Genomic DNA, 143,210 nt, shown 5'->3' on the forward strand with positions numbered 1-143,210 from the left:
TCTGGGAGGCATCCTGATCCATGCGGAATTTCAGGAGGCAGCCGGACACTCCGGGCCACCAGGCTGTGGACAAGAACCATGGCCTTTCCCCAGAGAAACAAGAGTTACCAGGCCACGTTCCTGATGTCAGTTTGCAGGAGGCACTTGGCACTGTCAAACCATCTCCAGTTGCCTGTGGGGCCACCTTGCATCTAGGAGGTATCCTCAACCGTGTGGAATTTCAGAAGGCAGTCGGCCACTCCGGGCCAGCGGGCCCCGGACAGGAACGATGGCCTTTCCCCAGAGAAACAAAACTTAGCAGGTCAGGCTCCTGATGTCAGTTTGCAGGAGGCACTTGGCACTGTCAAACCTGCCACAGTTGCCTGTGGTGGTACCTTGCATCTGGGCGGCATCCTAATCCGTTCAGAATTTCAGCAGGCAGCCGGCCACTCCTGGACTACGGTCCAGGATATGAACCATGACCTTTCCCCAGAGAAACAAAACTCACCAGGCCAGGTTCCTGATGTCAGTTTGAAGGAGGCACTTGGCACTGTCAAACCAGCCACACTTACCTTTATGGCACCTTGCATCTGGGAGGTATCCTCAACTGTGCGGAATTTCAGCAGGGGGCCAGCCACTCCGGGCCACCGGGCATTGGAGAAGAGTGATGGCCTTTCCCCAGAGAAACAAAAGTCACCAGGCCAGGTTCCTGATGTCAGTTTGCAGGAGGCACTTGGCACTGTCAAACCAGCCACAGTTGCCTGTGGGGGCACCTTGCATCTGGGAGGTATCCTCAACCGTGCGGAATTTCAGCAGGCAGTCGGCCACTCCGGGCCAGGGGGCACTGGACATCATCTATGGCCTTTCCCCAGACAAGCGAAAGTCACCAGGTCAGGTTCCTGATGTCAGTTTGCAGGAGGCACATGGCACTGTCAAACCAGCCACAGTTGCCTGTGGGGGCGCCTTGCATCTGGGAGGTAGCCTCAACCGTGTGGAATTTCAGCAGACAGCCGGCGACTCCGGGCCGGCGGAACCCGGACAAGAACGATGGCCTTTCCCCAGAGAAAGAAAACTTACCAGGCCAGGTTCCTGATGTCTGTTTGGAGGAAGCACTTGGCACTGTCAAACCTGCCACAGGTGCCTGTGGGGGCACCTTGCATCTCGGCGGCATCCTGATCCATGCAGAATTCCAGCAAGCAGCCGGCCACTCCGGGCCACTAGGCCTTGGACACGTACAATGGCCTTTCCCCAGAGAAATAAATGTCACCAGGCCAGGTTCCTGATGTCAGTTTGCAGGAGGCACTTGGCACTGTCAAACCAGCCACAGTTGCCTCTGGGGGCACCTTGCATCTGGGAGGCATCCTGGCCTGTCCAGAATTTTAGCAGGCAGGCGGCCACTCCAGGACACCAGGCTCAGGATACCAACCATGGCCTTTCCCCAGAGAAACAAAAGTCACCAGGCCAGGTTCTTGATGTCAGTTGGCAGGAGGCACTTGGCACTGTCAAACCAGCCACAGTTTCCCGTGGGGCGCCTTGCATCTGGGAGGTATCCTGATCCGTGTGGAATTTCAGCAGGCAGCCCGCCACTCTGGGCCACAGTTTGTAGGATATGAACCATGGCCTGTCCCCAGAGAAACAAAAGTCACCAGGCCAGGTTCCTGATGTCAGTTTGCAGGAGGCACTTGGCACTGTCAAACCAGCCACAGGTGCCTGTGGGGGCACTTTGCATCTCGGCGGCATCCCGATCCATGCAGAATTCCAGCAAGCAGCCGGCCACTCCGGGCCACTAGGCCTTGGACACGTACAATGGCCTTTCCCCAGAGAAACAAAAGTCACCAGGCCAGGTTCCTGACGTCAGTTTGCAGGAGGCACTTGGCACTGTCAAACCAGCCACAGTTGCCTCTGGGGGCACCTTGCATCTGGGAGGCATCCTGGTCCGTCCAGAATTTTAGCAGGCAGACGGCCACTCCAGGACACCAGGCTCAGGATACCAACCATGGCCTTTCCCCAGAGAAACAAAAGTCACCAGGCCAAGTTCTTGATGTCAGTTGGCAGGAGGCACTTGGCACTGTCAAACCAGCCACAGTTTCCCGTGGGGCGCCTTGCATCTGGGAGGTATCCTGATCCGTGCGGAATTTCAGCAGGCAGCCGGCCACTCTGGGCCACAGTTTGTAGGATATGAACCATGGCCTTTCCCCAGAGAAACAAAAGTCACCAGGCCAGGTTCCTGATGTCAGTTTGCAGGAGGCACTTGGCACTGTCAAACCAGCCACAGGTGCCTGTGGGGGCATCCTGCATCTCGGCGGCATCCTGATCCATGCAGAAGTCCAGCAAGCAGCAGGCCACTCCGGGCCACTCGGCCCTGGACACCTACAATGGCCTTTCCCCAGAGAAACAAAAGTCACCAGGGCAGGTTCCTGATGTCAGTTTGCAGGAGGCACTTGGCACTGTCAAACCAGCCACAATTGCCTCTGGGGGCACCTTGCATCTGGGAGGCATCCTGATCCGTTCGGAATTTCAGCAGGCAGCCGGCCACTCCTGGCCTACGGGTCCAGGATATGAACCATGGCCTTTCCCCAGAGAAACAAAACTCACCAGGCCAGGTTCCTGATGTCAGTTTGAAGGAGGCACTTGGCACTGTCAAACCAGCCACAGGTGCCTGTGGGGGCATCCTGCATCTCGGCGGCATCCTGATCCGTGAGGAATTTCAACAGGCAGGCGGCCTCTCCGGTCCTACGTATCCAGGATATGAACCATGGCCTTTCCTGAGAGAAACAAAAGTCACCAGGCCAGGTTCCTGATGTCAGTTTGCAGGAGGCACATGGCACTGTCAAACCAGCCACAGTTGCCTGTGGGGGCGCCTTGCATCTGGGATGTAGCCTTAACCCTGTGGAATTTCAGCAGACAGCCAGCCACTCCGGGCCGGCGGGCCCCGGACAAGAACGATGGCCTTTCCCCAGAGAAACAAAACTTACCAGGCCAGGTTCCTGATGTCAGTTTGCAGGAGGCACTTGGCACTGTCAAACCAGCCACAGTTGCCTCTGGGGGCACTTTTCATCTGGGAGGCATTCTGATCCATGCGGAATTTCAGGAGGCAGCCGGACAATCCGGGCCACCAGGCCGTGGACAAGAACCATGGCCTTTCCCCAGAGAAACAAAAGTTACCAGGCCAGGTTCCTGATGTCAGTTTGCAGGAGGCACTTGGCACTGTCAAACCAGCCACAGTTGCCTGTGGGGCCACCTTGCATCTAGGAGGTATCCTCAACCGTGTGGAATTTCAGAAGGCAGCCGGCCACTCCGGGCCAGCGGGCCCCGGACAGGAACGATGGCCTTTCACCCGGGGAAACAAAACTTACCAGGTCAGGTTCCTGATGTCAGTTTGCAGGAGGCACTTGGCACTGTCAAACCTGCCACAGTTGCCTGTGGTGGTACCTTGCATCTGGGCGGCATCCTAATCCGTTCAGAATTTCAGCAGGCAGCCGGCCACTCCTGGACTACGGGTCCAGGATATGAACCATGACCTTTCCCCAGAGAAACAAAAGTCACCAGGCCAGGTTCCTGATGTCAGTTTGCAGGAGGCACTTGGCACTGTCAAACCAGCCACACTTACCTTTTTGGGCAGCTTGCATCTGGGTGGTATCCTCATCTGTGCGGAATTTCAGCTGGGGGCCGGCCACTCCGGGCCACCGGGCATTGGAGAAGAATGATGGCCTTTCCCAAGAGAAACAAAAGTCACCAGGCCAGGTTCCTGATGTCAGTTTGCAGGAGGCACTTGGCACTGTCAAACCAGCCACAGTTGCCTGTGGTGGCACCTTACATCTGGGAGGTATCCTGATCCAAGCGGAATTTCAGCAGGCAGCAGGCAAGTAGGGGCCACCGGGCCCTGGACATGAACCATGGCCTTTCCCCTGAGAAAGAAAATCACCAGGCCAGGTTTCTGATGTCAGTTTGCAGGAAGCACTTGGCACTGTCAAACCAGCCACAGGTGCCTGTGGGGCACCTTGCATCTCGGCGGCATCCTGATCCATGCAGAATTTCAGCAGGCAGCCGGACACTCCGGGCCACCAGGCCGTGGACATGAACCATGGCCTTTCCCCAGAGAAACAAAAGTCACCAGGCCAGGTTCCTGATGTCAGTTTGCAGGAGGCACTTGGCACTGTCAAACCAGCCACAGTTGCCTCTGGGGGCTCCTTTCATCTGGGAGATATCCTCATCCGTGCGGAATTTCAACAGGCAGCCGGCCACTCCAGGCCACCTGGCCGTGGAATGTAACGATGGCCTTTCCCCAGAGAAACAAAAGTCACCAGGCCAGGTTCCTGATGTCAGTTTGCAGGAGGCACTTAGCACTGTCAAACCAGCTACACGTACCTGTATGGGCATCTTGCATCTGGGAGGTATCCTCATCTGTGCGGAAGTTCAGCAGGCTGCTGGCCACTCCAGGCCGCGGGGCTCTGGACACGAACGATGCCCTTTCCCCTGAGAAACAAAAGTCACCAGGCCAGGTTCCTGATGTCAGTTTGCAGGAGGCACTTGGCACTGTCAAACCAGCCACAGTTGCCTGTGGTGGTACTTTCTATCTGGGAGGTATCTTCAACCGTGAGGAATTTCAGCAGGCAGCCAGCCACTATTGGCCACCCGTCCATGGATAGGAACGAAAGCCTTTCCTGAGAGAAACAAAAGACACCAGGCCAGGCTCCTGATGTCAGTTTGCAGGAGGCACTTGGCACTGTCAAACCAACCACAGTTGTCTGCGGGGGCACCTTGCGTCTGGGATGTATCCTCAACTGTGCGGAATTTCAGCAGGCAGCGGGCCATTCCGGGCCACAAGGCCCTGGACATGAATCGTGGCCTTTCCCCAGAGAAACCAAAGTGACCAGCCCAGCTTTCCGATGTCAGTTTGCAGGAGGCACTTGGCACTGTCAAACCAGACACAATTACCTGTGGGGACACCTTGCATCTGGGAGGCATCGTGGTGCTTTCGGAATTTCAGCAAGCAGCCGGTCCCTGCGGTCCAGCTGGTCCAGGATATAAACCATGGACTTTCCCCTGAGAAACAAAAGTCACATGGCCAGGTTCCTGATGTCAGTTTGCAGGAGGCACTTGGCACTGTCAAACCAGCCACAGGTGCCTGTGGGGGCACATTGTATCTGGGCGGTATCCTGATGCGTTCGGAATTTCAGCAGGCAGCCGGACACCCAGGGACACCCAGCCCTGGACACGAACGATGGCCTTTCCCCAGAGAAACAAAAGTCACCTGGCAAGGTTGCTGATGTCAGCTTGCAGGAGGCACTTGGCACTGTCAAACCAGCCACAGTTGCCTGTGGTGGTACTTTCGTTCTGGGAGGAATCCTGACCCGTTCGGAATTTCAGCAGGCAGCCGGCCACTCCGGGCCACTAGGCTCTGGACACGTACAATGGCCTTTCCCCAGACAAAGAAAAATCACCAGGCCTGGTTCCTGATATCAGTTTGCAGGATGCATATGGCACTGTCAAATCAGACGTAGTTGACTGTGGGGGCACCTTTCATGTGGGAGGCATCCTGATCCATGAGGAATTTCTGCAGGCAGTCGGCCACTCTGGACTACGGGCCCTGGAGATGAACGATGGCCTTTCCCCAGAGAAACAGAAGTTACCAGGCCAGGTTCCTGATGTCAGTTTGCAGGAGGCACTTGGCACTGTCAAACCAGCCACAGTTGCCTGTGGTGGTACTATCGGTCTGGGAGGTATCCTGATCCGTTCGGAATTTCAGCAGGGGGCCGGCCACTACGGGCCTCAGGCCCTGGACACGTACAATGGCCTTTCCAAAGAGAAACAAAAGTCACCAGGCCAGGTTGCTGATGTCAGTTTGCAGGAGGCACTTGGCACTGTCAAACCAGGCACAGGTGCCTATGGGGGCACCTTGCATCTGGGAGCTATCCTGATCTGTGCGGTATTTCAGCAGGCAGCTGGCCACTCCTGGCCTCCGAGTACGGGACACGAACGATGGCACTTCCCATGAGAAACAAAAGTCACCAGGCCAGGGTCCTGATGTCAGTTTGCAGGAGGCGCTTGGCACTGTCAAACCAGCCACAGTTGCCTGTGGCGGCACCTTGAACCTGGGAGGTATCCTGATCCATGCGGAATTTCAGCAGGCAGCCGGCCACTCCGAGCCACCGGGCTCTGAACAAGAATAATAACCTTTCCCCAGAGAAACAAAAGTCACCAGGCCAGGTTCCTGATGTCAGTTGGCAGGAGGCACTTGGCACTGTCAAACCAGCCACAGGTGCCTGTGGGGGCACCTTGCATCTCGGCGGCTTCCTGATCCATGCAGAATTCCAGCAAGCAGCCGGCCACTCCGGGCCACTAGGCCTTGGACACGTACAATGGCCTTTCCCCAGAGAAATAAATGTCACCAGGCCAGGTTCCTGATGTCAGTTTGCAGGAGGCACTTGGCACTGTCAAACCAGCCACAGTTGCCTCTGGGGGCACCTTGCATCTGGGAGGCATCCTGGTCCGTCCAGAATTTTAGCAGGCAGACGGCCACTCCAGGACACCAGGCTCAGGATACCAACCATGGCCTTTCCCCAGAGAAACGAATGTCACCAGGCCAGGTTCTTGATGTCAGTTGGCAGGAGGCACTTGGCACTGTCAAACCAGCCGCAGTTTCCCGTGGGGCACCTTGCATCTGGGAGGCATCCTGATCCGTGCGGAATTTCAGCAGGCAGCCGGCCACTCCTGGCCTACGGGTCCAGGATATGAACCATGGCCTTTCCCCAGAGAAATAAATGTCACCAGGCCAGGTTCCTGATGTCAGTTTGCAGGAGGCACTTGGCACTGTCAAACCAGCCACAGTTGCCTCTGGGGGCACCTAGCAACCGGGAGGCATCCTGGTCCGTCCAGAATTTTAGCAGGCAGACGGCCACTCCAGGACACCAGGCTCAGGATACCAACCATGGCCTTTCCCCAGAGAAACAAAAGTCACCCGGCCAGGTTCCTGATGTCAGTTTGCAGGAGGCAGTTGGCACTGTCGAACCAGCCACAGGTGCCTGTGGGGGCACCTTGCATCTCGGCGGCATCCTGATCCGTGAGGAATTTCAGCAGGCAGCCGGCCTCTCCGGTCCTATGTATCCAGGATATGAACCATGGCCTTTCCCCAGAGAAACAAAAGTCACCAGGCCAGGTTCCTGACGTCAGTTTGCAGGAGGCACTTGGCACTGTCAAACCAGCCACAGTTGGCTGTGGGGGCACTTTCCATCTGGGAGGCATCCTGATCCATGCGGAATTTCAGGAGGCAGCCGGACACTCCGGGCCACCAGGCTGTGGACAAGAACCATGGCCTTTCCCCAGAGAAACAAGAGTTACCAGGCCACGTTCCTGATGTCAGTTTGCAGGAGGCACTTGGCACTGTCAAACCATCTCCAGTTGCCTGTGGGGCCACCTTGCATCTAGGAGGTATCCTCAACCGTGTGGAATTTCAGAAGGCAGTCGGCCACTCCGGGCCAGCGGGCCCCGGACAGGAACGATGGCCTTTCCCCAGAGAAACAAAACTTAGCAGGTCAGGCTCCTGATGTCAGTTTGCAGGAGGCACTTGGCACTGTCAAACCTGCCACAGTTGCCTGTGGTGGTACCTTGCATCTGGGCGGCATCCTAATCCGTTCAGAATTTCAGCAGGCAGCCGGCCACTCCTGGACTACGGTCCAGGATATGAACCATGACCTTTCCCCAGAGAAACAAAACTCACCAGGCCAGGTTCCTGATGTCAGTTTGAAGGAGGCACTTGGCACTGTCAAACCAGCCACACTTACCTTTATGGCACCTTGCATCTGGGAGGTATCCTCAACTGTGCGGAATTTCAGCAGGGGGCCAGACACTCCGGGCCACCGGGCATTGGAGAAGAGTGATGGCCTTTCCCCAGAGAAACAAAAGTCACCAGGCCAGGTTCCTGATGTCAGTTTGCAGGAGGCACTTGGCACTGTCAAACCAGCCACAGTTGCCTGTGGGGGCACCTTGCATCTGGGAGATATCCTCAACCGTGCGGAATTTCAGCAGGCAGTCGGCCACTCCGGGCCAGGGGGCACTGGACATCATCTATGGCCTTTCCCCAGACAAGCGAAAGTCACCAGGTCAGGTTCCTGATGTCAGTTTGCAGGAGGCACATGGCACTGTCAAACCAGCCACAGTTGCCTGTGGGGGCGCCTTGCATCTGGGAGGTAGCCTCAACCGTGTGGAATTTCAGCAGACAGCCGGCGACTCCGGGCCGGCGGAACCCGGACAAGAACGATGGCCTTTCCCCAGAGAAAGAAAACTTACCAGGCCAGGTTCCTGATGTCTGTTTGGAGGAAGCACTTGGCACTGTCAAACCTGCCACAGGTGCCTGTGGGGGCACCTTGCATCTCGGCGGCATCCTGATCCATGCAGAATTCCAGCAAGCAGCCGGCCACTCCGGGCCACTAGGCCTTGGACACGTACAATGGCCTTTCCCCAGAGAAATAAATGTCACCAGGCCAGGTTCCTGATGTCAGTTTGCAGGAGGCACTTGGCACTGTCAAACCAGCCACAGTTGCCTCTGGGGGCACCTTGCATCTGGGAGGCATCCTGGCCTGTCCAGAATTTTAGCAGGCAGGCGGCCACTCCAGGACACCAGGCTCAGGATACCAACCATGGCCTTTCCCCAGAGAAACAAAAGTCACCAGGCCAGGTTCTTGATGTCAGTTGGCAGGAGGCACTTGGCACTGTCAAACCAGCCACAGTTTCCCGTGGGGCGCCTTGCATCTGGGAGGTATCCTGATCCGTGTGGAATTTCAGCAGGCAGCCCGCCACTCTGGGCCACAGTTTGTAGGATATGAACCATGGCCTGTCCCCAGAGAAACAAAAGTCACCAGGCCAGGTTCCTGATGTCAGTTTGCAGGAGGCACTTGGCACTGTCAAACCAGCCACAGGTGCCTGTGGGGGCACTTTGCATCTCGGCGGCATCCCGATCCATGCAGAATTCCAGCAAGCAGCCGGCCACTCCGGGCCACTAGGCCTTGGACACGTACAATGGCCTTTCCCCAGAGAAACAAAAGTCACCAGGCCAGGTTCCTGACGTCAGTTTGCAGGAGGCACTTGGCACTGTCAAACCAGCCACAGTTGCCTCTGGGGGCACCTTGCATCTGGGAGGCATCCTGGTCCGTCCAGAATTTTAGCAGGCAGACGGCCACTCCAGGACACCAGGCTCAGGATACCAACCATGGCCTTTCCCCAGAGAAACAAAAGTCACCAGGCCAAGTTCTTGATGTCAGTTGGCAGGAGGCACTTGGCACTGTCAAACCAGCCACAGTTTCCCGTGGGGCGCCTTGCATCTGGGAGGTATCCTGATCCGTGCGGAATTTCAGCAGGCAGCCGGCCACTCTGGGCCACAGTTTGTAGGATATGAACCATGGCCTGTCCCCAGAGAAACAAAAGTCACCAGGCCAGGTTCCTGATGTCAGTTTGCAGGAGGCACTTGGCACTGTCAAACCAGCCACAGGTGCCTGTGGGGGCATCCTGCATCTCGGCGGCATCCTGATCCATGCAGAATTCCAGCAAGCAGCAGGCCACTCCGGGCCACTCGGCCCTGGACACCTACAATGGCCTTTCCCCAGAGAAACAAAAGTCACCAGGGCAGGTTCCTGATGTCAGTTTGCAGGAGGCAGTTGGCACTGTCAAACCAGCCACAATTGCCTCTGGGGGCACCTTGCATCTGGGAGGCATCCTGATCCGTTCGGAATTTCAGCAGGCAGCCGGCCACTCCTGGCCTACGGGTCCAGGATATGAACCATGGCCTTTCCCCAGAGAAACAAAACTCACCAGGCCAGGTTCCTGATGTCAGTTTGAAGGAGGCACTTGGCACTGTCAAACCAGCCACAGGTGCCTGTGGGGGCATCCTGCATCTCGGCGGCATCCTGATCCGTGAGGAATTTCAACAGGCAGGCGGCCTCTCCGGTCCTACCTATCCAGGATATGAACCATGGCCTTTCCTGAGAGAAACAAAAGTCACCAGGCCAGGTTCCTGATGTCAGTTTGCAGGAGGCACATGGCACTGTCAAACCAGCCACAGTTGCCTGTGGGGGCGCCTTGCATCTGGGATGTAGCCTTAACCCTGTGGAATTTCAGCAGACAGCCAGCCACTCCGGGCCGGCGGGCCCCGGACAAGAACGATGGCCTTTCCCCAGAGAAACAAAACTTACCAGGCCAGGTTCCTGATGTCAGTTTGCAGGAGGCACTTGGCACTGTCAAACCAGCCACAGTTGCCTCTGGGGGCACTTTTCATCTGGGAGGCATTCTGATCCATGCGGAATTTCAGGAGGCAGCCGGACAATCCGGGCCACCAGGCCGTGGACAAGAACCATGGCCTTTCCCCAGAGAAACAAAAGTTACCAGGCCAGGTTCCTGATGTCAGTTTGCAGGAGGCACTTGGCACTGTCAAACCAGCCACAGTTGCCTCTGGGGGCACCTTGCATCTAGGAGGTATCCTCAACCGTGTGGAATTTCAGAAGGCAGCCGGCCACTCCGGGCCAGCGGGCCCCGGACAGGAACGATGGCCTTTCACCCGGGGAAACAAAACTTACCAGGTCAGGTTCCTGATGTCAGTTTGCAGGAGGCACTTGGCACTGTCAAACCTGCCACAGTTGCCTGTGGTGGTACCTTGCATCTGGGCGGCATCCTAATCCGTTCAGAATTTCAGCAGGCAGCCGGCCACTCCTGGACTACGGGTCCAGGATATGAACCATGACCTTTCCCCAGAGAAACAAAAGTCACCAGGCCAGGTTCCTGATGTCAGTTTGCAGGAGGCACTTGGCACTGTCAAACCAGCCACACTTACCTTTTTGGGCAGCTTGCATCTGGGTGGTATCCTCATCTGTGCGGAATTTCAGCTGGGGGCCGGCCACTCCGGGCCACCGGGCATTGGAGAAGAATGATGGCCTTTCCCAAGAGAAACAAAAGTCACCAGGCCAGGTTCCTGATGTCAGTTTGCAGGAGGCACTTGGCACTGTCAAACCAGCCACAGTTGCCTGTGGTGGCACCTTACATCTGGGAGGTATCCTGATCCAAGCGGAATTTCAGCAGGCAGCAGGCAAGTAGGGGCCACCGGGCCCTGGACATGAACCATGGCCTTTCCCCTGAGAAAGAAAATCACCAGGCCAGGTTTCTGATGTCAGTTTGCAGGAAGCACTTGGCACTGTCAAACCAGCCACAGGTGCCTGTGGGGCACCTTGCATCTCGGCGGCATCCTGATCCATGCAGAATTTCAGCAGGCAGCCGGACACTCCGGGCCACCAGGCCGTGGACATGAACCATGGCCTTTCCCCAGAGAAACAAAAGTCACCAGGCCAGGTTCCTGATGTCAGTTTGCAGGAGGCACTTGGCACTGTCAAACCAGCCACAGTTGCCTCTGGGGGCTCCTTTCATCTGGGAGATATCCTCATCCGTGCGGAATTTCAACAGGCAGCCGGCCACTCCAGGCCACCTGGCCGTGGAATGTAACGATGGCCTTTCCCCAGAGAAACAAAAGTCACCAGGCCAGGTTCCTGATGTCAGTTTGCAGGAGGCACTTAGCACTGTCAAACCAGCTACACGTACCTGTATGGGCATCTTGCATCTGGGAGGTATCCTCATCTGTGCGGAAGTTCAGCAGGCTGCTGGCCACTCCAGGCCGCGGGGCTCTGGACACGAACGATGCCCTTTCCCCTGAGAAACAAAAGTCACCAGGCCAGGTTCCTGATGTCAGTTTGCAGGAGGCACTTGGCACTGTCAAACCAGCCACAGTTGCCTGTGGTGGTACTTTCTATCTGGGAGGTATCTTCAACCGTGAGGAATTTCAGCAGGCAGCCAGCCACTATTGGCCACCCGTCCATGGATAGGAACGAAAGCCTTTCCTGAGAGAAACAAAAGACACCAGGCCAGGCTCCTGATGTCAGTTTGCAGGAGGCACTTGGCACTGTCAAACCAGCCACAGTTGTCTGTGGGTCCACCTTGCATCTGGGAGGTATCCTCAACCGTGCGGAATTTCAGCAGGCAGCCAGCCACTCCGGGCCACCGTGCCCCGGACAAGAATGATGGCCTTTCCCCAGAGAAAAAAAAGTCACCAGGCCAGGTTCCTGAGGTCTGTTTGCAGGAGGCACTTGGCACTGTCAAACCAGCCACAGTTGCCTGTGGAGGCATTTTTCATGTGGGAGACATCCTCAACCGTGCGGAATTTCAGCAGGAAGCCGGCCACTCGAGCCACCAGGCCCTGGACATGAACCATGGCCTTTCCCCAGAGAAACGAAAGTCACCAGGCCAGGTTCCTGATGTCAGTTTGCAGGAGGCACTTGGCACTGTCCAACTAGACGCAGTTGCCTGTGGGGGCTCCTTGCATCTGGGAGGTATCCTCATCCGTGCGGAATTTCAGCAGGCATCCGGCCACTCCAGAACACCGGGAACTGGACAAGAACCATGGCCTTTCCCCAGAGAAACAAAAGTCACCAGGCCAGGTTCCTGATGTCAGTTTGCAGGAGGCACTTGGCACTGTCAAACCAGCCACAGTTAGCTGTGGGGGCACCTTTCATCTGGGAGGTATCTTCAACCGTGAGGAATTTTAGCAGGCAGCCGGCCACTCCAGGCAGCGGGGCACTGGACACGAATGATGGCCTTTCCCCAGAGAAACAAAAGTCACCAGGCCAGGTTCCTGATGTCAGTTTGCAGGAGGCACTTGGCACTGTCAAACCAGCCACAGTTGCCTGTGGGGGCACCTTTCATCTGGGAGGCATCCTGATCCGTTTGGAATTTCAGCAGGCAGCCGGCCACTCGAGCCACCGGGCCCTGGAGAGGAACGATGGCCTTTCCCCAGAGAAACAGAACTCAGCAAGCCAGGTCGCTGATGTCAGTTTGCAGGAGGCACTTGGCACTGTCAAACCAGCCACAGTTGCCTCTGGGGGCACTTTTCATCTGGGAGGCATTCTGATCCATGCGGAATTTCAGGAGGCAGCCGGACACTCCGGGCCACCAGGCCGTGGACAAGAACCATGGCCTTTCCCCAGAGAAACAAAACTTACCAGGCCACGTTCCTGATGTCAGTTTGCAGGAGGCACTTGGCACTGTCAAACCAGCTCCAGTTGCCTGTGGGGCCACCTTGCATCTAGGAGGTATCCTCAACCGTGTGGAATTTCAGAAGGCAGTCGGCCACTCCGGGCCAGCGGGCCCCGGACAGGAACGATGGCCTTTCCCCAGAGAAACAAAACTTAGCAGGTCTGGCTCCTGATGTCAGTTTGCAGGAGGCACTTGGCACTGTCAAACCTGCCACAGTTGCCTGTGGTGGTACCTTGCATCTGGGCGGCATCCTAATCCGTTCAGAATTTCAGCAGGCAGCCGGCCACTCCTGGACTACGGGTCCAGGATATGAACCATGACCTTTCCCCAGAGAAACAAAACTCACCAGGCCAGGTTCCTGATGTCAGTTTGAAGGAGGCACTTGGCACTGTCAAACCAGCCACACTTACCTTTATGGCACCTTGCATCTGGGAGGTATCCTCATCTGTGCGGAATTTCAGCAGGGGGCCAGCCACTCCGGGCCACCGGGCATTGGAGAAGAGTGATGGCCTTTCCCCAGAGAAACAACACTCACCAGGCCAGGTTCCTGATGTCAGTTTGAAGGAGGCACTTGGCACTGTCAAACCAGCCACACTTACCTTTATGGCACCTTGCATCTGGGAGGTATCCTCATCTGTGCGGAATTTCAGCAGGCAGTCGGCCACTCCGGGCCAGGGGGCCCTGGACATCATCTATGGCCTTTCCCCAGACAAGCGAAAGTCACCAGGTCAGGTTCCTGATGTCAGTTTGCAGGAGGCACATGGCACTGTCAAACCAGCCACAGTTGCCTGTGGGGGCGCCTTGCATCTAGGAGGTAGCCTCAACCGTGTGGAATTTCAGCAGACAGCCGGCGACTCCGGGCCGGCGGAACCCGGACAAGAACGATGGCCTTTCCCCAGAGAAAGAAAACTTACCAGGCCAGGTTCCTGATGTCTGTTTGGAGGAAGCACTTGGCACTGTCAAACCTGCCACAGGTGCCTGTGGGGGCACCTTGCATCTCGGCGGCATCCTGATCCATGCAGAATTCCAGCAAGCAGCCGGCCACTCCGGGCCACTAGGCCTTGGACACGTACAATGGCCTTTCCCCAGAGAAATAAATGTCACCAGGCCAGGTTCCTGATGTCAGTTTGCAGGAGGCACTTGGCACTGTCAAACCAGCCACAGTTGCCTCTGGGGGCACCTTGCATCTGGGAGGCATCCTGGTCCATCCAGAATTTTAGCAGGCAGACGGCCACTCCAGGACACCAGGCTCAGGATACCAACCATGGCCTTTCCCCAGAGAAACAAAAGTCACCAGGCCAGGTTCTTGATGTCAGTTGGCAGGAGGCACTTGGCACTGTCAAACCAGCCACAGTTTCCCGTGGGGCGCCTTGCATCTGGGAGGTATCCTGATCCGTGCGGAATTTCAGCAGGCAGCCGGCCACTCTGGGCCACAGTTTGTAGGATATGAACCATGGCCTGTCCCCAGAGAAACAAAAGTCACCAGGCCAGGTTCCTGATGTCAGTTTGCAGGAGGCACTTGGCACTGTCAAACCAGCCACAGGTGCCTGTGGGGGCATCCTGCATCTCGGCGGCATCCTGATCCATGCAGAAGTCCAGCAAGCAGCCGGCCACTCCGGGCCACTAGGCCCTGGACACCTACAATGGCCTTTCCCCAGAGAAATAAAAGTCACCAGGGCAGGTTCCTGATGTCAGTTTGCAGGAGGCAGTTGGCACTGTCAAACCAGCCACAATTGCCTCTGGGGGCACCTTGCATCTGGGAGGCATCCAGATCCGTTCGGAATTTCAGCAGGCAGCCGGCCACTCCTGGCCTACGGGTCCAGGATATGAACCATGGCCTTTCCCCAGAGAAACAAAAGTCACATGGCCAGGTTCCTGATGTCAGTTTGCAGGAGGCACTTGGCACTGTCAAACCAGCCACAGGTGCCTGTGGGGGCATCCTGCATCTCGGCGGCATCCTGATCCGTGAGGAATTTCAACAGGCAGGCCGCCTCTTCGGTCCTACCTATCCAGGATATGAACCATGGCCTTTCCTGAGAGAAACAAAAGTCACCAGGCCAGGTTCCTGATGTCAGTTTGCAGGAGGCACATGGCACTGTCAAACCAGCCACAGTTGCCTGTGGGGGCACCTTGCATCTGGGAGGTAGCCTTAACCCTGTGGAATTTCAGCAGACAGCCAGCCACTCCGGGCCACCAGGCCGTGGACAAGAACCATGGCCTTTCCCCAGAGAAACAAAAGTTACCAGGCCACGTTCCTGATGTCAGTTTGCAGGAGGCACTTGGCACTGTCAAACCAGCCACAGTTGCCTGTGGGGGCACCTTGCATCTGGGAGGTAGCCTTAACCCTGTGGAATTTCAGCAGACAGCCAGCCACTCTGGGCCAGCGGGCCCCGGACAAGAATGATGGCCTTTCCCCAGAGAAACAAATCTTACCAGGCCAGGTTCCTGATGTCAGTTTGCAGGAGGCACTTGGCACTGTCAAACCAGCCACAGTTGCCTCTGGGGGCACCTTGCATCTGGGAGGCATCCTGGCCCGTCCAGAATTTTAGCAGGCAGGCGGCCACTCCAGGACACCAGGCTCAGGATACCAACCATGGCCTTTCCCCAGAGAAACAAAAGCCACCAGGCCAGGTTCTTGATGTCAGTTGGAAGGAGGCACTTGGCACTGTCAAACCAGCCACAGTTTCCAGTGGGGCGCCTTGCATCTGGGAGGTATCCTGATCCGTGCGGAATTTCAACAGGCAGCGGGCCACTCTGGGCCACAGTTTGTAGGATATGAACCACGGCCTGTCCCCAGAGAAACAAAAGTCACCAGGCCAGGTTTCTGATGTCAGTTTGCAGGAGGGACTTGGCACTGTCAAACCAGCCACAGGTGCCTGTGGGGGCACTTTGCATCTCGGCGGCATCCTGATCCATGCAGAATTCCAGCAAGCAGCCGGCCACTCCGGGCCACTAGGCCTTGCACACGTACAATGGCCTTTCCCCAGAGAAATAAATGTCACCAGGCCAGGTTCCTGATGTCAGTTTGCAGGAGGCACTTGGCACTGTCAAACCAGCCACAGTTGCCTCTGGGGGCACCTTGCATCTGGGAGGCATCCTGGTCCGTCCAGAATTTTAGCAGGCAGACGGCCACTCCAGGACACCAGGCTCAGGATACCAACCATGGCCTTTCCCCAGAGAAACAAAAGTCACCAGGCCAGGTTCTTGATGTCAGTTGGCAGGAGGCACTTGGCACTGTCAAACCAGCCACAGTTTCCCGTGGGGCGCCTTGCATCTGGGAGGTATCCTGATCCGTGCGGAATTTCAGCAGGCAGCCGGCCACTCTGGGCCACAGTTTGTAGGATATGAACCATGGCCTGTCCCCAGAGAAACAAAAGTCACCAGGCCAGGTTCCTGATGTCAGTTTGCAGGAGGCACTTGGCACTGTCAAACCAGCCACAGGTGCCTGTGGGGGCATCCTGCATCTCGGCGGCATCCTGATCCATGCAGAAGTCCAGCAAGCAGCCGGCCACTCCGGGCCACTAGGCCCTGGACACCTACAATGGCCTTTCCCCAGAGAAATAAAAGTCACCAGGGCAGGTTGCTGATGTCAGTTTGCAGGAGGCACTTGGCACTGTCAAACCAGCCACAATTGCCTCTGGGGGCACCTTGCATCTGGGAGGCATCCTGATCCGTTCGGAATTTCAGCAGGCAGCCGGCCACTCCTGGCCTACGGGTCCAGGATATGAACCATGGCCTTTCCCCAGAGAAACAAAAGTCACATGGCCAGGTTCCTGATGTCAGTTTGCAGGAGGCACTTGGCACTGTCAAACCAGCCACAGGTGCCTGTGGGGGCATCCTGCATCTCGGCGGCATCCTGATCCGTGAGGAATTTCAACAGGCAGGCGGCCTCTCCGGTCCTACCTATCCAGGATATGAACCATGGCCTTTCCTGAGAGAAACAAAAGTCACCAGGCCAGGTTCCTGATGTCAGTTTGCAGGAGGCACATGGCACTGTCAAACCAGCCACAGTTGCCTCTGGGGGCACTTTTCATCTGGGAGGCATTCTGATCCATGCGGAATTTCAGGAGGCAGCCGGACACTCCGGGCCACCAGGCCGTGGACAAGAACCATGGCCTTTCCCCAGAGAAACAAAAGTTACCAGGCCACGTTCCTGATGTCAGTTTGCAGGAGGCACTTGGCACTGTCAAACCAGCTCCAGTTGCCTGTGGGGCCACCTTGCATCTAGGAGGTATCCTCAACCGTGTGGAATTTCAGAAGGCAGTCGGCCACTCCGGGCCAGCGGGCCCCGGACAGGAACGATGGCCTTTCCCCAGAGAAACAAAACTTAGCAGGTCAGGCTCCTGATGTCAGTTTGCAGGAGGCACTTGGCACTGTCAAACCTGCCACAGTTGCCTGTGGTGGTACCTTGCATCTGGGCGGCATCCTAATCCGTTCAGAATTTCAGCAGGCAGCCGGCCACTCCTGGACTACGGGTCCAGGATATGAACCATGACCTTTCCCCAGAGAAACAAAACTCACCAGGCCAGGTTCCTGATGTCAGTTTGAAGGAGGCACTTGGCACTGTCAAACCAGCCACACTTACCTTTATGGCACCTTGCATCTGGGAGGTATCCTCATCTGTGCGGAATTTCAGCAGGGGGCCAGCCACTCCGGGCCACCGGGCATTGGAGAAGAGTGATGGCCTTTCCCCAGAGAAACAAAAGTCACCAGGCCAGGTTCCTGATGTCAGTTTGCAGGAGGCACTTGGCACTGTCAAACCAGCCACAGTTGCCTGTGGGGGCACCTTGCATCTGGGAGGTATCCTCAACCGTGCGGAATTTCAGCAGGCAGTCGGCCACTCCGGGCCAGGGGGCCCTGGACATCATCTATGGCCTTTCCCCAGACAAGCGAAAGTCACCAGGTCAGGTTCCTGATGTCAGTTTGCAGGAGGCACATGGCACTGTCAAACCAGCCACAGTTGCCTGTGGGGGCGCCTTGCATCTGGGAGGTAGCCTCAACCGTGTGGAATTTCAGCAGACAGCCGGCGACTCCGGGCCGGCGGAACCCGGACAAGAACGATGGCCTTTCCCCAGAGAAAGAAAACTTACCAGGCCAGGTTCCTGATGTCTGTTTGGAGGAAGCACTTGGCACTGTCAAACCTGCCACAGGTGCCTGTGGGGGCACCTTGCATCTCGGCGGCATCCTGATCCATGCAGAATTCCAGCAAGCAGCCGGCCACTCCGGGCCACTAGGCCTTGGACACGTACAATGGCCTTTCCCCAGAGAAATAAATGTCACCAGGCCAGGTTCCTGATGTCAGTTTGCAGGAGGCACTTGGCACTGTCAAACCAGCCACAGTTGCCTCTGGGGGCACCTTGCATCTGGGAGGCATCCTGGTCCGTCCAGAATTTTAGCAGGCAGACGGCCACTCCAGGACACCAGGCTCAGGATACCAACCATGGCCTTTCCCCAGAGAAACAAAAGTCACCAGGCCAGGTTCTTGATGTCAGTTGGCAGGAGGCACTTGGCACTGTCAAACCAGCCACAGTTTCCCGTGGGGCGCCTTGCATCTGGGAGGTATCCTGATCCGTGCGGAATTTCAGCAGGCAGCCGGCCACTCTGGGCCACAGTTTGTAGGATATGAACCATGGCCTGTCCCCAGAGAAACAAAAGTCACCAGGCCAGGTTCCTGATGTCAGTTTGCAGGAAGCACTTGGCACTGTCAAACCAGCCACAGGTGCCTGTGGGGGCATCCTGCATCTCGGCGGCATCCTGATCCATGCAGAAGTCCAGCAAGCAGCCGGCCACTCCGGGCCCCCAGGCCATGGACATGAACCATGGACTTTCCCCAGAGAAACAAAAGTCACCAGGCCAGGTTCCTGATGTCAGTTTGCAGGAGGCACTTGGCACTGTCAAACCAGCCACAGTTGCCTGTGGTGGTACTTTCCATCTGGGAGGTATCTTCAACCGTGAGGAATTTCAGCAGGCAGCCAGCCACTATTGGCCACCCGTCCATGGATAGGAACGAAAGCCTTTCCCCTGAGAAACAAAAGACACCAGGCCAGGCTCCTGATGTCAGTTTGCAGGAGGCACTTGGCACTGTCAAACCAGCCACAGTTGTCTGTGGGTCCACCTTGCATCTGGGAGGTATCCTCAACCGTGCGGAATTTCAGCAGGCAGCCAGCCACTCCGGGCCACCGTGCCCCGGACAAGAATGATGGCCTTTCCCCAGAGAAAAAAAAGTCACCAGGCCAGGATCCTGAGGTCTGTTTGCAGGAGGCACTTGGCACTGTCAAACCAGCCACAGTTGCCTGTGGAGGCATTTTTCATGTGGGAGACATCCTCAACCGTGCGGAATTTCAGCAGGAAGCCGGCCACTCCGGGCCACCAGGCCCTGGACATGAACCATGGCCTTTCCCCAGAGAAACGAAAGTCACCAGGCCAGGTTCCTGATGTCAGTTTGCAGGAGGCACTTGGCACTGTCCAACTAGACGCAGTTGCCTGTGGGGGCTCCTTGCATCTGGGAGTTATCCTCATCCGTGCGGAATTTCAACAGGCAGCCGGCCACTCCAGGCCACCTGGCCGTGGAATGAAACTATGGCCTTTCCTCAGAGAAACAAAAGTCACCAGGCCAGGTTCCTGATGTCAGTTTGCAGGAGGCACTTAGCACTGTCAAACCAGCTACACGTACCTGTATGGGCATCTTGCATCTGGGAGGTATCCTCATCTGTGCGGAAGTTCAGCAGGCTGCTGGCCACTCCAGGCCACCGGGCACTGGACACGAACAATGCCCTTTCCCCTGAGAAACAAAAGTCACCAGGCCAGGTTCCTGATGTCAGTTTGCAGGAGGCACTGGGCACTGTCAAACCAGCCACAGTTGCCTGTGGTGGTACTTTCCATCTGGGAGGTATCTTCAACCGTGAGGAATTTCAGCAGGCAGCCAGCCACTATTGGCCACCCGTCCATGGATAGGAACGAAAGCCTTTCCCCTGAGAAACAAAAGACACCAGGCCAGGCTCCTGATGTCAGTTTGCAGGAGGCACTTGGCACTGTCAAACCAGCCACAGTTGCCTCTGGGGTCATTTTTCATCTGGGAGGTATCCTCAACCGTGCGGAATTTCAGCAGGCAGCCAGCCACTCCGGGCCACCGTGCCCCGGACAAGAATGATGGCCTTTCATCAAAGAAAGAAAAGTCACCAGGCCAGGTTCCTGATGTCTGTTTGCAGGAGGCACTTGGCACTGTCAAACTAGACGCAGTTGCCTCTGGGGTCATTTTTCATCTGGGAGGCATCCTGATCCATGCGGAATTTCAGAAGGCACCAGGCCACTCCGGGCCACCAGGCCCTGGACATGAGCCATGTCCATTCCCCTGAGAAACAAAAGTCACCAGGCCAGGTTGCTGATGTCAGTTTGCAGGAGGCACTTGGCACTGTCAAACCAGCCACAGTTGCCTGTGGGGGCACCTTGCATCTGGGAGGTATACTCAACCGTGTGGAATATCAGCAGGCAGCCGGCCACTCCTTGCCACCGTGCCCCGGACAAGAATGATGGCCTTTCCCCAGAGAAACAAAAGTCACCAGGCCAGGTTCCAGACGTCTGTTTGCAGGAGGCACTTGGCACTGTCAAACCAGCCACAGTTGCCTGTGGAGGCATTTTTCATGTGGGAGACATCCTCAACCGTGCGGAATTTCAGCAGGCAGCCGGCCACTCCGGGCCACCAGGCCCTGGACATGAACCATGGCCTTTCCCCAGAGAAACGAAAGTCACCAGGCCAGGTTCCTGATGTCTGTTTGCAGGAGGCACTTGGCACTGTCCAACCAGCCACAGTTGCCTGTGGGGGCACTTTTCATCTGGGAGGCATCCTGATCCATGCGGAATTTCAGCAGGCAGCCGGCCACTCCGGGCCCCCGGGCCCTGGACATGAACCATGGCCTTTCCCCAGAGAAACAAAAGTCATCAGGCCAGGTTTCTGATGTCAGTTTGCAGGAGGCACATGGCACTGTCCAACTAGACGCAGTTGCCTGTGGGGGCTCCTTGCATCTGGGAGGTATCCTCATCCGTGCGGAATTTCAGCAGGCATCCGGCCACATCAGAACACCGGGAACTGGACAAGAATGAATGCCATTCCCCAGAGAAACAAAAGTCACCAGGCCAGGTTCCTGATGTCAGTTTGCAGGAGGCACTTGGCACTGTCAAACCAGCCACAGTTACCTGTGGGGGCACCTTTCATCTGGGAGGTATCCTCAACCGTGAGGAATTTCAGCAGGCAGCCAGCCACTCCGGGCCACCGTGCCCCGGACAAGAATGATGGCCTTTCATCAGAGAAACAAAAGTCACCAGGCCAGGTTCCTGATGTCAGTTTGCAGGAGGCACTTGGCACTGTCAAACCAGCCACAGTTGTCTGTGGGTCCGCCTTGCATCTGGGAGGCATCCTGAACCGTGCGGAATTTCAGCAGGCAGCCAGCCACTCCGGGCCACCGTGCCCCGGACAAGAATGATGGCCTTTCATCAGAGAAACAAAAGTCACCAGGCCAGGTTCCTGATGTCATTTTGCAGGAGGCACTTGGCACTGTCAAACCAGACGCAGTTGCCTCTGGGGTCATTTTTCATATGGGAGGCATCCTGATCCATGCGGAATTTCAGCAGGCACCAGGCCACTCCGGGCCACCAGGCCCTGGACATGAGCCATGCCCATTCCCCTGAGAAACAAAAGTCACCAGGCCAGGTTCCTGATGTCAGTTTGCAGGAGGCACTTGGCACTGTCAAACCAGCCACAGTTGCCTGTGGGGGCAACTTGCATCTGGGAGGTATCCTCAACCGTGTGGAATTTCAGCAGGCAGCCAGCCACTCCGGGCCACCGTGCCCCAGACAAGAATGATGGCCTTTCCCCAGAGAAAAAAAAGTCACCAGGCCAGGTTCCTGATGTCTGTTTGCAGGAGGAACTCGGCACTGTCAAACCAGCCACAGTTGCCTGTGGAGGCTTTTTTCATGTGGGAGACATCCTCAACCGTGCGGAATTTCAGCAGGCACCAGGCCACTCCGGGCCACCAGGCCCTGGACATGAACCATGGACTTTCCCCAGAGAAACGAAAGTCACCAGGCCAGGTTCCTGATGTCTGTTTGCAGGAGGCACTTGGCACTGTCAAACCAGCCACAGTTGCCTGTGGGGGCATTTTTCATGAGGGAGGCATCCTGATCCATGCGGAATTTCAGCAGGCAGCCGGCCACTCCGGGCTTCCAGGCCCTGGACATGAACCATGGCCTTTCCCCTGAGAAACAGAAGTCAGCCGGCCAGGTTCCTGATGTCCGTTTGCAGGAGGCACTTGGCAGTGTCAAACCAGCCACAGTTGCCTGTGGTGGCACCTTCCATCTCGGCGGCATCCTGATCCATGCAGAATTTCAGCAGGCAGCCGGCCACTCCGGGCCCCCAGGCCATGGACATGAACCATGGACTTTCCCCAGAGAAACAAAAGTCACCAGGCCAGGTTCCTGATGTCAGTTTGCAGGAGGCACTTGGCACTGTCAAACCAGCCACAGTTACCTGTGGGGGCACCTTTCATCTGGGAGGTATCCTCAACCGTGAGGAATTTCAGCAGGCAGCCGGCCACTCCAGGCCGCGGGGCACTGGACACGAATGATGGCCTTTACCCAGAGAAATAAAAGTCACCAGGCCAGGTTCCTGATGTCAGTTTGCAGGAGGCACTTGGCACTGTCAAACCAGCCACAGTTGCCTCTGGTTGTACTTTCGGTCTGGGAGGTATCCTGATCCATTTGGAATTTCAGAAGGCAGCCGGCCACTCCGGGCCACCAAGCCCTGGACATGAACCATGTCCTTTCCCCAGAGAAACAAAAGTCACATGGCCAGGTTCCTGATGTCAGTTTGCAGGAGGCACTTGGCACTGTGAAACTAGACGCCGTTGCCTATGGGTGCATTTTTCATCTGGGAGGCATCCTCAACCGTGTGGAATTTCAGCAGGCAGCCGGCCACTCCGGCCGCTCTGGGCCCCGGACAAGAATGATGGCCTTTCCCCTGAGAAACGAAAGTCACCAGGCCAGGTTCCTGATGTCAGTTTGCAGGAGGCACTTGGCACTGTCAAACCAGCCACAGTTGCCTCTGGTGGTACTTTCGGTCTGGGAGGTATCCTGATCCATTTGGAATTTCAGAAGGCAGCCGGCCACTCCGGGCCACCAGGCCCTGGACATGAACCATGGCCTTTCCCCAGAGAAACAAAAGTCACATGGCCAGGTTCCTGATGTCAGTTTGCAGGAGGCACTTGGCACTGTGAAACCAGACGCCGTTGCCTGTGGGGGCATTTTTCATCTGGGAGGCATCCTCAACATTGTGGAATTTCAGCAGGCAGTCGGCCACTCCAGGCAGCGGGGCACTGGACACGAATGATGGCCTTTCCCCAGAGAAACGAAAGTCACCAGGCCAGGTTCCTGATGTCAGTTTGCAGGTGGCACTTGGCACTGTCAAACCAGACGCAGTTGCCTGTGGGGGCACATTGCAACTGGGATGTATCCTGATCCGTGCGGAATTTCAGCAGGCAGCCGGCCACTCCTGGCCACAAGGCCCTGGACATGAACCATGGCCTTTCCCCAGAGAAACAAAAGTCACCAGGCCAGGTTCCTGATGTCAGTTTGCAGGAGGCACTTGGCACTGTCAAACCAGCCACAGTTACCTGTGGGGGCACCTTTCATCTGGGAGGTATCCTCAACCGTGAGGAATTTCAGCAGGCAGCCGGCCACTCCAGGCCGCGGGTCACTGGACACGAATGATGGCCTTTACCCAGAGAAATAAAAGTCACCAGGCCAGGTTCCTGATGTCAGTTTGCAGGAGGCACTTGGCACTGTCAAACCAGCCACAGTTGCCTGTGGGGGCACCTTTCATCTGGGAGGCCTCCTGATCCATGCGGAATTTCAGCAGGCAGCCTGCCACTCGAGCCACCGGGCCCTGGAGAGGAACGATGGCCTTTCCCCAGAGAAACAGATCTCAGCAGGCCAGGTCGCTGATGTCTGTTTGCAGGAGGCACTTGGCACTGTCAAAACAGCCACAGTTGCCTTGGGTGGTACTTTCGGTCTGGGAGGCATCCTGATCCATGCGGAATTTCAGCAGGCAGCCGGCCACTCCGGGCCCCCGGGCCCTGGACATGAACCATGGCCTTTCCCCAGAGAAACAAAAGTCACCAGGCCAGGTTCCTGATGTCAGTTTGCAGGTGGCACTTGGCACTGTCAAACCAGACGCAGTTGCCTGTGGGGGCACATTGCAACTGGGAGGTATCCTCAACCGTGAGGAATTTCAGCAGGCAGCCGGCCACTCCAGGCCGCGGGGCACTGGACACGAATGATGGCCTTTACCCAGAGAAATAAAAGTCACCAGGCCTGGTTCCTGATGTCAGTTTGCAGGAGGCACTTGGCACTGTCAAACCAGCCACAGTTGCCTGTGGGGGCACCTTTCATCTGGGAGGCATCCTGATCCATGCGGAATTTCAGCAGGCAGCCTGCCACTCGAGCCACCGGGCCCTGGAGAGGAACGATGGCCTTTCCCCAGAGAAAAAGATCTCAGCAGGCCAGGTCGCTGATGTCTGTTTGCAGGAGGCACTTGGCACTGTCAAAACAGCCACAGTTGCCTTGGGTGGTACTTTCTGTCTGGGAGGCATCCTGATCCGTGCGGAATTTCAGCAGGCAGCCGGCCACTCCGGGCCACCGGGACCCAGAAAAGAATGTTGGCCTTTCCCCAGAGAAACAAAAGTCACCAGGCCAGGTTCCAGACGTCTGTTTGCAGGAGGCACTTGGCACTGTCAAACCAGCCACAGTTGCCTGTGGAGGCATTTTTCATGTGGGAGACATCCTCAACCGTGCGGAATTTCAGCAGGCAGCCGGCCACTCCGGGCCACCAGGCCCTGGACATGAACCATGGCCTTTCCCCAGAGAAACGAAAGTCACCAGGCCAGGTTCCTGATGTCTGTTTGCAGGAGGCACTTGGCACTGTCCAACCAGCCACAGTTGCCTGTGGGGGCACTTTTCATCTGGGAGGCATCCTGATCCATGCGGAATTTCAGCAGGCAGCTGGCCACTCCGGGCCCCCGGGCCCTGGACATGAACCATGGCCTTTCCCCAGAGAAACAAAAGTCATCAGGCCAGGTTTCTGATGTCAGTTTGCAGGAGGCACATGGCACTGTCCAACTAGACGCAGTTGCCTGTGGGGGCTCCTTGCATCTGGGAGGTATCCTCATCCGTGCGGAATTTCAGCAGGCATCCGGCCACATCAGAACACCGGGAACTGGACAAGAATGAATGCCATTCCCCAGAGAAACAAAAGTCACCAGGCCAGGTTCCTGATGTCAGTTTGCAGGAGGCACTTGGCACTGTCAAACCAGCCACAGTTACCTGTGGGGGCACCTTTCATCTGGGAGGTATCCTCAACCGTGAGGAATTTCAGCAGGCAGCCGGCCACTGCAGGCAGCGGGGCACTGGACACGAATGATGGCCTTTCCCCAGAGAAACAAAAGTCACCAGGCCAGGTTCCTGATGTCAGTTTGCAGGAGGCACTTGGCACTGTCAAACCAGCCACAGTTGTCTGTGGGTCCGCCTTGCATCTGGGAGGCATCCTGAACCGTGCGGAATTTCAGCAGGCAGCCAGCCACTCCGGGCCACCGTGCCCCGGACAAGAATGATGGCCTTTCATCAGAGAAACAAAAGTCACCAGGCCAGGTTCCTGATGTCATTTTGCAGGAGGCACTTGGCACTGTCAAACCAGACGCAGTTGCCTCTGGGGTCATTTTTCTTATGGGAGGCATCCTGATCCATGCGGAATTTCAGCAGGCACCAGGCCACTCCGGGCCACCAGGCCCTGGACATGAGCCATGCCCATTCCCCTGAGAAACAAAAGTCACCAGGCCAGGTTCCTGATGTCAGTTTGCAGGAGGCACTTGGCACTGTCAAACCAGCCACAGTTGCCTGTGGGGGCAACTTGCATCTGGGAGGTATCCTCAACCGTGTGGAATTTCAGCAGGCAGCCAGCCACTCCGGGCCACCGTGCCCCAGACAAGAATGATGGCCTTTCCCCAGAGAAACAAAACTCACCAGGCCAGGTTCCTGATGTCTGTTTGCAGGAGGAACTCGGCACTGTCAAACCAGCCACAGTTGCCTGTGGAGGCTTTTTTCATGTGGGAGACATCCTCAACCGTGCGGAATTTCAGCAGGCACCAGGCCACTCCGGGCCACCAGGCCCTGGACATGAACCATGGACTTTCCCCAGAGAAACGAAAGTCACCAGGCCAGGTTCCTGATGTCTGTTTGCAGGAGGCACTTGGCACTGTCAAACCAGCCACAGTTGCCTGTGGGGGCATTTTTCATGAGGGAGGCATCCTGATCCATGCGGAATTTCAGCAGGCAGCCGGCCACTCCGGGCTTCCAGGCCCTGGACATGAACCATGGCCTTTCCCCTGAGAAACAGAAGTCAGCCGGCCAGGTTCCTGATGTCCGTTTGCAGGAGGCACTTGGCAGTGTCAAACCAGCCACAGTTGCCTGTGGTGGCACCTTCCATCTCGGCGGCATCCTGATCCATGCAGAATTTCAGCAGGCAGCCGGCCACTCCGGGCCCCCAGGCCATGGACATGAACCATGGCCTTTCCCCAGAGAAACAAAAGTCACCAGGCCAGGTTCCTGATGTCAGTTTGCAGGAGGCACTTGGCACTGTCAAACCAGCCACAGTTACCTGTGGGGGCACCTTTCATCTGGGAGGTATCCTCAACCGTGAGGAATTTCAGCAGGCAGCCGGCCACTCCAGGCCGCGGGGCACTGGACACGAATGATGGCCTTTACCCAGAGAAATAAAAGTCACCAGGCCAGGTTCCTGATGTCAGTTTGCAGGAGGCACTTGGCACTGTCAAACCAGCCACAGTTGCCTCTGGTTGTACTTTCGGTCTGGGAGGTATCCTGATCCATTTGGAATTTCAGAAGGCAGCCGGCCACTCCGGGCCACCAAGCCCTGGACATGAACCATGTCCTTTCCCCAGAGAAACAAAAGTCACATGGCCAGGTTCCTGATGTCAGTTTGCAGGAGGCACTTGGCACTGTGAAACCAGACGCCGTTGCCTATGGGTGCATTTTTCATCTGGGAGGCATCCTCAACCGTGTGGAATTTCAGCAGGCAGCCGGCCACTCCGGCCGCTCTGGGCCCCGGACAAGAATGATGGCCTTTCCCCTGAGAAACGAAAGTCACCAGGCCAGGTTCCTGATGTCAGTTTGCAGGAGGCACTTGGCACTGTCAAACCAGCCACAGTTGCCTCTGGTGGTACTTTCGGTCTGGGAGGTATCCTGATCCATTTGGAATTTCAGAAGGCAGCCGGCCACTCCGGGCCACCAGGCCCTGGACATGAACCATGGCCTTTCCCCAGAGAAACAAAAGTCACCAGGCCAGGTTCCTGATGTCAGTTTGCAGGAGGCACTTGGCACTGTGAAACCAGACGCCGTTGCCTGTGGGGGCATTTTTCATCTGGGAGGCATCCTCAACATTGTGGAATTTCAGCAGGCAGTCGGCCACTCCAGGCAGCGGGGCACTGGACACGAATGATGGCCTTTCCCCAGAGAAACGAAAGTCACCAGGCCAGGTTCCTGATGTCAGTTTGCAGGTGGCACTTGGCACTGTCAAACCAGACGCAGTTGCCTGTGGGGGCACATTGCAACTGGGATGTATCCTGATCCGTGCGGAATTTCAGCAGGCAGCCGGCCACTCCTGGCCACAAGGCCCTGGACATGAACCATGGCCTTTCCCCAGAGAAACAAAAGTCACCAGGCCAGGTTCCTGATGTCAGTTTGCAGGAGGCACTTGGCACTGTCAAACCAGCCACAGTTACCTGTGGGGGCACCTTTCATCTGGGAGGTATCCTCAACCGTGAGGAATTTCAGCAGGCAGCCGGCCACTCCAGGCCGCGGGTCACTGGACACGAATGATGGCCTTTACCCAGAGAAATAAAAGTCACCAGGCCAGGTTCCTGATGTCAGTTTGCAGGAGGCACTTGGCACTGTCAAACCAGCCACAGTTGCCTGTGGGGGCACCTTTCATCTGGGAGGCCTCCTGATCCATGCGGAATTTCAGCAGGCAGCCTGCCACTCGAGCCACCGGGCCCTGGAGAGGAACGATGGCCTTTCCCCAGAGAAACAGATCTCAGCAGGCCAGGTCGCTGATGTCTGTTTGCAGGAGGCACTTGGCACTGTCAAAACAGCCACAGTTGCCTTGGGTGGTACTTTCGGTCTGGGAGGCATCCTGATCCATTTGGAATTTCAGCAGGCAGCCGGCCACTCCGGGCCCCCGGGCCCTGGACATGAACCATGGCCTTTCCCCAGAGAAACAAAAGTCACCAGGCCAGGTTCCTGATGTCAGTTTGCAGGTGGCACTTGGCACTGTCAAACCAGACGCAGTTGCCTGTGGGGGCACATTGCAACTGGGAGGTATCCTCAACCGTGAGGAATTTCAGCAGGCAGCCGGCCACTCCAGGCCGCGGGGCACTGGACACGAATGATGGCCTTTACCCAGAGAAATAAAAGTCACCAGGCCTGGTTCCTGATGTCAGTTTGCAGGAGGCACTTGGCACTGTCAAACCAGCCACAGTTGCCTGTGGGGGCACCTTTCATCTGGGAGGCATCCTGATCCATGCGGAATTTCAGCAGGCAGCCTGCCACTCGAGCCACCGGGCCCTGGAGAGGAACGATGGCCTTTCCCCAGAGAAAAAGATCTCAGCAGGCCAGGTCGCTGATGTCTGTTTGCAGGAGGCACTTGGCACTGTCAAAACAGCCACAGTTGCCTTGGGTGGTACTTTCTGTCTGGGAGGCATCCTGATCCGTGCGGAATTTCAGCAGGCAGCCGGCCACTCCGGGCCACCGGGACCCAGAAAAGAATGTTGGCCTTTCCCCAGAGAAACAAAAGTCACCAGGCCAGGTTCCTGATGTCAGTTTGCAGGTGGCACTTGGCACTGTCAAACCAGACGCAGTTGCCTGTGGGGGCACATTGCAACTGGGAGGCATCCTCAACCGTGTGGAATTTCAGCAGGCAGCCGGCCACTCTGGCCACTCTGGGCCCCGGAAAAGAATGATGGCCTTTCCCCAGAGAAACAAAAGTCACCAGGCCAGGTTCCTGATGTCAGTTTGCAGGAGGCACTTGGCACTGTCAAACCAGCCACAGTTGCCTCTGGGGTCATTTTTCATCTGGGAGGCAACCTGATCCATGCGGAATTTCAGCAGGCAGCCGGCCACTCCGGGCCACCAGGCCCTGGATATAAACCATGGCTTTTCCCCAGAGAAACAAAAGTCACCAGGCCAGGTTCCTGATGTCAGTTTGCAGGAGGCACTTGGCACTGTCACACCTGACGCAGTTGCCTGTGGGGGTGTTTTTCATGTGGGAGGCATCCTGATCCATGCAGAATTTCAGCAGGCAGCCTGTCACTCGAGCCACCAGTCCCTGGACATGAACCATGGCTTTTCCCCAGAGAAACAAAAGTCACCAGGCCAGGTTCCTGATGTCAGTTTGCAGGAGGCACTTGGCACTGTCAAACCAGCCACCGTTTCCTGTGGGGGCACCTTGCATCTGGGATGTATCCTCATCCCTGCGGAATTTCAGCAGGCAGCCGGCCACTCCGGGCCAGCGGGGCCCGGACAGGAACGATGGCCTTTCCCCAGAGAAACAAAAGTCACCAGGCCAGGTTCCTGATGTCAGTTTGCAGGAGGCACTTGGCACTGTCAAACCTGCCACAGTTGCCTGTGGTGGTATCTTGCATCTGGGCGGCATCCTGATCCGTTTGGAATTTCAGCAGGCAGCCGGCCACTAGAGCCACCGGGCCCTGGAGAGGAACGATGGCCTTTCCCCAGAGAAACAGAACTCATCAAGCCAGGTCGCTGATGTCAGTTTGCAGGAGGCACTTGGCACTGTCAAACCAGCCACATTTGCCTTGGGTGGTACTTTCGGTCTGGGAGGCATCCTGATCCGTGCTGAATTTCAGCAGGCAGCCGGCCGCTCCCGGCCAACGGGACCCAGAAAAGAATGTTGGCCTTTCCCCAGAGAAACAAAAGTCACCAGGCCAGGTTCCTGGTGTCAGTTTGCAGGAGGCACTTGGCACTGTCAAACCAGCCGCAGTTGCCTCTGGGGGCCTTTTTCATGTGGTAGGCATCCTGATCCATTTGGAATTTCAGCAGGCAGCCGGCGACTCCGGGCCACCAGGCCCTGGACAAGAATGATGGCCTTTCCCCAGAGAAACAAAAGTCGCCAGGCCAGGTTCCTGATGTCAGTTTGCAGGAGGCACTTGGCACTGTCAAACCAGCCACAGTTGTCTGTGGGTCCACCTTGCATCTGGGAGGTATCCTCAACCGTGCGGAATTTCAGCAGGCAGCCAGCCACTCCGGGCCACCGTGCCCCGGACAAGAATGATGGCCTTTCATCAAAGAAAGAAAAGTCACCAGGCCAGGTTCCTGATGTCTGTTTGCAGGAGGCACTTGGCACTGTCAAACTAGACGCAGTTGCCTCTGGGGTCATTTTTCATCTGGGAGGCATCCTGATCCATGCGGAATTTCAGAAGGCACCAGGCCACTCCGGGCCACCAGGCCCTGGACATGAGCCATGTCCATTCCCCAGAGGAACAAAAGTCACCAGGCCAGGTTGCTGATGTCAGTTTGCAGGAGGCACTTGGCAGTGTCAAACCAGCCACAGTTGCCTGTGGGGGCACCTTGCATCTGGGAGGTATACTCAACCGTGTGGAATATCAGCAGGCAGCCGGCCACTCCTTGCCACCGTGCCCCGGACAAGAATGATGGCCTTTCCCCAGAGAAACAAAAGTCACCAGGCCAGGTTCCAGACGTCTGTTTGCAGGAGGCACTTGGCACTGTCAAACCAGCCACAGTTGCCTGTGGAGGCATTTTTCATGTGGGAGACATCCTCAACCGTGCGGAATTTCAGCAGGCAGCCGGCCACTCCGGGCCACCAGGCCCTGGACATGAACCATGGCCTTTCCCCAGAGAAACGAAAGTCACCAGGCCAGGTTCCTGATGTCTGTTTGCAGGAGGCACTTGGCACTGTCCAACCAGCCACAGTTGCCTGTGGGGGCACTTTTCATCTGGGAGGCATCCTGATCCATGCGGAATTTCAGCAGGCAGCCGGCCACTCCGGGCCCCCGGGCCCTGGACATGAACCATGGCCTTTCCCCAGAGAAACAAAAGTCATCAGGCCAGGTTTCTGATGTCAGTTTGCAGGAGGCACATGGCACTGTCCAACTAGACGCAGTTGCCTGTGGGGGCTCCTTGCATCTGGGAGGTATCCTCATCCGTGCGGAATTTCAGCAGGCATCCGGCCACATCAGAACACCGGGAACTGGACAAGAATGAATGCCATTCCCCAGAGAAACAAAAGTCACCAGGCCAGGTTCCTGATGTCAGTTTGCAGGAGGCACTTGGCACTGTCAAACCAGCCACAGTTACCTGTGGGGGCACCTTTCATCTGGGAGGTATCCTCAACCGTGAGGAATTTCAGCAGGCAGCCGGCCACTGCAGGCAGCGGGGCACTGGACACGAATGATGGCCTTTCCCCAGAGAAACAAAAGTCACCAGGCCAGGTTCCTGATGTCAGTTTGCAGGAGGCACTTGGCACTGTCAAACCAGCCACAGTTGTCTGTGGGTCCGCCTTGCATCTGGGAGGCATCCTGAACCGTGCGGAATTTCAGCAGGCAGCCAGCCACTCCGGGCCACCGTGCCCCGGACAAGAATGATGGCCTTTCATCAGAGAAACAAAAGTCACCAGGCCAGGTTCCTGATGTCATTTTGCAGGAGGCACTTGGCACTGTCAAACCAGACGCAGTTGCCTCTGGGGTCATTTTTCTTATGGGAGGCATCCTGATCCATGCGGAATTTCAGCAGGCACCAGGCCACTCCGGGCCACCAGGCCCTGGACATGAGCCATGCCCATTCCCCTGAGAAACAAAAGTCACCAGGCCAGGTTCCTGATGTCAGTTTGCAGGAGGCACTTGGCACTGTCAAACCAGCCACAGTTGCCTGTGGGGGCAACTTGCATCTGGGAGGTATCCTCAACCGTGTGGAATTTCAGCAGGCAGCCAGCCACTCCGGGCCACCGTGCCCCAGACAAGAATGATGGCCTTTCCCCAGAGAAAAAAAAGTCACCAGGCCAGGTTCCTGATGTCTGTTTGCAGGAGGAACTCGGCACTGTCAAACCAGCCACAGTTGCCTGTGGAGGCTTTTTTCATGTGGGAGGTATCCACAACCGTGAGGAATTTCAGCAGGCAGCAGGCCACTGCAGGCAGCGGGGCACTGGACACGAATGTTGGCCTTTCCCAAGAGAAACAAAAGTCACCAGGCCAGGTTCCTGGTGTCAGTTTGCAGGAGGCACTTGGCACTCTCAAACCAGCCGCAGTTGCCTGTGGGGGCATTTTTCATGTGGGAGGCATCCTGATTCATGTGGAATTTCAGCAGGCAGCCGGCCACTCTGGGCCACTAGGCCCTGGACAAGAATGATGGCCTTTCCCCAGAGTAACAAAAGTCACCAGGCCAGGTTCCTGATGTCAGTTTGCAGGAGGCACTTGGCACTGTCAAACCAGCCACAGTTGTCTGTGGGTCCACCTTGCATCTCGGAGGTATCCTCAACCGTGCGGAATTTCAGCAGGCAGCCAGCCACTCCGGGCCACCGTGCCCCGGACAAGAATGATGGCCTTTCATCAGAGAAACAAAAGTCACCAGGCCAGGTTCCTGATGTCATTTTGCAGGAGGCACTTGGCACTGTCAAACCAGACGCAGTTGCCTCTGGGGTAATTTTTCATCTGGGAGGCATCCTGATCCATGCGGAATTTCAGAAGGCACCAGGCCACTCCGGGCCACCAGGCCCTGGACATGAGCCATGACCATTCACCTGAGAAACAAAAGTCACCAGGCCAGGTTCCTGATGTCAGTTTGCAGGAGGCACTTGGCACTGTCAAACCAGCCACAGTTGCCTGTGGGGGCACCTTGCATCTGGGAGGTATCCTCAACCGTGTGGAATATCAGCAGGCAGCCGGCCACTCCTGGCCACCGTGCCCCGGACAAGAATCATGGCCTTTCCCCAGAGAAACAAAAGTCACCAGGCCAGGTTCCTGATGTCTGTTTGCAGGAGGCACTTGGCACTGTCAAACCAGCCACAGTTGCCTGTGGAGGCATTTTTCATGTGGGAGACATCCTCAACCGTGCGGAATTTCAGCAGGCAGCCGGCCACTCCGGGCCACCAGGCCCTGGACATGAACCATGGCCTTTCATCAGAGAAACAAAAGTCACCAGGCCAGGTTCCTGATGTCTGTTTGCAGGAGGCACTTGGCACTGTCAAACCAGCCACAGTTGCCTCTGGGGTCATTTTTCATCTGGGAGGCATCCTGATCCATGCGGAATTTCATCAGACAGCCGGCCACTCCGGGCCCCCGGGCCCTGGACATGAACCATGGCCTTTCCCCAGAGAAACAAAAGTCATCAGGCCAGGTTCCTGATGTCAGTTTGCAGGAGGCACATGGCACTGTCCAACTAGACGCAGTTGCCTGTGGGGGCTCCTTGCATCTGGGAGGTATCCTCATCCGTGCGGAATTTCAGCAGGCATCCGGGCACTCCAGAACACCGGGAACTGGACAAGAATGAATGCCATTCCCCAGAGAAAGAAAAGTCACCAGGCCAGGTTCCTGATGTCAGTTTGCAGGAGGCACTTGGCACTGTCAAACCAGCCACAGTTGCCTGTGGTGGCACCTTCCATCTCGGCGGCATCCTGATCCATGCAGAATTTCAGCAGGCAGCCGGCCACTCCGGGCCCCCAGTCCATGGACATGAACCATGGCCATTTCCCGAGAGAAACAAAAGTCACCAGGCCAGGTTCCTGATGTCAGTTTGCAGGAGGCACTTGGCACTGTCAAACCAGCCACAGTTACCTGTGGGGGCACCTTGCATCTGGGAGGTATCCTCAACCGTGTGGAATATCAGCAGGCAGCCGGCCACTCCTGGCCACCGTGCCCCGGACAAGAATGATGGCCTTTCCCCAGAGAAAAAAAAGTCACCAGGCCAGGTTCCTGATGTCTGTTTGCAGGAGGCACTTGGCACTGTCAAACCAGCCACAGTTGCCTGTGGAGGCATTTTTCATGTGGGAGATATCCTCAACCGTGCGGAATTTCAGCAGGCAGCCGGCCACTCCGGGCCGCCAAGGCCTGGACATGAACCATGGCCTTTCCCCAGAGAAACAAAAGTCACCAGGCCAGGTTCCTGATGTCAGTTTGCAGGGGGCACTTGGCACTGTCAAACCAGCCACCGTTTCCTGTGGGGGCACCTTGCATCTGGGAGGTATCCTCAACCGTGCGGAATTTCAGCAGGCAGCCGGCCACCGCACGCCACTCTGGGCCCCGGACAAGAATGATGGCCTTTCCCCAGAGAAACAAAAGTCACCAGGCCAGGTTCCTGATGTCAGTTTGCAGGAGGCACTTGGCACTGTCAAACCAGCCACAGGTGCCTGTGGTGGTACTTTTCGTCTGGGAGGCATCCTGATCCGTTTGGAATTTCAGCAGGCACGCTGTCACTCGAGCCACCGGGCCCTGGACATGAACCATGGCCTTTCCCCTGAGAAACAGAACTCAGCAGGCCAGGTCGCAGATGTCTGTTTGCAGGAGGCACTTGGCACTGTCAAACCAGCCACAGTTGCCTGTGGTGGTACTTTTCGTCTGGGAGGCATCCTGATCCTTTTGGAATTTCAGCAGGCAGCTGGCCACTCCGGGCCACCAAGCCCTGGACATGAACCATGGCCTTTCCCCTGAGAAACAAAAGTCACCAGGCCAGGTTCCTGATGTCAGTTTGCAGGAGGCACTTGGCACTGTCAAACCAGCCACAGTTGCCTCTGGGGGCATTTTTCATGTGGGAGGCATCCTGATCCATGCGGAATTTCAGCAGGCAGCCGGCCACTCCGGGCCACCAGGCCCTGGACATGAACCATGGCTTTTCCCCAGAGTAACAAAAGTCACCAGGCCAGGTTCCTGATGTCAGTTTGCAGGAGGCACTTGGCACTGTCAAACCAGCCACAGTTGCCTGCGGGGGCAATTTTCATCTGGGAGGCATCCTGATTCATGCGGAATTTCAGCAGGCAGCCGGCCACTCCGGGCCACCAGGCCCTGGACAAGAATGTTGTCCTTTCCCCAGAGAAACAAAAGTCACCAGGCCAGGTTCCTGATGTCAGTTTGCAGGAGGCACTTGGCACTGTCAAACCAGCCACAGTTGTCTGTGGGTCCACCTTGCATCTGGGAAGTATCTTCCACCGTGTGGAATTTCAGCAGGCAGCCAGCCATTCCGGGCCACCGTGCCCCGGACAAGAATGATGGCCTTTCATCAGAGAAACAAAAGTCACCAGGCCAGGTTCCTGATGTCAGTTTGCAGGAGGCACTTGGCACTGTCAAACCAGACGCAGTTGCCTGTGGGGGCATTTTTCATGAGGGAGGCATCCTGATCCATGCGGAATTTCATCAGGCAGCCGGCCACTCCGGGCCCCCGGGCCCTGGACATGAACCATGGCCTTTCCCCAGAGAAACAAAAGTCATCAGGCCAGGTTCCTGATGTCAGTTTGCAGGAGGCACATGGCACTGTCCAACTAGACGCAGTTGCCTGTGGGGGCTCCTTGCATCTGGGAGGTATCCTCAACTGTGCGGAATTTCAGCAGGCAGCCGGCCACTCCAGAACACCGGGAACTGGACAAGAATGAATGCCATTCCCCAGAGAAACAAAAGTCACCAGGCCAGGTTCCTGATGTCAGTTTGCAGGAGGCACTTGGCACTGTCAAACCAGCCACAGTTGCCTGTGGTGGCACCTTCCATCTGGGAGGTATCTTCAACCGTGTGGAATTTCAGCAGGCAGCCAGCCATTCCGGGCCACCGTGCCCCGGACAAGAATGATGGCCTTTCATCAGAGAAACAAGAGTCACCAGGCCAGGTTCCTGATGTCAGTTTGCAGGAGGCACTTGGCACTGTCAAACCAGACGCAGTTGCCTGTGCTGGCACCTTCCATCTCGGCGGCATCCTGATCCATGCAGAATTTCAGCAGGCAGCCGGCCACTCCAGGCCACAAGACCATGGACATGAATGATGGCCTTTCCCGAGAGAAACAAAAGTCACCAGGCCAGGTTCCTGATGTCACTTTGCAGGAGGCACTTGGCACTGTCAAACCAGACGCAGTTGCCTGTGGTGGTACTTTCGGTCTGGGAGGCATCCTGATCCGTGCGGAATTTCAGCAGGCAGCCTGTCACTCCGGGCCACAGTACCCCGGAAAACACTGATGGCCTTTCCCCAGAGAAACAAAAGTCACCAGGCCAGGTTGCTGATGTCAGTTTGCAGGAGGCACTTGGCACTGTCAAACCAGACGCAGTTGCCTGTCGGGGCATTTTTCATGTGGGAGGCATCCTGATCCATGCGGAATTTCAGCAGGCAGCCGGCCACTCCGGGCCCCCAGGCCCTGGACATGAATGATGCCCTTTCCCCAGAGAAACAAAAGTCACCAGGCCAGGTTCCTGATGTCAGTTTGCAGGAGGCACTTGGCACTGTCAAACCAGCCGCAGTTGCCTCTGGGGTACCTTGCATCTGGGAGGTATCCTCAACCGTGAGGAATTTCAGCCGGCAGCCGGCCACTCCGGGCCACCGCGACCCGGATATAATGATGGCATTTCCCCAGAGAAACAAAAGTCACCAGGCCAGGTTCCTGATGTCAGTTTGCAGGTGGCACTTGGCACTGTCAAACCAGCCACAGTTGCCTCTGGGGCCACTTTCCATCTGGCAGGTATCCTGACCCGTGCGGAATTTCAGCAGGCAGCCGGCCACTCCGGGCCACCAGGCCCTGGACATGAATGATGGCCTTTCCCCAGAGAAACAAAAGTCACCAGGCCAGGTTCCTGATGTCAGTTTGCAGGAGGCACTTGGCACTATCTAACCAGCCGCAGTTGCCTGTGGTGGCACCTTACATCTCGGCGGCATCCTGATCCATGTGGAATTTCAGCAGGCAGCTGGCCACTCCGGGCCACCAAGCCCTGGACATGAACCATGGCTTTTCCCCAGAGAAACAAAAGTCACCAGGCCAGGTTCCTGATGTCAGTTTGCAGGAGGCACTTGGCACTGTCAAACCAGCCACAGTTGCCTGTGGGGGCACCTTGCATCTGGGAGGTATCCTCAACCGTGTGGAATATCAGCAGGCAGCCGGCCACTCCTGGCCACCGTGCCCCGGACAAGAATCATGGCCTTTCCCCAGAGAAACAAAAGTCACCAGGCCAGGTTCCTGATGTCTGTTTGCAGGAGGCACTTGGCACTGTCAAACCAGCCACAGTTGCCTGTGGAGGCATTTTTCATGTGGGAGACATCCTCAACCGTGCGGAATTTCAGCAGGCAGCCGGCCACTCCGGGCCACCAGGCCCTGGACATGAACCATGGCCTTTCATCAGAGAAACAAAAGTCACCAGGCCAGGTTCCTGATGTCTGTTTGCAGAAGGTACTTGGCACTGTCAAACCAGGCACAGTTGCCTCTGGGGTCATTTTTCATCTGGGAGGCATCCTGATCCATGCGGAATTTCATCAGACAGCCGGCCACTCCGGGCCCCCGGGCCCTGGACATGAACCATGGCCTTTCCCCAGAGAAACAAAAGTCATCAGGCCAGGTTCCTGATGTCAGTTTGCAGGAGGCACTTGGCACTGTCAAACCAGCCACAGTTGCCTGTGGTGGCACCTTCCATCTGGGAGGTATCTTCAACCGTGTGGAATTTCAGCAGGCAGCCAGCCATTCCGGGCCACCGTGCCCCGGACAAGAATGATGGCCTTTCATCAGAGAAACAAGAGTCACCAGGCCAGGTTCCTGATGTCAGTTTGCAGGAGGCACTTGGCACTGTCAAACCAGACGCAGATGCCTGTGCTGGCACCTTCCATCTCGGCGGCATCCTGATCCATGCAGAATTTCAGCAGGCAGCCGGCCACTCCAGGCCACAAGACCATGGACATGAATGATGGCCTTTCCCGAGAGAAACAAAAGTCACCAGGCCAGGTTCCTGATGTCACTTTGCAGGAGGCACTTGGCACTGTCAAACCAGACGCAGTTGCCTGTGGTGGTACTTTCGGTCTGGGAGGCATCCTGATCCGTGCGGAATTTCAGCAGGCAGCCTGTCACTCCGGGCCACAGTACCCCGGAAAACAATGATGGCCTTTCCCCAGAGAAACAAAAGTCACCAGGCCAGGTTGCTGATGTCAGTTTGCAGGAGGCACTTGGCACTGTCAAACCAGCCACAGTTGCCTGTGGTGGTACTTTCGGTCTGGGAGGCATCCTGATCCGTGCGGAATTTCAGCAGGCAGCCGGCCACTCAGGGCCACCAGGCCCTGGACAAGAATGTTGTCCTTTCCCCAGAGAAACAAAAGTCACCCGGCCAGGTTCCTGATGTCAGTTTGCAGGAGGCACTTGGCACTGTCAAACCAGCCACAGTTGGCTGTGGGTCCACCTTGCATCTGGGAAGTATGTTCAACCGTTTGGAATTTCAGCAGGCAGCCAGCCATTCCGGGCCACCGTGCCCCGGACAAGAATGATGGCCTTTCATCAGAGAAACAAAAGTCACCAGGCCAGGTTCCTGATGTCTGTTTGCAGGAGGCGCTTGGCACTGTCAAACCAGCCACAGTTGCCTGTGGGGGCATTTTTCATGAGGGAGGCATCCTGATCCATGCGGAATTTCATCAGGCAGCCGGCCACTCCGGGCCCCCGGGCCCTGGACATGAACCATGGCCTTTCCCCAGAGAAACAAAAGTCATCAGGCCAGGTTCCTGATGTCAGTTTGCAGGAGGCACATGGCACTGTCCAACTAGACGCAGTTGCCTGTGGGGGCTCCTTGCATCTGGGAGGTATCCTCATCCGTGCGGAATTTCAGCAGGCATCCGGGCACTCCAGAACACCGGGAACTGGACAAGAATGAATGCCATTCCCCAGAGAAACAAAAGTCACCAAGCCAGGTTCCTGATGTCAGTTTGCAGGAGGCACTTGGCACTGTCAAACCAGCCACAGTTGCCTGTGGTGGCACCTTCCATCTGGGAGGTATCTTCAACCGTGTGGAATTTCAGCAGGCAGCCAGCCATTCCGGGCCACCGTGCCCCGGACAAGAATGATGGCCTTTCATCAGAGAAACAAGAGTCACCAGGCCAGGTTCCTGATGTCAGTTTGCAGGAGGCACTTGGCACTGTCAAACCAGACGCAGTTGCCTGTGCTGGCACCTTCCATCTCGGCGGCATCTTGATCCATGCAGAATTTCAGCAGGCAGCCGGCCACTCCAGGCCACAAGACCATGGACATGAATGATGGCCTTTCCCGAGAGAAACAAAAGTCACCAGGCCAGGTTCCTGATGTCACTTTGCAGGAGGCACTTGGCACTGTCAAACCAGACGCAGTTGCCTGTGGTGGTACTTTCGGTCTGGGAGGCATCCTGATCCGTGCGGAATTTCAGCAGGCAGCCTGTCACTCCGGGCCACAGTACCCCGGAAAACAATGATGGCCTTTCCCCAGAGAAACAAAAGTCACCAGGCCAGGTTGCTGATGTCAGTTTGCAGGAGGCACTTGGCACTGTCAAACCAGACGCAGTTGCCTGTCGGGGCATTTTTCATGTGGGAGGCATCCTGATCCATGCGGAATTTCAGCAGGCAGCCGGCCACTCCGGGCCCCCAGGCCCTGGACATGAATGATGGCCTTTCCCCAGAGAAACAAAAGTCACCAGGCCAGGTTCCTGATGTCAGTTTGCAGGAGGCACTTGGCACTGTCAAACCAGCCGCAGTTGCCTCTGGGGTACCTTGCATCTGGGAGGTATCCTCAACCGTGAGGAATTTCAGCCGGCAGCCGGACACTCCGGGCCACCGCGACCCGGATATAATGATGGCATTTCCCCAGAGAAACAAAAGTCACCAGGCCAGGTTCCTGATGTCAGTTTGCAGGTGGCACTTGGCACTGTCAAACCAGCCACAGTTGCCTCTGGGGCCACTTTCCATCTGGCAGGTATCCTGACCCGTGCGGAATTTCAGCAGGCAGCCGGCCACTCCGGGCCACCAGGCCCTGGACATGAATGATGGCCTTTCCCCAGAGAAACAAAAGTCACCAGGCCAGGTTGCTGATGTCAGTTTGCAGGAGGCACTTGGCACTATCTAACCAGCCGCAGTTGCCTGTGGTGGCACCTTCCATCTCGGCGGCATCCTGATCCATGTGGAATTTCAGCAGGCAGCTGGCCACTCCGGGCCACCAAGCCCTGGACATGAACCATGGCTTTTCCCCAGAGAAACAAAAGTCACCAGGCCAGGTTCCTGATGTCAGTTTGCAGGAGGCACTTGGCACTGTCAAACCAGACGCAGTTTCCTCTGGGGGTATTTTTCATGTGGGAGGCATCCTGATCCATGCGGAATTTCAGCTGGCAGCCGGCCACTCCGGGCCACCCGTCCCTGGACAAGAATGATGGCCTTTCCCCAGAGAAACAAAAGTCACCAGGCCAGGTTCCAAATGTCAGTTTGCAGGAGGCACTTGGCACTGTCAAACCAGCCACAGTTGCCTGCGGGGGCAATTTTCATCTGGGAGGCATCCTGATTCATGCGGAATTTCAGCAGGCAGCCGGCCACTCTGGGCCACCAGGCCCTGGACAAGAATGTTGTCCTTTCCCCAGAGAAACAAAAGTCACCAGGCCAGGTTCCTGATGTCAGTTTGCAGGAGGCACTTGGCACTGTCAAACCAGCCACTGTTGCCTCTTGGGGCACCTTGCATCTGTGAGGTATCCTCAACAGTGTGGCATTTCAGCAGGCAGCGGGCCACTCCGGCCACTATGGGCCCCCGGACAAGAATGATGGCCTTTCCCCGGAGAAACAAAAGTCACCAGGCCAGGTTCCTGATGTCAGTTTGCAGGAGGCACTTGGCACTGTCAAACCAGCCACAGTTTCCTGTGGTGGTACTTTCGGTCTGGGAGGTATCCTGATCCGTTTGGAATTTCAGCAGGCAGCCGGCCACTTCGGGCCACCGTGCCCCAAACAAGAATGATGGCCATTCCCCAGAGAAAAAAAGTCACCAGGCCAGGTTCCTGATGTCAGTTTGCAGGAGGCACTTTGCACTGTCAAACCAGCCACAGTTGCCTGTGGGGGCACTTTCATGTGGGAGGCATCCTGATCCATGCGGAATTTCAGCAGGCGGCCGACCACTCCGGGCCACCAGGCCCTGGACATGAACCATGGCCTTTCCCCACAGAAACAAAAGTCTCCAGGCCAGGTTCCTGATGTCAGTTTGCAGGAGGCATTTGGCACTGTCAAACCAGCCACAGTTTCCTCTGGGGGCATTTTTCATCTGGGAGGTATCCTCAACCGTGAGGAATTTCAGCAGGCAGCTGGCCACTCCAGGCCACGGGGCACTGGACATGAACCATGGCCTTTCCCCAGAGAAAAAAAAGTCACCAGGCCAGGTTCCTGATGTCAGTTTGCAGGAGGCACTTGGCACTGTCTAACCAGCCGCAGTTGCCTCTGGGGTACCTTGCATCTGGGAGGTATCCTCAACCGTGAGGAATTTCAGCAGGCAGCCGGCCACTCCGGGCCACCAGGGCCTGGACATGAACCATGGCCTTTCCCCAGAGAAACAAAAGTCTCCAGGCCAGGTTCCTGATGTCAGTTTGCAGGAGGCACTTGGCACTGTCAAACCAGCCACAGCTGCCTGTGGGGGCACCTTGCATCTGGGAGGTGTCCTCAACCGTGCGGAATTTCAGCAGGCAGCCGGCCAGCCCAGTCCACTCTGGGCCCCAGACAAGAATGATGGCCTTTCCCCAGAGAAACAAGAGTCACCAGGCCAGGTTCCTGATGTCAGTTTGCAGGAGGCACTTGGCACTGTCAAACCAGCCACAGTTGCCTGTGGAGGCATTTTTCATGTGGGAGATATCCTCAACCGTGCGGAATTTCAGCAGGCAGCCGGCCACTCCGGGCCACCAGGGCCTGGACATGAACCATGGCCTTTCCCCAGAGAAACAAAAGTCACCAGGCCAGGTTCCTGATGTCAGTTTGCAGGGGGCACTTGGCACTGTCAAACCAGCCACAGTTACTTGTGGGGTCACCTTCCATCTGGGAGGTATCCTCAACCGTGAGGGATTTCAACAGGCAGCCGGCCACTCCAGGCAGCGGGGCACTGGACACGAATGATGGCCTTTCCCCAGAGAAACAAAAGTCACCAGGCCAGGTTCCTGATGTCAGTTTGCAGGAGGCACTTGGCACTGTCAAACCAGCCGCAGTTGCCTCTGGGGTACCTTGCATCTGGGAGGTATCCTCAACCGTGAGGAATTTCAGCAGGCAGCCGGACACTCCGGGCCACCCGGACCCGGACAAGAATGATGGCCTTTCCCCAGAGAAACAAAAGTCACCAGGCCAGGTTCCTGATGTCAGTTTGCAGGTGGCACTTGGCACTGTCAAACCAGCCACAGTTTCCTCTGGGGCCACTTTTCATCTGGGAGGCATCCTGATCCGTTTGGAATTTCAGCAGGCACGCTGTCACTCGAGCCACCGGGCCCTGGACATGAACCATGGCCTTTCCCCTGAGAAACAGAACTCAGCAGGCCAGGTCGCAGATGTCTGTTTGCAGGAGGCACTTGGCACTGTCAAACCAGCCGCAGTTGCCTGTGGTGGTACTTTTGGTTTGGGAGGCATCCTGATCCTTATGGAATTTCAGCAGGCAGCTGGCCACTCCGGGCCACCAAGCCCTGGACATGAACCATGGCCTTTCCCCTGAGAAACAAAAGTCACCAGGCCAGGTTCCTGATGTCAGTTTGCAGGAGGCACTTGGCACTGTCAAACCAGCCGCAGTTGCCTGTGGGGGCATTTTTCATGTGGGAGGCATCCTGATCCATGCGGAATTTCAGCAGGCAGCCGGCCACTCCGGGCCACCAGGCCCTGGACAAGAATGTTGTCCTTTCCCCAGAGAAACAAAAGTCACCCGGCCAGGTTCCTGATGTCAGTTTGCAGGAGGCACTTGGCACTGTCAAACCAGCCACAGTTGGCTGTGGGTCCACCTTGCATCTGGGAAGTATCTTCAACCGTGTGGAATTTCAGCAGGCAGCCAGCCATTCCGGGCCACCGTGCCCCGGACAAGAATGATGGCCTTTCATCAGAGAAACAAAAGTCACCAGGCCAGGTTCCTGATGTCTGTTTGCAGGAGGCGCTTGGCACTGTCAAACCAGCCACAGTTGCCTGTGGGGGCATTTTTCATGAGGGAGGCATCCTGATCCATGCGGAATTTCATCAGGCAGCCGGCCACTCCGGGCCCCCGGGCCCTGGACATGAACCATGGCCTTTCCCCAGAGAAACAAAAGTCATCAGGCCAGGTTCCTGATGTCAGTTTGCAGGACGCACATGGCACTGTCCAACTAGACGCAGTTGCCTGTGGGGGCTCCTTGCATCTGGGAGGTATCCTCATCCGTGCGGAATTTCAGCAGGCATCCGGGCACTCCAGAACACCGGGAACTGGACAAGAATGAATGCCATTCCCCAGAGAAAGAAAAGTCACCAGGCCAGGTTCCTGATGTCAGTTTGCAGGAGGCACTTGGCACTGTCAAACCAGCCACAGTTGCCTGTGGTGGCACCTTCCATCTGGGAGGTATCTTCAACCGTGTGGAATTTCAGCAGGCAGCCAGCCATTCCGGGCCACCGTGCCCCGGACAAGAATGATGGCCTTTCATCAGAGAAACAAGAGTCACCAGGCCAGGTTCCTGATGTCAGTTTGCAGGAGGCACTTGGCACTGTCAAACCAGACGCAGTTGCCTGTCGGGGCATTTTTCATGTGGGAGGCATCCTGATCCATGCGGAATTTCAGCAGGCAGCCGGCCACTCCGGGCCCCCAGGCCCTGGACATGAATGATGGCATTTCCCCAGAGAAACAAAAGTCACCAGGCCAGGTTCCTGATGTCAGTTTGCAGGTGGCACTTGGCACTGTCAAACCAGCCACAGTTGCCTCTGGGGCCACTTTCCATCTGGCAGGTATCCTGACCCGTGCGGAATTTCAGCAGGCAGCCGGCCACTCCGGGCCACCAGGCCCTGGACATGAATGATGGCCTTTCCCCAGAGAAACAAAAGTCACCAGGCCAGGTTGCTGATGTCAGTTTGCAGGAGGCACTTGGCACTATCTAACCAGCCGCAGTTGCCTGTGGTGGCACCTTCCATCTCGGCGGCATCCTGATCCATGTGGAATTTCAGCAGGCAGCTGGCCACTCCGGGCCCCCGGGCCCTGGACATGAACCATGGCTTTTCCCCAGAGAAACAAAAGTCACCAGGCCAGGTTCCTGATGTCAGTTTGCAGGAGGCACTTGGCACTGTCAAACCAGACGCAGTTTCCTCTGGGGGTATTATTCATGTGGGAGGCATCCTGATCCATGCGGAATTTCAGCTGGCAGCCGGCCACTCCGGGCCACCCGTCCCTGGACAAGAATGATGGCCTTTCCCCAGAGAAACAAAAGTCACCAGGCCAGGTTCCAAATGTCAGTTTGCAGGAGGCACTTGGCACTGTCAAACCAGCCACAGTTGTCTGTGGGTCCACCTTGCATCTGGGAGGTATCTTCAACCGTGTGGAATTTCAGCAGGCAGCCAGCCATTCCGGGCCACCGTGCCCCGGACAAGAATGATGGCCTTTCATCAGAGAAACAAAAGTCACCAGGCCAGGTTCCTGATGTCTGTTTGCAGGAGGCGCTTGGCACTGTCAAACCAGCCACAGTTGCCTGTGGGGGCATTTTTCATGAGGGAGGCATCCTGATCCATGCGGAATTTCATCAGGCAGCCGGCCACTCCGAGCCCCCGGGCCCTGGACATGAACCATGGCCTTTCCCCAGAGAAACAAAAGTCATCAGGCCAGGTTCCTGATGTCAGTTTGCAGGAGGCACATGGCACTGTCCAACTAGACGCAGTTGCCTGTGGGGGCTCCTTGCATCTGGGAGGTATCCTCATCCGTGCGGAATTTCAGCAGGCATCCGGGCACTCCAGAACACCGGGAACTGGACAAGAATGAATGCCATTCCCCTGAGAAACAAAAGTCACCAGGCCAGGTTCCTGATGTCAGTTTGCAGGAGGCACTTGGCACTGTCAAACCAGCCACAGTTGCCTGTGGTGGCACCTTCCATCTGGGAGGTATCTTCAACCGTTTGGAATTTCAGCAGGCAGCCAGCCATTCCGGGCCACCGTGCCCCGGACAAGAATGATGGCCTTTCATCAGAGAAACAAAAGTCACCAGGCCAGGTTCCTGATGTCAGTGTGCAGGAGGCACTTGGCACTGTCAAACCTGCCACAGTTGCCTGTGGTGGTATCTTGCATCTGGGCGGCATCCTGATCCGTTTGGAATTTCAGCAGGCAGCCGGCCACTAGAGCCACCGGGCCCTGGAGAGGAACGATGGCCTTTCCCCAGAGAAACAGAACTCATCAAGCCAGGTCGCTGATGTCAGTTTGCAGGAGGCACTTGGCACTGTCAAACCAGCCACATTTGCCTTGGGTGGTACTTTCGGTCTGGGAGGCATCCTGATCCGTGCTGAATTTCAGCAGGCAGCCGGCCGCTCCCGGCCAACGGGACCCAGAAAAGAATGTTGGCCTTTCCCCAGAGAAACAAAAGTCACCAGGCCAGGTTCCTGGTGTCAGTTTGCAGGAGGCACTTGGCACTGTCAAACCAGCCGCAGTTGCCTCTGGGGGCCTTTTTCATGTGGTAGGCATCCTGATCCATTTGGAATTTCAGCAGGCAGCCGGCGACTCCGGGCCACCAGGCCCTGGACAAGAATGATGGCCTTTCCCCAGAGAAACAAAAGTCGCCAGGCCAGGTTCCTGATGTCAGTTTGCAGGAGGCACTTGGCACTGTCAAACCAGCCACAGTTGTCTGTGGGTCCACCTTGCATCTGGGAGGTATCCTCAACCGTGCGGAATTTCAGCAGGCAGCCAGCCACTCCGGGCCACCGTGCCCCGGACAAGAATGATGGCCTTTCATCAAAGAAAGAAAAGTCACCAGGCCAGGTTCCTGATGTCTGTTTGCAGGAGGCACTTGGCACTGTCAAACTAGACGCAGTTGCCTCTGGGGTCATTTTTCATCTGGGAGGCATCCTGATCCATGCGGAATTTCAGAAGGCACCAGGCCACTCCGGGCCACCAGGCCCTGGACATGAGCCATGTCCATTCCCCAGAGGAACAAAAGTCACCAGGCCAGGTTGCTGATGTCAGTTTGCAGGAGGCACTTGGCAGTGTCAAACCAGCCACAGTTGCCTGTGGGGGCACCTTGCATCTGGGAGGTATACTCAACCGTGTGGAATATCAGCAGGCAGCCGGCCACTCCTTGCCACCGTGCCCCGGACAAGAATGATGGCCTTTCCCCAGAGAAACAAAAGTCACCAGGCCAGGTTCCAGACGTCTGTTTGCAGGAGGCACTTGGCACTGTCAAACCAGCCACAGTTGCCTGTGGAGGCATTTTTCATGTGGGAGACATCCTCAACCGTGCGGAATTTCAGCAGGCAGCCGGCCACTCCGGGCCACCAGGCCCTGGACATGAACCATGGCCTTTCCCCAGAGAAACGAAAGTCACCAGGCCAGGTTCCTGATGTCTGTTTGCAGGAGGCACTTGGCACTGTCCAACCAGCCACAGTTGCCTGTGGGGGCACTTTTCATCTGGGAGGCATCCTGATCCATGCGGAATTTCAGCAGGCAGCCGGCCACTCCGGGCCCCCGGGCCCTGGACATGAACCATGGCCTTTCCCCAGAGAAACAAAAGTCATCAGGCCAGGTTTCTGATGTCAGTTTGCAGGAGGCACATGGCACTGTCCAACTAGACGCAGTTGCCTGTGGGGGCTCCTTGCATCTGGGAGGTATCCTCATCCGTGCGGAATTTCAGCAGGCATCCGGCCACATCAGAACACCGGGAACTGGACAAGAATGAATGCCATTCCCCAGAGAAACAAAAGTCACCAGGCCAGGTTCCTGATGTCAGTTTGCAGGAGGCACTTGGCACTGTCAAACCAGCCACAGTTACCTGTGGGGGCACCTTTCATCTGGGAGGTATCCTCAACCGTGAGGAATTTCAGCAGGCAGCCGGCCACTGCAGGCAGCGGGGCACTGGACATGAATGATGGCCTTTCCCCAGAGAAACAAAAGTCACCAGGCCAGGTTCCTGATGTCAGTTTGCAGGAGGCACTTGGCACTGTCAAACCAGCCACAGTTGTCTGTGGGTCCGCCTTGCATCTGGGAGGCATCCTGAACCGTGCGGAATTTCAGCAGGCAGCCAGCCACTCCGGGCCACCGTGCCCCGGACAAGAATGATGGCCTTTCATCAGAGAAACAAAAGTCACCAGGCCAGGTTCCTGATGTCATTTTGCAGGAGGCACTTGGCACTGTCAAACCAGACGCAGTTGCGTCTGGGGTCATTTTTCTTATGGGAGGCATCCTGATCCATGCGGAATTTCAGCAGGCACCAGGCCACTCCGGGCCACCAGGCCCTGGACATGAGCCATGCCCATTCCCCTGAGAAACAAAAGTCACCAGGCCAGGTTCCTGATGTCAGTTTGAAGGAGGCACTTGGCACTGTCAAACCAGCCACAGTTGCCTGTGGGGGCAACTTGCATCTGGGAGGTATCCTCAACCGTGTGGAATTTCAGCAGGCAGCCAGCCACTCCGGGCCACCGTGCCCCAGACAAGAATGATGGCCTTTCCCCAGAGAAAAAAAAGTCACCAGGCCAGGTTCCTGATGTCTGTTTGCAGGAGGAACTCGGCACTGTCAAACCAGCCACAGTTGCCTGTGGAGGCTTTTTTCATGTGGGAGGTATCCTCAACCGTGAGGAATTTCAGCAGGCAGCCGGCCACTGCAGGCAGCGGGGCACTGGACACGAATGTTGGCCTTTCCCCAGAGAAACAAAAGTCACCAGGCCAGGTTCCTGGTGTCAGTTTGCAGGAGGCACTTGGCACTGTCAAACCAGCCGCAGTTGCCTGTGGGGGCATTTTTCATGTGGGAGGCATCCTGATTCATGTGGAATTTCAGCAGGCAGCCGGCCACTCTGGGCCACCAGGCCCTGGACAAGAATGATGGCCTTTCCCCAGAGTAACAAAAGTCACCAGGCCAGGTTCCTGATGTCAGTTTGCAGGAGGCACTTGGCACTGTCAAACCAGCCACAGTTGTCTGTGGGTCCACCTTGCATCTCGGAGGTATCCTCAACCGTGCGGAATTTCAGCAGGCAGCCAGCCACTCCGGGCCACCGTGCCCCGGACAAGAATGATGGCCTTTCATCAGAGAAACAAAAGTCACCAGGCCAGGTTCCTGATGTCATTTTGCAGGAGGCACTTGGCACTGTCAAACCAGACGCAGTTGCCTCTGGGGTAATTTTTCATCTGGGAGGCATCCTGATCCATGCGGAATTTCAGAAGGCACCAGGCCACTCCGGGCCACCAGGCCCTGGACATGAGCCATGTCCATTCACCTGAGAAACAAAAGTCACCAGGCCAGGTTCCTGATGTCAGTTTGCAGGAGGCACTTGGCACTGTCAAACCAGCCACAGTTGCCTGTGGGGGCACCTTGCATCTGGGAGGTATCCTCAACCGTGTGGAATATCAGCAGGCAGCCGGCCACTCCTGGCCACCGTGCCCCGGACAAGAATCATGGCCTTTCCACAGAGAAACAAAAGTCACCAGGCCAGGTTCCAGACGTCTGTTTGCAGGAGGCACTTGGCACTGTCAAACCAGCCACAGTTGCCTGTGGAGGCATTTTTCATGTGGGAGACATCCTCAACCGTGCGGAATTTCAGAAGGCAGCCGGCCACTCCGGGCCACCAGGCCCTGGACATGAACCATGGCCTTTCCCCAGAGAAACGAAAGTCACCAGGCCAGGTTCCTGATGTCTGTTTGCAGGAGGCACTTGGCACTGTCCAACCAGCCACAGTTGCCTGTGGGGGCACTTTTCATCTGGGAGGCATCCTGATCCATGCGGAATTTCAGCAGGCAGCCGGCCACTCCGGGCCCCCGGGCCCTGGACATGAACCATGGCCTTTCCCCAGAGAAACAAAAGTCATCAGGCCAGGTTTCTGATGTCAGTTTGCAGGAGGCACATGGCACTGTCCAACTAGACGCAGTTGCCTGTGGGGGCTCCTTGCATCTGGGAGGTATCCTCATCCGTGCGGAATTTCAGCAGGCATCCGGCCACATCAGAACACCGGGAACTGGACAAGAATGAATGCCATTCCCCAGAGAAACAAAAGTCACCAGGCCAGGTTCCTGATGTCAGTTTGCAGGAGGCACTTGGCACTGTCAAACCAGCCACAGTTACCTGTGGGGGCACCTTTCATCTGGGAGGTATCCTCAACCGTGAGGAATTTCAGCAGGCAGCCGGCCACTGCAGGCAGCGGGGCACTGGACATGAATGATGGCCTTTCCCCAGAGAAACAAAAGTCACCAGGCCAGGTTCCTGATGTCAGTTTGCAGGAGGCACTTGGCACTGTCAAACCAGCCACAGTTGTCTGTGGGTCCGCCTTGCATCTGGGAGGCATCCTGAACCGTGCGGAATTTCAGCAGGCAGCCAGCCACTCCGGGCCACCGTGCCCCGGACAAGAATGATGGCCTTTCATCAGAGAAACAAAAGTCACCAGGCCAGGTTCCTGATGTCAGTTTGCAGGAGGCACTTGGCACTGTCAAACCAGACGCAGTTGCGTCTGGGGTCATTTTTCTTATGGGAGGCATCCTGATCCATGCGGAATTTCAGCAGGCACCAGGCCACTCCGGGCCACCAGGCCCTGGACATGAGCCATGCCCATTCCCCTGAGAAACAAAAGTCACCAGGCCAGGTTCCTGATGTCAGTTTGAAGGAGGCACTTGGCACTGTCAAACCAGCCACAGTTGCCTGTGGGGGCAACTTGCATCTGGGAGGTATCCTCAACCGTGTGGAATTTCAGCAGGCAGCCAGCCACTCCGGGCCACCGTGCCCCAGACAAGAATGATGGCCTTTCCCCAGAGAAAAAAAAGTCACCAGGCCAGGTTCCTGATGTCTGTTTGCAGGAGGAACTCGGCACTGTCAAACCAGCCACAGTTGCCTGTGGAGGCTTTTTTCATGTGGGAGGTATCCTCAACCGTGAGGAATTTCAGCAGGCAGCCGGCCACTGCAGGCAGCGGGGCACTGGACACGAATGTTGGCCTTTCCCCAGAGAAACAAAAGTCACCAGGCCAGGTTCCTGGTGTCAGTTTGCAGGAGGCACTTGGCACTGTCAAACCAGCCGCAGTTGCCTGTGGGGGCATTTTTCATGTGGGAGGCATCCTGATTCATGTGGAATTTCAGCAGGCAGCCGGCCACTCTGGGCCACCAGGCCCTGGACAAGAATGATGGCCTTTCCCCAGAGTAACAAAAGTCACCAGGCCAGGTTCCTGATGTCAGTTTGCAGGAGGCACTTGGCACTGTCAAACCAGCCACAGTTGCCTGTGGGGGCACCTTGCATCTGGGAGGTATCCTCAACCGTGTGGAATATCAGCAGGCAGCCGGCCACTCCTGGCCACCGTGCCCCGGACAAGAATCATGGCCTTTCCACAGAGAAACAAAAGTCACCAGGCCAGGTTCCTGATGTCTGTTTGCAGGAGGCACTTGGCACTGTCAAACCAGCCACAGTTGCCTGTGGAGGCATTTTTCATGTGGGAGACATCCTCAACCGTGCGGAATTTCAGCAGGCAGCCGGCCACTCCGGGCCACCAGGCCCTGGACATGAACCATGGCCTTTCATCAGAGAAACAAAAGTCACCAGGCCAGGTTCCTGATGTCTGTTTGCAGGAGGCACTTGGCACTGTCAAACCAGCCACAGTTGCCTCTGGGGTCATTTTTCATCTGGGAGGCATCCTGATCCATGCGGAATTTCATCAGACAGCCGGCCACTCCGGGCCCCCGGGCCCTGGACATGTACCATGGCCTTTCCCCAGAGAAACAAAAGTCATCAGGCCAGGTTCCTGATGTCAGTTTGCAGGAGGCACATGGCACTGTCCAACTAGACGCAGTTGCCTGTGGGGGCTCCTTGCATCTGGGAGGTATCCTCATCCGTGCGGAATTTCAGCAGGCATCCGGGCACTCCAGAACACCGGGAACTGGACAAGAATGAATGCCATTCCCCAGAGAAAGAAAAGTCACCAGGCCAGGTTCCTGATGTCAGTTTGCAGGAGGCACTTGGCACTGTCAAACCAGCCACAGTTGCCTGTGGTGGCACCTTCCATCTCGGCGGCATCCTGATCCATGCAGAATTTCAGCAGGCAGCCGGCCACTCCGGGCCCCCAGTCCATGGACATGAACCATGGCCATTTCCCGAGAGAAACAAAAGTCACCAGGCCAGGTTCCTGATGTCAGTTTGCAGGAGGCACTTGGCACTGTCAAACCAGCCACAGTTACCTGTGGGGGCACCTTGCATCTGGGAGGTATCCTCAACCGTGTGGAATATCAGCAGGCAGCCGGCCACTCCTGGCCACCGTGCCCCGGACAAGAATGATGGCCTTTCCCCAGAGAAAAAAAAGTCACCAGGCCAGGTTCCTGATGTCTGTTTGCAGGAGGCACTTGGCACTGTCAAACCAGCCACAGTTGCCTGTGGAGGCATTTTTCATGTGGGAGATATCCTCAACCGTGCGGAATTTCAGCAGGCAGCCGGCCACTCCGGGCCACCAAGGCCTGGACATGAACCATGGCCTTTCCCCAGAGAAACAAAAGTCACCAGGCCAGGTTCCTGATGTCAGTTTGCAGGGGGCACTTGGCACTGTCAAACCAGCCACCGTTTCCTGTGGGGGCACCTTGCATCTGGGAGGTATCCTCAACTGTGCGGAATTTCAGCAGGCAGCCGGCCACCGCACGCCACTCTGGGCCCCGGACAAGAATGATGGCCTTTCCCCAGAGAAACAAAAGTCACCAGGCCAGGTTCCTGATGTCAGTTTGCAGGAGGCACTTGGCACTGTCAAACCAGCCACAGGTGCCTGTGGTGGCACCTTCCATCTCGGCGGCATCCTGATCCATGCAGAATTTCAGCAGGCAGCCGGCCACTCCGGGCCCCCAGTCCATGGACATGAACGATGGACTTTCCCCAGAGAAACAAAAGTCACCAGGCCAGGTTCCTGATGTCAGTTTGCAGGAGGCACTTGGCACTGTCAAACCAGCCGCAGTTGCCTCTGGGGTACCTTGCATCTGGGAGGTATCCTCAACCGTGAGGAATTTCAGCAGGCAGCCGGCCACTCCGGGCCACCCGGACCCGGACAAGAATGATGGCCTTTCCCCAGAGAAACAAAAGTCACCAGGTCAGGTTCCTGATGTCAGTTTGCAGGTGGCACTTGGCACTGTCAAACCAGCCACAGTTTCCTCTGGGGCCACTTTTCATCTGGGAGGCATCCTGATCCGTTTGGAATTTCAGCAGGCACGCTGTCACTCGAGCCACCGGGCCCTGGACATGAACCATGGCCTTTCCCCTGAGAAACAAAAGTCACCAGGCCAGGTTCCTGATGTCAGTTTGCAGGAGGCACTTGGCACTGTCAAACCAGCCACAGTTGCCTCTGGGGGCATTTTTCATGTGGGAGGCATCCTGATCCATGCGGAATTTCAGCAGGCAGCCGGCCACTCTGGGCCACCAGGCCCTGGACATGAACCATGGCTTTTCCCCAGAGTAACAAAAGTCACCAGGCCAGGTTCCTGATGTCAGTTTGCAGGAGGCACTTGGCACTGTCAAACCAGCCACAGTTGCCTGCGGGGGCAATTTTCATCTGGGAGGCATCCTGATTCATGCGGAATTTCAGCAGGCAGCCGGCCACTCCTGGCCACCAGGCCCTGGACAAGAATGTTGTCCTTTCCCCAGAGAAACAAAAGTCACCAGGCCAGGTTCCTGATGTCAGTTTGCAGGAGGCACTTGGCACTGTCAAACCAGCCACAGTTGTCTGTGGGTCCACCTTGCATCTGGGAAGTATCTTCCACCGTGTGGAATTTCAGCAGGCAGCCAGCCGTTCCGGGCCACCGTGCCCCGGGCAAGAATGATGGCCTTTCATCAGAGAAACAAAAGTCACCAGGCCAGGTTCCTGATGTCTGTTTGCAGGAGGCGCTTGGCACTGTCAAACCAGCCACAGTTGCCTGTGGGGGCATTTTTCATGAGGGAGGCATCCTGATCCATGCGGAATTTCATCAGGCAGCCGGCCACTCCGGGCCCCCGGGCCCTGGACATGAACCATGGCCTTTCCCCAGAGAAACAAAAGTCATCAGGCCAGGTTCCTGATGTCAGTTTGCAGGAGGCACATGGCACTGTCCAACTAGACGCAGTTGCCTGTGGGGGCTCCTTGCATCTGGGAGGTATCCTCAACTGTGCGGAATTTCAGCAGGCAGCCGGCCACTCCAGAACACCGGGAACTGGACAAGAATGAATGCCATTCCCCAGAGAAACAAAAGTCACCAGGCCAGGTTCCTGATGTCAGTTTGCAGGAGGCACTTGGCACTGTCAAACCAGCCACAGTTGCCTGTGGTGGCACCTTCCATCTGGGAGGTATCTTCAACCGTGTGGAATTTCAGCAGGCAGCCAGCCATTCCGGGCCACCGTGCCCCGGACAAGAATGATGGCCTTTCATCAGAGAAACAAGAGTCACCAGGCCAGGTTCCTGATGTCAGTTTGCAGGAGGCACTTGGCACTGTCAAACCAGACGCAGTTGCCTGTGCTGGCACCTTCCATCTCGGCGGCATCCTGATCCATGCAGAATTTCAGCAGGCAGCCGGCCACTCCAGGCCACAAGACCATGGACATGAATGATGGCCTTTCCCGAGAGAAACAAAAGTCACCAGGCCAGGTTCCTGATGTCACTTTGCAGGAGGCACTTGGCACTGTCAAACCAGACGCAGTTGCCTGTGGTGGTACTTTCGGTCTGGGAGGCATCCTGATCCGTGCGGAATTTCAGCAGGCAGCCTGTCACTCCGGGCCACAGTACCCCGGAAAACAATGATGGCCTTTCCCCAGAGAAACAAAAGTCACCAGGCCAGGTTGCTGATGTCAGTTTGCAGGAGGCACTTGGCACTGTCAAACCAGACGCAGTTGCCTGTCGGGGCATTTTTCATGTGGGAGGCATCCTGATCCATGCGGAATTTCAGCAGGCAGCCGGCCACTCCGGGCCCCCAGGCCCTGGACATGAATGATGGCCTTTCCCCAGAGAAACAAAAGTCACCAGGCCAGGTTCCTGATGTCAGTTTGCAGGAGGCACTTGGCACTGTCAAACCAGCCGCAGTTGCCTCTGGGGTACCTTGCATCTGGGAGGTATCCTCAACCGTGAGGAATTTCAGCCGGCAGCCGGACACTCCGGGCCACCGCGACCCGGATATAATGATGGCATTTCCCCAGAGAAACAAAAGTCACCAGGCCAGGTTCCTGATGTCAGTTTGCAGGTGGCACTTGGCACTGTCAAACCAGCCACAGTTGCCTCTGGGGCCACTTTCCATCTGGCAGGTATCCTGACCCGTGCGGAATTTCAGCAGGCAGCCGGCCAATCCGGGCCACCAGGCCCTGGACATGAATGATGGCCTTTCCCCAGAGAAACAAAAGACACCAGGCCAGGTTCCTGATGTCAGTTTGCAGGAGGCACTTGGCACTATCTAACCAGCCGCAGTTGCCTGTGGTGGCACCTTCCATCTCGGCGGCATCCTGATCCATGTGGAATTTCAGCAGGCAGCTGGCCACTCCGGGCCACCAAGCCCTGGACATGAACCATGGCTTTTCCCCAGAGAAACAAAAGTCACCAGGCCAGGTTCCTGATGTCAGTTTGCAGGAGGCACTTGGCACTGTCAAACCAGCCACAGTTGCCTGTGGGGGCACCTTGCATCTGGGAGGTATCCTCAACCGTGTGGAATATCAGCAGGCAGCCGGCCACTCCTGGCCACCGTGCCCCGGACAAGAATCATGGCCTTTCCCCAGAGAAACAAAAGTCACCAGGCCAGGTTCCTGATGTCTGTTTGCAGGAGGCACTTGGCACTGTCAAACCAGCCACAGTTGCCTGTGGAGGCATTTTTCATGTGGGAGACATCCTCAACCGTGCGGAATTTCAGCAGGCAGCCGGCCACTCCGGGCGGCCAGGCCCTGGACATGAACCATGGCCTTTCATCAGAGAAACAAAAGTCACCAGGCCAGGTTCCTGATGTCTGTTTGCAGAAGGTACTTGGCACTGTCAAACCAGCCACAGTTGCCTCTGGGGTCATTTTTCATCTGGGAGGCATCCTGATCCATGCGGAATTTCATCAGACAGCCGGCCACTCCGGGCCTCCGGGCCCTGGACATGAACCATGGCCTTTCCCCAGAGAAACAAAAGTCATCAGGCCAGGTTCCTGCTGTCAGTTTGCAGGAGGCACATGGCACTGTCCAACTAGACGCAGTTGCCTGTGGGGGCTCCTTGCATCTGGGAGGTATCCTCATCCGTGCGGAATTTCAGCAGGCATCCGGGCACTCCAGAACACCGGGAACTGGACAAGAATGAATGCCATTCCCCAGAGAAAGAAAAGTCACCAGGCCAGGTTCCTGATGTCAGTTTGCAGGAGGCACTTGGCACTGTCAAACCAGCCACAGTTGCCTGTGGTGGCACCTTCCATCTCGGCGGCATCCTGATCCATGCAGAATTTCAGCAGGCAGCCGGCCACTCCGGGCCCCCAGTCCATGGACATGAACCATGGCCATTTCCCGAGAGAAACAAAAGTCACCAGGCCAGGTTCCTGATGTCAGTTTGCAGGAGGCACTTGGCACTGTCAAACCAGCCACAGTTGCCTGTGGGGGCACCTTGCATCTGGGAGGTATCCTCAACCGTGTGGAATATCAGCAGGCAGCCGGCCACTCCTGGCCACCGTGCCCCGGACAAGAATGATGGCCTTTCCCCAGAGAAAAAAAAGTCACCAGGCCAGGTACCTGATGTCTGTTTGCAGGAGGCACTTGGCACTGTCAAACCAGCCACAGTTGCCTGTGGAGGCATTTTTCATGTGGGAGATATCCTCAACCGTGCGGAATTTCAGCAGGCAGCCGGCCACTCCGGGCCACCAGGGCCTGGACATGAACCATGGCCTTTCCCCAGAGAAACAAAAGTCACCAGGCCAGGTTCCTGATGTCAGTTTGCAGGGGGCACTTGGCACTGTCAAACCAGCCACCGTTTCCTGTGGCGGCACCTTGCATCTGGGAGGTATCCTCAACCGTGCGGAATTTCAGCAGGCAGCCGGCCACCGCAGGCCACTCTGGGCCCCGGACAAGAATGATGGCCTTTCCCCAGAGAAACAAAAGTCACCAGGCCAGGTTCCTGATGTCAGTTTGCAGGAGGCACTTGGCACTGTCAAACCAGCCACAGGTGCCTGTGGTGGCACCTTCCATCTCGGCGGCATCCTGATCCATGCAGAATTTCAGCAGGCAGCCGGCCACTCCGGGCCCCCAGTCCATGGACATGAACGATGGACTTTCCCCAGAGAAACAAAAGTCACCAGGCCAGGTTCCTGATGTCAGTTTGCAGGAGGCACTTGGCACTGTCAAACCAGACGCAGTTGCCTGTGCTGGCACCTTCCATCTGGGAGGTATCCTCAACCGTGAGGAATTTCAGCAGGCAGCCGGCCACTCCAGGCAGCGGGGCACTGGACACGAATGATGGCCTTTACCCTGAGAAACAAAAGTCACCAGGCCAGGTTCCTGATGTCAGTTTGCAGGAGGCACTTGGCACTGTCAAACCAGCCGCAGTTGCCTCTGGGGTACCTTGCATCTGGGAGGTATCCTCAACCGTGAGGAATTTCAGCAGGCAGCCGGCCACTCCGGGCCACCCGGACCCGGACAAGAATGATGGCCTTTCCCCAGAGAAACAAAAGTCACCAGGCCAGGTTCCTGATGTCAGTTTGCAGGTGGCACTTGGCACTGTCAAACCAGCCACAGTTTCCTCTGGGGCCACTTTTCATCTGGGAGGCATCCTGATCCGTTTGGAATTTCAGCAGGCACGCTGTCACTCGAGCCACCGGGCCCTGGACATGAACCATGGCCTTTCCCCTGAGAAACATAACTCAGCAGGCCAGGTCGCAGATGTCTGTTTGCAGGAGGCACTTGGCACTGTCAAACCAGCCACAGTTGCCTGTGGTGGTACTTTTGGTTTGGGAGGCATCCTGATCCTTTTGGAATTTCAGCAGGCAGCTGGCCACTCTGGGCCACCAAGCCCTGGACATGAACCATGGCCTTTCCCCTGAGAAACAAAAGTCACCAGGCCAGGTTCCTGATGTCAGTTTGCAGGAGGCACTTGGCACTGTCAAACCCGCCGCAGTTGCCTGTGGGGGCATTTTTCATGTGGGAGGCATCCTGATCCATGCGGAATTTCAGCAGGCAGCCGGCCACTCCGGGCCACCAGGCCCTGGACATGAACCATGGCTTTTCCCCAGAGAAACAATAGTCACCAGGCCAGGTTGCTGATGTCAGTTTGCAGGAGGCACTTGGCACTGTCAAACCAGCCACAGTTGCCTGTGGTGGTACGTTCGGTCTGGGAGGCATCCTGATCCGTGCGGAATTTCAGCAGGCAGCCGGCCACTCCGGGCCACCAGGCCCTGGACAAGAATGTTGTCCTTTCCCCAGAGAAACAAAAGTCACCCGGCCAGGTTCCTGATGTCTGTTTGCAGGAGGCACTTGGCACTGTCAAACCAGCCACAGTTGGCTGTGGGTCCACCTTGCATCTGGGAAGTATGTTCAACCGTGTGGAATTTCAGCAGGCAGCCAGCCATTCCGGGCCACCGTGCCCCGGACAAGAATGATGGCCTTTCATCAGAGAAACAAAAGTCACCAGGCCAGGTTCCTGATGTCTGTTTGCAGGAGGCGCTTGGCACTGTCAAACCAGCCACAGTTGCCTGTGGGGGCATTTTTCATGAGGGAGGCATCCTGATCCATGCGGAATTTCATCAGGCAGCCGGCCACTCCGGGCCCCCGGGCCCTGGACATGAACCATGGCCTTTCCCCAGAGAAACAAAAGTCATCAGGCCAGGTTCCTGATGTCAGTTTGCAGGAGGCACATGGCACTGTCCAACTAGACGCAGTTGCCTGTGGGGGCTCCTTGCATCTGGGAGGTATCCTCATCCGTGCGGAATTTCAGCAGGCATCCGGGCACTCCAGAACACCGGGAACTGGACAAGAATGAATGCCATTCCCCAGAGAAACAAAAGTCACCAGGCCAGGTTCCTGATGTCAGTTTGCAGGAGGCACTTGGCACTGTCAAACCAGCCACAGTTGCCTGTGGTGGCACCTTCCATCTGGGAGGTATCTTCAACCGTGTGGAATTTCAGCAGGCAGCCAGCCATTCCGGGCCACCGTGCCCCGGACAAGAATGATGGCCTTTCATCAGAGAAACAAGAGTCACCAGGCCAGGTTCCTGATGTCAGTTTGCAGGAGGCACTTGGCACTGTCAAACCAGACGCAGTTGCCTGTGCTGGCACCTTCCATCTCGGCGGCATCCTGATCCATGCAGAATTTCAGCAGGCAGCCGGCCACTCCAGGCCACAAGACCATGGACATGAATGATGGCCTTTCCCGAGAGAAACAAAAGTCACCAGGCCAGGTTCCTGATGTCACTTTGCAGGAGGCACTTGGCACTGTCAAACCAGACGCAGTTGCCTGTGGTGGTACTTTCGGTCTGGGAGGCATCCTGATCCGTGCGGAATTTCAGCAGGCAGCCTGTCACTCCGGGCCACAGTACCCCGGAAAACAATGATGGCCTTTCCCCAGAGAAACAAAAGTCACCAGGCCAGGTTGCTGATGTCAGTTTGCAGGAGGCACTTGGCACTGTCAAACCAGACGCAGTTGCCTGTCGGGGCATTTTTCATGTGGGAGGCATCCTGATCCATGCGGAATTTCAGCAGGCAGCCGGCCACTCCGGGCCCCCAGGCCCTGGACATGAATGATGGCCTTTCCCCAGAGAAACAAAAGTCACCAGGCCAGGTTCCTGATGTCAGTTTGCAGGAGGCACTTGGCACTGTCAAACCAGCCGCAGTTGCCTCTGGGGTACCTTGCATCTGGGAGGTATCCTCAACCGTGAGGAATTTCAGCCGGCAGCCGGACACTCCGGGCCACCGCGACCCGGATATAATGATGGCATTTCCCCAGAGAAACAAAAGTCACCAGGCCAGGTTCCTGATGTCAGTTTGCAGGTGGCACTTGGCACTGTCAAACCAGCCACAGTTGCCTCTGGGGCCACTTTCCATCTGGCAGGTATCCTGACCCGTGCGGAATTTCAGCAGGCAGCCGGCCACTCCGGGCCACCAGGCCCTGGACATGAATGATGGCCTTTCCCCAGAGAAACAAAAGTCACCAGGCCAGGTTGCTGATGTCAGTTTGCAGGAGGCACTTGGCACTATCTAACCAGCCGCAGTTGCCTGTGGTGGCACCTTCCATCTCGGCGGCATCCTGATCCATGTGGAATTTCAGCAGGCAGCTGGCCACTCCGGGCCACCAAGCCCTGGACATGAACCATGGCTTTTCCCCAGAGAAACAAAAGTCACCAGGCCAGGTTCCTGATGTCAGTTTGCAGGAGGCACTTGGCACTGTCAAACCAGACGCAGTTTCCTCTGGGGGTATTTTTCATGTGGGAGGCATCCTGATCCATGCGGAATTTCAGCTGGCAGCCGGCCACTCCGGGCCACCCGTCCCTGGACAAGAATGATGGCCTTTCCCCAGAGAAACAAAAGTCACCAGGCCAGGTTCCAAATGTCAGTTTGCAGGAGGCACTTGGCACTGTCAAACCAGCCACAGTTGCCTGCGGGGGCAATTTTCATCTGGGAGGCATCCTGATTCATGCGGAATTTCAGCAGGCAGCCGGCCACTCTGGGCCACCAGGCCCTGGACAAGAATGTTGTCCTTTCCCCAGAGAAACAAAAGTCACCAGGCCAGGTTCCTGATGTCAGTTTGCAGGAGGCACTTGGCACTGTCAAACCAGCCACAGTTGTCTGTGGGTCCACCTTGCATCTGGGAAGTATCTTCAACCGTGTGGAATTTCAGCAGGCAGCCAGCCATTCCGGGCCACCGTGCCCCGGACAAGAATGATGGCCTTTCATCAGAGAAACAAAAGTCACCAGGCCAGGTTCCTGATGTCTGTTTGCAGGAGGCGCTTGGCACTGTCAAACCAGCCACAGTTGCCTGTGGGGGCATTTTTCATGAGGGAGGCATCCTGATCCATGCGGAATTTCATCAGGCAGCCGGCCACTCCGGGCCCCCGGGCCCTGGACATGAACCATGGCCTTTCCCCAGAGAAACAAAAGTCATCAGGCCAGGTTCCTGATGTCAGTTTGCAGGAGGCACATGGCACTGTCCAACTAGACGCAGTTGTCTGTGGGGGCTCCTTGTATCTGGGAGGTATCCTCAACTGTGCGGAATTTCAGCAGGCATCCGGCCACTCCAGAACACCGGGAACTGGACAAGAATGAATGCCATTCCCCAGAGAAACAAAAGTCACCAGGCCAGGTTCCTGATGTCAGTTTGCAGGAGGCACTTGGCACTGTCAAACCAGCCACAGTTGCCTGTGGTGGCACCTTCCATCTGGGAGGTATCTTCAACCGTGTGGAATTTCAGCAGGCAGCCAGCCATTCCGGGCCACCGTGCCCCGGACAAGAATGATGGCCTTTCATCAGAGAAACAAGAGTCACCAGGCCAGGTTCCTGATGTCAGTTTGCAGGAGGCACTTGGCACTGTCAAACCAGACGCAGTTGCCTGTGCTGGCACCTTCCATCTCGGCGGCATCCTGATCCATGCAGAATTTCAGCAGGCAGCCGGCCACTCCAGGCCACAAGACCATGGACATGAATGATGGCCTTTCCCGAGAGAAACAAAAGTCACCAGGCCAGGTTCCTGATGTCACTTTGCAGGAGGCACTTGGCACTGTCAAACCAGACGCAGTTGCCTGTGGTGGTACTTTCGGTCTGGGAGGCATCCTGATCCGTGCGGAATTTCAGCGGGCAGCCTGTCACTCCGGGCCACAGTACCCCGGAAAACAATGATGGCCTTTCCCCAGAGAAACAAAAGTCACCAGGCCAGGTTGCTGATGTCAGTTTGCAGGAGGCACTTGGCACTGTCAAACCAGACGCAGTTGCCTGTCGGGGCATTTTTCATGTGGGAGGCATCCTGATCCATGCGGAATTTCAGCAGGCAGCCGGCCACTCCGGGCCCCCAGGCCCTGGACATGAATGATGGCCTTTCCCCAGAGAAACAAAAGTCACCAGGCCAGGTTCCTGATGTCAGTTTGCAGGAGGCACTTGGCACTGTCAAACCAGCCGCAGTTGCCTCTGGGGTACCTTGCATCTGGGAGGTATCCTCAACCGTGAGGAATTTCAGCCGGCAGCCGGACACTCCGGGCCACCGCGACCCGGATATAATGATGGCATTTCCCCAGAGAAACAAAACTTACCAGGCCAGGTTCCTGATGTCAGTTTGCAGGTGGCACTTGGCACTGTCAAACCAGCCACAGTTGCCTCTGGGGCCACTTTCCATCTGGCAGGTATCCTCAACCGTGCGGAATTTCAGCAGGCAGCCGGCCACTCCGGGCCACCAGGCCCTGGACATGAATGATGGCCTTTCCCCAGAGAAACAAAAGTCACCAGGCCAGGTTCCTGATGTCAGTTTGCAGGAGGCACTTGGCACTATCTAACCAGCCGCAGTTGCCTGTGGTGGCACCTTCCATCTCGGCGGCATCCTGATCCATGTGGAATTTCAGCAGGCAGCCGGCCACTCCGGGCCACCAGGCCCTGGACATGAACCATGGCTTTTCCCCAGAGAAACAAAAGTCACCAGGCCAGGTTCCTGATGTCAGTTTGCAGGAGGCACTTGGCACTGTCAAACCAGACGCAGTTTCCTCTGGGGGTATTTTTCATGTGGGAGGCATCCTGATCCATGCGGAATTTCAGCTGGCAGCCGGCCACTCCGGGCCACCCGTCCCTGGACAAGAATGATGGCCTTTCCCCAGAGAAACAAAAGTCACCAGGCCAGGTTCCAAATGTCAGTTTGCAGGAGGCACTTGGCACTGTCAAACCAGCCACTGTTGCCTCTTGGGGCACCTTGCATCTGGGAGGTATCCTCAACAGTGTGGCATTTCAGCAGGCAGCGGGCCACTCCGGCCACTATGGGCCCCCGGACAAGAATGATGGCCTTTCCCCGGAGAAACAAAAGTCACCAGGCCAGGTTCCTGATGTCAGTTTGCAGGAGGCACTTGGCACTGTCAAACCAGCCACAGTTTCCTGTGGTGGTACTTTCGGTCTGGGAGGTATCCTGATCCGTTTGGAATTTCAGCAGGCAGCCGGCCACTTCGGGCCACCGTGCCCCAAACAAGAATGATGGCCATTCCCCAGAGAAAAAAAGTCACCAGGCCAGGTTCCTGATGTCAGTTTGCAGGAGGCACTTTGCACTGTCAAACCAGCCACAGTTGCCTGTGGGGGCACTTTCATGTGGGAGGCATCCTGATCCATGCGGAATTTCAGCAGGGGGCCGACCACTCCGGGCCACCAGGCCCTGGACATGAACCATGGTCTTTCCCCACAGAAACAAAAGTCTCCAGGCCAGGTTCCTGATGTCAGTTTGCAGGAGGCATTTGGCACTGTCAAACCAGCCACAGTTTCCTCTGGGGGCATTTTTCATCTGGGAGGTATCCTCAACCGTGAGGAATTTCAGCAGGCAGCTGGCCACTCCAGGCCACGGGGCACTGGACATGAACCATGGCTTTTCGCCAGAGAAAAAAATGTCACCAGGCCAGGTTCCTGATGTCAGTTTGCAGGAGGCACTTGGCACTGTCTAACCAGCCGCAGTTGCCTCTGGGGTACCTTGCATCTGGGAGGTATCCTCAACCGTGAGGAATTTCAGCAGGCAGCCGGCCACTCCGGGCCACCAGGGCCTGGACATGAACCATGGCCTTTCCCCAGAGAAACAAAAGTCTCCAGGCCAGGTTCCTGATGTCAGTTTGCAGGAGGCACTTGGCACTGTCAAACCAGCCACAGCTGCCTGTGGGGGCACCTTGCATCTGGGAGGTGTCCTCAACCGTGCGGAATTTCAGCAGGCAGCCGGCCAGCCCAGTCCACTCTGGGCCCCAGACAAGAATGATGGCCTTTCCCCAGAGAAACAAGAGTCACCAGGCCAGGTTCCTGATGTCAGTTTGCAGGAGGCACTTGGCACTGTCAAACCAGCCACAGTTGCCTGTGGAGGCATTTTTCATGTGGGAGATATCCTCAACCGTGCGGAATTTCAGCAGGCAGCCGGCCACTCCGGGCCACCAGGGCCTGGACATGAACCATGGCCTTTCCCCAGAGAAACAAAAGTCACCAGGCCAGGTTCCTGATGTCAGTTTGCAGGGGGCACTTGGCACTGTCAAACCAGCCACCGTTTCCTGTGGCGGCACCTTGCATCTGGGAGGTATCCTCAACCGTGCGGAATTTCAGCAGGCAGCCGGCCACCGCAGGCCACTCTGGGCCCCGGACAAGAATGATGGCCTTTCCCCAGAGAAACAAAAGTCACCAGGCCAGGTTCCTGATGTCAGTTTGCAGGAGGCACTTGGCACTGTCAAACCAGCCACAGGTGCCTGTGGTGGCACCTTCCATCTCGGCGGCATCCTGATCCATGCAGAATTTCAGCAGGCAGCCGGCCACTCCGGGCCCCCAGTCCATGGACATGAACGATGGACTTTCCCCAGAGAAACAAAAGTCACCAGGCCAGGTTCCTGATGTCAGTTTGCAGGAGGCACTTGGCACTGTCAAACCAGCCACAGTTACTTGTGGGGGCACCTTCCATCTGGGAGGTATCCTCAACCGTGAGGGATTTCAGCAGGCAGCCGGCCACTCCAGGCAGCGGGGCACTGGACACGAATGATGGCCTTTCCCCAGAGAAACAAAAGTCACCAGGCCAGGTTCCTGATGTCAGTTTGCAGGAGGCACTTGGCACTGTCAAACCAGCCGCAGTTGCCTCTGGGGTACCTTGCATCTGGGAGGTATCCTCAACCGTGAGGAATTTCAGCAGGCAGCCGGCCACTCCGGGCCACCCGGACCCGGACAAGAATGATGGCCTTTCCCCAGAGAAACAAAAGTCACCAGGCCAGGTTCCTGATGTCAGTTTGCAGGTGGCACTTGGCACTGTCAAACCAGCCACAGTTTCCTCTGGGGCCACTTTTCATCTGGGAGGCATCCTGATCCGTTTGGAATTTCAGCAGGCACGCTGTCACTCGAGCCACCGGGCCCTGGACATGAACCATGGCCTTTCCCCTGAGAAACAGAACTCAGCAGGCCAGGTCGCAGATGTCTGTTTGCAGGAGGCACTTGGCACTGTCAAACCAGCCGCAGTTGCCTGTGGTGGTACTTTTGGTTTGGGAGGCATCCTGATACTTATGGAATTTCAGCAGGCAGCTGGCCACTCCGGGCCACCAAGCCCTGGACATGAACCATGGCCTTTCCCCTGAGAAACAAAAGTCACCAGGCCAGGTTCCTGATGTCAGTTTGCAGGAGGCACTTGGCACTGTCAAACCCGCCGCAGTTGCCTGTGGGGGCATTTTTCATGTGGGAGGCATCCTGATCCATGCGGAATTTCAGCAGGCAGCCGGCCACTCCGGGCCACCAGGCCCTGGACAAGAATGTTGTCCTTTCCCCAGAGAAACAAAAGTCACCCGGCCAGATTCCTGATGTCAGTTTGCAGGAGGCACTTGGCACTGTCAAACCAGCCACAGTTGGCTGTGGGTCCACCTTGCATCTGGGAAGTATCTTCAACCGTGTGGAATTTCAGCAGGCAGCCAGCCATTCCGGGCCACCGTGCCCCGGACAAGAATGATGGCCTTTCATCAGAGAAACAAAAGTCACCAGGCCAGGTTCCTGATGTCTGTTTGCAGGAGGCGCTTGGCACTGTCAAACCAGCCACAGTTGCCTGTGGGGGCATTTTTCATGAGGGAGGCATCCTGATCCATGCGGAATTTCATCAGGCAGCCGGCCACTCCGGGCCCCCGGGCCCTGGACATGAACCATGGCCTTTCCCCAGAGAAACAAAAGTCATCAGGCCAGGTTCCTGATGTCAGTTTGCAGGACGCACATGGCACTGTCCAACTAGACGCAGTTGCCTGTGGGGGCTCCTTGCATCTGGGAGGTATCCTCATCCGTGCGGAATTTCAGCAGGCATCCGGGCACTCCAGAACACCGGGAACTGGACAAGAATGAATGCCATTCCCCAGAGAAACAAAAGTCACCAGGCCAGGTTCCTGATGTCAGTTTGCAGGAGGCACTTGGCACTGTCAAACCAGCCACAGTTGCCTGTGGTGGCACCTTCCATCTGGGAGGTATCTTCAACCGTGTGGAATTTCAGCAGGCAGCCAGCCATTCCGGGCCACCGTGCCCCGGACAAGAATGATGGCCTTTCATCAGAGAAACAAGAGTCACCAGGCCAGGTTCCTGATGTCAGTTTGCAGGAGGCACTTGGCACTGTCAAACCAGACGCAGTTGCCTGTGCTGGCACCTTCCATCTCGGCGGCATCCTGATCCATGCAGAATTTCAGCAGGCAGCCGGCCACTCCAGGCCACAAGACCATGGACATGAATGATGGCCTTTCCCGAGAGAAACAAAAGTCACCAGGCCAGGTTCCTGATGTCACTTTGCAGGAGGCACTTGGCACTGTCAAACCAGACGCAGTTGCCTGTGGTGGTACTTTCGGTCTGGGAGGCATCCTGATCCGTGCGGAATTTCAGCAGGCAGCCTGTCACTCCGGGCCACAGTACCCCGGAAAACAATGATGGCCTTTCCCCAGAGAAACAAAAGTCACCAGGCCAGGTTGCTGATGTCAGTTTGCAGGAGGCACTTGGCACTGTCAAACCAGACGCAGTTGCCTGTCGGGGCATTTTTCATGTGGGAGGCATCCTGATCCATGCGGAATTTCAGCAGGCAGCCGGCCACTCCGGGCCCCCAGGCCCTGGACATGAATGATGGCATTTCCCCAGAGAAACAAAAGTCACCAGGCCAGGTTCCTGATGTCAGTTTGCAGGTGGCACTTGGCACTGTCAAACCAGCCACAGTTGCCTCTGGGGCCACTTTCCATCTGGCAGGTATCCTCACCCGTGCGGAATTTCAGCAGGCAGCCGGCCACTCCGGGCCACCAGGCCCTGGACATGAATGATTGCCTTTCCCCAGAGAAACAAAAGTCACCAGGCCAGGTTGCTGATGTCAGTTTGCAGGAGGCACTTGGCACTATCTAACCAGCCGCAGTTGCCTGTGGTGGCACCTTCCATCTCGGCGGCATCCTGATCCATGTGGAATTTCAGCAGGCAGCTGGCCACTCCGGGCCCCCGGGCCCTGGACATGAACCATGGCTTTTCCCCAGAGAAACAAAAGTCACCAGGCCAGGTTCCTGATGTCAGTTTGCAGGAGGCACTTGGCACTGTCAAACCAGACGCAGTTTCCTCTGGGGGTATTATTCATGTGGGAGGCATCCTGATCCATGCGGAATTTCAGCTGGCAGCCGGCCACTCCGGGCCACCCGTCCCTGGACAAGAATGATGGCCTTTCCCCAGAGAAACAAAAGTCACCAGGCCAGGTTCCAAATGTCAGTTTGCAGGAGGCACTTGGCACTGTCAAACCAGCCACAGTTGTCTGTGGGTCCACCTTGCATCTGGGAGGTATCTTCAACCGTGTGGAATTTCAGCAGGCAGCCAGCCATTCCGGGCCACCGTGCCCCGGACAAGAATGATGGCCTTTCATCAGAGAAACAAAAGTCACCAGGCCAGGTTCCTGATGTCTGTTTGCAGGAGGCGCTTGGCACTGTCAAACCAGCCACAGTTGCCTGTGGGGGCATTTTTCATGAGGGAGGCATCCTGATCCATGCGGAATTTCATCAGGCAGCCGGCCACTCCGGGCCCCCGGGCCCTGGACATGAACCATGGCCTTTCCCCAGAGAAACAAAAGTCATCAGGCCAGGTTCCTGATGTCAGTTTGCAGGAGGCACATGGCACTGTCCAACTAGACGCAGTTGCCTGTGGGGGCTCCTTGCATCTGGGAGGTATCCTCATCCGTGCGGAATTTCAGCAGGCATCCGGGCACTCCAGAACACCGGGAACTGGACAAGAATGAATGCCATTCCCCTGAGAAACAAAAGTCACCAGGCCAGGTTCCTGATGTCAGTTTGCAGGAGGCACTTGGCACTGTCAAACCAGCCACAGTTGCCTGTGGTGGCACCTTCCATCTGGGAGGTATCTTCAACCGTGTGGAATTTCAGCAGGCAGCCAGCCATTCCGGGCCACCGTGCCCCGGACAAGAATGATGGCCTTTCATCAGAGAAACAAGAGTCACCAGGCCAGGTTCCTGATGTCAGTTTGCAGGAGGCACTTGGCACTGTCAAACCAGACGCAGTTGCCTGTGCTGGCACCTTCCATCTCGGCGGCATCCTGATCCATGCAGAATTTCAGCAGGCAGCCGGCCACTCCAGGCCACAAGACCATGGACATGAATGATGGCCTTTCCCGAGAGAAACAAAAGTCACCAGGCCAGGTTCCTGATGTCACTTTGCAGGAGGCACTTGGCACTGTCAAGCCAGACGCAGTTGCCTGTGGTGGTACTTTCGGTCTGGGAGGCATCCTGATCCGTGCGGAATTTCAGCAGGCAGCCTGTCACTCCGGGCCACAGTACCCCGGAAAACAATGATGGCCTTTCCCCAGAGAAACAAAAGTCACCAGGCCAGGTTGCTGATGTCAGTTTGCAGGAGGCATTTGGCACTGTCAAACCAGGCGCAGTTGCCTGTCGGGGCATTTTTCATGTGGGAGGCATCCTGATCCATGCGGAATTTCAGCAGGCAGCCGGCCACTCCGGGCCCCCAGGCCCTGGACATGAATGATGGCCTTTCCCCAGAGAAACAAAAGTCACCAGGCCAGGTTCCTGATGTCAGTTTGCAGGAGGCACTTGGCACTGTCAAACCAGCCGCAGTTGCCTCTGGGGTACCTTGCATCTGGGAGGTATCCTCAACCGTGAGGAATTTCAGCCGGCAGCCGGACATTCCGGGCCACCGCGACCCGGATATAATGATGGCATTTCCCCAGAGAAACAAAAGTCACCAGGCCAGGTTCCTGATGTCAGTTTGCAGGTGGCACTTGGCACTGTCAAACCAGCCACAGTTGCCTCTGGGGCCACTTTCCATCTGGCAGGTATCCTGACCCGTGCGGAATTTCAGCAGGCAGCCGGCCACTCCGGGCCACCAGGCCCTGGACATGAATGATGGCCTTTCCCCAGAGAAACAAAAGTCACCAGGCCAGGTTCCTGATGTCAGTTTGCAGGAGGCACTTGGCACTATCTAACCAGCCGCAGTTGCCTGTGGTGGCACCTTCCATCTCGGCGGCATCCTGATCCATGTGGAATTTCAGCAGGCAGCCGGCCACTCCGGGCCACCAGGCCCTGGACATGAACCATGGCTTTTCCTCAGAGAAACAAAAGTCACCAGGCCAGGTTCCTGATGTCAGTTTGCAGGAGGCACTTGGCACTGTCAAACCAGACGCAGTTTCCTCTGGGGGTATTTTTCATGTGGGAGGCATCCTGATCCATGCGGAATTTCAGCTGGCAGCCGGCCACTCCGGGCCACCCGTCCCTGGACAAAAATTATGGCCTTTCCCCAGAGAAACAAAAGTCACCAGGCCAGGTTCCTGATGTCAGTTTGCAGGAGGCACTTGGCACTGTCAAACCAGCCACTGTTGCCTCTTGGGGCACCTTGCATCTGTGAGGTATCCTCAACAGTGTGGCATTTCAGCAGGCAGCGGGCCACTCCGGCCACTATGGGCCCCCGGACAAGAATGATGGCCTTTCCCCGGAGAAACAAAAGTCACCAGGCCAGGTTCCTGATGTCAGTTTGCAGGAGGCACTTGGCACTGTCAAACCAGCCACAGTTTCCTGTGGTGGTACTTTCGGTCTGGGAGGTATCCTGATCCGTTTGGAATTTCAGCAGGCAGCCGGCCACTTCGGGCCACCGTGCCCCAAACAAGAATGATGGCCATTCCCCAGAGAAAAAAAGTCACCAGGCCAGGTTCCTGATGTCAGTTTGCAGGAGGCACTTGGCACTGTCAAACCAGCCACAGTTGCCTGTGGGGGCACTTTCATGTGGGAGGCATCCTGATCCATGCAGAATTTCAGCAGGCGGCCGGCCACTCCGGGCCACCAGGCCCTGGACATGAACCATGGCCTTTCCCCACAGAAACAAAAGTCTCCAGGCCAGGTTCCTGATGTCAGTTAGCAGGAGGCACTTGGCACTGTCAAACCAGCCACAGTTTCCTCTGGGGGCATTTTTCATCTGGGAGGTATCCTCAACCGTGAGGAATTTCAGCAGGCAGCTGGCCACTCCAGGCCACGGGGCACTGGACATGAACCATGGCCTTTCCCCAGAGAAAAAAAAGTCACCAGGCCAGGTTCCTGATGTCAGTTTGCAGGAGGCACTTGGCACTGTCAAACCAGACGCAGTTTCCTCTGGGGGCATTTTTCATGTGGGAGGCATCCTGATCCATGCGGAATTTCAGCAGGCAGCCGGCCACTCCGAGCCCCCAGGCCCTGGACATGAATGATGGCCTTTCCCCAGAGAAACAAAAGTCACCAGGCCAGGTTCCTGATGTCAGTTTGCAGGAGGCACTTGGCACTGTCTAACCAGCCGCAGTTGCCTCTGGGGTACCTTGCATCTGGGAGGTATCCTCAACCGTGAGGAATTTCAGCAGGCAGCCGGCCACTCCGGGCCACCAGGGCCTGGACATGAACCATGGCCTTTCCCCAGAGAAACAAAAGTCTCCAGGCCAGGTTCCTGATGTCAGTTTGCAGGAGGCACTTGGCACTGTCAAACCAGCCACAGCTGCCTGTGGGGGCACCTTGCATCTGGGAGGTGTCCTCAACCGTGCGGAATTTCAGCAGGCAGCCGGCCAGCCCAGTCCACTCTGGGCCCCAGACAAGAATGATGGCCTTTCCCCAGAGAAACAAGAGTCACCAGGCCAGGTTCCTGATGTCTGTTTGCAGGAGGCACTTGGCACTGTCAAACCAGCCACAGTTGCCTGTGGAGGCATTTTTCATGTGGGAGATATCCTCAACCGTGCGGAATTTCAGCAGGCAGCCGGCCACTCCGGGCCACCAGGGCCTGGACATGAATGATGGCCTTTCCCCAGAGAAACAAAAGTCACCAGGCCAGGTTCCTGATGTCAGTTTGCAGGGGGCACTTGGCACTGTCAAACCAGCCACCGTTTCCTGTGGGGGCACCTTGCATCTGGGAGGTATCCTCAACCGTGCGGAATTTCAGCAGGCAGCCGGCCACTCCAGGCCACTCTGGGCCCCGGACAAGAATGATGGCCTTTCCCCAGAGAAACAAAAGTCACCAGGCCAGGTTCCTGATGTCAGTTTGCAGGAGGCACTTGGCACTGTCAAACCAGCCACAGGTGCCTGTGGTGGCACCTTCCATCTCGGCGGCATCCTGATCCATGCAGAATTTCAGCAGGCAGCCGGCCACTCCGGGCCCCCAGTCCATGGACATGAACGATGGACTTTCCCCAGAGAAACAAAAGTCACCAGGCCAGGTTCCTGATGTCAGTTTGCAGGAGGCACTTGGCACTGTCAAACCAGCCACAGTTACCTGTGGGGGCACCTTCCATCTGGGAGGTATCCTCAACCGTGAGGAATTTCAGCAGGCAGCCGGCCACTCCAGGCAGCGGGGCACTGGACACGAATGATGGCCTTTACCCTGAGAAACAAAAGTCACCAGGCCAGGTTCCTGATGTCAGTTTGCAGGAGGCACTTGGCACTGTCAAACCAGCCGCAGTTGCCTCTGGGGTACCTTGCATCTGGGAGGTATCCTCAACCGTGAGGAATTTCAGCAGGCAGCCGGCCACTCCGGGCCACCCGGACCCGGACAAGAATGATGGCCTTTCCCCAGAGAAACAAAAGTCACCAGGCCAGGTTCCTGATGTCAGTTTGCAGGTGGCACTTGGCACTGTCAAACCAGCCACAGTTTCCTCTGGGGCCACTTTTCATCTGGGAGGCATCCTGATCCGTTTGGAATTTCAGCAGGCACGCTGTCACTCGAGCCACCGGGCCCTGGACATGAACCATGGCCTTTCCCCTGAGAAGCAGAACTCAGCAGGCCAGGTCGCAGATGTCTGTTTGCAGGAGGCACTTGGCACTGTCAAACCAGCCGCAGTTGCCTGTGGTGGTACTTTTGGTCTGGGAGGCATCCTGATCCTTATGGAATTTCAGCAGGCAGCTGGCCACTCCGGGCCACCAAGCCCTGGACATGAACCATGGCCTTTCCCCTGAGAAACAAAAGTCACCAGGCCAGGTTCCTGATGTCAGTTTGCAGGAGGCACTTGGCACTGTCAAACCCGCCGCAGTTGCCTGTGGGGGCATTTTTCATGTGGGAGGCATCCTGATCCATGCGGAATTTCAGCAGGCAGCCGGCCACTCCGGGCCACCAGGCCCTGGACAAGAATGTTGTCCTTTCCCCAGAGAAACAAAAGTCACCCGGCCAGGTTCCTGATGTCAGTTTGCAGGAGGCACTTGGCACTGTCAAACCAGCCACAGTTGTCTCTGGGTCCACCTTGCATCTGGGAGGTATCTTCAACCGTGTGGAATTTCAGCAGGCAGCCAGCCATTCCGGGCCACCGTGCCCCGGACAAGAATCATGGCCTTTCATCAGAGAAACAAAAGTCACCAGGCCAGGTTCCTGATGTCTGTTTGCAGGAGGCGCTTGGCACTGTCAAACCAGCCACAGTTGCCTGTGGGGGCATTTTCCATGAGGGAGGCATCCTGATCCATGCGGAATTTCATCAGGCAGCCGGCCACTCCGGGCCCCCGGGCCCTGGACATGAACCATGGCCTTTCCCCAGAGAAACAAAAGTCATCAGGCCAGGTTCCTGATGTCAGTTTGCAGGAGGCACATGGCACTGTCCAACTAGACGCAGTTGCCTGTGGGGGCTCCTTGCATCTGGGAGGTATCCTCATCCGTGCGGAATTTCAGCAGGCATCCGGGCACTCCAGAACACCGGGAACTGGACAAGAATGAATGCCATTCCCCAGAGAAAGAAAAGTCACCAGGCCAGGTTCCTGATGTCAGTTTGCAGGAGGCACTTGGCACTGTCAAACCAGCCACAGTTGCCTGTGGTGGCACCTTCCATCTGGGAGGTATCTTCAACCGTGTGGAATTTCAGCAGGCAGCCAGCCATTCCGGGCCACCGTGCCCCGGACAAGAATGATGGCCTTTCATCAGAGAAACAAGAGTCACCAGGCCAGGTTCCTGATGTCAGTTTGCAGGAGGCACTTGGCACTGTCAAACCAGACGCAGTTGCCTGTGCTGGCACCTTCCATCTCGGCGGCATCCTGATCCATGCAGAATTTCAGCAGGCAGCCGGCCACTCCAGGCCACAAGACCATGGACATGAATGATGGCCTTTCCCGAGAGAAACAAAAGTCACCAGGCCAGGTTCCTGATGTCACTTTGCAGGAGGCACTTGGCACTGTCAAACCAGACGCAGTTGCCTGTGGTGGTACTTTCGGTCTGGGAGGCATCCTGATCCGTGCGGAATTTCAGCAGGCAGCCTGTCACTCCGGGCCACAGTACCCCGGAAAACAATGATGGCCTTTCCCCAGAGAAACAAAAGTCACCAGGCCAGGTTGCTGATGTCAGTTTGCAGGAGGCACTTGGCACTGTCAAACCAGACGCAGTTGCCTGTCGGGGCATTTTTCATGTGGGAGGCATCCTGATCCATGCGGAATTTCAGCAGGCAGCCGGCCACTCCGGGCCCCCAGGCCCTGGACATGAATGATGGCATTTCCCCAGAGAAACAAAAGTCACCAGGCCAGGTTCCTGATGTCAGTTTGCAGGTGGCACTTGGCACTGTCAAACCAGCCACAGTTGCCTCTGGGGCCACTTTCCATCTGGCAGGTATCCTCACCCGTGCGGAATTTCAGCAGGCAGCCGGCCACTCCGGGCCACCAGGCCCTGGACATGAATGATTGCCTTTCCCCAGAGAAACAAAAGTCACCAGGCCAGGTTGCTGATGTCAGTTTGCAGGAGGCACTTGGCACTATCTAACCAGCCGCAGTTGCCTGTGGTGGCACCTTCCATCTCGGCGGCATCCTGATCCATGTGGAATTTCAGCAGGCAGCTGGCCACTCCGGGCCCCCGGGCCCTGGACATGAACCATGGCTTTTCCCCAGAGAAACAAAAGTCACCAGGCCAGGTTCCTGATGTCAGTTTGCAGGAGGCACTTGGCACTGTCAAACCAGACGCAGTTTCCTCTGGGGGTATTATTCATGTGGGAGGCATCCTGATCCATGCGGAATTTCAGCTGGCAGCCGGCCACTCCGGGCCACCCGTCCCTGGACAAGAATGATGGCCTTTCCCCAGAGAAACAAAGGTCACCAGGCCAGGTTCCAAATGTCAGTTTGCAGGAGGCACTTGGCACTGTCAAACCAGCCACAGTTGTCTGTGGGTCCACCTTGCATCTGGGAGGTATCTTCAACCGTGTGGAATTTCAGCAGGCAGCCAGCCATTCCGGGCCACCGTGCCCCGGACAAGAATGATGGCCTTTCATCAGAGAAACAAAAGTCACCAGGCCAGGTTCCTGATGTCTGTTTGCAGGAGGCGCTTGGCACTGTCAAACCAGCCACAGTTGCCTGTGGGGGCATTTTTCATGAGGGAGGCATCCTGATCCATGCGGAATTTCATCAGGCAGCCGGCCACTCCGGGCCCCCGGGCCCTGGACATGAACCTTGGCCTTTCCCCAGAGAAACAAAAGTCATCAGGCCAGGTTCCTGATGTCAGTTTGCAGGAGGCACATGGCACTGTCCAACTAGACGCAGTTGCCTGTGGGGGCTCCTTGCATCTGGGAGGTATCCTCATCCGTGCGGAATTTCAGCAGGCATCCGGGCACTCCAGAACACCGGGAACTGGACAAGAATGAATGCCATTCCCCTGAGAAACAAAAGTCACCAGGCCAGGTTCCTGATGTCAGTTTGCAGGAGGCACTTGGCACTGTCAAACCAGCCACAGTTGCCTGTGGTGGCACCTTCCATCTGGGAGGTATCTTCAACCGTGTGGAATTTCAGCAGGCAGCCAGCCATTCCGGGCCACCGTGCCCCGGACAAGAATGATGGCCTTTCATCAGAGAAACAAGAGTCACCAGGCCAGGTTCCTGATGTCAGTTTGCAGGAGGCACTTGGCACTGTCAAACCAGACGCAGTTGCCTGTGCTGGCACCTTCCATCTCGGCGGCATCCTGATCCATGCAGAATTTCAGCAGGCAGCCGGCCACTCCAGGCCACAAGACCATGGACATGAATGATGGCCTTTCCCGAGAGAAACAAAAGTCACCAGGCCAGGTTCCTGATGTCACTTTGCAGGAGGCACTTGGCACTGTCAAGCCAGACGCAGTTGCCTGTGGTGGTACTTTCGGTCTGGGAGGCATCCTGATCCGTGCGGAATTTCAGCAGGCAGCCTGTCACTCCGGGCCACAGTACCCCGGAAAAAAATGATGGCCTTTCCCCAGAGAAACAAAAGTCACCAGGCCAGGTTGCTGATGTCAGTTTGCAGGAGGCATTTGGCACTGTCAAACCAGGCGCAGTTGCCTGTCGGGGCATTTTTCATGTGGGAGGCATCCTGATCCATGCGGAATTTCAGCAGGCAGCCGGCCACTCCGGGCCCCCAGGCCCTGGACATGAATGATGGCCTTTCCCCAGAGAAACAAAAGTCACCAGGCCAGGTTCCTGATGTCAGTTTGCAGGAGGCACTTGGCACTGTCAAACCAGCCGCAGTTGCCTCTGGGGTACCTTGCATCTGGGAGGTATCCTCAACCGTGCGGAATTTCAGCCGGCAGCCGGACATTCCGGGCCACCGCGACCCGGATATAATGATGGCATTTCCCCAGAGAAACAAAAGTCACCAGGCCAGGTTCCTGATGTCAGTTTGCAGGTGGCACTTGGCACTGTCAAACCAGCCACAGTTGCCTCTGGGGCCACTTTCCATCTGGCAGGTATCCTGACCCGTGCGGAATTTCAGCAGGCAGCCGGCCACTCCGGGCCACCAGGCCCTGGACATGAATGATGGCCTTTCCCCAGAGAAACAAAAGTCACCAGGCCAGGTTGCTGATGTCAGTTTGCAGGAGGCACTTGGCACTATCTAACCAGCCGCAGTTGCCTGTGGTGGCACCTTCCATCTCGGCGGCATCCTGATCCATGTGGAATTTCAGCAGGCAGCCGGCCACTCCGGGCCACCAGGCCCTGGACATGAACCATGGCTTTTCCTCAGAGAAACAAAAGTCACCAGGCCAGGTTCCTGATGTCAGTTTGCAGGAGGCACTTGGCACTGTCAAACCAGACGCAGTTTCCTCTGGGGGTATTTTTCATGTGGGAGGCATCCTGATCCATGCGGAATTTCAGCTGGCAGCCGGCCACTCCGGGCCACCCGTCCCTGGACAAAAATTATGGCCTTTCCCCAGAGAAACAAAAGTCACCAGGCCAGGTTCCAAATGTCAGTTTGCAGGAGGCACTTGGCACTGTCAAACCAGCCACTGTTGCCTCTTGGGGCACCTTGCATCTGTGAGGTATCCTCAACAGTGTGGCATTTCAGCAGGCAGCGGGCCACTCCGGCCACTATGGGCCCCCGGACAAGAATGATGGCCTTTCCCCGGAGAAACAAAAGTCACCAGGCCAGGTTCCTGATGTCAGTTTGCAGGAGGCACTTGGCACTGTCAAACCAGCCACAGTTTCCTGTGGTGGTACTTTCGGTCTGGGAGGTATCCTGATCCGTTTGGAATTTCAGCAGGCAGCCGGCCACTTCGGGCCACCGTGCCCCAAACAAGAATGATGGCCATTCCCCAGAGAAAAAAAGTCACCAGGCCAGGTTCCTGATGTCAGTTTGCAGGAGGCACTTTGCACTGTCAAACCAGCCACAGTTGCCTGTGGGGGCACTTTCATGTGGGAGGCATCCTGATCCATGCAGAATTTCAGCAGGCGGCCAGCCACTCCGGGCCACCAGGCCCTGGACATGAACCATGGCCTTTCCCCACAGAAACAAAAGTCTCCAGGCCAGGTTCCTGATGTCAGTTAGCAGGAGGCACTTGGCACTGTCAAACCAGCCACAGTTTCCTCTGGGGGCATTTTTCATCTGGGAGGTATCCTCAACCGTGAGGAATTTCAGCAGGCAGCTGGCCACTCCAGGCCACGGGGCACTGGACATGAACCATGGCCTTTCCCCAGAGAAAAAAAAGTCACCAGGCCAGGTTCCTGATGTCAGTTTGCAGGAGGCACTTGGCACTGTCAAACCAGACGCAGTTTCCTCTGGGGGCATTTTTCATGTGGGAGGCATCCTGATCCATGCGGAATTTCAGCAGGCAGCCGGCCACTCCGAGCCCCCAGGCCCTGGACATGAATGATGGCCTTTCCCCAGAGAAACAAAAGTCACCAGGCCAGGTTCCTGATGTCAGTTTTCAGGAGGCACTTGGCACTGTCTAACCAGCCGCAGTTGCCTCTGGGGTACCTTGCATCTGGGAGGTATCCTCAACCGTGAGGAATTTCAGCAGGCAGCCGGCCACTCCGGGCCACCAGGGCCTGGACATGAACCATGGCCTTTCCCCAGAGAAACAAAAGTCTCCAGGCCAGGTTCCTGATGTCAGTTTGCAGGAGGCACTTGGCACTGTCAAACCAGCCACAGCTGCCTGTGGGGGCACCTTGCATCTGGGAGGTGTCCTCAACCGTGCGGAATTTCAGCAGGCAGCCGGCCAGCCCAGTCCACTCTGGGCCCCAGACAAGAATGATGGCCTTTCCCCAGAGAAACAAGAGTCACCAGGCCAGGTTCCTGATGTCTGTTTGCAGGAGGCACTTGGCACTGTCAAACCAGCCACAGTTGCCTGTGGAGGCATTTTTCATGTGGGAGATATCCTCAACCGTGCGGAATTTCAGCAGGCAGCCGGCCACTCCGGGCCACCAGGGCCTGGACATGAACCATGGCCTTTCCCCAGAGAAACAAAAGTCACCAGGCCAGGTTCCTGATGTCAGTTTGCAGGGGGCACTTGGCACTGTCAAACCAGCCACCGTTTCCTGTGGGGGCACCTTGCATCTGGGAGGTATCCTCAACCGTGCGGAATTTCAGCAGGCAGCCGGCCACTCCAGGCCACTCTGGGCCCCGGACAAGAATGATGGCCTTTCCCCAGAGAAACAAAAGTCACCAGGCCAGGTTCCTGATGTCAGTTTGCAGGAGGCACTTGGCACTGTCAAACCAGCCACAGGTGCCTGTGGTGGCACCTTCCATCTCGGCGGCATCCTGATCCATGCAGAATTTCAGCAGGCAGCCGGCCACTCCGGGCCCCCAGTCCATGGACATGAACGATGGACTTTCCCCAGAGAAACAAAAGTCACCAGGCCAGGTTCCTGATGTCAGTTTGCAGGAGGCACTTGGCACTGTCAAACCAGCCACAGTTACCTGTGGGGGCACCTTCCATCTGGGAGGTATCCTCAACCGTGAGGAATTTCAGCAGGCAGCCGGCCACTCCAGGCAGCGGGGCACTGGACACGAATGATGGCCTTTACCCTGAGAAACAAAAGTCACCAGGCCAGGTTCCTGATGTCAGTTTGCAGGAGGCACTTGGCACTGTCAAACCAGCCGCAGTTGCCTCTGGGGTACCTTGCATCTGGGAGGTATCCTCAACCGTGAGGAATTTCAGCAGGCAGCCGGCCACTCCGGGCCACCCGGACCCGGACAAGAATGATGGCCTTTCCCCAGAGAAACAAAAGTCACCAGGCCAGGTTCCTGATGTCAGTTTGCAGGTGGCACTTGGCACTGTCAAACCAGCCACAGTTTCCTCTGGGGCCACTTTTCATCTGGGAGGCATCCTGATCCGTTTGGAATTTCAGCAGGCACGCTGTCACTCGAGCCACCGGGCCCTGGACATGAACCATGGCCTTTCCCCTGAGAAACAGAACTCAGCAGGCCAGGTCGCAGATGTCTGTTTGCAGGAGGCACTTGGCACTGTCAAACCAGCCGCAGTTGCCTGTGGTGGTACTTTTGGTCTGGGAGGCATCCTGATCCTTATGGAATTTCAGCAGGCAGCTGGCCACTCCGGGCCACCAAGCCCTGGACATGAACCATGGCCTTTCCCCTGAGAAACAAAAGTCACCAGGCCAGGTTCCTGATGTCACTTTGCAGGAGGCACTTGGCACTGTCAAACCCGCCGCAGTTGCCTGTGGGGGCATTTTTCATGTGGGAGGCATCCTGATCCATGCGGAATTTCAGCAGGCAGCCGGCCACTCCGGGCCACCAGGCCCTGGACAAGAATGTTGTCCTTTCCCCAGAGAAACAAAAGTCACCCGGCCAGGTTCCTGATGTCAGTTTGCAGGAGGCACTTGGCACTGTCAAACCAGCCACAGTTGTCTCTGGGTCCACCTTGCATCTGGGAGGTATCTTCAACCGTGTGGAATTTCAGCAGGCAGCCAGCCATTCCGGGCCACCGTGCCCCGGACAAGAATCATGGCCTTTCATCAGAGAAACAAAAGTCACCAGGCCAGGTTCCTGATGTCTGTTTGCAGGAGGCGCTTGGCACTGTCAAACCAGCCACAGTTGCCTGTGGGGGCATTTTTCATGAGGGAGGCATCCTGATCCATGCGGAATTTCATCAGGCAGCCGGCCACTCCGGGCCCCCGGGCCCTGGACATGAACCATGGCCTTTCCCCAGAGAAACAAAAGTCATCAGGCCAGGTTCCTGATGTCAGTTTGCAGGAGGCACATGGCACTGTCCAACTAGACGCAGTTGCCTGTGGGGGCTCCTTGCATCTGGGAGGTATCCTCATCCGTGCGGAATTTCAGCAGGCAGCCGGCCACTCCAGAACACCGGGAACTGGACAAGAATGAATGCCATTCCCCAGAGAAACAAAAGTCACCAGGCCAGGTTCCTGATGTCAGTTTGCAGGAGGCACTTGGCACTGTCAAACCAGCCACAGTTGCCTGTGGTGGCACCTTCCATCTGGGAGGTATCTTCAACCGTGTGGAATTTCAGCAGGCAGCCAGCCATTCCGGGCCACCGTGCCCCGGACAAGAATGATGGCCTTTCATCAGAGAAACAAGAGTCACCAGGCCAGGTTCCTGATGTCAGTTTGCAGGAGGCACTTGGCACTGTCAAACCAGACGCAGTTGCCTGTGCTGGCACCTTCCATCTCGGCGGCATCCTGATCCATGCAGAATTTCAGCAGGCAGCCGGCCACTCCAGGCCACAAGACCATGGACATGAATGATGGCCTTTCCCGAGAGAAACAAAAGTCACCAGGCCAGGTTCCTGATGTCACTTTGCAGGAGGCACTTGGCACTGTCAAACCAGACGCAGTTGCCTGTGGTGGTACTTTCGGTCTGGGAGGCATCCTGATCCGTGCGGAATTTCAGCAGGCAGCCTGTCACTCCGGGCCACAGTACCCCGGAAAACAATGATGGCCTTTCCCCAGAGAAACAAAAGTCACCAGGCCAGGTTCCTGATGTCAGTTTGCAGGAGGCACTTGGCACTGTCAAACCAGCCACAGTTACCTGTGGGGGCACCTTCCATCTGGGAGGTATCCTCAACCGTGAGGAATTTCAGCAGGCAGCCGGCCACTCCAGGCAGCGGGGCACTGGACACGAATGATGGCCTTTACCCTGAGAAACAAAAGTCACCAGGCCAGGTTCCTGATGTCAGTTTGCAGGAGGCACTTGGCACTGTCAAACCAGCCGCAGTTGCCTCTGGGGTACCTTGCATCTGGGAGGTATCCTCAACCGTGAGGAATTTCAGCAGGCAGCCGGCCACTCCGGGCCACCCGGACCCGGACAAGAATGATGGCCTTTCCCCAGAGAAACAAAAGTCACCAGGCCAGGTTCCTGATGTCAGTTTGCAGGTGGCACTTGGCACTGTCAAACCAGCCACAGTTTCCTCTGGGGCCACTTTTCATCTGGGAGGCATCCTGATCCGTTTGGAATTTCAGCAGGCACGCTGTCACTCGAGCCACCGGGCCCTGGACATGAACCATGGCCTTTCCCCTGAGAAACAGAACTCAGCAGGCCAGGTCGCAGATGTCTGTTTGCAGGAGGCACTTGGCACTGTCAAACCAGCCGCAGTTGCCTGTGGTGGTACTTTTGGTCTGGGAGGCATCCTGATCCTTATGGAATTTCAGCAGGCAGCTGGCCACTCCGGGCCACCAAGCCCTGGACATGAACCATGGCCTTTCCCCTGAGAAACAAAAGTCACCAGGCCAGGTTCCTGATGTCAGTTTGCAGGAGGCACTTGGCACTGTCAAACCCGCCGCAGTTGCCTGTGGGGGCATTTTTCATGTGGGAGGCATCCTGATCCATGCGGAATTTCAGCAGGCAGCCGGCCACTCCGGGCCACCAGGCCCTGGACAAGAATGTTGTCCTTTCCCCAGAGAAACAAAAGTCACCCGGCCAGGTTCCTGATGTCAGTTTGCAGGAGGCACTTGGCACTGTCAAACCAGCCACAGTTGTCTCTGGGTCCACCTTGCATCTGGGAGGTATCTTCAACCGTGTGGAATTTCAGCAGGCAGCCAGCCATTCCGGCCCACCGTGCCCCGGACAAGAATCATGGCCTTTCATCAGAGAAACAAAAGTCACCAGGCCAGGTTCCTGATGTCTGTTTGCAGGAGGCGCTTGGCACTGTCAAACCAGCCACAGTTGCCTGTGGGGGCATTTTTCATGAGGGAGGCATCCTGATCCATGCGGAATTTCATCAGGCAGCCGGCCACTCCGGGCCCCCGGGCCCTGGACATGAACCATGGCCTTTCCCCAGAGAAACAAAAGTCATCAGGCCAGGTTCCTGATGTCAGTTTGCAGGAGGCACATGGCACTGTCCAACTAGACGCAGTTGCCTGTGGGGGCTCCTTGCATCTGGGAGGTATCCTCATCCGTGCGGAATTTCAGCAGGCAGCCGGCCACTCCAGAACACCGGGAACTGGACAAGAATGAATGCCATTCCCCAGAGAAACAAAAGTCACCAGGCCAGGTTCCTGATGTCAGTTTGCAGGAGGCACTTGGCACTGTCAAACCAGCCACAGTTGCCTGTGGTGGCACCTTCCATCTGGGAGGTATCTTCAACCGTGTGGAATTTCAGCAGGCAGCCAGCCATTCCGGGCCACCGTGCCCCGGACAAGAATGATGGCCTTTCATCAGAGAAACAAGAGTCACCAGGCCAGGTTCCTGATGTCAGTTTGCAGGAGGCACTTGGCACTGTCAAACCAGACGCAGTTGCCTGTGCTGGCACCTTCCATCTCGGCGGCATCCTGATCCATGCAGAATTTCAGCAGGCAGCCGGCCACTCCAGGCCACAAGACCATGGACATGAATGATGGCCTTTCCCGAGAGAAACAAAAGTCACCAGGCCAGGTTCCTGATGTCACTTTGCAGGAGGCACTTGGCACTGTCAAACCAGACGCAGTTGCCTGTGGTGGTACTTTCGGTCTGGGAGGCATCCTGATCCGTGCGGAATTTCAGCAGGCAGCCTGTCACTCCGGGCCACAGTACCCCGGAAAACAATGATGGCCTTTCCCCAGAGAAACAAAAGTCACCAGGCCAGGTTCCTGATGTCAGTTTGCAGGGGGCACTTGGCACTGTCAAACCAGCCACCGTTTCCTGTGGGGGCACCTTGCATCTGGGAGGTATCCTCAACCGTGCGGAATTTCAGCAGGCAGCCGGCCACCGCAGACCACTCTGGGCCCCGGACAAGAATGATGGCCTTTCCCCAGAGAAACAAAAGTCACCAGGCCAGGTTCCTGATGTCAGTTTGCAGGAGGCACTTGGCACTGTCAAACCAGCCACAGGTGCCTGTGGTGGCACCTTCCATCTCGGCGGCATCCTGATCCATGCAGAATTTCAGCAGGCAGCCGGCCACTCCGGGCCCCCAGTCCATGGACATGAACGATGGACTTTCCCCAGAGAAACAAAAGTCACCAGGCCAGGTTCCTGATGTCAGTTTGCAGGAGGCACTTGGCACTGTCAAACCAGCCACAGTTACCTGTGGGGGCACCTTCCATCTGGGAGGTATCCTCAACCGTGAGGAATTTCAGCAGGCAGCCGGCCACTCCAGGCAGCGGGGCACTGGACACGAATGATGGCCTTTACCCTGAGAAACAAAAGTCACCAGGCCAGGTTCCTGATGTCAGTTTGCAGGAGGCACTTGGCACTGTCAAACCAGCCGCAGTTGCCTCTGGGGTACCTTGCATCTGGGAGGTATCCTCAACCGTGAGGAATTTCAGCAGGCAGCCGGCCACTCCGGGCCACCCGGACCCGGACAAGAATGATGGCCTTTCCCCAGAGAAACAAAAGTCACCAGGCCAGGTTCCTGATGTCAGTTTGCAGGTGGCACTTGGCACTGTCAAACCAGCCACAGTTTCCTCTGGGGCCACTTTTCATCTGGGAGGCATCCTGATCCGTTTGGAATTTCAGCAGGCACGCTGTCACTCGAGCCACCGGGCCCTGGACATGAACCATGGCCTTTCCCCTGAGAAACAGAACTCAGCAGGCCAGGTCGCAGATGTCTGTTTGCAGGAGGCACTTGGCACTGTCAAACCAGCCGCAGTTGCCTGTGGTGGTACTTTTGGTCTGGGAGGCATCCTGATCCTTATGGAATTTCAGCAGGCAGCTGGCCACTCCGGGCCACCAAGCCCTGGACATGAACCATGGCCTTTCCCCTGAGAAACAAAAGTCACCAGGCCAGGTTCCTGATGTCACTTTGCAGGAGGCACTTGGCACTGTCAAACCCGCCGCAGTTGCCTGTGGGGGCATTTTTCATGTGGGAGGCATCCTGATCCATGCGGAATTTCAGCAGGCAGCCGGCCACTCCGGGCCACCAGGCCCTGGACAAGAATGTTGTCCTTTCCCCAGAGAAACAAAAGTCACCCGGCCAGGTTCCTGATGTCAGTTTGCAGGAGGCACTTGGCACTGTCAAACCAGCCACAGTTGTCTCTGGGTCCACCTTGCATCTGGGAGGTATCTTCAACCGTGTGGAATTTCAGCAGGCAGCCAGCCATTCCGGGCCACCGTGCCCCGGACAAGAATCATGGCCTTTCATCAGAGAAACAAAAGTCACCAGGCCAGGTTCCTGATGTCTGTTTGCAGGAGGCACTTGGCACTGTCAAACCAGCCACAGTTGCCTGTGGGGGCATTTTTCATGAGGGAGGCATCCTGATCCATGCGGAATTTCATCAGGCAGCCGGCCACTCCGGGCCCCCGGGCCCTGGACATGAACCATGGCCTTTCCCCAGAGAAACAAAAGTCATCAGGCCAGGTTCCTGATGTCAGTTTGCAGGAGGCACATGGCACTGTCCAACTAGACGCAGTTGCCTGTGGGGGCTCCTTGCATCTGGGAGGTATCCTCATCCGTGCGGAATTTCAGCAGGCAGCCGGCCACTCCAGAACACCGGGAACTGGACAAGAATGAATGCCATTCCCCAGAGAAACAAAAGTCACCAGGCCAGGTTCCTGATGTCAGTTTGCAGGAGGCACTTGGCACTGTCAAACCAGCCACAGTTGCCTGTGGTGGCACCTTCCATCTGGGAGGTATCTTCAACCGTGTGGAATTTCAGCAGGCAGCCAGCCATTCCGGGCCACCGTGCCCCGGACAAGAATGATGGCCTTTCATCAGAGAAACAAGAGTCACCAGGCCAGGTTCCTGATGTCAGTTTGCAGGAGGCACTTGGCACTGTCAAACCAGACGCAGTTGCCTGTGCTGGCACCTTCCATCTCGGCGGCATCCTGATCCATGCAGAATTTCAGCAGGCAGCCGGCCACTCCAGGCCACAAGACCATGGACATGAATGATGGCCTTTCCCGAGAGAAACAAAAGTCACCAGGCCAGGTTCCTGATGTCACTTTGCAGGAGGCACTTGGCACTGTCAAACCAGCCGCAGTTGCCTGTGGTGGTACTTTCGGTCTGGGAGGCATCCTGATCCGTGCGGAATTTCAGCAGGCAGCCTGTCACTCCGGGCCACAGTACCCCGGAAAACAATGATGGCCTTTCCCCAGAGAAACAAAAGTCACCAGGCCAGGTTGCTGATGTCAGTTTGCAGGAGGCACTTGGCACTGTCAAACCAGACGCAGTTGCCTGTCGGGGCATTTTTCATGTGGGAGGCATCCTGATCCATGCGGAATTTCAGCAGGCAGCCGGCCACTCCAGGCCCCCAGGCCCTGGACATGAATGATGCCCTTTCCCCAGAGTAACAAAAGTCACCAGGCCAGGTTCCTGATGTCAGTTTGCAGGAGGCACTTGGCACTGTCAAACCAGCCGCAGTTGCCTCTGGGGTACCTTGCATCTGGGAGGTATCCTCAACCGTGAGGAATTTCAGCCGGCAGCCGGACACTCCGGGCCACCGCGACCCGGATATAATGATGGCATTTCCCCAGAGAAACAAAAGTCACCAGGCCAGGTTCCTGATGTCAGTTTGCAGGTGGCACTTGGCACTGTCAAACCAGCCACAGTTGCCTCTGGGGCCACTTTCCATCTGGCAGGTATCCTGACCCGTGCGGAATTTCAGCAGGCAGCCGGCCACTCCGGGCCACCAGGCCCTGGACATGAATGATGGCCTTTCCCCAGAGAAACAAAAGTCACCAGGCCAGGTTCCTGATGTCAGTTTGCAGGAGGCACTTGGCACTGTCAAACCAGCCACAGTTACCTGTGGGGGCACCTTCCATCTGGGAGGTATCCTCAACCGTGAGGAATTTCAGCAGGCAGCCGGCCACTCCAGGCAGCGGGGCACTGGACACGAATGATGGCCTTTACCCTGAGAAACAAAAGTCACCAGGCCAGGTTCCTGATGTCAGTTTGCAGGAGGCACTTGGCACTGTCAAACCAGACGAAGTTTCCTCTGGAGGTATTTTTCATGTGGGAGGCATCCTGATCCATGCGGAATTTCAGCTGGCAGCCGGCCAGTCCGGGCCACCCGTCCCTGGACAAGAATGATGGCCTTTCATCAGAGAAACAAAAGTCACCAGGCCAGGTTCCAAATGTCAGTTTGCAGGAGGCACCTGGCACTGTCAAACCAGCCACTGTTGCCTCTTGGGGCACCTTGCATCTGTGAGGTATCCTCAACAGTGTGGCATTTCAGCAGGCAGCGGGCCACTCCGGCCACTATGGGCCCCCGGACAAGAATGATGGCCTTTCCCCGGAGAAACAAAAGTCACCAGGCCAGGTTCCTGATGTCAGTTTGCAGGAGGCACTTGGCACTGTCAAACCAGCCACAGTTTCCTGTGGTGGTACTTTCGGTCTGGGAGGTATCCTGATCCGTTTGGAATTTCAGCAGGCAGCCGGCCACTTCGGGCCACCGTGCCCCAAACAAGAATGATGGCCATTCCCCAGAGAAAAAAAGTCACCAGGCCAGGTTCCTGATGTCAGTTTGCAGGAGGCACTTTGCACTGTCAAACCAGCCACAGTTGCCTGTGGGGGCACTTTCATGTGGGAGGCATCCTGATCCAAGCGGAATTTCAGCAGGCGGCCGGCCACTCCGGGCCACCAGGCCCTGGACATGAACCATGGCCTTTCCCCAGAGAAACAAAAGTCTCCAGGCCAGGTTCCTGATGTCAGTTTGCAGGAGGCACTTGGCACTGTCAAACCAGCCACAGTTTCCTCTGGGGGCATTTTTCATCTGGGAGGTATCCTCAACCGTGAGGAATTTCAGCAGGCAGCTGGCCACTCCAGGCCACGGGGCACTGGACATGAATGATGGCCTTTCCCCAGAGAAAAAAAAGTCACCAGGCCAGGTTCCTGATGTCAGTTTGCAGGAGGCACTTGGCACTGTCAAACCAGACGCAGTTTCCTCTGGGGGCATTTTTCATGTGGGAGGCATCCTGATCCATGCGGAATTTCAGCAGGCAGCCGGCCACTCCGAGCCCCCAGGCCCTGGACATGAATGATGGCCTTTCCCCAGAGAAACAAAAGTCACCAGGCCAGGTTCCTGATGTCAGTTTGCAGGAGGCACTTGGCACTGTCTAACCAGCCGCAGTTGCCTCTGGGGTACCTTGCATCTGGGAGGTATCCTCAACCGTGAGGAATTTCAGCAGGCAGCCGGCCACTCCGGGCCACCAGGGCCTGGACATGAACCATGGCCTTTCCCCAGAGAAACAAAAGTCTCCAGGCCAGGTTCCTGATGTCAGTTTGCAGGAGGCACTTGGCACTGTCAAACCAGCCACAGCTGCCTGTGGGGGCACCTTGCATCTGGGAGGTGTCCTCAACCGTGCGGAATTTCAGCAGGCAGCCGGCCAGCCCAGTCCACTCTGGGCCCCAGACAAGAATGATGGCCTTTCCCCAGAGAAACAAGAGTCACCAGGCCAGGTTCCTGATGTCTGTTTGCAGGAGGCACTTGGCACTGTCAAACCAGCCACAGTTGCCTGTGGAGGCATTTTTCATGTGGGAGATATCCTCAACCGTGCGGAATTTCAGCAGGCAGCCGGCCACTCCGGGCCACCAGGGCCTGGACATGAACCATGGCCTTTCCCCAGAGAAACAAAAGTCACCAGGCCAGGTTCCTGATGTCAGTTTGCAGGGGGCACTTGGCACTGTCAAACCAGCCACCGTTTCCTGTGGGGGCACCTTGCATCTGGGAGGTATCCTCAACCGTGCGGAATTTCAGCAGGCAGCCGGCCACCGCAGACCACTCTGGGCCCCGGACAAGAATGATGGCCTTTCCCCAGAGAAACAAAAGTCACCAGGCCAGGTTCCTGATGTCAGTTTGCAGGAGGCACTTGGCACTGTCAAACCAGCCACAGGTGCCTGTGGTGGCACCTTCCATCTCGGCGGCATCCTGATCCATGCAGAATTTCAGCAGGCAGCCGGCCACTCCGGGCCCCCAGTCCATGGACATGAACGATGGACTTTCCCCAGAGAAACAAAAGTCACCAGGCCAGGTTCCTGATGTCAGTTTGCAGGAGGCACTTGGCACTGTCAAACCAGCCACAGTTACCTGTGGGGGCACCTTCCATCTGGGAGGTATCCTCAACCGTGAGGAATTTCAGCAGGCAGCCGGCCACTCCAGGCAGCGGGGCACTGGACACGAATGATGGCCTTTACCCTGAGAAACAAAAGTCACCAGGCCAGGTTCCTGATGTCAGTTTGCAGGAGGCACTTGGCACTGTCAAACCAGCCGCAGTTGCCTCTGGGGTACCTTGCATCTGGGAGGTATCCTCAACCGTGAGGAATTTCAGCAGGCAGCCGGCCACTCCGGGCCACCCGGACCCGGACAAGAATGATGGCCTTTCCCCAGAGAAACAAAAGTCACCAGGCCAGGTTCCTGATGTCAGTTTGCAGGTGGCACTTGGCACTGTCAAACCAGCCACAGTTTCCTCTGGGGCCACTTTTCATCTGGGAGGCATCCTGATCCGTTTGGAATTTCAGCAGGCACGCTGTCACTCGAGCCACCGGGCCCTGGACATGAACCATGGCCTTTCCCCTGAGAAACAGAACTCAGCAGGCCAGGTCGCAGATGTCTGTTTGCAGGAGGCACTTGGCACTGTCAAACCAGCCGCAGTTGCCTGTGGTGGTACTTTTGGTCTGGGAGGCATCCTGATCCTTATGGAATTTCAGCAGGCAGCTGGCCACTCCGGGCCACCAAGCCCTGGACATGAACCATGGCCTTTCCCCTGAGAAACAAAAGTCACCAGGCCAGGTTCCTGATGTCACTTTGCAGGAGGCACTTGGCACTGTCAAACCCGCCGCAGTTGCCTGTGGGGGCATTTTTCATGTGGGAGGCATCCTGATCCATGCGGAATTTCAGCAGGCAGCCGGCCACTCCGGGCCACCAGGCCCTGGACAAGAATGTTGTCCTTTCCCCAGAGAAACAAAAGTCACCCGGCCAGGTTCCTGATGTCAGTTTGCAGGAGGCACTTGGCACTGTCAAACCAGCCACAGTTGTCTCTGGGTCCACCTTGCATCTGGGAGGTATCTTCAACCGTGTGGAATTTCAGCAGGCAGCCAGCCATTCCGGGCCACCGTGCCCCGGACAAGAATCATGGCCTTTCATCAGAGAAACAAAAGTCACCAGGCCAGGTTCCTGATGTCTGTTTGCAGGAGGCACTTGGCACTGTCAAACCAGCCACAGTTGCCTGTGGGGGCATTTTTCATGAGGGAGGCATCCTGATCCATGCGGAATTTCATCAGGCAGCCGGCCACTCCGGGCCCCCGGGCCCTGGACATGAACCATGGCCTTTCCCCAGAGAAACAAAAGTCATCAGGCCAGGTTCCTGATGTCAGTTTGCAGGAGGCACATGGCACTGTCCAACTAGACGCAGTTGCCTGTGGGGGCTCCTTGCATCTGGGAGGTATCCTCATCCGTGCGGAATTTCAGCAGGCAGCCGGCCACTCCAGAACACCGGGAACTGGACAAGAATGAATGCCATTCCCCAGAGAAACAAAAGTCACCAGGCCAGGTTCCTGATGTCAGTTTGCAGGAGGCACTTGGCACTGTCAAACCAGCCACAGTTGCCTGTGGTGGCACCTTCCATCTGGGAGGTATCTTTAACCGTGTGGAATTTCAGCAGGCAGCCAGCCATTCCGGGCCACCGTGCCCCGGACAAGAATGATGGCCTTTCATCAGAGAAACAAGAGTCACCAGGCCAGGTTCCTGATGTCAGTTTGCAGGAGGCACTTGGCACTGTCAAACCAGACGCAGTTGCCTGTGCTGGCACCTTCCATCTCGGCGGCATCCTGATCCATGCAGAATTTCAGCAGGCAGCCGGCCACTCCAGGCCACAAGACCATGGACATGAATGATGGCCTTTCCCGAGAGAAACAAAAGTCACCAGGCCAGGTTCCTGATGTCACTTTGCAGGAGGCACTTGGCACTGTCAAACCAGACGCAGTTGCCTGTGGTGGTACTTTCGGTCTGGGAGGCATCCTGATCCGTGCGGAATTTCAGCAGGCAGCCTGTCACTCCAGGCCACAGTACCCCGGAAAACAATGATGGCCTTTCCCCAGAGAAACAAAAGTCACCAGGCCAGGTTGCTGATGTCAGTTTGCAGGAGGCACTTGGCACTGTCAAACCAGACGCAGTTGCCTGTCGGGGCATTTTTCATGTGGGAGGCATCCTGATCCATGCGGAATTTCAGCAGGCAGCCGGCCACTCCAGGCCCCCAGGCCCTGGACATGAATGATGCCCTTTCCCCAGAGAAACAAAAGTCACCAGGCCAGGTTCCTGATGTCAGTTTGCAGGTGGCACTTGGCACTGTCAAACCAGCCACAGTTTCCTCTGGGGCCACTTTTCATCTGGGAGGCATCCTGATCCGTTTGGAATTTCAGCAGGCACGCTGTCACTCGAGCCACCGGGCCCTGGACATGAACCATGGCCTTTCCCCTGAGAAACAGAACTCAGCAGGCCAGGTCGCAGATGTCTGTTTGCAGGAGGCACTTGGCACTGTCAAACCAGCCGCAGTTGCCTGTGGTGGTACTTTTGGTCTGGGAGGCATCCTGATCCTTATGGAATTTCAGCAGGCAGCTGGCCACTCCGGGCCACCAAGCCCTGGACATGAACCATGGCCTTTCCCCTGAGAAACAAAAGTCACCAGGCCAGGTTCCTGATGTCACTTTGCAGGAGGCACTTGGCACTGTCAAACCCGCCGCAGTTGCCTGTGGGGGCATTTTTCATGTGGGAGGCATCCTGATCCATGCGGAATTTCAGCAGGCAGCCGGCCACTCCGGGCCACCAGGCCCTGGACAAGAATGTTGTCCTTTCCCCAGAGAAACAAAAGTCACCCGGCCAGGTTCCTGATGTCAGTTTGCAGGAGGCACTTGGCACTGTCAAACCAGCCACAGTTGTCTCTGGGTCCACCTTGCATCTGGGAGGTATCTTCAACCGTGTGGAATTTCAGCAGGCAGCCAGCCATTCCGGGCCACCGTGCCCCGGACAAGAATGATGGCCTTTCATCAGAGAAACAAAAGTCACCAGGCCAGGTTCCTGATGTCTGTTTGCAGGAGGCACTTGGCACTGTCAAACCAGCCACAGTTGCCTGTGGGGGCATTTTTCATGAGGGAGGCATCCTGATCCATGCGGAATTTCATCAGGCAGCCGGCCACTCCGGGCCCCCGGGCCCTGGACATGAACCATGGCCTTTCCCCAGAGAAACAAAAGTCATCAGGCCAGGTTCCTGATGTCAGTTTGCAGGAGGCACATGGCACTGTCCAACTAGACGCAGTTGCCTGTGGGGGCTCCTTGCATCTGGGAGGTATCCTCATCCGTGCGGAATTTCAGCAGGCAGCCGGCCACTCCAGAACACCGGGAACTGGACAAGAATGAATGCCATTCCCCAGAGAAACAAAAGTCACCAGGCCAGGTTCCTGATGTCAGTTTGCAGGAGGCACTTGGCACTGTCAAACCAGCCACAGTTGCCTGTGGTGGCACCTTCCATCTGGGAGGTATCTTCAACCGTGTGGAATTTCAGCAGGCAGCCAGCCATTCCGGGCCACCGTGCCCCGGACAAGAATGATGGCCTTTCATCAGAGAAACAAGAGTCACCAGGCCAGGTTCCTGATGTCAGTTTGCAGGAGGCACTTGGCACTGTCAAACCAGACGCAGTTGCCTGTGCTGGCACCTTCCATCTCGGCGGCATCCTGATCCATGCAGAATTTCAGCAGGCAGCCGGCCACTCCAGGCCACAAGACCATGGACATGAATGATGGCCTTTCCCGAGAGAAACAAAAGTCACCAGGCCAGGTTCCTGATGTCACTTTGCAGGAGGCACTTGGCACTGTCAAACCAGACGCAGTTGCCTGTGGTGGTACTTTCGGTCTGGGAGGCATCCTGATCCGTGCGGAATTTCAGCAGGCAGCCTGTCACTCCGGGCCACAGTACCCCGGAAAACAATGATGGCCTTTCCCCAGAGAAACAAAAGTCACCAGGCCAGGTTGCTGATGTCAGTTTGCAGGAGGCACTTGGCACTGTCAAACCAGACGCAGTTGCCTGTCGGGGCATTTTTCATGTGGGAGGCATCCTGATCCATGCGGAATTTCCGCAGGCAGCCGGCCACTCCAGGCCCCCAGGCCCTGGACATGAATGATGCCCTTTCCCCAGAGAAACAAAAGTCACCAGGCCAGGTTCCTGATGTCAGTTTGCAGGAGGCACTTGGCACTGTCAAACCAGCCGCAGTTGCCTCTGGGGTACCTTGCATCTGGGAGGTATCCTCAACCGTGAGGAATTTCAGCCGGCAGCCGGACACTCCGGGCCACCGCGACCCGGATATAATGATGGCATTTCCCCAGAGAAACAAAAGTCACCAGGCCAGGTTCCTGATGTCAGTTTGCAGGTGGCACTTGGCACTGTCAAACCAGCCACAGTTGCCTCTGGGGCCACTTTCCATCTGGCAGGTATCCTGACCCGTGCGGAATTTCAGCAGGCAGCCGGCCACTCCGGGCCACCAGGCCCTGGACATGAATGATGGCCTTTCCCCAGAGAAACAAAAGTCACCAGGCCAGGTTGCTGATGTCAGTTTGCAGGAGGCACTTGGCACTGTCAAACCAGCCACAGTTACCTGTGGGGGCACCTTCCATCTGGGAGGTATCCTCAACCGTGAGGAATTTCAGCAGGCAGCCGGCCACTCCAGGCAGCGGGGCACTGGACACGAATGATGGCCTTTACCCTGAGAAACAAAAGTCACCAGGCCAGGTTCCTGATGTCAGTTTGCAGGAGGCACTTGGCACTGTCAAACCAGACGAAGTTTCCTCTGGAGGTATTTTTCATGTGGGAGGCATCCTGATCCATGCGGAATTTCAGCTGGCAGCCGGCCAGTCCGGGCCACCCGTCCCTGGACAAGAATGATGGCCTTTCATCAGAGAAACAAAAGTCACCAGGCCAGGTTCCAAATGTCAGTTTGCAGGAGGCACCTGGCACTGTCAAACCAGCCACTGTTGCCTCTTGGGGCACCTTGCATCTGTGAGGTATCCTCAACAGTGTGGCATTTCAGCAGGCAGCGGGCCACTCCGGCCACTATGGGCCCCCGGACAAGAATGATGGCCTTTCCCCGGAGAAACAAAAGTCACCAGGCCAGGTTCCTGATGTCAGTTTGCAGGAGGCACTTGGCACTGTCAAACCAGCCACAGTTTCCTGTGGTGGTACTTTCGGTCTGGGAGGTATCCTGATCCGTTTGGAATTTCAGCAGGCAGCCGGCCACTTCGGGCCACCGTGCCCCAAACAAGAATGATGGCCATTCCCCAGAGAAAAAAAGTCACCAGGCCAGGTTCCTGATGTCAGTTTGCAGGAGGCACTTTGCACTGTCAAACCAGCCACAGTTGCCTGTGGGGGCACTTTCATGTGGGAGGCATCCTGATCCAAGCGGAATTTCAGCAGGCGGCCGGCCACTCCGGGCCACCAGGCCCTGGACATGAACCATGGCCTTTCCCCAGAGAAACAAAAGTCTCCAGGCCAGGTTCCTGATGTCAGTTTGCAGGAGGCACTTGGCACTGTCAATCCAGCCACAGTTTCCTCTGGGGGCATTTTTCATCTGGGAGGTATCCTCAGCCGTGAGGAATTTCAGCAGGCAGCTGGCCACTCCAGGCCACGGGGCAATGGACATGAATGATGGCCTTTCCCCAGAGAAAAAAAAGTCACCAGGCCAGGTTCCTGATGTCAGTTTGCAGGAGGCACTTGGCACTGTCAAACCAGACGCAGTTTCCTCTGGGGGCATTTTTCATGTGGGAGGCATCCTGATCCATGCGGAATTTCAGCAGGCAGCCGGCCACTCCGAGCCCCCAGGCCCTGGACATGAATGATGGCCTTTCCCCAGAGAAACAAAAGTCACCAGGCCAGGTTCCTGATGTCAGTTTGCAGGAGGCACTTGGCACTGTCTAACCAGCCGCAGTTGCCTCTGGGGTACCTTGCATCTGGGAGGTATCCTCAACCGTGAGGAATTTCAGCAGGCAGCCGGCCACTCCGGGCCACCAGGGCCTGGACATGAACCATGGCCTTTCCCCAGAGAAACAAAAGTCACCCGGCCAGGTTCCTGATGTCAGTTTGCAGGAGGCACTTGGCACTGTCAAACCAGCCACAGCTGCCTGTGGGGGCACCTTGCATCTGGGAGGTGTCCTCAACCGTGCGGAATTTCAGCAGGCAGCCGGCCAGCCCAGTCCACTCTGGGCCCCAGACAAGAATGATGGCCTTTCCCCAGAGAAACAAGAGTCACCAGGCCAGGTTCCTGATGTCAGTTTGCAGGAGGCACTTGGCACTCTCAAACCAGACGCAGTTGCCTGTGGTGGCACCTTCCATCTCGGCGGCATCCTGATCCATGCAGAATTTCAGCAGGCAGCCGGCCACTCCAGGCCACAAGACCATGGACATGAATGATGGCCTTTCCCGAGAGAAACAAAAGTCACCAGGCCAGGTTCCTGATGTCACTTTGCAGGAGGCACTTGGCACTGTCAAACCAGACGCAGTTGCCTGTGGTGGTACTTTCGGTCTGGGAGGCATCCTGATCCGTGCGGAATTTCAGCAGGCAGCCTGTCACTCCGGGCCACCGTACCCCGGAAAACAATGATGGCCTTTCCCCAGAGAAACAAAAGTCACCAGGCCAGGTTGCTGATGTCAGTTTGCAGGAGGCACTTGGCACTGTCAAACCAGACGCAGTTGCCTGTCGGGGCATTTTTCATGTGGGAGGCATCCTGATCCATGCGGAATTTCAGCAGGCAGCCGGCCACTCCGGGCCCCCAGGCCCTGGACATGAATGATGGCCTTTCCCCAGAGAAACAAAAGTCACCAGGCCAGGTTCCTGATGTCAGTTTGCAGGAGGCACTTGGCACTGTCAAACCAGCCGCAGTTGCCTCTGGGGTACCTTGCATCTGGGAGGTATCCTCAACCGTGAGGAATTTCAGCCGGCAGCCGGACACTCCGGGCCACCGCAACCCGGATATAATGATGGCATTTCCCCAGAGAAACAAAAGTCACCAGGCCAGGTTCCTGATGTCAGTTTGCAGGTGGCACTTGGCACTGTCAAACCAGCCACTGTTGCCTCTGGGGCCACTTTCCATCTGGCAGGTATCCTGACCCGTGCGGAATTTCAGCAGGCAGCCGGCCACTCCGGGCCACCAGGCCCTGGACATGAATGATGGCCTTTCCCCAGAGAAACAAAAGTCACCAGGCCAGGTTGCTGATGTCAGTTTGCAGGAGGCACTTGGCACTATCTAACCAGCCGCAGTTGCCTGTGGTGGCACCTTCCATCTCGGCGGCATCCTGATTCATGTGGAATTTCAGCAGGCAGCCGGCCACTCCGGGCCACCAGGCCCTGGACATGAACCATGGCTTTTCCCCAGAGAAACAAAAGTCACCAGGCCAGGTTCCTGATGTCAGTTTGCAGGAGGCACTTGGCACTGTCAAACCAGCCACAGTTGCCTCTGGGGCCACTTTCCATCTGGCAGGTATCCTGACCCGTGCGGAATTTCAGCAGGCAGCCGGCCACTCCGGGCCACCAGGCCCTGGACATGAATGATGGCCTTTCCCCAGAGAAACAAAAGTCACCAGGCCAGGTTCCTGATGTCAGTTTGCAGGAGGCACTTGGCACTGTCAAACCAGCCACAGGTGCCTGTGGTGGTACTTTCGTTCTGGGAGGAATCCTGATCCGTTCGGAATTTCAGCTGGCAGCCGGCCACTCCGGGCCACCCGTCCCTGGACAAGAATGATGGCCTTTCCCCAGAGAAACAAAAGTCACCAGGCCAGGTTCCAAATGTCAGTTTGCAGGAGGCACTTGGCACTGTCAAACCAGCCACTGTTGCCTCTGGGGCACCTTGCATCTGGGAGGTATCCTCAACAGTGTGGCATTTCAGCAGGCAGCGGGCCACTCCGGCCACTATGGGCCCCCGGACAAGAATGATGGCCTTTCCCCGGAGAAACAAAAGTCACCAGGCCAGGTTCCTGATGTCAGTTTGCAGGAGGCACTTGGCACTGTCAAACCAGCCACAGTTTCCTGTGGTGGTACTTTCGGTCTGGGAGGTATCCTGATCCGTTTGGAATTTCAGCAGGCAGCCGGCCACTTCGGGCCACCGTGCCCCAAACAAGAATGATGGCCATTCCCCAGAGAAAAAAAGTCACCAGGCCAGGTTCCTGATGTCAGTTTGCAGGAGGCACTTTGCACTGTCAAACCAGCCACAGTTGCCTGTGGGGGCACTTTCATGTGGGAGGCATCCTGATCCATGCGGAATTTCAGCAGGCGGCCGGCCACTCCGGGCCACCAGGCCCTGGACATGAACCATGGCCTTTCCCCAGAGGAACAAAAGTCTCCAGGCCAGGTTCCTGATGTCAGTTTGCAGGAGGCACTTGGCACTGTCAAACCAGCCACAGTTTCCTCTGGGGGCATTTTTCATCTGGGAGGCATCCTCAACCGTGCGGAATTTCAGCAGGCAGCCGGCCAGCCCAGTCCACTCTGGGCCCCAGACAAGAATGATGGCCTTTCCCCAGAGAAACAAAAGTCACCAGGCCAGGTTCCTGATGTCAGTTTGCAGGAGGCACTTGGCACTGTCAAACCAGACGCAGTTGCCTGTGGTGGCACCTTCCATCTCGGCGGCATCCTGATCCATGCAGAATTTCAGCAGGCAGCTGGCCACTCCAGGCCACAAGACCATGGACATGAATGATGGCCTTTCCCGAGAGATACAAAAGTCACCAGGCCAGGTTCCTGATGTCAGTTTGCAGGAGGCACTTGGCACTGTCAAACCAGCCACAGTTTCCTGTGGTGGTACTTTCGGTCTGGGAGGTATCCTGATCCGTTTGGAATTTCAGCAGGCAGCCGGCCACTTCGGGCCACCGTGCCCCAAACAAGAATGATGGCCATTCCCCAGAGAAAAAAAGTCACCAGGCCAGGTTCCTGATGTCAGTTTGCAGGAGGCACTTTGCACTGTCAAACCAGCCACAGTTGCCTGTGGGGGCACTTTCATGTGGGAGGCATCCTGATCCATGCGGAATTTCAGCAGGCGGCCGGCCACTCCGGGCCACCAGGCCCTGGACATGAACCATGGCCTTTCCCCAGAGAAACAAAAGTCTCCAGGCCAGGTTCCTGATGTCAGTTTGCAGGAGGCACTTGGCACTGTCAAACCAGCCACAGTTTCCTCTGGGGGCATTTTTCATCTGGGAGGCATCCTCAACCGTGCGGAATTTCAGCAGGCAGCCGGCCAGCCCAGTCCAATCTGGGCCCCAGACAAGAATGATGGCCTTTCCCCAGAGAAACAAAAGTCACCAGGCCAGGTTCCTGATGTCAGTTTGCAGGAGGCACTTGGCACTGTCAAACCAGACGCAGTTGCCTGTGGTGGCACCTTCCATCTCGGCGGCATCCTGATCCATGCAGAATTTCAGCAGGCAGCTGGCCACTCCAGGCCACAAGACCATGGACATGAATGATGGCCTTTCCCGAGAGAAACAAAAGTCACCAGGCCAGGTTGCTGATGTCAGTTTGCAGGAGGCACTTGGCACTGTCAAACCAGACGCAGTTTCCTCTGGGGGTATTTTTCATGTGGGAGGCATCCTGATCCATGCGGAATTTCATCAGGCAGCCGGCCACTCCGGGCCACCAGTCCCTGGACAAGAATGATGGCCTTTCCCCAGAGAAACAAAAGTCACCAGGCCAGGTTCCTGATGTCAGTTTGCAGGTGGCACTTGGCACTGTCAAACCAGCCACTGTTGCCTCTTGGGGCACCTTGCATCTGGGAGGTATCCTCAACCGTGTGGCATTTCAGCAGGCAGCCGGCCACTCCGGCCACTATGGGCCCCGGACAAGAATGATGGCCTTTCCCCGGAGAAACAAAAGTCACCAGGCCAGGTTCCTGATGTCAGTTTGCAGGAGGCACTTGGCACTGTCAAACCAGCCACACGCACTTGTATGGGTACCTTGCATCTGGGAGGTATCCTCATCTGTGCGGAAGTTCAGCAGGCTGCCGGCCACACCAGGCCACCGGGCACTGGACACGAACGATGCCCTTTCCCGTGAGAAACAAAAGTCACCAGGCCAGGTTCCTGATGTCAGTTTGCAGGAGGCGCTTGGCACTGTCAAACCAGCCGCAGTTGCCTGTGGTGGTACTTTCCATCTGGGAGGTATCTTCAACAGTGCGGAATTTCAGCAGGCAGCCAGCCACTCTGGGCCACCCGTCCATGGATAGGAACGAAAGGCTTTCCCCTGAGAAACAAAAGACACCAGGCCAGGTTCCTGATGTCAGTTTGCAGGAGGCACTTGGCACTGTCAAACCAGCCACAGGTGCCTGTGGGGGCACCTTGCATCTGGGAGGCATCCTGATCCATGCGGAATTTCAGCAGGCAGCCGGCCGCTCCAGGACTACGGGTCCAGGATATAAACCATGACCTTTCCCCAGAGAAACAAAACTCACAAGGCCAGGTTCCTGATGTCAGTTTGCAGGAGGCACTTGGCACTGTCAAACCAGCCACAGTTGCCTGTGGGGGCTCCTTTCATCTGGGAGCTATCCTGATCCGTGCGGAATTTCAGCAGGCAGTCGGCCATTCCGGGCCAGCGGGCCCTGGACATGAACCATGGCCTTTCCCCAGAGAAACAAAAGTCACCCGGCCAGGTTCCTGATGTCAGTTTGCAGGAGGCACTTGGCACTGTCAAACCAGCCACAGTTGCCTGTGCTGGTACCTGTGGTCTGGCAGGCATCCTGATCCGTGCGGAATTTCAGCAGGCAGCCGGCCACTCCGGGACACCCGGCCCTGTACATTAACCATGCCCTTTCCCCAGAGAAACAAAAGTCACCAGGCCAGGTTCCTGATGTCAGTTTGCAAAAGGCACTTGGCACTGTCAAACCAACCACAGTTGTCTGCGGGGGCACCTTGCGTTTGGGAGGTATCCTCAACTGTGCGGAATTTCAGCAGGCAGCGGGCCACTCCGGGCCGCAAGGCCCTGGACATGAATCGTGGCCTTTCCCCAGAGAAACCAAAGTGACCAGCCCAGCTTTCCGATGTCAGTTTGCAGGAGGCACTTGGCACTCTCAAACCAGACACAATTACCTGTGGGGACACCTTGCATCTGGGAGGCATCCTGGTGCTTTCGGAATTTCAGCAAGCAGCCAGTCCATGCGGTCCAACTGGTCCAGGATATAAACCATGGACTTTCCCCTGAGAAACAAAAGTCACCCGGCCAGGTTCCTGATGTCAGTTTGCAGGATTCACTTGGCACTGTCAAACCAGCCACAGGTGCCTGTGGGGGCACATTGCATCTGGGCGGTATCCAGATCCGTTCGGAATTTCAGCAGGCAGCCGGACACCCAGGGACACCCGGCCCTGGACACGAACGATGGCCTTTACCCAGAGAAACAAAAGTCACCAGGCTAGGTTCCTGATGTCAGTTTGCAGGTGGCACTTGGCACTGTCAAACCAGCCACAGTTGCCTGTGGTGGTACTTTCGTTCTGGGAGGAATCCTGATCCGTTCGGAATTTCAGCAGGGGGCCGGCCACTCCGGGCCACAGGCCCTGGACACGTACAATGGCTTTTCCAAAGAGAAACAAAAGTCACCAGGCCAGGTTCCTGATGTCAGTTTGCAGGAGGCACTTGGCACTGTCAAACCAGACGCAGTTTCCTGTGGTGGTACTTTCGGTCTGGGAGGTATCCTGATCCGTTTGGAATTTCAGCAGGCAGCCGGCCACTTCGGGCCACCGTGCCCCAAACAAGAATGATGGCCATTCCCCAGAGAAAAAAAGTCACCAGGCCAGGTTGCTGATGTCAGTTTGCAGGAGGCACTTGGCACTGTCAAACCAGACGCAGTTTCCTCTGGGGGTATTTTTCATGTGGGAGGCATCCTGATCCATGCGGAATTTCATCAGGCAGCCGGCCACTCCGGGCCACCAGTCCCTGGACAAGAATGATGGCCTTTCCCCAGAGAAACAAAAGTCACCAGGCCAGGTTCCTGATGTCAGTTTGCAGGTGGCACTTGGCACTGTCAAACCAGCCACTGTTGCCTCTTGGGGCACCTTGCATCTGGGAGGTATCCTCAACCGTGTGGCATTTCAGCAGGCAGCCGGCCACTCCGGCCACTATGGGCCCCGGACAAGAATGATGGCCTTTCCCCGGAGAAACAAAAGTCACCAGGCCAGGTTCCTGATGTCAGTTTGCAGGAGGCACTTGGCACTGTCAAACCAGCCACACGTACTTGTATGGGTACCTTGCATCTGGGAGGTATCCTCATCTGTGCGGAAGTTCAGCAGGCTGCCGGCCACACCAGGCCACCGGGCACTGGACACGAACGATGCCCTTTCCCGTGAGAAACAAAAGTCACCAGGCCAGGTTCCTGATGTCAGTTTGCAGGAGGCGCTTGGCACTGTCAAACCAGCCGCAGTTGCCTGTGGTGGTACTTTCCATCTGGGAGGTATCTTCAACAGTGCGGAATTTCAGCAGGCAGCCAGCCACTCTGGGCCACCCGTCCATGGATAGGAACGAAAGGCTTTCCCCTGAGAAACAAAAGACACCAGGCCAGGTTCCTGATGTCAGTTTGCAGGAGGCACTTGGCACTGTCAAACCAGCCACAGGTGCCTGTGGGGGCACCTTGCATCTGGGAGGCATCCTGATCCATGCGGAATTTCAGCAGGCAGCCGGCCGCTCCAGGACTACGGGTCCAGGATATAAACCATGACCTTTCCCCAGAGAAACAAAACTCACAAGGCCAGGTTCCTGATGTCAGTTTGCAGGAGGCACTTGGCACTGTCAAACCAGCCACAGTTGCCTGTGGGGGCTCCTTTCATCTGGGAGCTATCCTGATCCGTGCGGAATTTCAGCAGGCAGTCGGCCATTCCGGGCCAGCGGGCCCTGGACATGAACCATGGCCTTTCCCCAGAGAAACAAAAGTCACCCGGCCAGGTTCCTGATGTCAGTTTGCAGGAGGCACTTGGCACTGTCAAACCAGCCACAGTTGCCTGTGCTGGTACCTGTGGTCTGGCAGGCATCCTGATCCGTGCGGAATTTCAGCAGGCAGCCGGCCACTCCGGGACACCCGGCCCTGTACATTAACCATGCCCTTTCCCCAGAGAAACAAAAGTCACCAGGCCAGGTTCCTGATGTCAGTTTGCAAAAGGCACTTGGCACTGTCAAACCAACCACAGTTGTCTGCGGGGGCACCTTGCGTTTGGGAGGTATCCTCAACTGTGCGGAATTTCAGCAGGCAGCGGGCCACTCCGGGCCGCAAGGCCCTGGACATGAATCGTGGCCTTTCCCCAGAGAAACCAAAGTGACCAGCCCAGCTTTCCGATGTCAGTTTGCAGGAGGCACTTGGCACTCTCAAACCAGACACAATTACCTGTGGGGACACCTTGCATCTGGGAGGCATCCTGGTGCTTTCGGAATTTCAGCAAGCAGCCAGTCCATGCGGTCCAACTGGTCCAGGATATAAACCATGGACTTTCCCCTGAGAAACAAAAGTCACCCGGCCAGGTTCCTGATGTCAGTTTGCAGGATTCACTTGGCACTGTCAAACCAGCCACAGGTGCCTGTGGGGGCACATTGCATCTGGGCGGTATCCAGATCCGTTCGGAATTTCAGCAGGCAGCCGGACACCCAGGGACACCCGGCCCTGGACACGAACGATGGCCTTTACCCAGAGAAACAAAAGTCACCAGGCTAGGTTCCTGATGTCAGTTTGCAGGTGGCACTTGGCACTGTCAAACCAGCCACAGTTGCCTGTGGTGGTACTTTCGTTCTGGGAGGAATCCTGATCCGTTCGGAATTTCAGCAGGGGGCCGGCCACTCCGGGCCACAGGCCCTGGACACGTACAATGGCTTTTCCAAAGAGAAACAAAAGTCACCAGGCCAGGTTCCTGATGTCAGTTTGCAGGAGGCACTTGGCACTGTCAAACCAGACGCAGTTTCCTGTGGTGGTACTTTCGGTCTGGGAGGTATCCTGATCCGTTTGGAATTTCAGCAGGCAGCCGGCCACTTCGGGCCACCGTGCCCCAAACAAGAATGATGGCCATTCCCCAGAGAAAAAAAGTCACCAGGCCAGGTTCCTGATGTCAGTTTGCAGGAGGCACTTGGCACTGTCAAACCAGACGCAGTTTCCTCTGGGGGTATTTTTCATGTGGGAGGCATCCTGATCCATGCGGAATTTCATCAGGCAGCCGGCCACGCCGGGCCACCAGTCCCTGGACAAGAATGATGGCCTTTCCCCAGAGAAACAAAAGTCACCAGGCCAGGTTCCTGATGTCAGTTTGCAGGTGGCACTTGGCACTGTCAAACCAGCCACTGTTGCCTCTTGGGGCACCTTGCATCTGGGAGGTATCCTCAACCGTGTGGCATTTCAGCAGGCAGCCGGCCACTCCGGCCACTATGGGCCCCGGACAAGAATGATGGCCTTTCCCCGGAGAAACAAAAGTCACCAGGCCAGGTTCCTGATGTCAGTTTGCAGGAGGCACTTGGCACTGTCAAACCAGCCACACGCACTTGTATGGGTACCTTGCATCTGGGAGGTATCCTCATCTGTGCGGAAGTTCAGCAGGCTGCCGGCCACACCAGGCCACCGGGCACTGGACACGAACGATGCCCTTTCCCGTGAGAAACAAAAGTCACCAGGCCAGGTTCCTGATGTCAGTTTGCAGGAGGCGCTTGGCACTGTCAAACCAGCCGCAGTTGCCTGTGGTGGTACTTTCCATCTGGGAGGTATCTTCAACAGTGCGGAATTTCAGCAGGCAGCCAGCCACTCTGGGCCACCCGTCCATGGATAGGAACGAAAGGCTTTCCCCTGAGAAACAAAAGACACCAGGCCAGGTTCCTGATGTCAGTTTGCAGGAGGCACTTGGCACTGTCAAACCAGCCACAGGTGCCTGTGGGGGCACCTTGCATCTGGGAGGCATCCTGATCCATGCGGAATTTCAGCAGGCAGCCGGCCGCTCCAGGACTACGGGTCCAGGATATAAACCATGACCTTTCCCCAGAGAAACAAAACTCACAAGGCCAGGTTCCTGATGTCAGTTTGCAGGAGGCACTTGGCACTGTCAAACCAGCCACAGTTGCCTGTGGGGGCTCCTTTCATCTGGGAGCTATCCTGATCCGTGCGGAATTTCAGCAGGCAGTCGGCCATTCCGGGCCAGCGGGCCCTGGACATGAACCATGGCCTTTCCCCAGAGAAACAAAAGTCACCCGGCCAGGTTCCTGATGTCAGTTTGCAGGAGGCACTTGGCACTGTCAAACCAGCCACAGTTGCCTGTGCTGGTACCTGTGGTCTGGCAGGCATCCTGATCCGTGCGGAATTTCAGCAGGCAGCCGGCCACTCCGGGACACCCGGCCCTGTACATTAACCATGCCCTTTCCCCAGAGAAACAAAAGTCACCAGGCCAGGTTCCTGATGTCAGTTTGCAAAAGGCACTTGGCACTGTCAAACCAACCACAGTTGTCTGCGGGGGCACCTTGCGTTTGGGAGGTATCCTCAACTGTGCGGAATTTCAGCAGGCAGCGGGCCACTCCGGGCCGCAAGGCCCTGGACATGAATCGTGGCCTTTCCCCAGAGAAACCAAAGTGACCAGCCCAGCTTTCCGATGTCAGTTTGCAGGAGGCACTTGGCACTCTCAAACCAGACACAATTACCTGTGGGGACACCTTGCATCTGGGAGGCATCCTGGTGCTTTCGGAATTTCAGCAAGCAGCCAGTCCATGCGGTCCAACTGGTCCAGGATATAAACCATGGACTTTCCCCTGAGAAACAAAAGTCACCCGGCCAGGTTCCTGATGTCAGTTTGCAGGATTCACTTGGCACTGTCAAACCAGCCACAGGTGCCTGTGGGGGCACATTGCATCTGGGCGGTATCCAGATCCGTTCGGAATTTCAGCAGGCAGCCGGACACCCAGGGACACCCGGCCCTGGACACGAACGATGGCCTTTACCCAGAGAAACAAAAGTCACCAGGCTAGGTTCCTGATGTCAGTTTGCAGGTGGCACTTGGCACTGTCAAACCAGCCACAGTTGCCTGTGGTGGTACTTTCGTTCTGGGAGGAATCCTGATCCGTTCGGAATTTCAGCAGGGGGCCGGCCACTCCGGGCCACAGGCCCTGGACACGTACAATGGCTTTTCCAAAGAGAAACAAAAGTCACCAGGCCAGGTTCCTGATGTCAGTTTGCAGGAGGCACTTGGCACTGTCAAACCAGACGCAGTTTCCTGTGGTGGTACTTTCGGTCTGGGAGGTATCCTGATCCGTTTGGAATTTCAGCAGGCAGCCGGCCACTTCGGGCCACCGTGCCCCAAACAAGAATGATGGCCATTCCCCAGAGAAAAAAAGTCACCAGGCCAGGTTGCTGATGTCAGTTTGCAGGAGGCACTTGGCACTGTCAAACCAGACGCAGTTTCCTCTGGGGGTATTTTTCATGTGGGAGGCATCCTGATCCATGCGGAATTTCATCAGGCAGCCGGCCACTCCGGGCCACCAGTCCCTGGACAAGAATGATGGCCTTTCCCCAGAGAAACAAAAGTCACCAGGCCAGGTTCCTGATGTCAGTTTGCAGGTGGCACTTGGCACTGTCAAACCAGCCACTGTTGCCTCTTGGGGCACCTTGCATCTGGGAGGTATCCTCAACCGTGTGGCATTTCAGCAGGCAGCCGGCCACTCCGGCCACTATGGGCCCCGGACAAGAATGATGGCCTTTCCCCGGAGAAACAAAAGTCACCAGGCCAGGTTCCTGATGTCAGTTTGCAGGAGGCACTTGGCACTGTCAAACCAGCCACACGCACTTGTATGGGTACCTTGCATCTGGGAGGTATCCTCATCTGTGCGGAAGTTCAGCAGGCTGCCGGCCACACCAGGCCACCGGGCACTGGACACGAACGATGCCCTTTCCCGTGAGAAACAAAAGTCACCAGGCCAGGTTCCTGATGTCAGTTTGCAGGAGGCGCTTGGCACTGTCAAACCAGCCGCAGTTGCCTGTGGTGGTACTTTCCATCTGGGAGGTATCTTCAACAGTGCGGAATTTCAGCAGGCAGCCAGCCACTCTGGGCCACCCGTCCATGGATAGGAACGAAAGGCTTTCCCCTGAGAAACAAAAGACACCAGGCCAGGTTCCTGATGTCAGTTTGCAGGAGGCACTTGGCACTGTCAAACCAGCCACAGGTGCCTGTGGGGGCACCTTGCATCTGGGAGGCATCCTGATCCATGCGGAATTTCAGCAGGCAGCCGGCCGCTCCAGGACTACGGGTCCAGGATATAAACCATGACCTTTCCCCAGAGAAACAAAACTCACAAGGCCAGGTTCCTGATGTCAGTTTGCAGGAGGCACTTGGCACTGTCAAACCAGCCACAGTTGCCTGTGGGGGCTCCTTTCATCTGGGAGCTATCCTGATCCGTGCGGAATTTCAGCAGGCAGTCGGCCATTCCGGGCCAGCGGGCCCTGGACATGAACCATGGCCTTTCCCCAGAGAAACAAAAGTCACCCGGCCAGGTTCCTGATGTCAGTTTGCAGGAGGCACTTGGCACTGTCAAACCAGCCACAGTTGCCTGTGCTGGTACCTGTGGTCTGGCAGGCATCCTGATCCGTGCGGAATTTCAGCAGGCAGCCGGCCACTCCGGGACACCCGGCCCTGTACATTAACCATGCCCTTTCCCCAGAGAAACAAAAGTCACCAGGCCAGGTTCCTGATGTCAGTTTGCAAAAGGCACTTGGCACTGTCAAACCAACCACAGTTGTCTGCGGGGGCACCTTGCGTTTGGGAGGTATCCTCAACTGTGCGGAATTTCAGCAGGCAGCGGGCCACTCCGGGCCGCAAGGCCCTGGACATGAATCGTGGCCTTTCCCCAGAGAAACCAAAGTGACCAGCCCAGCTTTCCGATGTCAGTTTGCAGGAGGCACTTGGCACTCTCAAACCAGACACAATTACCTGTGGGGACACCTTGCATCTGGGAGGCATCCTGGTGCTTTCGGAATTTCAGCAAGCAGCCAGTCCATGCGGTCCAACTGGTCCAGGATATAAACCATGGACTTTCCCCTGAGAAACAAAAGTCACCCGGCCAGGTTCCTGATGTCAGTTTGCAGGATTCACTTGGCACTGTCAAACCAGCCACAGGTGCCTGTGGGGGCACATTGCATCTGGGCGGTATCCAGATCCGTTCGGAATTTCAGCAGGCAGCCGGACACCCAGGGACACCCGGCCCTGGACACGAACGATGGCCTTTACCCAGAGAAACAAAAGTCACCAGGCTAGGTTCCTGATGTCAGTTTGCAGGTGGCACTTGGCACTGTCAAACCAGCCACAGTTGCCTGTGGTGGTACTTTCGTTCTGGGAGGAATCCTGATCCGTTCGGAATTTCAGCAGGGGGCCGGCCACTCCGGGCCACAGGCCCTGGACACGTACAATGGCTTTTCCAAAGAGAAACAAAAGTCACCAGGCCAGGTTCCTGATGTCAGTTTGCAGGAGGCACTTGGCACTGTCAAACCAGACGCAGTTTCCTGTGGTGGTACTTTCGGTCTGGGAGGTATCCTGATCCGTTTGGAATTTCAGCAGGCAGCCGGCCACTTCGGGCCACCGTGCCCCAAACAAGAATGATGGCCATTCCCCAGAGAAAAAAAGTCACCAGGCCAGGTTCCTGATGTCAGTTTGCAGGAGGCACTTTGCACTGTCAAACCAGCCACAGTTGCCTGTGGGGGCACTTTCATGTGGGAGGCATCCTGATCCATGCGGAATTTCAGCAGGCGGCCGGCCACTCCGGGCCACCAGGCCCTGGACATGAACCATGGCCTTTAGCCAGAGAAACAAAAGTCTCCAGGCCAGGTTCCTGATGTCAGTTTGCAGGAGGCACTTGGCACTGTCAAACCAGCCACAGTTTCCTCTGGGGGCATTTTTCATCTGGGAGGCATCCTCAACCGTGCGGAATTTCAGCAGGCAGCCGGCCAGCCCAGTCCACTCTGGGCCCCAGACAAGAATGATGGCCTTTCCCCAGAGAAACAAAAGTCACCAGGCCAGGTTCCTGATGTCAGTTTGCAGGAGGCACTTGGCACTGTCAAACCAGACGCAGTTGCCTGTGGTGGCACCTTCCATCTCGGCGGCATCCTGATCCATGCAGAATTTCAGCAGGCAGCTGGCCACTCCAGGCCACAAGACCATGGACATGAATGATGGCCTTTCCCGAGAGAAACAAAAGTCACCAGTCCAGGTTGCTGATGTCAGTTTGCAGGAGGCACTTGGCACTGTCAAACCAGCCACAGTTTCCTCTGGGGGCATTTTTCATCTGGGAGGCATCCTCAACCGTGCGGAATTTCAGCAGGCAGCCGGCCAGCCCAGTCCACTCTGGGCCCTGGACAAGAATGATGGCCTTTCCCCAGAGAAACAAAAGTCACCAGGCCAGGTTCCTGATGTCAGTTTGCAGGTGGCACTTGGCACTGTCAAACCAGCCACTGTTGCCTCTTGGGGCACCTTGCATCTGGGAGGTATCCTCAACCGTGTGGCATTTCAGCAGGCAGCCGGCCACTCCGGCCACTATGGGCCCCGGACAAGAATGATGGCCTTTCCCCGGAGAAACAAAAGTCACCAGGCCAGGTTCCTGATGTCAGTTTGCAGGAGGCACTTGGCACTGTCAAACCAGCCACACGCACCTGTATGGGTACCTTGCATCTGGGAGGTATCCTCATCTGTGCGGAAGTTCAGCAGGCTGCCGGCCACACCAGGCCACCGGGCACTGGACACGAACGATGCCATTTCCCGTGAGAAACAAAAGTCACCAGGCCAGGTTCCTGATGTCAGTTTGCAGGAGGCACTTGGCACTGTCAAACCAGCCACAGTTTCCTGTAGTGGTACTTTCGGTCTGGGAGGTATCCTGATCCGTTTGGAATTTCAGCAGGCAGCCGGCCACTTCGGGCCACCGTGCCCCAAACAAGAATGATGGCCATTCCCCAGAGAAAAAAAGTCACCAGGCCAGGTTCCTGATGTCAGTTTGCAGGAGGCACTTTGCACTGTCAAACCAGCCACAGTTGCCTGTGGGGGCACTTTCATGTGGGAGGCATCCTGATCCATGCGGAATTTCAGCAGGCGGCCGGCCACTCCGGGCCACCAGGCCCTGGACATGAACCATGGCCTTTCCCCACAGAAACAAAAGTCTCCAGGCCAGGTTCCTGATGTCAGTTTGCAGGAGGCACTTGGCACTGTGAAACCAGCCACAGTTTCCTCTGGGGGCATTTTTCATCTGGGAGGCATCCTCAACCGTGCGGAATTTCAGCAGGCAGCCGGCCAGCCCAGTCCACTCTGGGCCCCAGACAAGAACGATGGCCTTTCCCCAGAGAAACAAAAGTCACCAGGCCAGGTTCCTGATGTCAGTTTGCAGGAGGCACTTGGCACTGTCAAACCAGCCACACGCACCTGTATGGGTACCTTGCATCTGGGAGGTATCCTCATCTGTGCGGAGGTTCAGCAGGCTGCCGGCCACACCAGGCCACCGGGCACTGGACACGAACGATGCCCTTTCCCGAGAGAAACAAAAGTCACCAGGCCAGGTTCCTGATGTCAGTTTGCAGGAGGCGCTTGGCACTGTCAAACCAGCCGCAGTTGCCTGTGGTGGTACTTTCCATCTGGGAGGTATCTTCAACAGTGCGGAATTTCAGCAGGCAGCCAGCCACTCTGGGCCACCCGTCCATGGATAGGAACGAAAGGCTTTCCCCTGAGAAACAAAAGACACCAGGCCAGGTTCCTGATGTCAGTTTGCAGGAGGCACTTGGCACTGTCAAACCAGCCACAGGTGCCTGTGGGGGCACCTTGCATCTGGGAGGCATCCTGATCCATGCGGAATTTCAGCAGGCAGCCGGCCTCTCCAGGACTACGGGTCCAGGATATAAACCATGACCTTTCCCCAGAGAAACAAAAGTCACCCGGCCAGGTTCCTGATGTCAGTTTGCAGGAGGCACTTGGCACTGTCAAACCAGCCACAGTTGCCTGTGGGGGCTCCTTTCATCTGGGAGCTATCCTGATCCGTGCGGAATTTCAGCAGGCAGTCGGCCATTCCGGGCCAGCGGGCCCTGGACATGAACCATGGCCTTTCCCCAGAGAAACAAAAGTCACCCGGCCAGGTTCCTGATGTCAGTTTGCAGGAGGCACTTGGCACTGTCAAACCAGCCACAGTTGCCTGTGCTGGTACCTGTGGTCTGGCAGGCATCCTGATCCGTGCGGAATTTCAGCAGGCAGCCGGCCACTCCGGGACACCCGGCCCTGTACATTAACCATGCCCTTTCCCCAGAGAAACAAAAGTCACCAGGCCAGGTTCCTGATGTCAGTTTGCAAAAGGCACTTGGCACTGTCAAACCAACCACAGTTGTCTGCGGGGGCACCTTGCGTTTGGGAGGTATCCTCAACTGTGCGGAATTTCAGCAGGCAGCGGTCCACTCCGGGCCGCTAGGCCCTGGACATGAATCGTGGCCTTTCCCCAGAGAAACCAAAGTGACCAGCCCAGCTTTCCGATGTCAGTTTGCAGGAGGCACTTGGCACTCTCAAACCAGACACAATTACCTGTGGGGACACCTTGCATCTGGGAGGCATCCTGGTGCTTTCGGAATTTCAGCAAGCAGCCAGTCCATGCGGTCCAACTGGTCCAGGATATAAACCATGGACTTTCCCCTGAGAAACAAAAGTCACCCGGCCAGGTTCCTGATGTCAGTTTGCAGGATTCACTTGGCACTGTCAAACCAGCCACAGGTGCCTGTGGGGGCACATTGCATCTGGGCGGTATCCAGATCCGTTCGGAATTTCAGCAGGCAGCCGGACACCCAGGGACACCCGGCCCTGGACACGAACGATGGCCTTTCCCCAGAGAAACAAAAGTCACCAGGCTAGGTTCCTGATGTCAGTTTGCAGGAGGCACTTGGCACTGTCAAACCAGCCACAGGTGCCTGTGGTGGTACTTTCGTTCTGGGAGGAATCCTGATCCGTTCGGAATTTCAGCAGGGGGCCGGCCACTACGGGCCACAGGCCCTGGACACGTACAATGGCTTTTCCAAAGAGAAACAAAAGTCACCAGGCCAGGTTCCTGATGTCAGTTTGCAGGAGGCACTTGGCACTGTCAAACCAGACGCAGTTTCCTCTGGGGGTATTTTTCATGTGGGAGGCATCCTGATCCATGCGGAATTTCAGCTGGCAGCCGGCCACTCGAGCCACCGGGCCCTGGAGAGGAACGATGGCCTTTCCCCAGAGAAACAAAAGTCACCAGGCCAGGTTCCTTATGTCAATTTGCAGGAGGCACTTGGCACTGTCAAACCAGCCACAGGTGCCTGTGGGGGCACCTTGCATCTGGGAGCTATCCTGATCTGTGCGGTATTTCAGCAGGCAGCCGGCCACTCCTGGCTTCCGAGTACGGGACACGAACGATGGCATTTCCCATGAGAAACAAAAGTCACCAGGCCAGGTTCCTGATGTCAGTTTGCAGGAGGCGCTTGGCACTGTCAAACCAGCCACAGTTGCCTGTGGCGGCACCTTGAACCTGGGAGGCATCCTGATCCATGCGGAATTTCAGCAGGCAGCCGGCCACTCCGAGCAACCGGGCTCTGAACAAGAATAATAGCCTTTCCCCAGAGAAACAAAAGTCACCAGGCCAGGTTCCTGATGTCAATTTGCAGGACGCACTTGGCACTGTCAAACCAGCCAATGTTGCCTGTGGGGGCACCTTGCATCTGGGAGGTATCCGGATCTGTGTGGAATTTCAGCAGGCAGCAGGCAACTGCGAGCCACCGGGCCCTGGACATGAACCATGGCCTTTCCCCTGAGAAAGAAAATCACCAGGCCAGGTTTCTGATGTCAGTTTGCAGGAAGCACTTGGCACTGTCAAACCAGCCACAGTTGCCTGTGGGGGCACCTTGCATCTTGGCGGCATCCTGGTCCGTCCAGAATTTTAGCAGGCAGACGGCCACTCCAGGACACCAGGCTCAGGATACCAACCATGGCCTTTCCCCAGACAAACAAAAGTCACCAGGCCAGGTTCTTGATGTCAGTTTGCAGGTGGCACTTGGCACTGTCAAACCAGCCACAGTTGCCTCTGGGGCCACTTTCCATCTGGCAGGTATCCTGACCCGTGCGGAATTTCAGCAGGCAGCCGGCCACTCCGGGCCACCAGGCCCTGGACATGAACCATGGCCTTTCCCCAGAGAAACAAAAGTCACCAGGCCAGGTTGCTGATGTCAGTTTGCAGGAGGCACTTGGCACTATCTAACCAGCCGCAGTTGCCTGTGGTGGCACCTTCCATCTCGGCGGCATCCTGATCCATGTGGAATTTCAGCAGGCAGCCGGCCACTCCGGGCCACCAGGCCCTGGACATGAACCATGGCTTTTCCCCAGAGAAACAAAAGTCACCAGGCCAGGATCCTGATGTCAGTTTGCAGGAGGCACTTGGCACTGTCAAACCATACGCAGTTTCCTCTGGGGGTATTTTTCATGTGGGAGGCATCCTGATCCATGCGGAATTTCAGCAGGCAGCCGGCCACTCCGGGCCACCCGTCCCTGGACAAGAATGATGGCCTTTCCCCAGAGAAACAAAAGTCACCAGGCCAGGTTCCAAATGTCAGTTTGCAGGAGGCACTTGGCACTGTCAAACCAGCCACTGTTGCCTCTTGGGGCACCTTGCATCTGTGAGGTATCCTCAACAGTGTGGCATTTCAGCAGGCAGCGGGCCACTCCGGCCACTATGGGCCCCCGGACAAGAATGATGGCCTTTCCCCGGAGAAACAAAAGTCACCAGGCCAGGTTCCTGATGTCAGTTTGCAGGAGGCACTTGGCACTGTCAAACCAGCCACAGTTTCCTGTGGTGGTACTTTCGGTCTGGGAGGTATCCTGATCCGTTTGGAATTTCAGCAGGCAGCCGGCCACTTCGGGCCACCGTGCCCCAAACAAGAATGATGGCCATTCCCCAGAGAAAAAAAGTCACCAGGCCAGGTTCCTGATGTCAGTTTGCAGGAGGCACTTTGCACTGTCAAACCAGCCACAGTTGCCTGTGGGGGCACTTTCATGTGGGAGGCATCCTGATCCATGCGGAATTTCAGCAGGCGGCCGGCCACTCCGGGCCACCAGGCCCTGGACATGAACCATGGCCTTTCCCCACAGAAACAAAAGTCTCCAGGCCAGGTTCCTGATGTCAGTTTGCAGGAGGCACTTGGCACTGTCAAACCAGCCACAGTTTCCTCTGGGGGCATTTTTCATCTGGGAGGTATCCTCAACCGTGAGGAATTTCAGCAGGCAGCTGGCCACTCCAGGCCACGGGGCGCTGGACATGAACCATGGCCTTTACCCAGAGAAAAAAAAGTCACCAGGCCAGGTTCCTGATGTCAGTTTGCAGGAGGCACTTGGCACTGTCAAACCAGACGCAGTTTCCTCTGGGGGCATTTTTCATGTGGGAGGCATCCTGATCCATGCGGAATTTCAGCAGGCAGCCGGCCACTCCGAGCCCCCAGGCCCTGGACATGAATGATGGCCTTTCCCCAGAGAAACAAAAGTCACCAGGCCAGGTTCCTGATGTCAGTTTGCAGGAGGCACTTGGCACTGTCTAACCAGCCGCAGTTGCCTCTGGGGTACCTTGCATCTGGGAGGTATCCTCAACCGTGAGGAATTTCAGCAGGCAGCTGGCCACTCCGGGCCACCAGGGCCTGGACATGAACCATGGCCTTTCCCCAGAGAAACAAAAGTCTCCAGGCCAGGTTCCTGATGTCAGTTTGCAGGAGGCACTTGGCACTGTCAAACCAGCCACAGCTGCCTGTGGGGGCACCTTGCATCTGGGAGGTGTCCTCAACCGTGCGGAATTTCAGCAGGCAGCCGGCCAGCCCAGTCCACTCTGGGCCCCAGACAAGAATGATGGCCTTTCCCCAGAGAAACAAGAGTCACCAGGCCAGGTTCCTGATGTCAGTTTGCAGGAGGCACTTGGCACTGTCAAACCAGACGCAGTTGCCTGTGGTGGCACCTTCCATCTCGGCGGCATCCTGATCCATGCAGAATTTCAGCAGGCAGCCGGCCACTCCAGGCCACAAGACCATGGACATGAATGATGGCCTTTCCCGAGAGAAACAAAAGTCACCAGGCCAGGTTCCTGATGTCACTTTGCAGGAGGCACTTGGCACTGTCAAACCAGACGCAGTTGCCTGTGGTGGTACTTTCGGTCTGGGAGGCATCCTGATCCGTGCGGAATTTCAGCAGGCAGCCTGTCACTCCGGGCCACCGTACCCCGGAAAACAATGATGGCCTTTCCCCAGAGAAACAAAAGTCACCAGGCCAGGTTGCTGATGTCAGTTTGCAGGAGGCACTTGGCACTGTCAAACCAGACGCAGTTGCCTGTGGGGGCATTTTTCATGTGGGAGGCATCCTGATCCATGCGGAATTTCAGCAGGCAGCCGGCCACTCCGGGCCCCCAGGCCCTGGACATGAATTATGGCCTTTCCCCAGAGAAACAAAAGTCACCAGGCCAGGTTCCTTATGTCAGTTTGCAGGAGGCACTTGGCACTGTCAAACCAGCCGCAGTTGCCTCTGGGGTACCTTGCATCTGGGAGGTATCCTCAACCGTGAGGAATTTCAGCCGGCAGCTGGACACTCCGGGCCACCGCGACCCGGATATAATGATGGCATTTCCCCAGAGAAACAAAAGTCACCAGGCCAGGTTCCTGATGTCAGTTTGCAGGTGGCACTTGGCACTGTCAAACCAGCCACAGTTGCCTCTGGGGCCACTTTCCATCTGGCAGGTATCCTGACCCGTGCGGAATTTCAGCAGGCAGCCGGCCACTCCGGGCCACCAGGCCCTGGACATGAATGATGGCCTTTCCCCAGAGAAACAAAAGTCACCAGACCAGGTTGCTGATGTCAGTTTGCAGGAGGCACTTGGCACTGTCTAACCAGCCGCAGTTGCCTGTGGTGGCACCTTCCATCTCGGCGGCATCCTGATCCATGTGGAATTTCAGCAGGCAGCCGGCCACTCCGGGCCACCAGGCCCTGGACATGAATGATGGCCTTTCCCCAGAGAAACAAAAGTCACCAGGCCAGGTTGCTGATGTCAGTTTGCAGGTGGCACTTGGCACTGTCAAACCAGCCACTGTTGCCTCTTGGGGCACCTTGCATCTGGGAGGTATCCTCAACCGTGTGGCATTTCAGCAGGCAGCCGGCCACTCCGGCCACTATGGGCCCCGGACAAGAATGATGGCCTTTCCCCGGAGAAACAAAAGTCACCAGGCCAGGTTCCTGATGTCAGTTTGCAGGAGGCACTTGGCACTGTCAAACCAGCCACACGCACCTGTATGGGTACCTTGCATCTGGGAGGTATCCTCAACAGTGTGGCATTTCAGCAGGCAGCGGGCCACTCCGGCCACTATGGGCCCCCGGACAAGAATGATGGCCTTTCCCCGGAGAAACAAAAGTCACCAGGCCAGGTTCCTGATGTCAGTTTGCAGGAGGCACTTGGCACTGTCAAACCAGCCACAGGTGCCTATGGGGGCACCTTGCATCTCGGCGGCATCCTGATCCATGCAGAATTCCAGCAGGCAGCCGGCCACTCCAGGACTACGGGTCCAGGATATAAACCATGACCTTTCCCCAGAGAAACAAAACTCACCAGGCAAGGTTCCTGATGTCAGTTTGCAGGAGGCACTTGGCACTGTCAAACCAGCCACAGTTGCCTGTGGGGGCTGCTTTCATCTGGGAGCTATCCTGATCCGTGCGGAATTTCAGCCGGCAGTCGGCCACTCCGGGCCAGCGGACCCAGGACATGAACCATGGCCTTTCCGCAGAGAAACAAAAGTCACCCGGCCAGGTTCCTGATGTCAGTTTGCAGGAGGCACATGGCACTGTCAAACCAGCCACAGTTGCCTGTGCTGGTACTTTTGGTCTGGCAGGCATCCTGATCCGTGCGGAGTTTCAGCAGGCAGCCGACCACTCCGGGACACCCGGCCCTGTACATTAACCATGCCCTTTCCCCAGAGAAACAAAAGTCACCAGGCCAGGTTCCTGATGTCAGTTTGCAAAAGGCACTTGGCACTGTCAAACCAACCACAGTTGTCTGCGGGGGCACCTTGCGTTTGGTAGGTATCCTCAACCTTGTGGAATTTCAGCAGGCAGCGGGCCACTCCGGGACGCAAGGCCCTGGACATGAATCGTGGCCTTTCCCCAGAGAAACCAAAGTGACCAGCCCAGCTTTCCGATGTCAGTTTGCAGGAGGCACTTGGCACTGTCAAACCAGACCCAATTACCTGTGGGGACACCTTGCATCAGGGAGGCATCCTGGTGCTTTCGGAATTTCAGCAAGCAGCCAGTCCCTGCGGTCCAACTTGTCCAGGATATAAACCATGGACTTTCCCCTGAGAAACAAAAGTCACCAGGCCAGGTTCCTGATGTCAGTTTGCAGGAGGCACATGGCACTGTCAAACCAGCCACAGGTGCCTGTGGGGGCACATTGCATCTGGGCGGTATCCTGATCCGCTCGGAATTTCAGCAGGCAGCCGGACACCCAGGGACACCCGGCCCTGGACACGAACGATGGCCTTTCCCCAGAGAAACAAAAGTCACCTGGCAAGGTTGCTGATGTCAGTTTGCAGGAGGCACTTGGCACTGTCAAACCAGCCACAGGTGCCTGTGGTGGTACTTTCGTTCTGGGAGGAATCCTGATCCGTTCGGAATTTCAGCAGGCAGCCGGCAACTCCGGGCCACCAGGCTCTGGATACGTACAATGGCCTTTCCCCAGACAAAGAAAAATCACCAGGCCTGGTTCCTGATATCAGTTTGCAGGAGGCACATGGCACTGTCAAATCAGACGTAGTTGCCTGTGGGGGCACCTTTCATGTGGGAGGCATCCTGATCCATGAGGAATTTCAGCAGGCAGTCGGCCACTCTGGACTACGGGCCCTGGAGAGGAACGATGGCCTTTCCCCAGAGAAACAAAAGTCACCAGGCCAGGTTCCTGATGTCAGTTTGCAGGAGGCACTTGGCACTGTCAAACCAGCCACAGGTGCCTGTGGTGGTACTATCGGTCTGGGAGGTATCCTGATCCGTTCGGAATTTCAGCAGGGGGCCGGCCACTACGGGCCACAGGCCCTGGACACGTACAATGGCCTTTCCAAAGAGAAACAAAAGTCACCAGGCCAGGTTCCTGATGTCAGTTTGCAGGAGGCACTTGGCACTGTCAAACCAGCCACAGTTGCCTGTGCGGGCACCTTGCATCTGGGAGGTATCCTGATCTGTGCGGAATTTCAGCAGGTATCCGCCCATTCGAGCCACCGGGCCCTGGAGAGGAACGATGGCCTTAGCCCAGAGAAACAAAAGTCACCAGGCCAGGTTCCTGATGTCAGTTTGCAGGAGGCACTTGGCACTGTCAAACCAGCCACAGGTGCCTGTGGGGGCACCTTGCATCTGGGAGCTATCCTGATCTGTGCGGTATTTCAGCAGGCAGCCGGCCACTCCTGGCTTCCGAGTACGGGACACAAACGATGGCACTTCCCATGAGAAACAAAAGTCACCAGGCCAGGTTCCTGATGTCAATTTGCAGGACGCACTTGGCACTGTCAAACCAGCCAAAGTTGCCTGTGGGGGCACCTTGCATCTGGGAGGCATCCTGGTCCGTCCAGAATTTTAGCAGGCAGACGGCCACTCCAGGACACCAGGCTCAGGATACCAACCATGGCCTTTCCCCAGACAAACAAAAGTCACCAGGCCAGGTTCTTGATGTCAGTTGGCAGGAGGCACTTGGCACTGTCTAACCAGCCGCAGTTTCCCGAGGGGCACCTTGCATCTGGGAGGTATCCTGATCCGTGCGGAATTTCAGCAGGGGGCCGGCCACTACGGGCCACAGTTTGTAGGATATGAACGATTGCCTTTCCCATGAGAAACAAAAGTCACCAGGCCAGGTTCCTGATGTCAGTTTGCAGGAGGCACTTGGCACTGTCAAACCAGCCACAGGTGCCTCTGGGGGCACCTTGCATCTCGGCGGCATCCTGATACATGCAGAATTCCAGCAAGCAGCCAGCCACTCCGGGCCACTAGGCCTTGGACACGTACAATGGCCTTTCCCCAGAGAAATAAATGTCACCAGGCCAGGTTCCTGATGTCAGTTTGCAGGAGGCACTTGGCACTGTCAAACCAGCCACAGTTGCCTCTGGGGGCACCTTGCATCTTGGCGGCATCCTGGTCCGTCCAGAATTTTAGCAGGCAGACGGCCACTCCAGGACACCAGGCTCAGGATACCAACCATGGCCTTTCCCCAGAGAAACAAAAGTCACCAGGCCAGGTTCCTGATGTCAGTTGGCAGGAGGCACTTGGCACTGTCAAACCAGCCACAGTTTCCCGTGGGGCACCTTGCATCTGGGAGGTATCCTGATCCGTGCGGAATTTCAGCAGGCAGCTGGCCACTGTGGGCCACAGTTTTTAGGATATGAACCATGGCCTTTCCCCAGAGAAACAAAAGTCACCAGGCCAGGTTCCTGATGTCAGTTTGCAGGAGGCACTAGGCACTGTCGAAGCAGCCACAGGTGCCTCTGGGGGCATCTTGCATCTCGGCGGCATCCTGATCAGTGAGGAATTTCAACAGGCAGCCGGCCTCTCCGGTCCTACGTCTCCAGGATATGAACCATGGCCTTTCCCCAGAGAAACAAAAGTCACCAAGCCAGGTTCCTGATGTCAGTTTGCAGGAGGCACATGGCACTGTCAAACCAGCCACAGTTGCCTGTGGGGGCGCCTTGCATCTGGGAGGTAGCCTAAACCGTGTGGAATTTCAGCAGACAGCCGGCCACTCCGGGCCGGCGGGCCCCGGACAAGAACGATGGGCTTTCCCCAGAGAAACAAAAGTCACCCGGCCAGGTTCCTGATGTCAGTTTGCAGGAGGCACTTGGCACTGTCAAACCCGCCACAATTGCCTCTGGGGGTACCTTGCATCTGGGAGGCATCCTGATCCGTTCGGAAATTCATCAGGCAGCCGGCCACTCCGGGACTACGGGTCCAGGATATGAACCATGGCCTTTCCCCAGAGAAACAAAAGTCACCAGGCCAGGTTCCTGATGTCAGTTTGCAGGAGGCACTTGGCACTGTCGAAGCAGCCACAGGTGCCTCTGGGGGCACCTTGCATCTGGGAGGCATCCTGATCCGTTCGGAATTTCAAAAGGCAGCCGGCCTCTCCGGTCCTACGTATCCAGGATATGAACCATGGCCTTTCCCCAGAGAAACAAAAGTCACCAGGCCAGGTTCCTGATGTCAGTTTGCAGGAGGCACATGGCACTGTCAAACCAGCCACAGTTGCCTGTGGGGGCGCCTTGCATCTGGGAGGTAGCCTAAACCGTGTGGAATTTCAGCAGACAGCCGGCCACTCCGGGCCGGCGGGCCCCGGACAAGAACGATGGCCTTTCCCCAGAGAAACAAAAGTCACCAGGCCAGGTTCCTGATGTCAGTTTGCAGGAGGCACATGGCACTGTCAAACCAGCCACAGTCGCCTGTGGGGGCGCCTTGCATCTGGGAGGTAGCCTCAACCGTGTGGAATTTCAGCAGACAGCCGGCCACTCCGGGCCGGCGGGCCCCGGACAAGAACGATGGCCTTTCCTCAGAGAAACAAAAGTCACCCGGCCAGGTTCCTGATGTCAGTTTGCAGGAGGCACATGGCACTGTCAAACCAGCCACAGTTGCCTGTGGGGCACATTGCATCTGGGAGGTATCCTGATCCGTTCGGAATTTCAGCAGGCAGCCGGCCACTCCGGGCCACCAGGCTCTGGACACGTACAATGGCCTTTCCCCAGACAAAGAAAAATCACCAGGCCTGGTTCCTGATATCAGTTTGCAGGAGGCACATGGCACTGTCAAATCAGACGTAGTTTCCTGTGGGGGCACCTTTCATGTGGGAGGCATCCGGATCCATGAGGAATTTCAGCAGGCAGTCGGCCACTCTGGACTGCGGGCCCTGGAGAGGAACGATGGCCTTTCCCCAGAGAAACAATAGTCACCAGGCCAGGTTCCTGATGTCAGTTTGCAGGAGGCACTTGGCACTGTCAAACCAGCCACAGGTGCCTGTGGTGGTACTATCGGTCTGAGAGGTATCCTGATCCGTTCGGAATTTCAGCAGGTATCCGCCCATTCGAGCCACCGGGCCCTGGAGAGGAACGATGGCCTTTCCCCAGAGAAACAAAAGTCACCAGGCCAGGTTCTTGATGTCAGTTTGCAGGAGGCACTTGGCACTGTCAAACCAGCCACAGGTGCCTGTGGGGGCACCTTGCATCTGGGAGCTATCCTGATCTGTGCGGTATTTCAGCAGGCAGGCGGCCACTCCTGGCTTCCGAGTACGGGACACGAACGATGGCACTTCCCATGAGAAACAAAAGTCACCAGGCCAGGTTCCTGATGTCAATTTGCAGGACGCACTTGGCACTGTCAAACCAGCCACAGTTGCCTCTGGGGGCACCTTGCATCTGGGAGGCATCCTGGTCCGTCCAGAATTTTAGCAGGCAGACGGCCACTCCAGGACACCAGGCTCAGGATACCAACCATGGCCTTTCCCCAGACAAACAAAAGTCACCAGGCCAGTTTCTTGATGTCAGTTGGCAGGAGGCACTTGGCACTGTCTAACCAGCCGCAGTTTCCCGAGGGGCACCTTGCATCTGGGAGGTATCCTGATCCGTGCGGAATTTCAGCAGGGGGCCGGCCACTACGGGCCACAGTTTGTAGGATATGAACCATGGCCTTTCCCCAGAGAAATAAAAGTCACCAGGCCAGGTTCCTGATGTCAGTTTGCAGGAGGCACTAGGCACTGTCAAACCAGCCACAGGTGCCTCTAGGGGCACCTTGCATCTCGGCAGCATCCTGATCCATGCAGAATTCCAGCAAGCAGCCGGCCACTCCGGGCCACTAGGCCTTGGACACGTACAATGGCCTTTCCCCTGAGAAATAAATGTCACCAGGCCAGGTTCCTGATGTCAGTTTGCAGGAGGCACTTGGCACTGTCAAACCAGCCACAGTTGCCTCTGGGGGCACCTTGCATCTGGGAGGCATCCTGGTCCGTCCAGAATTTTAGCAGGCAGACGGCCACTCCAGGACACCAGGCTCAGGATACCAACCATGGCCTTTCCCCAGAGAAACAAAAGTCACCAGGCCAGGTTCCTGATGTCAGTTGGCAGGAGGCACTTGGCACTGTCAAACCAGCCACAGTTTCCCGTGGGGCACCTTGCATCTGGGAGGTATCCTGATCCGTGCGGAATTTCAGCAGGCAGCCGGCCACTGTGGGCCACAGTTTGTAGGATATGAACCATGGCCTTTCCCCAGAGAAACAAAAGTCACCAGGCCAGGTTCCTGATGTCAGTTTGCAGGAGGCACTTGGCACTGTCAAACCAGCCACAGGTGCCTGTGTTGGCACCTTGCATCTCGGCGGCATTCTGAGCCATGCAGAATTCCTGCAAGCAGCCGGCCACTCCGGGCCACTAGGCCTTGGACACGTACAATGGCCTTTCCCCAGAGAAATAAATGTCACCAGGCCAGGTTCCTGATGTCAGTTTGCAGGAGGCACTTGGCACTGTCAAACCAGCCACAATTGCCTCTGGGGGCACCTTGCATCTGGGAGGCATCCTGATCCGTTCGGAATTTCAGCAGGCAGCCGGCCACTCCGGGACTACGGGTCCAGGATATGAACCATAGCCTTTCCCCAGAGAAACAAAAGTCACCCGGCCAGGTTCCTGATGTCAGTTTGCAGGAGGCACTAGGCACTGTCGAAGCAGCCACAGGTGCCTCTGGGGGCATCTTGCATCTCGGCGGCATCCTGATCAGTGAGGAATTTCAACAGGCAGCCGGCCTCTCCGGTCCTACGTATCCAGGATATGAACCATGGCCTTTCCCCAGAGAAACAAAAGTCACCAGGCCAGGTTCCTGATGTCAGTTTGCAGGAGGCACATGGCACTGTCAAACCAGCCACAGTTGCCTGTGGGGGCGCCTTGCATCTGGGAGGTAGCCTAAACCGTGTGGAATTTCAGCAGACAGCCGGCCACTCCGGGCCGGCGGGCCCCGGACAAGAACGATGGCCTTTCCCCAGAGAAACAAAAGTCACCCGGCCAGGTTCCTAATGTCAGTTTGCAGGAGGCACTTGGCACTGTCAAACCAGCCACAGTTGCCTGTGGGGGCACCTTGCATCTGGGAGGTATCCTGATCTGTGCGGAATTTCAGCAGACAGTCGGCCACTCCGGGCCAGGGGGCACTGGACATCATCTATGGCCTTTCCCCAGAGAAACAAAAGTCACCCGGCCAGGTTCCTGATGTCAGTTTGCAGGAGGCACTTGGCACTGTCAAACCAGCCACAGTTGGCTGTGGGGGTACTTTCCATCTGGGAGGCATCCTGATCCATGCGGAATTTCAGCAGGCAGCCGGGCACTCCAGGCCGCAAGGCCCTGGACATGAATCATGGTCTTTCTCCAGAGAAACGAATGTCACCGGGTCAGGTTCCTGATGTCAGTTTGCAGGAGGCACTTGGCACTGTCAAACCAGCCACAGTTGCCTGTGGGGGCAACTTGCATCTGGGAGGTATCCTCAACTGTGTGAAATTTCAGCAGGCAGCCGGCCACTCCGGGCTGACGGGCCCCGGACAAGAACGATGGCCTTTCCCCAGAGAAACAAAAGTCACCAGGCCATGTTCCTGATGTCAGTTTGCAGGAGGCACTTGGCACTGTCAAACCAGCCACAGTTGCCTATGGTTTTAGTTTCGGTCTGGGAGGTATCCTGATCCGTTCGGAATTTCAGCAGGATGCTGGCCACTATGGGCCACCAGGCCTCGGAAAAGAATGATGGCCTTACCCCAGAGAAACAAAAGTCACCAGGCCAGGTTCCTGATGTCAGTTTGCAGGAGGCACTTGGCACTGTCAAACCAGCCAAAGTTGCCTGTGGGGGCACCTTGCATCTGGGAGGTATCCGGATCCGTGTGGAATTTCAGCAGGCAGCAGGCAACTGCGAGCCACCGGGCCCTGGACATGAAACATGGCCTTTCCCCTGACAAAGAAAATCACCAGGCCCGGTTTCTGATGTCAGTTTGCAGGAAGCACTTGGCACTGTCAAACCAGCCACAGTTGCCTCTGGGGGCACCTTGCATCTTGGCGGCATCCTGGTCCGTCCAGAATTTTAGCAGGCCGACGGCCACTCCAGGACACCAGGCTGAGGATACCAACCATGGCCTTTCCCCAGAGAAACAAAAGTCACCAGGCCAGGTTCCTGATGTCAGTTGGCAGGAGGCACTTGGCACTGTCAAACCAGCCACAGTTGCCTCTGGGGGCACCTTGCATCTGGGTCGTATCCTGATCCGTGTGGAATTTCAGAAGGCATCCGGCCACTCTGGGCCACAGTTTGTAGGATATGAACCATGGCATTTCCCCAGAGAAACAAAAGTCACCAGGCCAGGTTCCTGATGTCTGTTTGCAGGAGGCACTTGGCACTGTCAAACCAGCCACAGTTGCCTGTGGGGGCACCTTGCATCTGGGAGGTATCCTGATCTGTGCGGAATTTCAGCAGACAGTCGGCCACTCCGGGCCAGGGGGCACTGGACATCATCTATGGCCTTTCCCCAGAGAAACAAAAGTCACCCGGCCAGGTTCCTGATGTCAGTTTGCAGGAGGCACTTGGCACTGTCAAACCAGCCACAGTTGGCTGTGGGGGTACTTTCCATCTGGGAGGCATCCTGATCCATGCGGAATTTCAGCAGGCAGCCGGGCACTCCAGGCCGCAAGGCCCTGGACATGAATCATGGTCTTTCTCCAGAGAAACGAATGTCACCGGGTCAGGTTCCTGATGTCAGTTTGCAGGAGGCACTTGGCACTGTCAAACCAGCCACAGTTGCCTGTGGGGGCAACTTGCATCTGGGAGGTATCCTCAACTGTGTGAAATTTCAGCAGGCAGCCGGCCACTCCGGGCTGACGGGCCCCGGACAAGAACGATGGCCTTTCCCCAGAGAAACAAAAGTCACCAGGCCATGTTCCTGATGTCAGTTTGCAGGAGGCACTTGGCACTGTCAAACCAGCCACAGTTGCCTATGGTTTTAGTTTCGGTCTGGGAGGTATCCTGATCCGTTCGGAATTTCAGCAGGATGCTGGCCACTATGGGCCACCAGGCCTCGGAAAAGAATGATGGCCTTACCCCAGAGAAACAAAAGTCACCAGGCCAGGTTCCTGATGTCAGTTTGCAGGAGGCACTTGGCACTGTCAAACCAGCCAAAGTTGCCTGTGGGGGCACCTTGCATCTGGGAGGTATCCGGATCCGTGTGGAATTTCAGCAGGCAGCAGGCAACTGCGAGCCACCGGGCCCTGGACATGAAACATGGCCTTTCCCCTGACAAAGAAAATCACCAGGCCCGGTTTCTGATGTCAGTTTGCAGGAAGCACTTGGCACTGTCAAACCAGCCACAGTTGCCTCTGGGGGCACCTTGCATCTTGGCGGCATCCTGGTCCGTCCAGAATTTTAGCAGGCCGACGGCCACTCCAGGACACCAGGCTGAGGATACCAACCATGGCCTTTCCCCAGAGAAACAAAAGTCACCAGGCCAGGTTCCTGATGTCAGTTGGCAGGAGGCACTTGGCACTGTCAAACCAGCCACAGTTGCCTCTGGGGGCACCTTGCATCTGGGTCGTATCCTGATCCGTGTGGAATTTCAGAAGGCATCCGGCCACTCTGGGCCACAGTTTGTAGGATATGAACCATGGCATTTCCCCAGAGAAACAAAAGTCACCAGGCCAGGTTCCTGATGTCTGTTTGCAGGAGGCACTTGGCACTGTCAAACCAGCCACAATTGCCTCTGGGGGTACCTTGCATCTGGGAGGCATCCTGATCCGTTCGGAAATTCATCAGGCAGCCGGCCACTCCGGGACTACGGGTCCAGGATATGAACCATGGCCTTTCCCCAGAGAAACAAAAGTCACCAGGCCAGGTTCCTGATGTCAGTTTGCAGGAGGCACTAGGCACTGTCGAAGCAGCCACAGGTGCCTCTAGGGGCACCTTGCATCTGGGAGGCATCCTGATCCGTTCGGAATTTCAAAAGGCAGCCGGCCTCTCCGGTCCTACGTATCCAGGATATGAACCATGGCCTTTCCCCAGAGAAACAAAAGTCACCTGCCAGGTTCCTGATGTCAGTTTGCAGGAGGCACTTTGCACTGTCAAACCAGCCACAGTTGCCTGTGGGGGCACTTTCATGTGGGAGGCATCCTGATCCATGCGGAATTTCAGCAGGCGGCCGGCCACTCCGGGCCACCAGGCCCTGGACATGAACCATGGCCTTTAGCCAGAGAAACAAAAGTCTCCAGGCCAGGTTCCTGATGTCAGTTTGCAGGAGGCACTTGGCACTGTCAAACCAGCCACAGTTTCCTCTGGGGGCATTTTTCATCTGGGAGGCATCCTCAACCGTGCGGAATTTCAGCAGGCAGCCGGACACCCAGGGACACCCGGCCCTGGACACGAACGATGGCCTTTCCCCAGAGAAACAAAAGTCACCTGGCAAGGTTGCTGATGTCAGTTTGCAGGAGGCACTTGGCACTGTCAAACCAGCCACAGGTGCCTGTGGTGGTACTTTCGTTCTGGGAGGAATCCTGATCCGTTCGGAATTTCAGCAGGCAGCCGGCAACTCCGGGCCACCAGGCTCTGGATACGTACAATGGCCTTTCCCCAGACAAAGAAAAATCACCAGGCCTGGTTCCTGATATCAGTTTGCAGGAGGCACATGGCACTGTCAAATCAGACGTAGTTGCCTGTGGGGGCACCTTTCATGTGGGAGGCATCCTGATCCATGAGGAATTTCAGCAGGCAGTCGGCCACTCTGGACTACGGGCCCTGGAGAGGAACGATGGCCTTTCCCCAGAGAAACAAAAGTCACCAGGCCAGGTTCCTGATGTCAGTTTGCAGGAGGCACTTGGCACTGTCAAACCAGCCACAGGTGCCTGTGGTGGTACTATCGGTCTGGGAGGTATCCTGATCCGTTCGGAATTTCAGCAGGGGGCCGGCCACTACGGGCCACAGGCCCTGGACACGTACAATGGCCTTTCCAAAGAGAAACAAAAGTCACCAGGCCAGGTTCCTGATGTCAGTTTGCAGGAGGCACTTGGCACTGTCAAACCAGCCACAGTTGCCTGTGCGGGCACCTTGCATCTGGGAGGTATCCTGATCTGTGCGGAATTTCAGCAGGTATCCGCCCATTCGAGCCACCGGGCCCTGGAGAGGAACGATGGCCTTAGCCCAGAGAAACAAAAGTCACCAGGCCAGGTTCCTGATGTCAGTTTGCAGGAGGCACTTGGCACTGTCAAACCAGCCACAGGTGCCTGTGGGGGCACCTTGCATCTGGGAGCTATCCTGATCTGTGCGGTATTTCAGCAGGCAGCCGGCCACTCCTGGCTTCCGAGTACGGGACACAAACGATGGCACTTCCCATGAGAAACAAAAGTCACCAGGCCAGGTTCCTGATGTCAATTTGCAGGACGCACTTGGCACTGTCAAACCAGCCAAAGTTGCCTGTGGGGGCACCTTGCATCTGGGAGGCATCCTGGTCCGTCCAGAATTTTAGCAGGCAGACGGCCACTCCAGGACACCAGGCTCAGGATACCAACCATGGCCTTTCCCCAGACAAACAAAAGTCACCAGGCCAGGTTCTTGATGTCAGTTGGCAGGAGGCACTTGGCACTGTCTAACCAGCCGCAGTTTCCCGAGGGGCACCTTGCATCTGGGAGGTATCCTGATCCGTGCGGAATTTCAGCAGGGGGCCGGCCACTACGGGCCACAGTTTGTAGGATATGAACGATTGCCTTTCCCATGAGAAACAAAAGTCACCAGGCCAGGTTCCTGATGTCAGTTTGCAGGAGGCACTTGGCACTGTCAAACCAGCCACAGGTGCCTCTGGCGGCACCTTGCATCTCGGCGGCATCCTGATCCATGCAGAATTCCAGCAAGCAGCCAGCCACTCCGGGCCACTAGGCCTTGGACACGTACAATGGCCTTTCCCCAGAGAAATAAATGTCACCAGGCCAGGTTCCTGATGTCAGTTTGCAGGAGGCACTTGGCACTGTCAAACCAGCCACAGTTGCCTCTGGGGGCACCTTGCATCTTGGCGGCATCCTGGTCCGTCCAGAATTTTAGCAGGCAGACGGCCACTCCAGGACACCAGGCTCAGGATACCAACCATGGCCTTTCCCCAGAGAAACAAAAGTCACCAGGCCAGGTTCCTGATGTCAGTTGGCAGGAGGCACTTGGCACTGTCAAACCAGCCACAGCTTCCCGTGGGGCACCTTGCATCTGGGAGGTATCCTGATCCGTGTGGAATTTCAGCAGGCAGCTGGCCACTGTGGGCCACAGTTTTTAGGATATGAACCATGGCCTTTCCCCAGAGAAACAAAAGTCACCAGGCCAGGTTCCTGATGTCAGTTTGCAGGAGGCACTAGGCACTGTCGAAGCAGCCACAGGTGCCTCTGGGGGCATCTTGCATCTCGGCGGCATCCTGATCAGTGAGGAATTTCAACAGGCAGCCGGCCTCTCCGGTCCTACGTATCCAGGATATGAACCATGGCCTTTCCCCAGAGAAACAAAAGTCACCAAGCCAGGTTCCTGATGTCAGTTTGCAGGAGGCACATGGCACTGTCAAACCAGCCACAGTTGCCTGTGGGGGCGCCTTGCATCTGGGAGGTAGCCTAAACCGTGTGGAATTTCAGCAGACAGCCGGCCACTCCGGGCCGGCGGGCCCCGGACAAGAACGATGGGCTTTCCCCAGAGAAACAAAAGTCACCCGGCCAGGTTCCTGATGTCAGTTTGCAGGAGGCACTTGGCACTGTCAAACCCGCCACAATTGCCTCTGGGGGTACCTTGCATCTGGGAGGCATCCTGATCCGTTCGGAAATTCATCAGGCAGCCGGCCACTCCGGGACTACGGGTCCAGGATATGAACCATGGCCTTTCCCCAGAGAAACAAAAGTCACCAGGCCAGGTTCCTGATGTCAGTTTGCAGGAGGCACTTGGCACTGTCGAAGCAGCCACAGGTGCCTGTGGGGGCACCTTGCATCTGGGAGGCATCCTGATCCGTTCGGAATTTCAAAAGGCAGCCGGCCTCTCCGGTCCTACGTATCCAGGATATGAACCATGGCCTTTCCCCAGAGAAACAAAAGTCACCAGGCCAGGTTCCTGATGTCAGTTTGCAGGAGGCACATGGCACTGTCAAACCAGCCACAGTCGCCTGTGGGGGCGCCTTGCATCTGGGAGGTAGCCTCAACCGTGTGGAATTTCAGCAGACAGCCGGCCACTCCGGGCCGGCGGGCCCCGGACAAGAACGATGGCCTTTCCTCAGAGAAACAAAAGTCACCCGGCCAGGTTCCTGATGTCAGTTTGCAGGAGGCACATGGCACTGTCAAACCAGCCACAGTTGCCTGTGGGGCACATTGCATCTGGGAGGTATCCTGATCCGTTCGGAATTTCAGCAGGCAGCCGGCCACTCCGGGCCACCAGGCTCTGGACACGTACAATGGCCTTTCCCCAGACAAAGAAAAATCACCAGGCCTGGTTCCTGATATCAGTTTGCAGGAGGCACATGGCACTGTCAAATCAGACGTAGTTTCCTGTGGGGGCACCTTTCATGTGGGAGGCATCCGGATCCATGAGGAATTTCAGCAGGCAGCCGGCCACTCTGGACTGCGGGCCCTGGAGAGGAACGATGGCCTTTCCCCAGAGAAACAATAGTCACCAGGCCAGGTTCCTGATGTCAGTTTGCAGGAGGCACTTGGCACTGTCAAACCAGCCACAGGTGCCTGTGGTGGTACTATCGGTCTGAGAGGTATCCTGATCCGTTCGGAATTTCAGCAGGTATCCGCCCATTCGAGCCACCGGGCCCTGGAGAGGAACGATGGCCTTTCCCCAGAGAAACAAAAGTCACCAGGCCAGGTTCTTGATGTCAGTTTGCAGGAGGCACTTGGCACTGTCAAACCAGCCACAGGTGCCTGTGGGGGCACCTTGCATCTGGGAGCTATCCTGATCTGTGCGGTATTTCAGCAGGCAGGCGGCCACTCCTGGCTTCCGAGTACGGGACACGAACGATGGCACTTCCCATGAGAAACAAAAGTCACCAGGCCAGGTTCCTGATGTCAATTTGCAGGACGCACTTGGCACTATCAAACCAGCCACAGTTGCCTCTGGGGGCACCTTGCATCTGGGAGGCATCCTGGTCCGTCCAGAATTTTAGCAGGCAGACGGCCACTCCAGGACACCAGGCTCAGGATACCAACCATGGCCTTTCCCCAGACAAACAAAAGTCACCAGGCCAGTTTCTTGATGTCAGTTGGCAGGAGGCACTTGGCACTGTCTAACCAGCCGCAGTTTCCCGAGGGGCACCTTGCATCTGGGAGGTATCCTGATCCGTGCGGAATTTCAGCAGGGGGCCGGCCACTACGGGCCACAGTTTGTAGGATATGAACCATGGCCTTTCCCCAGAGAAATAAAAGTCACCAGGCCAGGTTCCTGATGTCAGTTTGCAGGAGGCACTAGGCACTGTCAAACCAGCCACAGGTGCCTCTAGGGGCACCTTGCATCTCGGCAGCATCCTGATCCATGCAGAATTCCAGCAAGCAGCCGGCCACTCCGGGCCACTAGGCCTTGGACACGTACAATGGCCTTTCCCCTGAGAAATAAATGTCACCAGGCCAGGTTCCTGATGTCAGTTTGCAGGAGGCACTTGGCACTGTCAAACCAGCCACAGTTGCCTCTGGGGGCACCTTGCATCTGGGAGGCATCCTGGTCCGTCCAGAATTTTAGCAGGCAGACGGCCACTCCAGGACACCAGGCTCAGGATACCAACCATGGCCTTTCCCCAGAGAAACAAAAGTCACCAGGCCAGGTTCCTGATGTCAGTTGGCAGGAGGCACTTGGCACTGTCAAACCAGCCACAGTTTCCCGTGGGGCACCTTGCATCTGGGAGGTATCCTGATCCGTGCGGAATTTCAGCAGGCAGCCGGCCACTGTGGGCCACAGTTTGTAGGATATGAACCATGGCCTTTCCCCAGAGAAACAAAAGTCACCAGGCCAGGTTCCTGATGTCAGTTTGCAGGAGGCACTTGGCACTGTCAAACCAGCCACAGGTGCCTGTGTTGGCACCTTGCATCTCGGCGGCATTCTGAGCCATGCAGAATTCCTGCAAGCAGCCGGCCACTCCGGGCCACTAGGCCTTGGACACGTACAATGGCCTTTCCCCAGAGAAATAAATGTCACCAGGCCAGGTTCCTGATGTCAGTTTGCAGGAGGCACTTGGCACTGTCAAACCAGCCACAATTGCCTCTGGGGGCACCTTGCATCTGGGAGGCATCCTGATCCGTTCGGAATTTCAGCAGGCAGCCGGCCACTCCGGGACTACGGGTCCAGGATATGAACCATAGCCTTTCCCCAGAGAAACAAAAGTCACCCGGCCAGGTTCCTGATGTCAGTTTGCAGGAGGCACTAGGCACTGTCGAAGCAGCCACAGGTGCCTCTGGGGGCATCTTGCATCTCGGCGGCATCCTGATCAGTGAGGAATTTCAACAGGCAGCCGGCCTCTCCGGTCCTACGTATCCAGGATATGAACCATGGCCTTTCCCCAGAGAAACAAAAGTCACCAGGCCAGGTTCCTGATGTCAGTTTGCAGGAGGCACATGGCACTGTCAAACCAGCCACAGTTGCCTGTGGGGGCGCCTTGCATCTGGGAGGTAGCCTAAACCGTGTGGAATTTCAGCAGACAGCCGGCCACTCCGGGCCGGCGGGCCCCGGACAAGAACGATGGCCTTTCCCCAGAGAAACAAAAGTCACCCGGCCAGGTTCCTAATGTCAGTTTGCAGGAGGCACTTGGCACTGTCAAACCAGCCACAGTTGCCTGTGGGGGCACCTTGCATCTGGGAGGTATCCTGATCTGTGCGGAATTTCAGCAGACAGTCGGCCACTCCGGGCCAGGGGGCACTGGACATCATCTATGGCCTTTCCCCAGAGAAACAAAAGTCACCCGGCCAGGTTCCTGATGTCAGTTTGCAGGAGGCACTTGGCACTGTCAAACCAGCCACAGTTGGCTGTGGGGGTACTTTCCATCTGGGAGGCATCCTGATCCATGCGGAATTTCAGCAGGCAGCCGGGCACTCCAGGCCGCAAGGCCCTGGACATGAATCATGGTCTTTCTCCAGAGAAACGAATGTCACCGGGTCAGGTTCCTGATGTCAGTTTGCAGGAGGCACTTGGCACTGTCAAACCAGCCACAGTTGCCTGTGGGGGCAACTTGCATCTGGGAGGTATCCTCAACTGTGTGAAATTTCAGCAGGCAGCCGGCCACTCCGGGCTGACGGGCCCCGGACAAGAACGATGGGCTTTCCCCAGAGAAACAAAAGTCACCAGGCCATGTTCCTGATGTCAGTTTGCAGGAGGCACTTGGCACTGTCAAACCAGCCACAGTTGCCTATGGTTTTAGTTTCGGTCTGGGAGGTATCCTGATCCGTTCGGAATTTCAGCAGGATGCTGGCCACTATGGGCCACCAGGCCTCGGAAAAGAATGATGGCCTTACCCCAGAGAAACAAAAGTCACCAGGCCAGGTTCCTGATGTCAGTTTGCAGGAGGCACTTGGCACTGTCAAACCAGCCAAAGTTGCCTGTGGGGGCACCTTGCATCTGGGAGGTATCCGGATCCGTGTGGAATTTCAGCAGGCAGCAGGCAACTGCGAGCCACCGGGCCCTGGACATGAAACATGGCCTTTCCCCTGACAAAGAAAATCACCAGGCCCGGTTTCTGATGTCAGTTTGCAGGAAGCACTTGGCACTGTCAAACCAGCCACAGTTGCCTCTGGGGGCACCTTGCATCTTGGCGGCATCCTGGTCCGTCCAGAATATTAGCAGGCCGACGGCCACTCCAGGACACCAGGCTGAGGATACCAACCATGGCCTTTCCCCAGAGAAACAAAAGTCACCAGGCCAGGTTCCTGATGTCAGTTGGCAGGAGGCACTTGGCACTGTCAAACCAGCCACAGTTGCCTCTGGGGGCACCTTGCATCTGGGTCGTATCCTGATCCGTGTGGAATTTCAGAAGGCATCCGGCCACTCTGGGCCACAGTTTGTAGGATATGAACCATGGCATTTCCCCAGAGAAACAAAAGTCACCAGGCCAGGTTCCTGATGTCTGTTTGCAGGAGGCACTTGGCACTGTCAAACCAGCCACAGTTGCCTGTGGGGGCACCTTGCATCTGGGAGGTATCCTGATCTGTGCGGAATTTCAGCAGACAGTCGGCCACTCCGGGCCAGGGGGCACTGGACATCATCTATGGCCTTTCCCCAGAGAAACAAAAGTCACCCGGCCAGGTTCCTGATGTCAGTTTGCAGGAGGCACTTGGCACTGTCAAACCAGCCACAGTTGGCTGTGGGGGTACTTTCCATCTGGGAGGCATCCTGATCCATGCGGAATTTCAGCAGGCAGCCGGGCACTCCAGGCCGCAAGGCCCTGGACATGAATCATGGTCTTTCTCCAGAGAAACGAATGTCACCGGGTCAGGTTCCTGATGTCAGTTTGCAGGAGGCACTTGGCACTGTCAAACCAGCCACAGTTGCCTGTGGGGGCAACTTGCATCTGGGAGGTATCCTCAACTGTGTGAAATTTCAGCAGGCAGCCGGCCACTCCGGGCTGACGGGCCCCGGACAAGAACGATGGCCTTTCCCCAGAGAAACAAAAGTCACCAGGCCATGTTCCTGATGTCAGTTTGCAGGAGGCACTTGGCACTGTCAAACCAGCCACAGTTGCCTATGGTTTTAGTTTCGGTCTGGGAGGTATCCTGATCCGTTCAGAATTTCAGCAGGATGCTGGCCACTATGGGCCACCAGGCCTCGGAAAAGAATGATGGCCTTACCCCAGAGAAACAAAAGTCACCAGGCCAGGTTCCTGATGTCAGTTTGCAGGAGGCACTTGGCACTGTCAAACCAGCCAAAGTTGCCTGTGGGGGCACCTTGCATCTGGGAGGTATCCGGATCCGTGTGGAATTTCAGCAGGCAGCAGGCAACTGCGAGCCACCGGGCCCTGGACATGAAACATGGCCTTTCCCCTGACAAAGAAAATCACCAGGCCCGGTTTCTGATGTCAGTTTGCAGGAAGCACTTGGCACTGTCAAACCAGCCACAGTTGCCTCTGGGGGCACCTTGCATCTTGGCGGCATCCTGGTCCGTCCAGAATTTTAGCAGGCCGACGGCCACTCCAGGACACCAGGCTGAGGATACCAACCATGGCCTTTCCCCAGAGAAACAAAAGTCACCAGGCCAGGTTCCTGATGTCAGTTGGCAGGAGGCACTTGGCACTGTCAAACCAGCCACAGTTGCCTCTGGGGGCACCTTGCATCTGGGTCGTATCCTGATCCGTGTGGAATTTCAGAAGGCATCCGGCCACTCTGGGCCACAGTTTGTAGGATATGAACCATGGCATTTCCCCAGAGAAACAAAAGTCACCAGGCCAGGTTCCTGATGTCTGTTTGCAGGAGGCACTTGGCACTGTCAAACCAGCCACAATTGCCTCTGGGGGTACCTTGCATCTGGGAGGCATCCTGATCCGTTCGGAAATTCATCAGGCAGCCGGCCACTCCGGGACTACGGGTCCAGGATATGAACCATGGCCTTTCCCCAGAGAAACAAAAGTCACCAGGCCAGGTTCCTGATGTCAGTTTGCAGGAGGCACTAGGCACTGTCGAAGCAGCCACAGGTGCCTCTAGGGGCACCTTGCATCTGGGAGGCATCCTGATCCGTTCGGAATTTCAAAAGGCAGCCGGCCTCTCCGGTCCTACGTATCCAGGATATGAACCATGGCCTTTCCCCAGAGAAACAAAAGTCACCTGCCAGGTTCCTGATGTCAGTTTGCAGGAGGCACTTGGCACTGTCAAACCAGCCACAGTTGCCTGTGGGGGCACTTTCATGTGGGAGGCATCCTGATCCATGCGGAATTTCAGCAGGCGGCCGGCCACTCCGGGCCACCAGGCCCTGGACATGAACCATGGCCTTTAGCCAGAGAAACAAAAGTCTCCAGGCCAGGTTCCTGATGTCAGTTTGCAGGAGGCACTTGGCACTGTCAAACCAGCCACAGTTTCCTCTGGGGGCATTTTTCATCTGGGAGGCATCCTCAACCGTGCGGAATTTCAGCAGGCAGCCGGCCAGCCCAGTCCACTCTGGGCCCCAGACAAGAATGATGGCCTTTCCCCAGAGAAACAAAAGTCACCAGGCCAGGTTCCTGATGTCAGTTTGCAGGAGGCACTTGGCACTGTCAAACCAGACGCAGTTGCCTGTGGTGGCACCTTCCATCTCGGCGGCATCCTGATCCATGCAGAATTTCAGCAGGCAGCTGGCCACTCCAGGCCACAAGACCATGGACATGAATGATGGCCTTTCCCGAGAGAAACAAAAGTCACCAGGCCAGGTTCCTGATGTCAGTTTGCAGGAGGCACTTGGCACTGTCAAACCAGCCACAGTTTCCTCTGGGGGCATTTTTCATCTGGGAGGCATCCTCAACCGTGCGGAATTTCAGCAGGCAGCCGGCCAGCCCAGTCCACTCTGGGCCCTGGACAAGAATGATGGCCTTTCCCCAGAGAAACAAAAGTCACCAGGCCAGGTTCCTGATGTCAGTTTGCAGGTGGCACTTGGCACTGTCAAACCAGCCACTGTTGCCTCTTGGGGCACCTTGCATCTGGGAGGTATCCTCAACCGTGTGGCATTTCAGCAGGCAGCCGGCCACTCCGGCCACTATGGGCCCCGGACAAGAATGATGGCCTTTCCCCGGAGAAACAAAAGTCACCAGGCCAGGTTCCTGATGTCAGTTTGCAGGAGGCACTTGGCACTGTCAAACCAGCCACACGCACCTGTATGGGTACCTTGCATCTGGGAGGTATCCTCATCTGTGCGGAAGTTCAGCAGGCTGCCGGCCACACCAGGCCACCGGGCACTGGACACGAACGATGCCCTTTCCCGTGAGACACAAAAGTCACCAGGCCAGGTTCCTGATGTCAGTTTGCAGGAGGCGCTTGGCACTGTCAAACCAGCCGCAGTTGCCTGTGGTGGTACTTTCCATCTGGGAGGTATCTTCAACAGTGCGGAATTTCAGCAGGCAGCCAGCCACTCTGGGCCACCCGTCCATGGATAGGAACGAAAGGCTTTCCCCTGAGAAACAAAAGACACCAGGCCAGGTTCCTGATGTCAGTTTGCAGGAGGCACTTGGCACTGTCAAACCAGCCACAGGTGCCTGTGGGGGCACCTTGCATCTGGGAGGCATCCTGATCCATGCGGAATTTCAGCAGGCAGCCGGCCTCTCCAGGACTACGGGTCCAGGATATAAACCATCACCTTTCCCCAGAGAAACAAAAGTCACCCGGCCAGGTTCCTGATGTCAGTTTGCAGGAGGCACTTGGCACTGTCAAACCAGCCACAGTTGCCTGTGGGGGCTCCTTTCATCTGGCAGCTATCCTGATCCGTGCGGAATTTCAGCAGGCAGTCGGCCATTCCGGGCCAGCGGGCCCTGGACATGAACCACGGCCTTTCCCCAGAGAAACAAAAGTCACCCGGCCAGGTTCCTGATGTCAGTTTGCAGGAGGCACTTGGCACTGTCAAACCAGCCACAGTTGCCTGTGCTGGTACCTGTGGTCTGGCAGGCATCCTGATCCGTGCGGAATTTCAGCAGGCAGCCGGCCACTCCGGGACACCCGGCCCTGTACATTAACCATGCCCTTTCCCCAGAGAAACAAAAGTCACCAGGCCAGGTTCCTGATGTCAGTTTGCAGGAGGCACTTGGCACTGTCAAACCAGCCACAGGTGCCTGTGGGGGCACCTTGCATCTGGGAGGTATCCTGATCCGTGCGGAATTTCAGCAGGGGGCCGGCCACTACGGGCCACAGTTTGTAGGATATGAACCATGGCCTTTCCCCAGAGAAACAAAAGTCACCAGGCCAGGTTCCTGATGTCAGTTTGCAGGAGGCACTTGGCACTGTCAAACCAGCCACAGGTGCCTGTGGGGGCACCTTGCATCTCGGCGGCATCCTCATCCATGCAGAATTCCAGCAGGCAGCTGGCCACTCCGGGCCACTAGGCCTTGGACACGTACAATGGCCTTTCCCCAGAGAAATAAGTGTCACCAGGCCAGGTTCCTGATGTCAGTTTGCAGGAGGCACTTGGCACTGTCAAACCAGCCACAGTTGCCTCTGGGGGCACCTTGCATCTGGGAGGCATCCTGGTCCGTCCAGAATTTTAGCAGGCAGACGGCCACTCCAGGACACCAGGCTCAGGATACCAACCATGGCCTTTCCCCAGAGAAACAAAAGTCACCAGGCCAGGTTCCTGATGTCAGTTGGCAGGAGGCACTTGGCACTGTCAAACCAGCCACAGTTGCCTGTGGGGCACCTTACATCTGGGAGGTATCCTGATCCTTGTGGAATTTCAGCAGGCAGCAGGCAAGTACGGGCCACCGGGCCCTGGACATGAACCATGGCCTTTCCCCTGAGAAAGAAAATCACCAGGCCAGGTTCCTGATGTCAGTTTGCAGGAGGCACTTGGCACTGTCAAACCAGCCACAGGTGCCTGTGGGGCACCTTGCATCTCGGAGGTATCCTGATCCGTGCGGAATTTCAGCAGTCAGCCGGCAACTTTGGGCCACAGTTTGTAGGATATGAACGATGGCCTTTCCCCAGAGAAACAAAAGTCACCAGGTCAGGTTCCTGATGTCAGTGTGCAGGAGGCACTTGGCACTGTCAAACCAGCCACAGGTGCCTGTGGGGGCACCTTGCATCTCGGCGGCATCCTGATCCATGCCGAATTCCAGCAGGCAGCCGGCCACTCCGGGCCATTAGACCTTGGACACGTACAATGGCCTTTCCCCAGAGAAATAAAAGTCACCGGGCCAGGTTCCTGATGTCAGTTTGCAGGAGGCACTTGGCACTGTCAAACCAGCCACAGTTGCCTGTTGTGGCTCCTTTCATCTGGGAGTTATCCTCATCCGTGCGGAATTTCAACAGGTAGCCGGCCACTCCGGGCCACCTGGCCCTGGAGTGGAGCGATGGCTTTTCCCCAGAGAAACAAAAGTCACCCGGCCAGGTTCCTGATGTCAGTTTGCAGGAGGCACTTGGCACTGTCAAACCAGCAACACGCACCTGTATGGGCACCTTTCATCTGGGAGGTATCCTCATCTGTGCGGAAGTTCAGCAGGCTGCCGGCCACACCAGGCCACCGGGCACTGGACACGAACGATGCCCTTTCCCGTGAGAAACAAAAGTCACCAGGCCAGGTTCCTGATGTCAGTTTGCAGGAGGCGCTTGGCACTGTCAAACCAGCCACAGTTGCCTGTGGTGGTACTTTCCATCTGGGAGGTATCTTCAACAGTGCGGAATTTCAGCAGGCAGCCAGCCACTCTGGGCCACCCGTCCATGGATAGGAACGAAAGGCTTTCCCCAGAGAAACAAAAGACACCAGGCCAGGTTCCTGATGTCAGTTTGCAGGAGGCACTTGGCACTGTCAAACCAGCCGCAGTTGCCTGTGGGGGCACCTTGCGTTTGGGAGGTATCCTCAACCGTGTGGAATTTCAGCAGGCAGCGGGCCACTCCGGGCCGCAAGGCCCTGGACATGAATCGTGGCCTTTCCCCAGAGAAACCAAAGTGACCAGCCCAGCTTTCCGATGTCAGTTTGCAGGAGGCACTTGGCACTCTCAAACCAGACACAATTACCTGTGGGGACACCTTGCATCTGGGAGGCATCCTGGTGCTTTCGGAATTTCAGCAAGCAGCCAGTCCCTGCGGTCCAACTTGTCCAGGATATAAACCATGGACTTTCCCCTGAGAAACAAAAGTCACCAGGCCAGGTTCCTGATGTCAGTTTGCAGGAGGCACATGGCACTGTCAAACCAGCCACAGGTGCCAGTGGGGGCACATTGCATCTGGGCGGTATCCTGATCCGTTCGGAATTTCAGCAGGCAGCCGGACACCCAGGGACACCCGGCCCTGGACACGAACGATGGCCTTTCCCCAGAGAAACAAAAGTCACCAGGCCAGGTTCCTGATGTCAGTTTGCAGGAGGCACTTGGCACTGTCAAACCAGCCACAGGTGCCTGTGGTGGTACTTTCGTTCTGGGAGGAATCCTGATCCGTTCGGAATTTCAGCAGGCAGCCGGCCACTCCGGGCCACCAGGCTCTGGACACGTACAATGGCCTTTCCCCAGACAAAGAAAAATCACCAGGCCTGGTTCCTGATATCAGTTTGCAGGAGGCACATGGCACTGTCAAACCAGCCACAGGTGCCTGTGGGGGCACATTTCATCTGGGATGCCTCCTGATCCATGCGGAATTTCAGCAGGGGGCCGGCCACTCTGGGCCACCAGGCCCTGGACAAGAACCACGGCTTTTCCCTAGGGAAACAAAAGTCACCAGGCCAGGTTCCTGATGTCAGCTTGCAGGAGGCACTTGGCACTGTCAAACCAGCCACAGGTGCCTGTGGTGGTACTATCGGTCTGGGAGGTATCCTGATCCGTTCGGAATTTCAGCAGGGGGCCGGCCACTACGGGCCACAGGCCCTGGACACGTACAATGGCCTTTCCAAAGAGAAACAAAAGTCACCAGGCCAGGTTCCTGATGTCAGTTTGCAGGAGGCACTTGGCACTGTCAAACCAGCCACAGTTGCCTGTGCGGGCACCTTGCATCTGGGAGGTATCCTGATCTGTGCGGAATTTCAGCAGGTATCCGCCCACTCGAGCAACCGGGCCCTGGAGAGGAACGATGGCCTTTCCCCAGAGAAACAAAAGTCACCAGGCCAGGTTCCTGATGTCAGTATGCAGGAGGCACTTGGCACTGTCAAACCAGCCACAGGTGCCTGTGGGGGCACCTTGCATCTGGGAGCTATCCTGATCTGTGCGGTATTTCAGCAGGCAGCCGGCCACTCCTGGCTTCCGAGTACGGGACACGAACGATGGCACTTCCCATGAGAAACAAAAGTCACCAGGCCAGGTTCTTGATGTCAGTTGGCAGGAGGCACTTGGCACTGTCTAACCAGCCGCAGTTTCCCGTGGGGCACCTTGCATCTGGGAGGTATCCTGATCCGTGCGGAATTTCAGCAGGGGGCCGGCCACTACGGGCCACAGTTTGTAGGATATGAACCATGGCCTTTCCCCAGAGAAACAAAAGTCACCAGGCCAGGTTCCTGATGTCAGTTTGCAGGAGGCACTTGGCACTGTCAAACCAGCCACAGGTGCCTGTGGGGGCACCTTGCATCTCGGCGGCATCCTCATCCATGCAGAATTCCAGCAGGCAGCTGGCCACTCCGGGCCACTAGGCCTTGGACACGTACAATGGCCTTTCCCCAGAGAAATAAGTGTCACCAGGCCAGGTTCCTGATGTCAGTTTGCAGGAGGCACTTGGCACTGTCAAACCAGCCACAGTTGCCTCTGGGGGCACCTTGCATCTGGGAGGCATCCTGGTCCGTCCAGAATTTTAGCAGGCAGACGGCCACTCCAGGACACCAGGCTCAGGATACCAACCATGGCCTTTCCCCAGAGAAACAAAAGTCACCAGGCCAGGTTCCTGATGTCAGTTGGCAGGAGGCACTTGGCACTGTCAAACCAGCCACAGTTGCCTGTGGGGCACCTTACATCTGGGAGGTATCCTGATCCTTGTGGAATTTCAGCAGGCAGCAGGCAAGTACGGGCCACCGGGCCCTGGACATGAACCATGGCCTTTCCCCTGAGAAAGAAAATCACCAGGCCAGGTTCCTGATGTCAGTTTGCAGGAGGCACTTGGCACTGTCAAACCAGCCACAGGTGCCTGTGGGGCACCTTGCATCTCGGAGGTATCCTGATCCGTGCGGAATTTCAGCAGTCAGCCGGCAACTTTGGGCCACAGTTTGTAGGATATGAACGATGGCCTTTCCCCAGAGAAACAAAAGTCACCAGGTCAGGTTCCTGATGTCAGTGTGCAGGAGGCACTTGGCACTGTCAAACCAGCCACAGGTGCCTGTGGGGGCACCTTGCATCTCGGCGGCATCCTGATCCATGCCGAATTCCAGCAGGCAGCCGGCCACTCCGGGCCATTAGACCTTGGACACGTACAATGGCCTTTCCCCAGAGAAATAAAAGTCACCGGGCCAGGTTCCTGATGTCAGTTTGCAGGAGGCACTTGGCACTGTCAAACCAGCCACAGTTGCCTGTTGTGGCTCCTTTCATCTGGGAGTTATCCTCATCCGTGCGGAATTTCAACAGGTAGCCGGCCACTCCGGGCCACCTGGCCCTGGAGTGGAGCGATGGCTTTTCCCCAGAGAAACAAAAGTCACCCGGCCAGGTTCCTGATGTCAGTTTGCAGGAGGCACTTGGCACTGTCAAACCAGCAACACGCACCTGTATGGGCACCTTTCATCTGGGAGGTATCCTCATCTGTGCGGAAGTTCAGCAGGCTGCCGGCCACACCAGGCCACCGGGCACTGGACACGAACGATGCCCTTTCCCGTGAGAAACAAAAGTCACCAGGCCAGGTTCCTGATGTCAGTTTGCAGGAGGCGCTTGGCACTGTCAAACCAGCCACAGTTGCCTGTGGTGGTACTTTCCATCTGGGAGGTATCTTCAACAGTGCGGAATTTCAGCAGGCAGCCAGCCACTCTGGGCCACCCGTCCATGGATAGGAACGAAAGGCTTTCCCCTGAGAAACAAAAGACACCAGGCCAGGTTCCTGATGTCAGTTTGCAGGAGGCACTTGGCACTGTCAAACCAGCCGCAGTTGCCTGTGGGGGCACTTTCCATCTGGGAGGCATCCCGATCCATGCGGAATTTCAGCAGGCAGCCGGGCACTCCAGGCCGCAAGGCCCTGGACATGAGTCATGGTCTTTCCCCAGAGAAAGGAAAGTCACAAGGCCAGGTTCCTGATGTCATTTTGCAGGAGGCACATGGCACTGTCAAACCAGCCACAGTTGCCTGTGGGGGCACCTTGCATCTGGGCGGTATCCTCAACCGTGTGGAATTTCAGCAGGCAGTCGGCCACTCCGGGCCGGCGGGCCCGGGACAAGAACGATTGCCTTTCCCCAGAGACACAAAACTTACCAGGCCAGGTTCCTGATGTCAGTTTACAGGAGGCACTTGGCACTGTCAAACCAGCCACAGCGGCCTATGCTTTTAGTTTCGGTCTGGGAGGCATCCTGATCCATGCGGAATTTCAGCAGTCTGCCTGCCACTCCGGGCCAGCGGGCCCCGGAAAAGAATGATGGCCTTTCCCCAGAGAAACAAAAGTCACCAGGCCAGGTTCCTGATGTCAGTTTGCAGGAGGCACTTGGCACTGTCAAACCAGCCACAGGTGCCTATGGGGGCACCTTGCATCTCGGCGGCATCCTGATCCATGCAGAATTCCAGCAGGCAGCCGGCCACTCCAGGACTACGGGTCCAGGATATAAACCATGACCTTTCCCCAGAGAAACAAAACTCACCAGGCAAGGTTCCTGATGTCAGTTTGCAGGAGGCACTTGGCACTGTCAAACCAGCCACAGTTGCCTGTGGGGGCTGCTTTCATCTGGGAGCTATCCTGATCGGTGCGGAATTTCAGCAGGCAGTCGGCCACTCCGGGCCAGCGGACCCTGGACATGAACCATGGCCTTTCCCCAGAGAAACAAAAGTCACCCGGCCAGGTTCCTGATGTCAGTTTGCAGGAGGCACTTGGCACTGTCAAACCAGCCACAGGTGCCTGTGGTGGTACTATCGGTCTGGGAGGTATCCTGATCCGTTCGGAATTTCAGCAGGCAGCGGGCCACTCCGGGCCGCAAGGCCCTGGACACGTACAATGGCCTTTCCAAAGAGAAACAAAAGTCACCAGGCCAGGTTCCTGATGTCAGTTTGCAGGAGGCACTTGGCACTCTCAAACCAGACACAATTACCTGTGGGGACACCTTGCATCTGGGAGGCATCCTGGTGCTTTCGGAATTTCAGCAGGTATCCGCCCACTCGAGCAACCGGGCCCTGGAGAGGAACGATGGCCTTTCCCCAGAGAAACAAAAGTCACCAGGTCAGGTTCCTGATGTCAGTGTGCAGGAGGCACTTGGCACTGTCAAACCAGCCACAGGTGCCTGTGGGGGCACCTTGCATCTCGGCGGCATCCTGATCCATGCCGAATTCCAGCAGGCAGCCGGCCACTCCGGGCCATTAGACCTTGGACACGTACAATGGCCTTTCCCCAGAGAAATAAAAGTCACCGGGCCAGGTTCCTGATGTCAGTTTGCAGGAGGCACTTGGCACTGTCAAACCAGCCACAGTTGCCTGTTGTGGCTCCTTTCATCTGGGAGTTATCCTCATCCGTGCGGAATTTCAACAGGTAGCCGGCCACTCCGGGCCACCTGGCCCTGGAGTGGAGCGATGGCTTTTCCCCAGAGAAACAAAAGTCACCCGGCCAGGTTCCTGATGTCAGTTTGCAGGAGGCACTTGGCACTGTCAAACCAGCAACACGCACCTGTATGGGCACCTTTCATCTGGGAGGTATCCTCATCTGTGCGGAAGTTCAGCAGGCTGCCGGCCACACCAGGCCACCGGGCACTGGACACGAACGATGCCCTTTCCCGTGAGAAACAAAAGTCACCAGGCCAGGTTCCTGATGTCAGTTTGCAGGAGGCGCTTGGCACTGTCAAACCAGCCACAGTTGCCTGTGGTGGTACTTTCCATCTGGGAGGTATCTTCAACAGTGCGGAATTTCAGCAGGCAGCCAGCCACTCTGGGCCACCCGTCCATGGATAGGAACGAAAGGCTTTCCCCAGAGAAACAAAAGACACCAGGCCAGGTTCCTGATGTCAGTTTGCAGGAGGCACTTGGCACTGTCAAACCAGCCGCAGTTGCCTGTGGGGGCACTTTCCATCTGGGAGGCATCCCGATCCATGCGGAATTTCAGCAGGCAGCCGGGCACTCCAGGCCGCAAGGCCCTGGACATGAGTCATGGTCTTTCCCCAGAGAAAGGAAAGTCACAAGGCCAGGTTCCTGATGTCATTTTGCAGGAGGCACATGGCACTGTCAAACCAGCCACAGTTGCCTGTGGGGGCACCTTGCATCTGGGCGGTATCCTCAACCGTGTGGAATTTCAGCAGGCAGTCGGCCACTCCGGGCCGGCGGGCCCGGGACAAGAACGATTGCCTTTCCCCAGAGACACAAAACTTACCAGGCCAGGTTCCTGATGTCAGTTTACAGGAGGCACTTGGCACTGTCAAACCAGCCACAGCGGCCTATGCTTTTAGTTTCGGTCTGGGAGGCATCCTGATCCATGCGGAATTTCAGCAGTCTGCCTGCCACTCCGGGCCAGCGGGCCCCGGAAAAGAATGATGGCCTTTCCCCAGAGAAACAAAAGTCACCAGGCCAGGTTCCTGATGTCAGTTTGCAGGAGGCACTTGGCACTGTCAAACCAGCCACAGGTGCCTATGGGGGCACCTTGCATCTCGGCGGCATCCTGATCCATGCAGAATTCCAGCAGGCAGCCGGCCACTCCAGGACTACGGGTCCAGGATATAAACCATGACCTTTCCCCAGAGAAACAAAACTCACCAGGCAAGGTTCCTGATGTCAGTTTGCAGGAGGCACTTGGCACTGTCAAACCAGCCACAGTTGCCTGTGGGGGCTGCTTTCATCTGGGAGCTATCCTGATCGGTGCGGAATTTCAGCAGGCAGTCGGCCACTCCGGGCCAGCGGACCCTGGACATGAACCATGGCCTTTCCCCAGAGAAACAAAAGTCACCCGGCCAGGTTGCTGATGTCAGTTTGCAGGAGGCACTTGGCACTGTCAAACCAGCCACAGGTGCCTGTGGTGGTACTATCGGTCTGGGAGGTATCCTGATCCGTTCGGAATTTCAGCAGGCAGCGGGCCACTCCGGGCCGCAAGGCCCTGGACACGTACAATGGCCTTTCCAAAGAGAAACAAAAGTCACCAGGCCAGGTTCCTGATGTCAGTTTGCAGGAGGCACTTGGCACTCTCAAACCAGACACAATTACCTGTGGGGACACCTTGCATCTGGGAGGCATCCTGGTGCTTTCGGAATTTCAGCAGGTATCCGCCCACTCGAGCAACCGGGCCCTGGAGAGGAACGATGGCCTTTCCCCAGAGAAACAAAAGTCACCAGGCCAGGTTCCTGATGTCAGTTTGCAGGAGGCACTTGGCACTGTCAAACCAGCCACAGTTGCCTGTGGGGGCACCTTGCATCTGGGAGCTATCCTGATCTGTGCGGTATTTCAGCAGGCAGCCGGCCACTCCTGGCTTCCGAGTACGGGACACGAACGATGGCACTTCCCATGAGAAACAAAAGTCACCAGGCCAGGTTCCTGATGTCAATTTGCAGGACGCACTTGGCACTGTCAAACCAGCCAAAGTTGCCTCTGGGGGCACCTTGCATCTGGGAGGTATCCGGATCCGTGTGGAATTTCAGCAGGCAGCCGGCCACTCCGGGCCACTAGGCCTTGGACACGTACAATGGCCTTTCCCCAGAGAAATAAATGTCACCAGGCCAGGTTCCTGATGTCAGTTTGCAGGAGGCACTTGGCACTGTCAAACCAGCCACAGTTGCCTCTGGGGGCACCTTGCATCTCGGCGGCATCCTGGTCCGTCCAGAATTTTAGCAGGCAGACGGCCACTCCAGGACACCAGGCTCAGGATACCAACCATGGCCTTTCCCCAGAGAAACAAAAGTCACCAGGCCAGGTTCCTGATGTCAGTTTGCAGGAGGCACTTGGCACTGTCAAACCAGCCACAGGTGCCTGTGGTGGTACTTTCGTTCTGGGAGGCATCCTGGTCCGTCCAGAATTTCAGCAGGCAGCCGGCCACTCCGGGCCACCAGGCTCTGGACACGTACAATGGCCTTTCCCCAGACAAAGAAAAATCACCAGGCCTGGTTCCTGATATCAGTTTGCAGGAGGCACATGGCACTGTCAAACCAGCCACAGGTGCCTGTGGGGGCACATTTCATCTGGGATGCCTCCTGATCCATGCGGAATTTCAGCAGGGGGCCGGCCACTCTGGGCCACCAGGCCCTGGACAAGAACCACGGCTTTTCCCTAGGGAAACAAAAGTCACCAGGCCAGGTTCCTGATGTCAGTTTGCAGGAGGCACTTGGCACTGTCAAACCAGCCACAGGTGCCTGTGGTGGTACTATCGGTCTGGGAGGTATCCTGATCCGTTCGGAATTTCAGCAGGGGGCCGGCCACTACGGGCCACAGGCCCTGGACACGTACAATGGCCTTTCCAAAGAGAAACAAAAGTCACCAGGCCAGGTTCCTGATGTCAGTTTGCAGGAGGCACTTGGCACTGTCAAACCAGCCACAGTTGCCTGTGCGGGCACCTTGCATCTGGGAGGTATCCTGATCTGTGCGG

The sequence above is a fragment of the Passer domesticus genome, chromosome 7 (assembly GCF_036417665.1).
Source record: "Passer domesticus isolate bPasDom1 chromosome 7, bPasDom1.hap1, whole genome shotgun sequence".
In the NCBI taxonomy this organism is placed as follows: domain Eukaryota; kingdom Metazoa; phylum Chordata; class Aves; order Passeriformes; family Passeridae; genus Passer; species Passer domesticus.